This window comes from Musca vetustissima, unplaced genomic scaffold, assembly GCF_032173495.1.
Source record: "Musca vetustissima isolate MV318-11 ecotype Yass unplaced genomic scaffold, APGP_CSIRO_Mvet_v1 utg12756, whole genome shotgun sequence".
Classification (NCBI taxonomy): Eukaryota; Metazoa; Arthropoda; class Insecta; order Diptera; family Muscidae; genus Musca; species Musca vetustissima.
The window spans coordinates 1-108,363 of NW_026881315.1; the positions used below are offsets into that span (position 1 = coordinate 1).

The window sequence follows — 108,363 nt, forward strand, 5'->3', positions numbered from 1 at the left end:
TCTCGCAAGTTAAGAAAATGTCATCCTCAAGAAGAGCAAGATGATGATTATTTTGAGAATGAGGAGACAAATATGGATCACGTTGGAGCTCCCATCCGTCTAAAAAATAATTCAGGGTATGTTTATAAAAGGAAAGCGCCAGCAATTGTAAGATTTCCTTCCTTTAAAGTAAATACAAATAGGGACGATTATTTCCGATCTTTGGTTATGTTGTATTTACCATGGAGAAACGAAGTCGAAGAATTGTTAGAAAATGACAACGAAAATACCTGTATGGTTCATAAACGCACGATTGAAGAGAATCAATTGCAATTTGATTTATTTAAAGAAGGCGAACTTGACGAGATCTTGCTACAAGTACAAGATGACAATAACGCCATTATTAATGATGCAATTGATAACACAATAGCGTCTCAAATGCTTGATGACGAGTTCCGTGCATTGGCAATACCCGAGATTGATAACAATATAAATATTTTTGACGTTGAGAATAATAACGGTAGTGAATCTAACGATGACATACGATTCATAAAGTTACCTCCAATAGTAAGCGAAGAGGAGCTTCTATTAAATATCAGAACACTTAATGTTAAACAGCGTGCATATGTGCATCATATTTTGCAAAATGTTGTTGAAAAGAAAACTTTTTATGAATACGTTGGAGGTGGGGCTGGCGTCGGCAAAAGCCGTTTAATTAAAGCCATATACCAGTCTATTACTCATAGGCTCAATAATATACCTGGTAGTAATCCCGATTTACCAAAAGTTTTGCTGACGGCACCAACCGGAAAAGCTGCATTCGGAATTGGAGGATCTACTTTGCATGCTCTTTTCTCCCTTCCAATCAATCAATTTTCGGGCGAATTGCGGCCACTGAGCAGCGACAGTGTGAACTCCATACTTGCAAAATTGATTAATGTGAATGTGATCATTATTGATGAAATATCAATGGTCGGATCAAGAATGCTAGGCTATCTTGATGCACGCCTGAAACAGATATTTAAGAATACAAATCCATTTGGTGGTATTTCAATAATTGCCTTCGGTGATTTAAAACAACTTCCACCCGTTGGCGATCGATGGATTTTTAGTTCTAACTCTTCAAACCCTTATGGGCTTATTGTAGGTTCCCAGTTATGGGATCTTTTCAATTTTTATGAATTGACAGAAATAATGCGTCAAAGGGAAGATTTAAGTTTTGCATTAGCACTTAATAGAATGTCCAACGGTGAAATGACAAATGAAGACATTGATATTTTCAAATCAAGAATTGTACAGAGTATAAATGAAGTTCCACCAGATGCTATTCATTTGTTCATGTCCAACGATGAAGCCGAACATTATAATACACTAAAACTAAATCAATTGCCTACCGAAGCATTTACTTCTAAAGCATACGACATTGTCAAAAGCAACACTTTGCAACCTGAACAAAGAGCAAATATACTCAACAATATCAAAAAGCTGAAAACATCTGAAACACAAGGTCTTCCTTTAGAACTTCGATTGAAGCAATCAGCTAAATATATGATAACCATCAATATCAACACAGCGGATGGTTTGGTTAATGGCGCTACTGGAGTTTTAATGGATATTGATTTTGAAAGAGGAACCTCAAACCCAAGAACTCTTTGGTTAATGTTTTCAGACGAAAATGTCGGAAGAGATGCACGTAGACGAAATCCCCATTCAAGAGAATCGCTTTGGACTCCTATTGAAATGTGTATTAGATCATTTCAATTCAAAAGAAATGATCAAATCTGCATTGATCGTCGCCAGTTCCCATTGGTTGTTGCAGAGGGTATCACAATTCACAAGAGTCAAGGCGCTACATACGAGAAAGTTGGAGTACACACTCGCAAAAATATGTCCAGAGCAGCTCTTTATGTCGCCTGCAGTAGAGCAACAAATGCATCAGGTTTGTACATCATTGGAACATTTAATCCTCCCAAACCTTTCCAGAATGGTGACCCAGTCAAATTAGAATTACAGAAGTTATCCAATACAAAAAGATTAAAATTGCAATATGATTTCCTAACTTCTAATGAAATCGGAATTAAAATTTTTTACCAAAATATTCAGAGTTTTCGAGCTCATAAAGACGATATTATTTCTGATTTCGCAATTATGAACAGCAATTTTATTTGTCTAGTTGAGACATGGACTTTACCCGAAGAAACATGTTGTATCCCGGGATTTGCAGAAATAAGTAGAATTGACTGTGTTGAAGAAGGCCTATGTAGGGATAGAAATAAAAGGGGGATTCTAATTTTTTCACGATCAGAAATAGCAAAAGACGTTAGAATCCTAATAAAAGAAGACCATACGCAAGGATCTAAAACAATGCAGTGTATTGCTATAAAGTATAAAGATATATGTTTAGTGGTCGTTTATAGGAATCCATCTTTTTCGGAAACTTCTTTTCGGCAAATTTTATGTGACACTATTGATGGACTTATACAACAATCTAATAACAAAATGTTGATCGTTGGAGACTTTAAAACATATGTAGACGAACCTCTCGGAATTTAGCGGAGGTAATGCTTACTGGAAAGGGGCTAATACCGCTTTTAAATAAAGATTGTAGTACAACTAAGCATGGAACTCACATAGATTGGGCATTTACTAATATAATGTCTGATCGGAGTATTTGCAAAAGTTATTGTACCATACATAGCCATCATGATGGAATAGTTGTAGGACTTTAACACTAACCATACGGAGAAAATTAACATTCTATATATATGAACTTAAGTAAGTTTATTATATAAATTATCTACATAAAGATAATATATTATATAAATTATATATATATATATATATATATAGATGTATACATATATTTTAATATAATTAAATTATAATGTTTACAACTTATATCATTCAAATAATTATCCATAGCATCGTATATATTTTTATGCTTGATCATAAATTAATGAATATGCGAACTGTGGCACTTTCCGATATGATTCAATATACTGAAATATATTGAAATGCATTTCAATAATAATGGATTATGTTAATTGGGCCATTTTATATAAACTAAAATGGTATTCCAAAGTTAACATATTCTACTCCCCTTAGGAATAAGCCTTGACGTGGCGGGGGAGCTGAGTACTTTCAAAACTGAAAGGAAACTAATTATTCCATTATATTTTAAAAGAAAAGAGGGTAAGAAAGCTTCAGCCCTACTCCCCCTAGGAATAAGCCGTGACGTGGCGGGGGAGCTGAGTACTTTCACAACTGAAAGGAAACCAATTATTCCATTAGAAGAAATGACCGTATAAAAGTTAAGCCCTAATCCCACATAGATCCTATACAACGGTAGTTTAGTAAATAGGCGGACCAATAATTAAAAAAAAATATTGTCTAGGCCCACATAACGTTCCCTCCAACCTTCTTTATTGTATGTTGTATATTTTTTTGTGCCTTTGTTACATTTATTATACCAAAACATTCGACGCAGTGTATTCTAGCTTTATTGGAGAAATATATATATATGGTGGAGGGTATCCATATCGGGTTTTATACCCATCAGTATATATATGGTGGAGGGTATCCAAAGTTCGGCCCGGCCGAACTTAACGCTTTTTCACTTCTTTGTATTAAAATAGTTATCTGATTTGTTCCGCGTTTTGGGTTTGGTTCTAAGACTCTGTTGTAATCATTTCACCTGCGGAGGATAGAGAGATAAACAATTAGAACGTAAGGTTCGATAATGAACTATAGCCGCATTTAGACCTAGCCCCTGATTGGAAGTTCCAGAATTTGAACCAATCTTGGAAGAAATAATAAGATGGGCAAAGTTCGGATGAAATATATATATATTCTGAGACGAATTTGGTCCAAAGAAACATGGGGTCTAGAACCAATATTTCGATGAGGCACATATTCACCGTGTTGAAGTGTATACACCCTCATTAGCATCCAAAGTTCGGCCCGGCCGAACTTACCGCTTTGCACTTGTTAAAAACGTCATGAATGGCGCCCAACATTAAGAATGCACTTTGGAAGTTGACGATATTCTTTAAATCAACATGTTACGCCATGGATCTAGAAAAACCAAAATAACAGTACTGATTTCAGTAAAGAACTCCGCAAACGGGCAATCCGTCGGAAAGCTTATGACAAAAAATTCTGATCTCCAAGTACCGTAAAAGTTTGGGGTCGCTTTCGTCGTTAAGTGTTTAAAAAAATACAAAAATATTGGACTTCAGAGACTTTCGATTTAAAATACTGTTTCCTAATATTATGTTAAAATCGCAAACATCTTTTAAAATTTCATTAAGAATTTATTTAACTTCTATTTGCATTTTTTCAAAGAACATTTCCTGCCTCAATTTTAATTTTCCGGGCATGGATTGGTCCAATTCCATTCGTCCCACCAAACACATTCACCCTCCTCGGCATCGAAGAGTTGAGCTTCAGGACAGTGAATCATTTTAGCATTACCATCAGCTGATTCACACAGCCAATAACCGGTGGGATCCCAAAAATTGCGAATGGGTAAATCTATATTGCGGCTATTACATGTCGGTTTATTGTTCTCATTGGGATTGCAGGCCAAGGCAAAGGCACACATGGCAGCCAATAAAGTTAAGCAGATGACTAGAGGGGAAACAAATATATATATTTTTTATTTTGTTATTAAATCTTAGAAAATAATTGAAACACTTACCGAATTTCATGTTGATGCCTGCAAACTATTCGAATGAAGATTGTGTCTCTGTCTACCTCTTGTCCCAATATTTATACTCCCTGAGTAGTAATTTTTGGCGAATTGTTTTAATTGGTTAAATTAATTGATTTGACCGAAAAAATGATGACCAACCTCAAAATTTGTAATTGATAAGATTTCCCTTGAAAGCCAACGCCCCGAAAATTGTCAACTATGCACACATGCTGAATTGCAAAATATTTTCATGGTAGGTGATTAATTTGATTTTTTTAATTATACGCATTGATGACACGTACCAGGTTTTCTGGCATCAATTGTGCTACGATGGGGCCTAATTTTTTCCCATTTCTTGGCAACCACTTCTTGGCAAATCATTAAAAAATGATTCACTAAAGATTCTAAAAACTGTTTCAAAAACTCATAAGTCCAGTCCTAATGTCGGGCGCCATCAGAGATTAATTTATATTAATTTCAGTACGTTCAAAACTGATTTTCAAAGATTTCCACGAAATTTAACACACATCGTTCCGGACTCACTTCAGTACGCTATGCCAAATTTCGTGCAAATCGAAGGATATATAGGGACTTTGGTGCACCATTTACATAAAATCGGACGAAAATATATATGGGAGCTATATCTAAATTTGAACAGATTTTCACGAAATTTAAAACACATCATTCTAGACTCAATTCATATGTCAAATTTCGTGCAAATTGAAGGATATATAGGGACTTTGGTGCACCATTTACATAAAAGCGGACGAAAATGTATATGGCGGCTATATCTGAATCTGAAACGATTTTCGGGTTCGTCCTTGGATCAATCAAGTGACCTGTGCCAAATTTCATCCAAATCGGATCATAAATGCGACCTGTACTTTGTTAACAAAAATACATGGACGGACGGACAGACGGGCATGCACAAATCGACTCAGAAAGTGATTCTATGCTTATTCTCAAAAGGAACCATAGGTCTATCTCGATTATTTTTGCCTGTTACAAACATATGCACTAAGACATAATACCCTGTACCACAGTGTGGTGAAGGGTATAAAATGGAAAGACCTGTCTCCATTTATCACGCTTCTGTTCTGTTTTCTTCCTATCTAAATTTTCTTCAATAATCAGAAAACTGTTCTCAAAATCTCCCTTCGATTTTTCAGAAAAATTATTTCGTTGTCATATTCCGCCAACCAAAAGTTTACCTTTAACATAATCTTCTTCATTCCCATGTTCAGTTAGCATATACATGAAAAATTATTTTATGTTCTATTCAAAAAATTTTGCTTGCATCTAAACGTTTTCAATACCGGACTAGTTGAGTTCTTCATCAAGTCCATTTTCAAATAGGAGGAGATCTTTATATATACTTCTTATTAGAAATAAACACTTTCGCACTTTTCTTCTTGAATCTGAAAATGTTCTATAACGAATAAGTAAGGTCAACATGGATATATCGTAAGCTGAATGTAATTAATATTCGCCAAAGGGTATGCTACATTATTTTAGATAGTATTTGAAGGAATTAAGTTGAATTATGAATCTAAAAGTTTTGTATTAGTAAGGTAAATTATGTTCTTCATCAGTAGGCAAACATGGATACGTCATAATCTTATTGCAATAAATATTCCTTGGCAACTACAAAAAACCAAATTTTATATTTAGTTCCACTCGAATAATATAAGCCTTCTATTTCCTTAAAAAAACTTTTTCACACTTTACACCACTGGACGTTTTCTACACCGGATTAGTAGGGTAAACATGGATACGTAATGAACTAAATCCTATAGATATTCCATGCCGCAATGTAGACTACATTATTATAGGTAGTATTTGAAGCTTATATAAAAAAAGTTGAATTTGAATATTCTCTATACAAAGTTACTAGACTAAATCCTGTTCTTCGTCATGTTCATTTTTAAATTTTCTATACCGAATAAGTAGGATAAACATGGATATGTCATAAGCTAAATGTAATTAATATTCGCCGCAGAGTATGCTACATTATTTTAGATAATATTTAATGCTGACATGAAAGAGTTAAATTGAATTACGAATCTGAAAGTTTCGTATTAGTAAGGTAAATCATGTTCTTCATCAGTAGGATAAACATGGATATGTCAAAATCTAAATGCAATTAATAATCGTTGCCACATACAAAAAACTAAACTTTAAATAAATGAGTTTTACTCGATTTATACTAGCCTTCTATTTCCTTAAAAAGCTTTTCCACACTATTCACCACTGAACGTTTTCTACACCGGATTAGTAGGGTAAACATGGATACGTCACAAGCTAAATGCAATTAACATTCAATGCCGCAATGATATAAAATAGTTGAATCTGGATTTTCTCTATGCCAAGTTACTACATGTATGCCAAGTTATTACATGTTCTTAATTATGTTAATTTTGAAATTTTCTGTTCCGAATAAGTAGGGTACACATGGATATGTCATAAGCTAAATGTAATTAATATTCGCCACAGAGTATGCTACATTATTTTGGATAGCATTTGAAGCTGATATGAAAGAATTAAATTGAATTGCTAATCTGAAAGTTTCGTATTAGTAAGGTAAATCGTGTCCTTCATCAGTAGGATAAACATGGATGCGTGACGATCTAAATGCAATTAATATTTTAAATTTAGTTCCACTCGAATTAAATAATCCTTCTATTTCCTTAGAAAAAATAACATTTCCACACTATTCACCACTGAACGTTTTCTACACCGGATTAGTAGGGCAAACATGGATACGTAATAAGCTAAATTCAATAAATATTCAATGCCGCAATGTAGGCTACATTATTAGAGATATTTTCTATACCAAATTTCTAGAGTAAATTATGTCCTTCATCATGTTCATTTTCAATTGTGTCCTCTCTTCTTCACGAAGAGAAGAAACGAAATTACATATTATATTCTACTCGTCTCTTATCTTCTTTGAAATGAAATGTTATTCTTGAATCTGAACAATTTCTATACTGGATTAGTAGTACTATTAGATGCCGCAATGTATGCTACAATTATTTTAAAGATATGAATCTTATACAAAAAATTATAGAAATGCTTTTGGAATTTAACATAAAGAGGAGCCCAAGAATATAGATATGCATAATAGAATATCTTAGACAATGTCACCTAGTAGGGCAAATATGGCTAATTGAAGACCAAATGTTACCTAGATATCTAGAATCTAGAAATATTATGATATTTGGATATTAATTTCCTAAGAAAGCATTTGGAATTATGTGGAATGTCCTGCAGAAAAATCCAACTTGTAATATTTGCATATTAGTTATAAGAGGACTTTAAGAAGTTATTGGCTATGTAAAAACATTTTGATGTCTTACACATATTTCTATGTTAGACGAATCTTTAGAGATTTATAGCAGATCAGTAGGAAAATCATTGAATTACCATAAACGTATTTTCTATTTGTAGAGGACTTATATTTTTCTAGAGAAGGCCAATTTATTATATCTATATACGTACTTAATGAAGTTCTACACTTTGTTTGAGGTATTCTATATAAAATAGGCGCGAAATATTGGTCATAGACCCACCTTTAAGTATACCGATCGTCATATCTCGACTAGCTGAGTCGATCTAGACATGTGTGTCCGTCCGTCCGTCTGTCCATTTTAATTTGTAAACACGATACAGGCCACAGTTATGGACCAATCTTCACGAAATTTTGCATGTAGGATGGGTTCTGGCCAATGAAGACCCCTATTGTTTTTGGTAAACATCGGTTAATATTAAGGGGATGAAATGGACCAAATACTTAATTTTTGTCGGTTTTCCTGGACGCTCCAGAGGCCGCAATTATGGCCCAAACATCGCGAATTTTTGCATGGAGAAAGGGATCGGGCCAATGAATAAGCATGCCTGTTTTGATAAAGGTCGGTCAATATTTAGGGTGTCAAATGGACCCCGACTTTTGTGTGAAAAATGACAAATTTTGTATTCTATGTCGTATATATTTACTCCTGAAGGACATAGACCCAGGAAGTTGATAGTATATTTAAGAGGAGTGGTTCACCTTTAAATTGATACCAATTATATGTTCGTATGTACTCGGATGTGGGAGTTACACGTAAATATTTTCAGGACCTTACGTATTCATATATTATTTAGTAACATATTACCACAATAGAGGGGGGAAATATAGCGCTCATCGCCTTGAAATTTTCCTTGAGGATCCAGGTATGGTCAAGGACAACACCTTTAATTTTCTGTGATGATCAGATTAACATTTTGGGATGAAGTGGACCCAAAACTAATTTGTTTGTATTTTTTCGAGTCAATCTATAGGCCACAAGCCGAAAATCACAACACACGGTGAAGTGAATCTGGACAAGTAATTAGAAGGGCTGTACAGAATATTGGGATATTCGGAAAATATGTCAGTGTAAGGAAGATGTGCTGTTGATCTCTAATCGCTCAAGAGGGTGCAAATATCACGAAATATTGGTCAGGCTCGAAATAAACATACGCAACAGTTAGAGTTCCGTGGTAGTTGTGTAGGGTATCATATGGTCGGCCCCGACCGACTATACTGCTCCGCTCACTGGTTTTTAATGTGAAAATTGTATTGTAACAGCATAGTAGGTTAAATATGGATACGTACAAGTAATGTAATTACTTTTCGTCGCCGTAATGTATGCTACACCATATGGCAGATTTAGTATATATCTTAGACCAAGAAATTTTTAACATAAATAAGATATGGTATCTCTAGTAAGGTAGGTAGTCTTCTTCTAATAAATAATATTTTTTTAAATAAAATAATTAAGTCATTTCATTCTGAAATCAGTACCGCATAGTAGGGCATATGTGGGTACTTCGAAGTCAAAATGTAATTAACTATTTCGCCTTAATATATGTGATTTTTTTCTATACAAGATTTGTAGACCGAATATGGGCGTGTATAAGGTAAAATTTAATTAACTAGCCGTAAGGTAGCTTCGCAATATAGAAAATGTGCAATCTATGTTAGACTAATACAAGATGTCGACATATATAAGTTAAAAAACCTCTTGTGTATTTATAAAAAATCTATATGAGATATTTTATTTATAGAAGTCTTTAATAACAGTAAACTCCAATCATATATAATTTGTTCTTGAATCAATATCGGTATAATAGGACAAACATGGGAATGTTGAAAGTATAATGTAATTAATTTTTAGCGCCTTAATGTATGCCACAGAAGAGAGAACATTTTATATCCATGTAAAACCAATAGAAATATACCGTAGATATATTGAAGGTCAGGTATATTTTTAAATTGTATAGGAGGAGTAGCCTCAATTCAGGTGAGTTGAGGCTACTTCTATGCTTAGGCCTATATCTCTATCTATTAGGGATCTAGGCCTTAAAGAGAATTTCTTTTTTATATTATAGCTATTTTTTATTTTTAGCGCCACCTAGAGGAAAATAGGAACACTTTATAAGCAATGACATGACCCCACTGTATTTTTAGGTGGCGTTGTTTTTAGTCAACGATAGATGATAGTCTACATTTATTTATTTAGATCAAAGTTAAATACATATACAAGAAACAAACACATTTTTGGGTAATCCATCTATTGAAGACCTACAGAGTGGTTTATATTTATTGAGGATCTAAAAGAAGTTTAGTAATTATATAGGATCGTTATTATGTCTTATGGATAATTAATATGCGTTTTTTCACTTCTTAGAAGACCTACTATAGGAGTTCTAATAGTATAATGTCTATTGAATGTTTTCGGTCAGGAGTAACGGATTCTCTGCCAGAAAGTTTCATATATCTTTAGAATTTATTACTTTGCATTATATAAAATTTATTTTTTAAAAACTTCACATATAGATTTTCTTTTAGTTTGCAGGGCAAGGGCTTGTCCACACCCATTTATTCCACGGAACACATTGACGCTTTGCCGAATCAAACAAATAAGAATCTGGACAACGAACCAAATCAGCGATGCCATTTGCAGTACGGCATTCCCAATAGGATACAGGATCCCAATGATTACGAATGGGTACCTTGACAATTTTGTCGTGGCAAACAGGCATGTTGTTGTCGTCAGGATTGCAGCACATGCTGCTGGCAATAATGCAAGCCAAGATGGTCAAAATGGTGACTAGAGGGGGTGAAAGAAGAGTTTTTTATTTATTTTCAGATAGAAGATTCGGATCTTACCAAATTTCATTTTGAATGTTGATTGAGTTTCGAAACAATGTAAGGATCTGATGTAGGCTTCTCAGTTCCAGTTTGTTATTTATAGGCAAATTGCGATGGCGAAATGGGAATACGTTTTGCAAAATATTTTTTGCGCAGGTTTTTATTTATAATTGATAGATAAGTTATCTGTAATACGGCCCAAATTAATTGAAAATATTGATAATTGATTTTGGACAAAGAAAAATATTGTTGTATTTAATAAAAAAAGAATTATCTATGTATAGAATACCTTTAAAGGACCCGCAACCTCAAAACTCAAAGGAAATTATATCTATAGAATTCGTACCTATAATATGCTAAATAAGTTTTTTTTTCGGAAATCTACTGTGGAAATCAATATGAAATCTGTATGGTAGCCAGAATAATTTAAGCTTATCCTATTTTTCGTCAGGAAACTGAATTTTGAACAGGATTAGTAGGACAAATATGGATGCGTCAAAGCTAAATGTAATTAATTGTTGGACGCCCTAATATATGCTACGTTTTTATATATATTAAACTATTTGATCCCACTATACTTCTTGAATCTGAATTTTATACGGGATCAGTAGGGTAAATATGGATACGTCACAGGCAAATTGCATTGTTGGGCGCCATGATGTATGCTACATTTTTTATATATTAAGCTGTTTTACTGAACTGAGAAATTTGTTGATATTCATAGTAGATCTATAGGGTAATCATTGACGCTCCATAAGAATTCCTCGATGAGAAAATATTTAAGATATTTTCTGCATAGAAATCTAAGTTTAGACTTCCGCTTTTTAAACAAAATACAATTTCAACTTCTTTTGTTTTAATCGATTTTATTTCCAAAAAAATGTCACATTTCAAGTTTATTAATTTTCAGGGCAGGGATTGGTCCATACCCATTGATTCCACATGACACATTCACCCTTGGCCGAATCAAACAATTGAGCATCAGGACAACGAACCAATTGGGCAGTACCAGTAGCACTTTCACATTGCCAATAAGCGGTAGGATCCCAATAATTACGAACGGGTGTATTGACAATTTTATCATTGCATTTGGGCATGTTGTTGTCGTTGGGATCACAGCACATGCCGCAGGCAATAAGGCAAGCCAAGATTGTCAAGCTGATTACTAGAGAAATGGGGTGAACGGAATAAATTATTAATTTTTTCCTCGTAGACGAAAGGTGTGGGAACTTACCGAATTTCATTTTGTTGAGAGTTGTTTACCGTTTCGAAACTTTGTTAGGAACTGTTGTATGTTGCGTAGTTTCCATTTGTTATTTATAGTAAAATTCGATTGTCGTCAAATTTCGTTTGCCGAAATTGATTTCTAAGATATTTTTGCACATAGTTTTTTGATATGTAGTTTATAGATAAATAGATAACATATCTCTTAGATATCAACAATATAAATGAAAATAGTGATAGTAACTTTATTTCTGCGAATTGAGATAGGTGTGGAAACAAATTTCGAAATGTTTTGTTGTATTTGATATTTTAAACGGAAGTCACGAATTGATTCGAAGGAGGGTCTTCAATCTCGAAATGATATTCAAAAAATTTGTTTATATTTATAAATTATTCATTTAAATAATTCTTAAAGACAAAATTAGGCTACAACCGATTGATATGTCAAAAATTAATACACATTCGATGGCTAAATATAATTAATATTCTAAATGTTTTAATATTTTATTTATTTCTTTTGGAAGTGTGTTCTCAAATACTAAAGCCAAAGTTAAAAAAATCAAAATGAAATGTATTCGAAACCTCCTCCTCAAAAAATAAGGACAACACAAAATAGAAATAACAGGAGATAGCGCCAAACAGAGAAAAATTGCAACACTAAATAAGCAAGGACTCCAACCACTGCACAAAACTCAAAGATGCCTTCTTCTAGGCAACGATAGATGGCAACACCATTACCTAGTACAGGCTATCCCCAAAAGAGTAGAAAATCTTCTGTCACCTTAATATCGGTAGAAATTGTTCTATCTTCAGAAATCCTACAGAAGGTGTTTTACCCTGAGAAGCATTGTACCTTGGCATATATCTCCACAGCTGTAGAAGATAAATATATTCTAAAATACTAAAATGAGCTTGTCTGATTTATAAAATGTTTGTAGATCTACAAGATATATCGTCACCCACTAGAAAATGGCAACACTAAATAAGCAATGATTCCAACCACTGTATAAAATTCAAGGCGGTGTTGTTTCTAGTAAATGTTAGATGGCAGGGCCATAATATAGTAAAGCCTACAGCAAATTATTTATCTGCTTATAAACAATAATCTAAGGTAAAATAGCTGTAGAATAGATTATTTATCATCCTTTATGTACCATTTTGAGGAATAAAGTTTTAACGGCAGATCTTGTATTTCCAAAAGGTTTATTAGAGCTTTTTTAATATTCAAAAATCCAGTAGCGTATTTATTATGTCCAGAAGATTTATGTGTGGTCATTTGATGCCGTGTATATGTAGTGACACTTTAGGATACACCTTCAAAAAACATTCTAAAAAAGTCTGACATTAAATGTCTGGGTGCGTAGTGTAGTGGAGAGTGTGCCAGTCTATTAACTGATGCAGACAAATTCTTTCAAAATGATTTTAGAATATTTGCAAATATTCTACTAACCAAGCTCGGCATCAACACCAACTCATGAGCTTAACACGAAACACAACACTAAATGTTAAAGGACCTCAACAGTTCAGTTACCTCGATGTATACATATTTAGAAGAAATGGATCGCAGGATGATCGGGTACGATTATAGTCTGGAATCGCATAATATCGACCACGATCTAACGATGAATGGAAATTGTTGGGGCGATCGTCTACGACAATTTAATTACGATCGAAAACGATTATTTTTGCGAATAGACACCTCGATTCAACGAGGATTGGTAACGTTGCATACAGGTTAGAAATATTAAGTTGCAGCCTCTTTGGGGAACAGTAAACCGATGCAAAGACATAGAAATCGTAAAGACTCGGCAAAATGCATTTTGACAAAATAGTTTATGAAAACATATCTAGGGGGAATCATGCATAACAGAGGCATGTTAAAAATAAAAACGAAAATACGCGAAAATGTGTGTATAAAATGTAAATAAAATCAGAGATCTGCACTCAAAATATATGTTTTTATTTTATAAGCTTGCGATATAGCCCTTAAAACGTTTAATATTATTTGCTCTGTTGTTATAACATAACAACAGAGGGAAAGCCATCTGTTGGAAATTGATTACGTATCGATTGTCGTATTTTTATACTTTTATCTCTTTGACCGATGTCTCTGCATGAATTTAGCCATGTTCGCCAATGAAAATTAGCCTTTGTGTAAGTTTCGTTAATATTTTTTTTTTTTATATTCCAGCTAAGTATATGACTGTTCTGCTGTAGCCTTTCCGAGAGCTGCCATCTTTCGTTGCCTAGAAACAACACCTTACAGAATTTTGTACAATGGTTGAGGTCCTTGCTTATTTAGTATCTTCATTTTCCTCGGGGTGGTCTTTTATGTTGGAATATCATTTACGTACGATTATGTATAGGAATATGTAATTAATAGAAGCTTGTCAGGGGAAAAATAGGTCTATAGAATTCAGTTATAAATCTCCTGAAGGAGATATTCTGTCTATTAACTAATTTTTGAAGGGTAAACGAAATATTACATCTTCAAAATATATGTTGGATGCCTTTGTGATCTTTCCTTTAAGAGAACCTGAATCTGCAAAAAAACTGGGAAATGTACTCAATCTTTTGGAAGTCGAATTCCACCTAAAACTTTCCTATAGAGATATGTCGAAGATAGCTATTGCATTAGAGATATTTGAAAATCTGCACCTATACTGAAAATTATCTGGAAAAAATTGTTTATTCACCATGAATCCGCAATACAAAATTTCAGCTACTTTGGAGGGGAATTTCCGATAAAACCTACAATGTCTAATTTCAGCCACTTCGGTGGATAAATGAGACCTGCCGAGAGGACTGTCTCTGGAGATTTATTGCCTACAGAAGATCTATGTAAATTCTCATGTCTATGGAGGATGGACCTTTCACTTTGTCATTCTTTTTGCAACGCTTAGAAATATTTGTCGGATATATCATAGAATATATATGTTCTTGATCGGAATAAAATGCTATGTTAGTAGTACCTCTTCCTACCAAATGTTATCAATATCCCAAATTGCCGTATGTTGAGGAGTTTGGGTACGTTTTCAACCGAATTGCCTGCAATTTTATATTTCGGGTGATTACATTTCGGATGATTATAGAATATCCCTAGTAAAATTTATAAATATCGACCCATGATTCAGGGTAGACCTCATGTAATGGTACCCTCCATTATTCAATATTTTGGGGAGTTAAGGCTTGTTCTATTTCGAAATTTTGGGTTATCAATGGGTGTCAAATCTTCTTACTACAAATGATCAATATCGGTCCACATTTGGTGTAGCTCCCATATAACGGTATTTCAGATAATTTCAGACATATTAAGGGTTTGTAACGCCGCGAAATATTGGCGCACAAATCCCACATTTTAGTTTGTTTGTCTAGAGGCATTTTCATGGCGAAAGGGATTTGATCAAGTAACAAACGCGACTCTTTTCATGATAATGGACCAAATAGATCCAAACTTGTGAACAAAGCCAAAATTTGCATTCTATGACGTATATATATAAGGACATAGACCGGAGAATATCTAAGAGGAGTGAGTAATATACATATGTACTCGCATAGAGGAGTTGAATAAATTTAAGGAGGTCCACGTATTCTGATATTGTTTAGTATAGTCATTAACACACTAAAGGGCGTAAATGAAGCACTGATCGCTATGAAATTTTGCATGAAGTTCCGATTAGGGACAAAAACGACGCCTATAAGTTTCGGTAGTGATTAGATGATATTTGGGGAATAAAATGGACCATAACATTAATTTTGTTTGTTTTTCTAATCGCTCTAGGCGTCACAATTATAACCCGCTTTTCACGAAAATGCACATAGAAGGGATAGATTATAATCGGTCCATATTTAGACAAAAGATTTGTTGAAAGCCTACAAAATGTACATATTTTGGTGTATATGTTCCTTGTGGGAGGACATGACGTGGAAAATTTGCCAGTGGATAAATGTGAGATGGTGGACTTTTAATATGATACAAATTAGACAAATTTGTATGATACAAATTAATATGATAAAACCAGTAAGGAAAGTAGTAAAGTCGGACTGGGCCGATTATATGATACCCTTCACCACTTTGGGTATATTCTACAAAGTCTCCTAACAGACATTGTCTTTTAGAAAGAACATTGACATGAAACTGGAGGAAAGATTTATAAGATATAATATAATAGGACGAAAATATATATAGGAGCTATATCTAAATCTGAACCGATTTTCACGAAACTTAGAACAAATCATTATACACTCAATTAAGTACGCTATGGAAAATTCCATGTATATCGAAAGATATTTAGGGTCTTTGGCGCACCATTTACCTTAAATCGGATGAATATACATATATATATATATATATATATATGGGAGCTGTATCTAAATCTGAACTGATTTCCACGAAACTTAGCACACTTCATTCTAGACTTAATTTAGTACACTATGCCAAATTTCGTGCAAATCGAAAGATATTTAGGGACTTTGGCGCACCAATTACCCTGAATCGGCAGAACATATATATGGGAGCTATAACTAAATCTGAACCGGCTTTCACGAAACTTAACACAGATAATTATAGACTCAATTTAGTAAGCTGTGCCAAATTTCGTGCAAATCGAAAGATATTTACCTTAAATCATACTAAAATATATATGGGTTCGTCCTTGGAGCAAAGAACTGAGCTGTGCCAAATTTCATCCAAATCGGATCATAAATGCGACCTGTACTTTGTTTACAATTTAACATGCTATTCTATGTATATTCTCAAAAGGAACCATGTGTCTATCTCGTTTTCTTTTGCCTGTTACAAACATATGCACAAAGACATAATGTCCTGTACCACAGTGTGGTGAAGGGTATAAATAGATGACAGATGTGTGAACATGTATAAGGTTTAATATATCATTTCATCATATGTAAATATCGAGAAAATTTGCTTATGTTCCGGAATAAGCTACGCAGAAGTTAAAGTACAGTTATTGTTGTGTAGGATATCATATCACCTTGACCTATTTTGATTTCATTACCCTCAACTCTCGACTTTTTTCTTGAAAAGTGCATTCTGTTTTTATTTCTATGAATGACATCGGTTGCTGTATAAGTTAGAAAATCAATTAATATCTTGAACATAACCTGATAATAAACGAACATGCGAGATAAAAAATACAACAAGTGCTGTTATGCTGATAAAACGTTATGACAATTTGCTGTCTAGAATAAAGAGTGAGTCATATATTTTTCTGGCAAAATTTAGTTTTAAAATTGGTAGTAAATTTTAAATCCTTCCGATATATTTCTGGAATTAAAAAACCATTAGAAATAAAAGAAAATTATGTTCCCATCTCTCATGTAATATATATATATATATATATATATATGGACGTGTATTTTTTTTATAAAAAACGCAAAAACTCTCGTTGCTTGTTATTATTTTATCTTGTTAATTATTGCAAAACATGATTTTCCATTTAATTGTCAATTAATTCTGAACAACAGTTATGTTCGAAAATGTGAACATCATTCTCCATTAATAATATATTTTATTACATATATATTTATTATAAATATAAGTACAAATTTCTTTGATAATAACATTTTATAAGTAAGTAATTTGAAATAGAATTGGCAAGTGTTACTTGATCCATTTTTAACTCAACAATACTTAACATGGGGTACTGATTTTGTGTAATCCGATACTTTATCAGAAAAAAATATAACTCCTATAACCCCTTAGAAGTATCCTTAAAGCATGGCCGTAGTAGTCATGATATGATTCTAATGTTTCGTTCGATTTGTTTTCATATTTTAAAATATTTCCATTCTTATTTTCACTCTCTTCCCTATGTTAATTCCAAACCCAAAAAATTAATTATGCTCAGTTTTGAATGTCACTGTAAATTATATTTTCTTATTTATTGTTTATCATAATTATTAGTTTTGTAGACAAATATAATTTTCAATATGTAAAAATATCGTTATGTTCGTCCGGGTCGAAATGTTTTTACCCTTCACCATACCACGGGCAGGTTCCGTTATATGGGGGCTATGCTAAAAACTGAACCGTTATTAACACTAGATTGCCGAAGGCGGTCATTTTGACCGCTTTTCAATTTCAAGTACAAATACAACTGTGCATATAATAACACTTTTTTTAAAAATTTGGTGACTTTTTTATAAAAAAGTGTCATTATATGCACAGTTGTTTTTGTACTTGAAATTGAAAAGCGGTCAAAATGACCGCCTTCGGCAATCTAGTGTTAATAATTTTTTGGTGGAAGATTTTTTAACCACTGAGAACTTAAAATACCAAATTTCCCAAATACGTTTGAAAAACATACGCAAAATATTGGAGTTACCATTATATGGGGGCTACTCCGAAACTCGGGTAAAGGCTTCGCAGATAGAAATTCGATCCATCCTATTTTTTCTGCTGTTAATTGGTGTGGCACCCAAACATCGAGCTTCTTTTTGAATCCAGCTTTATGTAAATGGTTTAAAACAGTTTTATGTTCGATTTTTTACTTCTGGGCGATGTTATGACTGCATTTTCGACGACCAGCCAAATGGATTTCTTTTTTCCCAACCTAATATTAATAATTTTTGGTAAGAAGATCTGCTACCTATTAAGAACCCACAATATCAAATATATATAGGACATACAATATATAGGACATACAACGTACTTAAACTGGACCGTACCATTGCCTTTTCTATGTCAAAATATTGGCATATATTAAAAATATTTTGAAATGAGGTGTTTTATTTTGCGAAAATTCGAAATAACTACTTATAGACATGTTATTGGCAGAACCATCTAACATTTTTAACATTTAACATTTTTTATCCTGTGGGAAAACGAATTTTAAATTATAGACTCAGGTTTGAAAATGCTTGGCATTCAACGTACTGGACAGGAGCTTTGTATGTCAAGTTATTGGCGAATATTGGCCATAACACTTGCAGAATGAGGCTAGGACCATCTTAAATACCAAAAATAATGCAGGCCCTTTGTAAAGAGAATCTGTAAACACATTTAACACATTCTGGGAACCTTTTTTCCCTCACGAATCGAAAGTGCCAAATTACAGTTATGGGATTATTATATGGAGTATTTGTCAAAGCATTGATCTATAGGTTTCACCCTTTAAGAACTCGGAATGCAAAATTATAGCCACTTCGGTTAAAAGTTCATATAAAAACTTTTAAATACCAAAAATGTGGTAACACCTTCATATGGTGGCTATACCAAAACAAGGACTTCAATTCAATCTCCACGAACCCGGAATACCAAATTACAAGACCATCGTTTGGAAAATGGATTCATTACCCTTAAAAATGCAGCTAAAACATTCAATGGAAAATTCGTTCAGGACCATCAAATTACCGAAAATATGGCGATACCATTTTGGTACTTTTCCAATTTGCGGGCCCATATATCCCATTTTCAATATCGTAGTTCCTAGGAATAGTAGCATTCCGTGTAAACGTTCAAGGATTTTAAATATTTCGATCGCTATCGTAATTTCAGAAGACAGAGCAACGGACATGCCTAAATCGATACAGAACTTTATTCCGAGAATATATACTTTATGGGCTCTTCGACGAATATACCGACATGTTGCACACAAAATGCAAAATTTTAAATAAACGTAACAATGGTGGAGGGTTTAAATGCTCAAAAAAATATATTTTTTTCCTTCATAATAGTTTTCCATAGAATCAGTCCTATTCAGTCCTTACCAATAGATCGCCTTTTATATAAAGATCACTGAGACCTCAGCCGGTCGAGCTAGGATATTGACTATTAAAGCGGCATAGCCTTCAAATGGCATATAAAAATATGTGGATTCTCTGTAAATATTTTATATCCTTGATTTCATCTGTAAAAATCTCCTGGCCTTCAGATTATCTAAAAATGCCCTCTGGCTGTCAACTCCACTGGTTTTCAGTTGAGACTGTCTAAAAAACTTCTTGATATTCAACCCATATATTAAGACTACCTGTATTTCAGGTATTATGTAAACCTCCCTCACCTCCCTTAATAAGAATCCCTGCCTTTCAATAAAATCTCCATTGTGATCATATAAACTTCTCTCTGAGAATCTATTAAGGTTCCCTCTCCTTTTTCTTGACTATTAAAACCGACCTGACCTTGGCTCTTCTCAGTTTATCTGACCATCAGCACCTATATAAAGAAGCGTTGATCTAATAAAATCCTCACCCTTCTATAAGGACTCCATTGGTTTTCAAGTCCTCTATAAACACTCCGTTACCTTCGCGTATTCTATAATGATCCCTTGTCTTCAGCTCTTATCTAAAACTTCCCTGACCCTCAGGTAATATATATAGGATATCTGTACCTGGGTTTCTGTCCTGCAATTTGTATATAAAAATCCCAGATAATCTATAAAGACTATCTGTACCGCAACATTACTATGACGAAATATTGGGTTTCAGCTGCTTTATAAAATCCTTCAATTTAGGTCATCAGCTCGTCTATAATGACACCCATATCCTTCATCTGTACTGCACATACTTCTGGACCTTCAGAGCATTAAAAAATACTACTGCCCTTCATTTTGTTTGTAATAACTCTCAGTCCATTAAAATTCTATAAAAACTCCACAAAGACTCCCTGTCCTTCAGTTTGTCTATATAGATCCCAGATAGTCTATAAAGACAATCTATAGAGGCTCACTGCATCGCAACTCTTCTATGAGAAGTCATTGGTATTGAGATCGTTAATAAAACACATCTAGTATTCAGTCCGTCTAATAAGGCTCCGATGGGCATCAGTTCGTCTATAATGATACATATGGTCCTCAGATTACCAATACTTCTGAACCTTCAAATCATGTTTAAAGACTTCTGGCCATCTGCTTGTTTATAATAAAGCCATTTATCCTTCCCTTACCGTCAGCAGTCTATATGGCCTCCTCAGACTTTTAGTCCGTCGGCTCAGATATAGCCTCGTTGTATCTTAACCCTTCTCCAATACTTCACATCTATTTGATATTTATCCATGAAAACTTCCTGCCCTTCAATTCGACTATAAAGATCCCAAATAATCTATAAAGGCTCTTGTACCGGAACTCTTCTTTGAAAAGACTTATATGGCCTTCAGCTCGTTTATTAAGATAATTTTTCGTCTATAATGTCATCCATTTACTATACAGATCCCAACTTTAAAGGCTCCTGGTCTTTAGTTTGCTTGTAATAACCACACACCATTAAAAATTCTATAAATACTCCCTTGGTCATCAGTTGTTTACCTGACCCTTCAGATCATCTATAAAAACTCCTGGACTTCAGTTTGTTTATTTTAACTCTCGGGCCATTAAATCTTTTATAAAGACTCAGCGTCTCTACCAAGACCTCCTTGCTTTCAGCTCGCTTCCCTAACTACTCTCTACTTTCTTTAAACTGATTAGCCTTTAGCTAACCTCTAAAGACTCTCTGGCCTGACAATATTCTATCAGCCTTTCCATGGGCTTCACGTCTTGTTTAAATACTTTCTTGACTTCAACTTTTCTATAAGAAATTCCTGGCTTGTATCCAAATATTCTATAAATTCTCCGTGAAGTTCGTTTGGTCCTTTATAATAACGTTGTGTCCTCCAACTCTATTATAAAGTTTCCCTTGCCCATCAGGCCTTCTATTAAGTTTTTCTAGGTATCAGCTCGTCTATAAAGACTTAATAGATTTCAGTTCATCAGCCTAGCTTTCAACAATTCTACAGAAGCTTTCAACACTTTGCATAGAATCACTTTCTGAGTCGATTTATGCATGTCCGTCTGTCCGTCCGTCCATGTATATATGTTAACAAAGTACAGGTCGCATTTATGATCCGATTTGGATGAAATTTGGTACAGGTCACTTATTTGGCCCAAGGACGAACCGTATTGAAATTGGGAAAAATCGGTTTAGATTTAGATATATCTCCCATATATATTTTCGTCCGATTTAAGGTAAATAGTGTACCAAAGTCCCTATATGTCTTTCAATTTGCACGAAATTTGGCATAGCGTAATGAATTAGGTCTAGAATGATGTGTGTTAAGTTTCCTGAAAATCGGTTCAGATTTAGATATAGCTTCCATATATATCTTCGTACGATTTAAGGTAAATGGTGTACCAAATTCCTTATATATCTTTTGATTTGCCCGAAATTTGGCATAGCGAAATGGATTAGGTCTAGAATGATGTGTGTTAAGTTTCCTGAAAATCGGTCCAGATTTAGATATAGCTCCCATATATATTTTCGTCCGATTAAAGTAAATAGTGTACCAAAGTCCCTATATATCTTTTGATTTGCCTGAAATTTGGCATAGCGAAATGGATTAGGTCTAGAATGATGTGTGTTAAGTTTCCTGAAAATCGGTCCACATTTAGATATAGCTCACATATATATTTTCGTCCGATTTAAGGTAAATGGTGTACCAAAGTCCTTATATATCTTTTGATTTGCCCGAATTTTGGCATAGCGAAATGAATTAGGTCTAAAATGATGTGTGTTAATCGGTTCAGGTTTAGATATAGCTCCTATATAAATTTTCGTCCGATTTAATGTAAATGGTGTACCAATGTCCCCATACATATTTCAATTTGGCACAATGTAGTGAAATGAGTCTGGAGTGATGTGTGTAAAATTTCCTGAAAATCGGTTCAGATTTATATAAAGTTCCTATATATTTTTTCTTCCGATTTTATGTAAATTGTGCACTAAAGACCCAAAGTTTGTTCGATTGCCACACAATTTTGTACAATAAGCTGTAGTTAATATAAGTTCATCTCTGCCATTCTCATTGAAATCGGTTCAGATTTTGATATAGCTTCTACATATATACTTTCGTCCGATTTTACACAAAATTGACACAAATTTTGCACAACTTACTAAAGTTTTGAAATGTGGAAAGTTTTTTTTATACATTTTCTCCCGAGTTTTGGTAATTTTGTCCCATTGTAAGAAGCAACCCTATATCTGAACAAATGAAAAATTTAGTATAGGTCGCAGAATTCGACGTCTGTTAGCATTTATCTGTTGAATATACCCTAGCTATTATCCTGCATATTAAAATCTTCCTGGTCTCAGTTTGTCTGTGAAGACTGCCTAGCCTTTAAAACTGATACATTCCGTTCGTCTAAAATAACACACATTGGCTTCAGGTCGACTATAAAGATTTCTTAATCTTCAGCCCATCTATAAAGACTACCTAGTTTTTACATCGTTCATTATAATTCGCATGCGTTCAACTCGTCATTCGAACTGGCTTTTAAAAACTCCTAAGCCTTCCCCGTTTTTCAGCTCATTCATAAAGACTCTCTGACCTTTAGCTCATCTATAAATACTTCCTGGTATTAAGCTCTGTAAATACTTATCATACAGCTCTTCTATAAGGACACACTGGCCTTCTGTTGCTCTATGAATACTTCGTGGCTTTCAGTTAATTTATATAGACCACCTATATCTCAGCTCGCCTATAAAGACTTCCTGGACTCCCGCTAGACTACCTGATCTTCAACTCTTTTACAGAGACGGCTTGGGTCTGCAGTAAATCTATAAAGACTTTTTGAATTTCGGATCACCTATAAATACGGTTTGGTCTTCAACTCTTCTATATAGATCCACTGGCTTCAACTCCCCATTCAGACACCTGTATAAAGACTTCTAGAACTTCAATCATTCGATTTTGTCCTTGTTCGATGTCGAGTTTTCTATTAAAAGCATTACTTAAATACTAACTATAGGGTGTATATAGTGGACAAACAACATAATTACAAATATTAAAAAATAACAAATATTTGGGTTGGTCTCTATAAATTCTGAAGAACATATTTCACTTGCAAATAGTTTATAAATTAGAGTCACCTTGGGACATTGAGACGATACTTATCAGCGCTGCGAAAAGACAACACAATCACTATGAAAGTCAGTAAGTTTTTTTGGAGCACACATTTTATCTACTATAGAAGTAATTGGTATTTCGAACTAACTTTCGGAATACTTCTACACCAAACCTATTTGCACGAATCAAACTTTTTCTTATCAAAATGTTTATATTTTGTTTCCAGTCGCCTTTCTAGCGATTTTAGTTTCGATCCTCCAAACTCCATCTTTGGCATGTGATCCCGAAAGTAACAATCAACCACAGTGCAATCAACGTAACGTAAATATTCCCATACGAAATTTTTGGGATCCCACAGTTTATTGGCTGTGTAAATCATCGACGGGCATTGCAGAATTATTAAAATGTCCTGACAGTCTTCTATTTGATCCCATTAAACGTGAATGTATTCCAAATAAGAAATGGGTTTGGATTATACCTTGCTCGGCCACCACTTGCGATCCGGAAAGTAATAATGAACCCACCACGTGTGATGCGAGTAATTTAAATAAACCGATACGTAATTTTTGGGATCCGACGAAATATTGGTTGTGTCGCGAAGTAAATGCAGCAGCGGAATTATTAAAATGTCCCGACAATCAAATGTTTGATTCCCAGACGGGTCGTTGCATTATGTCGAGCGAATGGGTATGGACGGAACCGTGCCCAAATAAATATTGATTTGTTACTTAAAAAAAGAAATAAAATAGAAAACGTGTAAACTAAAGGCCAAGAGAGTATTTTCTTGCATGGGAATGTGGATAGGAAGTATTTAGTGTCAGGAGATTCTCTAGCCTATAGGCTATTTCTTAATCCGTCAATAAAGACTGCTTGATCCGTTTGTCTATGCTGACTTTTTGGCCTCCATCTCTATGTCAGGTCTCTCTGACCTTCAGCTCATCTATAGCAACTCCCAGGTCTCCCACTCGTCTAGAAAGACTTCTAAGCATTCAGCTCGTCTACAAGGTGTCTCTGCCATTGAGCTCATCTGCAGCTCGGCTATAAAAATTTCTTTTCTTTTAGCTCTTCTAGAAAGACACCCTCACCTTCAGCTCCTCTACGAAGGATCTATGGCTTTCAGGTAGTCTTTAATGGCCTATTAGGACTTCCTGGTCTTAAGCCCTTCTATAAAGACGTCATGGTCTGCAGTTCGTCTACAAAAACTCCCTGATCTGAAGCTCGTCTATAAAGACTGACCGGTCTTCAACTCGTCTCTACAGACGTCTATGAAGAATATCTCAGGTCGTCTATTAAAACTCACAGGCTTCCAGCTCGTCTATAAAGCCTCCCAGGCCTTCAGCTCTTCTTTAAGGTCCCCTGGTCTTCAGCCAGGGGACCTTAAACACCTTGCCATTAGGTCGACTATTAAAACTCCCAGGCCTTCAGCTCTTCTATAAAGTCTGATATTCAACATTCAGCACTTCTATAAAGGTAATTTGTTATTCAACCCTCTACAAAGGTTTCCTGGTATTCAGATACCTCATGACCTCAAGCTCGTCTATAAAGACTGTCAGGTCTTCAGATCGCCTATAGACACTTGCTGGTCCCCAGCTCGTCTAAGAAGACTCTATCTGTCTCTCTAGCTCGTCTATAAAGTCTCGCAGGGCCCCACCTCGTCTGTAAAGACTCAATTCCGTCTACGGAGACTCCTGAACCTGAAGCTCGTCTATAAAGACTGTCTGGTCCTCAGCCCGTCTATGAAGACTATCTGCCCTTCGGGGTGTCTATTAAAACTCCCAGACCTCCAGTCTTTAATCTCACAGGTCACTAACTCGTCTATAAAGACAACCTCGTATTCAATTCGTCAATAAAGACTTCCTAGTCTCCAGTTCGTTGACCTCAAGATCGTTTATAAAGTCTGTATTGTCTTGAGATCGTCTGTAGACACTTTCTGAACCCAGCTCAATGAATACTCAGATAGGTGGCCCTCAGATCGTCTATAAGTCTCACAGGCCCCCAACTCGTCTATTAAGACTTCATGGCCTTCAGATGGTTTATTAAAACTCCCCGTCCTTCAGTTCTTCTATAAAGGCAATCTAGTATTCAATCCGTCTATAAAGACTTCCTGATCTCCAGTTCGTCTTCAGAGACCACTTGGACTCAAGTTCTTCTATAAAGACCACCTGGTCTTCAGATCAAGACTCTCTGGCCTTCAAAATGTCTATAGAATCTCTTAGGCCCGCAGCTCATCTATAAAGACTTCCTGGGTCTCTCGTCTTTATAAACTTCCTGATTTTCTGTTCTTCTATAAAGCCCAGGTAATGCTTTTAGCTTGTCTATAAATACTCTCTGACCTTAAGCCCGACTCCCTAGCCTCGAACTTGCCTATAAATACTATTGGTCTTCAGCACGTTTATTGAGACTCCCTGACCTCCAATTAGTCTATAGCAATTTAATAGCCCTCGGCCTTTTTTATAAAGTCATACTGGCTATCCCCAGCCTTTAGTTCGTCTATAAATATTCCCTAACCTCCAGCTCATCTACAAAAACTCCCTGGCCTTGAAGTCGTCCTTCAACCCGACTCAATAGTCTCGAGCCAGAATATAAAGACATCATAAATACCCCCTGGCCTTTAGCTCGACCATAAAGACTCCCAGCCCATCAGATCGCATATAAAGCCCCGTCTCTGAGGCTTAGCTCGTCTACAAATACTGCCTAACCATCAGATCTTCAATGAAGGCTCACATGGCCTTCAGCCCAGATATAAATACCACTCATCCTTTAGAATGCCTACTAAAACTCTTTGGTCGCCAATTAAAAATTCTTCCATCTCGTCTTTTAATATTTATAGTAATATTAAGATAAATAAACATTATTTATTTTATATTCAAATAGTCTTTTATTTATTAATTTGTTTCCTCCTTTTATCTTTATTTTCAGAAACAATTCAATTGCCTGTTTGCGTGCCAAAGCCCAAGAACATCAGGCGCGCCTCTTGAATAGTGGCCTTTTCTTGCAGGTTCGATCATTTGCCGATTTGCAACATCGTCACCAGCAACAGCAGCAGCAACAACAAAATCTGCAAAACAATTCAACGCAAGGAAAATCTAATTTCAGCAATAATAATAACAATTTTAAAATATGTGATATAAAATCATTAGCTGTTGAGCAGCAGAACCCAAACGGCAGTCACACTTTAACAGCACCCCTTAACAAAAGGGAAATTGTATAAAATAAAAATTCTAAAAAAAACATACACACTCACATAACCAACAGGGAAATATTTAACAAAAAAAAACAACACTTTTTGTAAAATCATGTATAAGCCACTTTAGATCTCACGCACGACGACGTATACGTTAGAAATCTTTAAACTTCATATACTATATATCATATTTTATTTATTTATAAAAAAATTATAATAATATTAATTTATATATGAAGTTTTTAATTTATTTTATTTCATTCATTAGTATATTAGTGAACAGTGAATTTTAAAATTGTAACAATTTTATTCAATAAAAAAATATTATTTTAATCACAACGAAAAATACATTGTTTTTAATTATAGAAAAGAGAAAAATCAAGAAAAACGAATTATTATGTTAACGCCTAAAAGCATGCTTCATAATTGTGTCTTCACTACATAGTGGTGTCTTAGCTGACAATAACAGTCGGTAATGCAGTGAAAATGTGACTTGTTTGATTTATCTGCTATGTAACTACGTCGCAGTGAAATGTAACTACGCATATTTATAATAAATTTAATGGAAATTCATGTTTATCGGGTATGTTCTGGAACTCACGGCGTGTTCGTTTCACTTCACACATACACTTCACCTCAGAAGCTACCTCCTGTTCTGCTTCTCACGTAAATTGAAATTTTGAACTGCGACAAAAATAAACGTCGACATGGTAATTTGCAGAAGTAGTGTTGCCATACAATATAAACTGTATTCGTTTTTAACATTGTTTCTGTAATTTTGTAGTAATTTCGTTAATTCTAACGATAATTTTATTATTATTTTTTAATATTTTATTATTCGCAACAAAAAATATATGTAAGAGAAACTCTCTAATATCATTAATTTGTTGATTGATTTGAAGGGAACATTTGATAACCCTATCTTCTTCGGCCATACTTCAAATCAGCTGTTTGTGTCAAGCAAGAAATTCAGTTGAAGAAAATTCAAGACAAACCTTAGTATCTATTTAAAATTTGTTTTTAATGGCGTTTCATGTTTATTTTGTGATTTTAAGCAATTTATACGCAATAAAAACATATCAATCTATCATCATGTTCCTTTTTTATTTCAAAAAAGATTTTATTTTATATGGAAAAACATGAATACACCCGACTCTCACTATGAAAATGTAAGTGTAAAGAATACACCTCAAATGGGTGTAAAGTGTGTTACAGAACACCTCGGCGTGTGTTCGATACATTTCTGCCGTTGAAGTGAATGCCAGAACATGCCCGTATACTTCTAATTGGACACTTATAAAGGTTTAAATGAGTGACTTTAAGGGATTAATGATACGTTTACATTATGCCGGATTAAGTTAACCCAGTGGGTTTTAATTGTCAATTCCATTACATATTTGTCAAATAAATCCTCATAAAGTAGTTAAACCTTGCAAAAAGTTGTAATGTACATGTCGTTTAAATGATTGCAAATCAAATTTAAATTTAATTGGAAATTGCAAAACGGTTGCATCAGGAATATACAGATGTGCGGAAGTCATAGGCTCTAGTTTTTTTATTAGGATTTACTAGATATTCACGGATTTCAGTTTGTCTATAAATATTCACTGACCGCTAGGGAATCTGCAAAGATTCCCTGCGCTTCAATTCATCTATGAATATTGGCTGGCCTACAGTTTGTCTATAAAGACTTCCTCGTCTATTAAGACTCCCTGATTTCTAACTCGACTATAACGATTATCAAACCTTCAGCTTGTCTATAAAGACTTACTGTCCTTGGCCTTCAATTTGTCCATAAATATTCTCTGCTATTTAGCTCGGCCATTAAGACTTCCTCCACATCAGCCCGTCTATAAATACCCTCGTGACTTCAAATTCCCTATGAAGACTTCCATGTCCTTTAAATCCTCGATGAAGACTCCTAGAACTTTTTGTCTAGTTTTACGTTCGTTTATGAAGACTCCCTGGAATCTGGCTCTTCTATGAAGGTACACTGATCTTCAGTTCGTATATAAAGAATCCCTGGCCATCAGCCCGCCTATAAAAAAACGACATTGACTTAGTAGGGGAGAGGGGGGCACCTTTGAACACTTTTTTCTTTCAAGCCTCATAAATTTTTTTATTTTATAATTTTTGGTTTCTTATTAGTTTTAACTAATAGGTACATATGTAACCTTTAAAATGAATATACATATGACATACTTTAAGCTTGATATACATATTTTATTACTGTTTTAATGGAGGAAGTCAAAGTGTTCAAAACTGCCCCCCCAGGGGGGCACCTTTGAACAAAGTTTGGTATTTTTGAACGGCATGGTTTTTAACCGTGATTATGTTCAAATATATATGTATTGTATTCATATATATCAGAAATGCATTTATTTATTAAAAATATATACAAAAATATTCGAAAATTAAAAAATTCTGATCAAAATTTATTAAAACATAAAATGACTTAAAAACAAAAATTTATATGGTGAAAAATACAGCTAATTCCGTAATCTTATTAGCCCATTTGAAATTTTTGAGAAATCGAAGCCAAAAGTTAAAAACTCCGTTTTTTAATGGAGTTTACTGGGTATGTTCAAAGGTGCCCCACCTGTGGTATTTTTCGGAAATTTATAATAACTTTTTTTGTAGAAAATATATATGAAAGAAAATACATTTGTTATGTTTGAAATAATTGTTGGAATGCAAAAAATTTGTTTAACGAAAGAAAACTATCACTGAATTCTTCCTGCGCCCTTACAACAAAAAGAATAAAAGTTTACAATGACCCTGCGAAAACATGGTCACCCATGCACAATTTGTCGGCAACTGAAAAAGCTAGCCAAAGTGGTTTACGCAGATAGAGAACAATATTGCCGAATACAAAAATGTGGTCGCGGGTCGGAAAAATTTTAAACCAAGATTTTATGAGCGCTGTTCAAAGGTGCGCCACGTTCAAAGGTGCTCCCCTCTCTCCTACGCCAGCTGAAAGCATGGACTTTTTTTATAGAATACGTCATGAAAATAAGCTGAGGCCCTTAGATGATCTCTAGAAAAAGCCCATAAATTATTTTATGGGCTTTTTCTATAACGACTCCTTGATCAAGATGACTTAGTTCGCGGGTTGACGAACTGGACTTTTTTATAGTAACAAGATATTATTTTAAAAGACATTTTTGGATCGAAAATTTTATTTCGAACTGCAACAAATTCTTTACATTCCAGTCGATTCTTTTTCTTACTTCACTAATTTCCATTTGATCGAATCGTTCATCTTATAGATCTTTCTTTACAGTAGTCAAACAATGTGACATGTAGCTATGAACGATTTATGGAATATAGAACTGATGATCTGAATGATCTAGTTCATTTTGCGAATCGAACCGCACCAGGATCACTCTAATCCTAATAGACTAACTGAAGGCCGGGAAAATTTTATAGATGAGTTAATGGCCAGTGAATCTTTATACTTTATACACGTGCCGAAGTATTTATACACGGCAAAGACCATTTTGTAGGGGACTTAAAGTACGTTTACATTGTACCGGATTTGGTTAACCCAGTGGGTTTAAATTGTCAATTTCTTTGAATATATGCCTAATAAATCCTCATAAAGTAGCTTAACCCGGTAAAAAGTTCTAATGTAAATACCGTATTACGCCGAAAAGCCCAGGGTGCGTTCCTGATGGGGGTTATTAAAGAACATTGCATCTATATTGTGTTTATCATCATTCAAGAAGTCGGAATGCCAATATGAAGCCACTTCGGTTAATAAAATCTTAAAAATGTGGAAAATGAAACAGGTCCTTTAAATGGGGAGTATTTAAAAAATGAACCCATATCAAAAATGTTCTGCAATAATTTTTTGTAACCTCCAAAAATGTGGAATAACTACTTTGGTTGAAAAATGTGGTTAAAACTTTAAAAATACAGAAATGTAGCCGTAACCTTATACGGAAGATGTATATACTTTCCGATTTACATTTTATATACATTCGATCTCTTAATGGAGCTGCAGAACTTGTTATAATTAAAGCCAAGAATAATACTAAGTTAAGAGAAGAAGCCACTACCTTTAAAATTGTGTTTTTTCACATCTAGTTTTCTTGTGTGATTGTACCATGGATGTACCCATTTTTTGCCAATATGAGAATGTTAACTACAGAACAATTTCGAAATAGCCACGCCACAACTGTAGTCGTTTAGGAAAAAAATTCATTACGGTATCATTTTAAATCTTATACACACCCTCATGCATAATTTTTCTTATTAATTGTTTCAAAACCTTTAAAAACAGAGTTACTTTAGGGTTTGAAGTTCTGATTACAAAAATAAAATTACTATTTAAAATCAGATTTTATCGATAAGCCGGTCTTGGTATATGTCGCTAGGAGAATGTTTTAATTATGTAGCCTAACCCTGCTACACAAGGTGATTTAGTCTCGTAGCCATAGGACAAAGTCTATATATGAGGTTCCAGTAAAAGTTTGAATGTCCATATCTAAGAAAATATAGATCTCTCAAAAAAATACTTCAGATGCTTCAAATTGATACCGATATTGGATTAGTAAAAGTTCAAAAGCATGGAAAAATAGAAGGTTATCAGCCAAAGTTTGAATGCACATATTTCGGGAAGTATGGCTTTCTGCCAGAAAAAATTATATAGTTGTTATTACGATTATATGTGGTAAAAACTTTTGAAACAATAATCGACCAGGCCATAAACTTGACTTGTACCTCAGAGTTTTCTTGGAAGTGGACTTAAAGGAGAGATAATTCTTATAATTTTTTATATATTGTCTATTCCAGAATCTACAAGAATGTAATATTTTTTATGATATGGAAAAAATAGTACAAATTAGTAGATCTTGCAGTACGGGAACAGACATTTAATTTTTGAAAATGGTAAAACATTTTTTCCGATTTTGATTAATACATAGGTTAGCCGGAGTAGTTCCAGTCATTCATTTTACAGAATTCCCTCAGTTCGTTGCAATTGGAACGCTTTTACATTCGGTAGGTTCATGTTTCCATCCCACCTCATTCGTAAACAAGACGAAAGTCGATTTTCTTATCCCTAATTATAATTTGCCTAAACCTCATTCGTAAACAACACGGTTTCCATTTAAGTGGCCCACACACGTAAAACATGTGCGTTCGATCGGTGTGAATCGAAGCAATGTTTGACGTGTGTGGTACGGTATTCACACCGATCGAAAGAAATTAAAAATTTTTAATTTTTCGTTGTGCGACGCGCACATGTTTGACGTCTGTGGTCTGGTGTGTGGATATTTTCTCATTTGTTGCAAAATTTCATGGAGTACAGATCAGCGGACAATGTCAAACATACGCAAAAAACGTTTTGGAAGATTTTTTGATGTTTTTAAACATATTCAAGAGTGTGGCAAATAAAAATATTTATCCCGGAATAAAATAAAAGTATTTAATAAATTTATATTAAATACAAATATTTGGTATTTTTTCCGTCACCACTATCGCTGTCCATCTTAACGCTTCAAAAATAAATACGAAATGAAGTTTTGTGGATCCGTTTGACGTGTGTGGGCTAGGAGCTTCACACCGATCGAACGCACATGTTTGACGTGTGTGGCCCACTTTAGTCTCTATCCCACCTCATTCGTAAACTTTCGGTTATACCATTTTGAGTTCATCTTTATCGGCCATTTTGTCTTCTCCTCCCATTCGTTAGCAGGTGGAACGTTTTTCAATTTTTTCAGTCGTCGTTTTTATTCCGTTCCAAAACCTAAAAGAATCTACTAATTTTCGTGGTAGGACTCTATTGAAAATTTTTTTAAAATATTAGAAATTTATTTAAATCCCATTATATACCTATCCTAATAGGTATTCCCAAGGAATCTATTTAATTTCTTAAAAAATGAGTGAAACTCCCATAAAAGCCGAACCAGAAGATGATGAAGAAAATGGTCGTGTTACACCGGTACGCAAGTCCGTTCAGGAGTATGAACAGGCTTTAAATAGCGTGGATGCCAGTTCAGTGATAGCAGGATCCACTAATGATACCGATAATCATGGACCAAGTATAAACACAAACGAGAATGCAACAACACCCAACGACAATGCTGACAGACAATCGAGTGTTCCTGCAACGCCACAAGAAGACCTTTCTCAGGTTATTGTCAAAAATGAACCTCACGATATAGCAGATTTGGAACAAACAATGGCACGTTTTGATGGTCCAACCAATGATAATGTCAACGAAGATGACAGAGTTACGCCACCACTTCCATATACCATTGCTACAGAAAATCCTACACCATCTTCTTCGGACATTGCTGAAATACTTAGCGAAACTGAAGGTGTTACTATAAAACGTGAAGTACCAGCTGACAATGAACAAACTGCAAATCTTAACAAAAGCACAACTGTACAGCATCCTCCACCAACTCCACCCAGGATATCGGTTGTGCCTACATCCCTTCTCAGAGTTAAACCAGAATTCTCAGCCCCTCTGCAAGACGCTGAAGAAATTCCTCCAGCTGAATGCACTGCCTTGCCGCAAGACTTCTTTGATGGCATTCTAAATGAAGAAATATTGGCGGCACCTTTAATGGAACCCAAGAAGGAAACAATACCATCTGATTTCTTTGACGATCTCCTTGTGGATAAGATACAGGAACGTGTTGAGGCTGCTGAAACTCAGGATCTTGAAATAAAATATGGAGATCGGTTAAAGCAATTGCAGGAACTAGAAAGGCAATTGACCAAGGATAAGAAAAAACATAAAAAATCGAAAAAGAAATCACGTAAACGTGACCGGTCACCGTCACCACGTTCACCACATAAACGTGATCGGTCACGTTCGCCGCGAAGACGCGATAGTCGGTCACCAACACCTACAAGACGACGTCGCCGCAGTAGTCGTTCACGTTCACCGACAAGATGTCGTTATAGCAGATCTCCCTCTCCTTCGCGTAAAAGATATGCAAATCGTTCACCATCTCCAAGTAATCATCGGCCAGGAGGTAAAATTATGCGTTACCCCGAGGTATCATTGCCTGAAGATCGCCTACAACTGCCAACCACTTCCAGACGATATCAAGAGCATGACGATCGTGTGGCAGATATACCAAAAATAAAAATAGAAAATGTAAAGCAGCGAAGACACAGTTCACCCGAGGATGTTGAAATAAATGAAGAGGAATTGTCGGGTGAGTTTTATTCGATTTTAGATTAACAACAAAATTGTTAATGACAATATTTTCTATAGACAATTGGTCTGTTCCCGTACTTGAATATAATAATTTTCCATTCCATTCCTACTGGAGTAGTCATAATCCAATTAATCAAATTTTTTAATCATTATCTATAATAATCAAAAAACTTTTTTTTTTTGTAATTTAATCGGTATAATATTCTTTAGTAGTTCAATATCCCTCCCTTTTACATTTAAGCCGCTTAATACGATAAATTTTATATTTAATTGTGAAATGTAGCTTACAGCCTTAAGGTCGAAAGACTGGGCACTATGAAATATATAAATAAATAAAAAAAAAGTATTATCGTCGTAAATATTTTACCGATAACACTTTTATAGATGACATTTCTTACATAGTTTTTTATTAATTCGGTGTTTTTAATATTTTTTAGATAATTTTGGTTATGATTTAATTATCCATTTTTTTTTAATTTTTCCAGAAAATATGCAACCCCATTTACCTGAGCTAGGCGGTGAAATCACAGCCAAACAAAAACGGGATCGAGGTAAATATTTTTTAAAATTTTAATTAAAAAAATTAATCCTTAATAACTTCCACCTTTTAGTCATTGTCCGTGCCAAAGCCCTATTGAAATACCTCAAGGCCACAGAAATGGAAAAAGAAAAACCCCTATCAACATTCCTTTACACATCGATTGTACGTAAATTACCCGCTAGCCATTCATATCGAAATCAACATATCTATGAAAATCGTTCACCATTGCATAATGTAAATAATGTCAGCTATCAATTTAATTCGCATATTCGTCGTTTCAATTTAGAGGAATGGGGCCTAGCTTCGTTACCTCCCATTGCAGCCAACGTGGCCAAACATATTGGCTATGATGCTCAATCTGTATACAATCAATTGAAAGTAATAAAAATTCCAGCTAAAGTCCGAAAAATTAAAGGAGAGCCTGTAACAGAAGATAACGAAGAAGAATTACTCCAATCCGGGTCATCTTTGTTCTGTAATGTCGCAACACAAACTGATGATGATATGGCGGTTGGTGTTAAACGTAAAGGTCAAGGTCATGATATTGATGTACAAGCTGTACCCGTGGCATTCGATATAGCTTGCCAAACATTAGAAACGGAATTGTCGCCATCCGTTAAACATTGTAATGCCGCAGATGATTTACCAATTATGGCTATAATGCGTGAGATGAATGACAGTCAATTGATGGCGCTACATGATTTTGCGGAATTGCTAAAAGAAACTCCCACCAATGCCATTGATATGTATGTTATACGTCAAAGAATGGTGGATATATATAAATCTGCTCAACAACCTTCAGCTTTGGGTCCAAGTTCTTCAGTTGCTACTGCAACGGGTGTAAATACATTTTCCTCCAATGACTCATCGCCTTCATCACGCATTCGACATTCCGATAATTCATCAGGGTTACGTATTAATAGTGTTGAAGCTGGAGATGGTTCATATTTCTCCGTCAACGATCCTCGTGCTAATTTCATTGGTAATCGTAATAGAACTGCTGGCAGTTCTAATCAATTTATGAGAAATAATAATAAACCATTTGATAATAGAAATATGACACGCCCGGAATCATATAGAGATTTTAATAATCCCCAACCAAATCATCGGCAGCAACAATCCTCAAATACAACAACTAAATTTTATGGACGTGGAGGTTTAAGACGTTAATGAAAGGGAGTTTAATTTTTTATTTTCTAAATTCGATTGTAAATGAATTGTTTTTTTAGTTCATCTTTGTTTTAAATATTCATAATCCTTTTGAAATTCCAATATTATAGAAATATCTACTATTGCTGTGAAAATCAAGTGCCTGGAAAAGGACAATCGACTGTATGCAAATCGTTTAATTTTATTCCATTTTTATTGTAAACTAAAGTAATGAGAGAACATGATCGAACAGAATAATACGTTCGTTATTTTCAATTGTCTTACCTCTCTAAGTTCCTGACGTATTTATAATTAATTACTATTTAAAACCGCATATTTTTCCTAATGTATTTAGAGTTTTAAATGCGTAAGAAACATTTTTAATTTTTTTATTCAATTTTATTTAACATTTGGTTTTTTTACACTTCAAATATGTGTTCCAACATTTTTGAAAAATCTCTGAATAGAATATCAACCAAATTTAATTTCAGCTTTAAACCCAAGAATATTGTCAAAGACATTAAAATATTGTAAAATATTATCGTTTAATTGCAAATAATCCTCGAATAAAAAAATGTTTTTTTAATAAAATGGATTTTCTAAAAGGTTGTTTAATTAAATTGGTATTGAATTTCTAGAAAAATTTGTGTTGAAAATATTGTTATCTATTGACCTTCTTAATGAAAAATTGTTATCGAAAATATTTTCTATAGTAAATATTGTGTCGATAGTGTTTTCCATGGATAATGTTTGTGATAAAAATTTGTGTACAATTTTTTACGAAAATATTGTTATCGATGGTAGAAAATGTTATTATCGATGATATTTTCTGCCGGAAAAATTTGTCGGTGTATTTTTTTAATGAAAACTTTGTTATCGATGATATTTTCTATAGAAAATATTTTTAATGATGACATTTTTTATAGAAAATATTGTTATCGATGTTATTTTCTAATGAAAATGCTGTTATCGATAATATTTTCTTTAGAAAAATTTGTTATCGATGGTTTTTTCCTTAGAATATTTGTTATGATGGTTTTTTCCCTAGAATATATTGTTATCAGTGAAATTTTTAAGGAAAACCTTGTTATCGATGATATTTGCTAAAAAATACTGTTATCGAAAACATTTTCTATAGAAAGTTTGTTATCGATGACTTTTTACATAGACAATTTTTAACGATAATATTTTTTAAAGAATATTTGGTTATCGATTATATTTGCTATATAAAATATTATTATCGATAAAATTTTCTAAAGAAAAAATTGTTATCGATGATATTTTCTATAAAAAATAGTGTTATCTAAAACATATTGTACAGAAATTTTGTTACCGATAATAATTTTAATAGAAAATATTGTCATCGTTGACATTTTCCATAGAGATGTTGTTATCGATCATATTTTCTACAGAAACTAGTACCATCGATGACATTTTCAATAGAAAATATTGTTATCGATCACATTTTCTATAGAAAATGATGTTATCGATAATAGTTTTTGTAGAAATTATTGTTATGGAATATTTTATGGAAAACATTGTTATCGATGATATTTCCATTTTGTATAGAAAATATCATCGATGTTATCGGTGATATTTTAGTAAGAAATATTGTTATCGATGGTATTTTTTTAAGAAACCCTTGGTATCGATTATATTTTATATCGAAAATATTGTTATTGATGATGTATTTTATACCAAATAATGCTGTGATGGCATTTTCTATAGAAAAAATTTGTTATCGATTACCTTTTTTATAGAAAATAATGATATCGATGCCATTTTCTATGGAAATATTGTTATAGACAATATTTTCGGTTGACAATGTTATTATCGATGATATTTTCTATAGAAAATATTATTATCAACGTTAGTTCCTCTAGAAAAAAACTGTTTTTGATATTTTCTATAGAAAATATTGTTATCGATAGAATTTTCAATAGAAAATATAATTATAGATAAAATTTCATACAGAAAATATTTTTATCGATAAAATTTTTCAAAAAAAAAAAAAAAAAAAAAAATATATATATATATATATATATATATTGTTATGAATACTACTTTCTATAGAAAATATTGTTATCGGTAATATTTTCTATACCAAATATTGTTATCGATGACGTTTTCTATATAAACGTATGTTATCGATGACATTTTCTGTAAAAAAATGATGTTATCGAAGACATTTTCTATAAAAACTGATGTTATCGATGATAATTTCTAATGAAAATAATGTTATCGATGATATTTTCTATAGAAAATATTGGTATCAATGAAATTTCATACAGAAAATCTTGTTATCGATAACATTTTTTATATAAAATTTTGTTATCGATGGTTTATTTTATACCAAATATTGTTATCGATGATATTTTCTATAGAAAATATTGTTATCGATGTTATTCCACAAAGAAATTATTGCTATCGATTACATATATACAAGTTGGTTATAGGTAATACGTCTTCCCCCACCTTCATAAAATATTTTCTAAATAAAAACAACAATTGAAATGTATATATTTTATTTTTATTTGTTTTATTGATGGTTTTCTCTCGGTCATTTTTACGATTAACTAACATAAGTAAAGTTTACTTTCTTTTCCGTTACTTGTTGTTTGTTTTTTTATTTTTGTTAATTATTTATTAAGTTAATTTTTTGTTTTATTTTGTTTCTCGATTTTTTTCATTTACTGTATTTTTTAATGTTGGGTTGGTTGTTGTTCTTGGTTTCCAGTTTTTTTTTAATTTAGTTTTTGTTTTTTTTTTTTCTTTACTTCTTTTACTTATTTCTTTCATTGTTTAAATATATAATAAATAGCTTTCTTGTTTTTTAATTTTATTTTATGACATTGCCCGACGTTTTGTTGTTGTTCTTGTTGCTTTCTTTACTATTTTTTCATGAAATATTTGAGAAAATAAACCAAAAAACAATTGAATTAAATTAAATACAAATTAAGAAAATTAATATTAGTATATATATTTTTGTTACAGTTTGTTATATTGGTATGCCTTCTTTAGAATTTATTAATTATTTTTATATTATTTTGTTATTATTATTACAGAGTAAATTGTGTTAAATTAAAATTAAAGAAAATAATGAAAAACTGAATTTTTAATTGATAATTAAACTAAGCAATATATAGTCTTAGTTCTATTTAAAGAAATTAATAACTAATCTGGTTTGTTGTTTTATGATCCATTATCATATAAGATAGGCTTTCATTTAGTTATATAAATATATTTTGTTGTTATATGTAATAATAATAAATAATAAATGTATGTTACACAATTATAAAATTATTTATTATTAATAATTTTTTTCATTCTTTGTTAATATTTAAAGAAAACCATTTTTGTTATATGAAAATAAAATGTATGAGCCTGGAAAAAAAATTATATCGTTATATAAATGAAACCTATAAAAAGTAACTTAATTATATATTTGTTTTTTTTTTGTTTGTTTATAGCTTACACTATGTGTATTTATTTAATCATTGAATATTGAAATATAGTAAAAGCAGAATTGCTATAATTTAAATTTATTTAAGAGAAAATGGCGACTGTTTTAAAACTTCTAATGCATGGGTTCGTATGATTAATAATAATTTTTTTTTAATTTATGAACTCATGGCGTATGAGTATCAGACAGTACTTATACGCCACACTTTGTACTCTACTTTATAGAGAAAGAAGAGATGAGAAATAGATAATATTGAAATATTCAGAAGTGTTTCTTAAAAAAGAATATTATCTTCGACTACAATCTTGAGATTAGTATGATTAATAATAATTTTTTAATTTATGAACTCATGGCGTATGAGTAACAGGCGGTACTTATACGTCACCCTTTGTACTCTACTTTATAGAGAAAGAAGAGATGAGAAATAGATAATATTGAAATATTCAGAATTGTTTCCTAAAAAATTATCTTCGACTACAATCTTGAGATTCTGAAAATCTTTAAAGATGTTTTTCCGATTTTTAAAATATTGCTAATTATAAAATAAAATTTAAAAAAAAATATTCCAATTTTTTTTTGAAAACCATTTTCAAGTGAAACGCAAATAAAATAGTCATTGATTTTATTTGCTTTATTTCTTTTTTCTGAAATATTGTATTTTTTGTTCAGAGTGTTGCTGTTGTTCTTATATACGACTAAAAAGAAATTTATTTAGCATTGAAATTAAATTTTGTTTATAGGCTTTTTTATAAGTTTTCCGATTTTTTATATATATTTTTTTATTTGTTATTATTATTTTTTTTTTTTGAATTTTTATGTTATGTTTTTTTGTGGTAGTTTCATGTTGTTTTTTTTTTCGAATTGCAGCTACAAGTTTATTTTTTTATTATTTTTGTTTTTTAATTATTTTTTATATATATTGTTTTCTTTTATATATATATATATATATAATTTTTTGTTATTTAAATTAAATTACAATTAAACTGCTATGCTACGATGTATCTTAATAAATTTAGGCTTAGTTATTTTTTGTATTATTTTTTTTATTATATTTTTTCAGTTTTTTTATATAAGAGGAATAGAGGAGGAGTTTTTTTATTTATAGGACAATAAATGTATTTTATTTTTTTATTTATGTGTTTTTTTATTATTTTCCTTCATTTTTCTTTTCTTTTCATATAAGGGCATACGATTTTTTTTTGCTAAGAAAAATTAAATAAAAAAAATTTTTAGAAATTAAAAAAAATAATAATAATTAATTTTTTTGGTCTGCTTCCCACTCTGCAAGAATCTACTAATTTTTTACTATTTTCTTCGTAAAGGAAAAAGTGTTGTCGTAGTAAAAAAATTGTACATTCTTGCAGCTTTTGAAACAGACAATTTATTTTAAATAGTTTTCCTCTGCTTTTTTAGATTTTTGTTGTTGTTTGTTTGCCTTTTGTTATAATTATCAATAAAAATGGTGCCATAAATTGTTTTTGTTTTCATTTTTGTTATTATTAAAATTTGTTATTTTCCATTATTCCTCTATAAATGAGATTTTGTTTGTTGTTGTTGCTTTTTTATTAATTTTTGATTTTAAGGACTTTTAAACCACAAATTTCTAGGTTTTGTTTTCTGTTTACTTTTTCTTTTGTGTGGCTTAGTTGTGTGATTTTGTTTTTTTGGTATTAGAAAATAAAGTTTGAGAAATCTATTTTTAATAAAAAATAAAAAAACAACGAATTTTTAAAGGTGATCATAGGTTTTACAGCAACAGAAAGTTCGTTTTTTTTTCAATAAAGTATATATAGAAATTGAAAATAGAATTTAAATACTTCAGCATATTCTTAACTTCGACGAGAACTACATACAAAAATTTTATATTAGGTTCTTAAAATTACACAAAATTTTATTAAATATCCAGACATGTTATAAAAATTATTTGGAATTGGGATATAGGAATTTCCTCTCCCAAAAAAAAAAAGGATGTGAATTCTCATACCATAACTTTTGGAAGAGGGAATACAAATTTTCCAATATCGAACATTTTTATAATAGGAGTAATTAAGTTGAGTAAGTATTTAAAACAATTAAATTATGTGATACATAAAAATTACAATGAATTTATAATGAAATGATCTGAAATCAATAAAAAAGAAGCATACTTTTGGGAGAATTACCAATTCACGCATAAACGAGTTATTTGACCCGTTCTGTTTATTTTGAATTCTCAGCATGTATGTAAAAATACAGAATTATTATATCCTCCATAACGATTCGAAAAAAAAATAAAAAAAAATTAGTAACTTGAACATTTAACGTATGGACATTCGAAATGCATTAAATTGATTTTTAGCTGATCTTATTTTGTAAAAATACACAGATTCCTTTATCATTATAATTAAAACATCCAAATAGTTAAGAATTTGGGAACATGGGTTCGTATGAGTAAGAGCACGTTTAGTCTACTAAATCCACTGGATTTCACGAATACGACACCTTAATCATTTACATAAATCCAGTGGATTATATTTGACGTATACGCTATGGAATTTACATTTGAGACAGAGTGGATTTCGCAATTGAAATGATCAGTTTTCAATAACAAGTTTAAAATAGAAAGTAGAAATATAAAATTACTATATCCTCAATATCGACTCTCCTCGATTCGCTTCTTATTATAATTTAAAATAAAAAAGAAAAAAAAAACATTTCAATAATTAAGAAATTTAGGAAGATGGGTTCTTATGGGTAATGCACATTTGAAAATGTTTAAATTTTTATGGAAAATACAAAAAGTTAAGAAAAAAAAACCAATTTGGGCAGTGAAGGTTACGTATGAGTAATGCGCTCATTTAATCGTCATTGAATAAGTTCAACGGATGTTAGTAGCTGCAAAGCAAGCATTAAAAATTTCAAAATTATTGGCTGCAAAATATAATTGAAAATTTCATTATATAGTCTGTTTCAGGGAATGTTTATTGTATGTTCCAGAACCTTATATTAATCGAAATTGTTTCCGAAATTGTTTTTCATTTAGCAACCGGAAAATTTTATACACTTTTTAGTACATGATCCGACGAATATTTTTTGTTTAATAAATAAAGATCTCAAAAAAAAAAAAAAAAAAAAAATTGAAAGCATAAAAACGATAACAAGAAGTCCACCTGCTTAGAAATGTCCAAATTTGATAACCCTTGTATATCAATTAATCCCATTTTCATTTAAAATTGGAATGGCGAATTTCGACAATCTGTAAATGTTTTAACGACATTGTTTCGTATGATTAATATTATTAAAACCATCGCAGCGCATTAGCATTATTGTTACTCATAGTATATAATGTCCGCAGTGTAGGGATTGCCAATAAATTCATCATTAACCTTGAAAATTAAAGCATACTTTTAGGAGCCATAACAATTACAAACGTGAGTGTTAAATTATATCCAAAATATTTAATTTAAAGTAATTTATAACAAATTCAAAATCTTGACCAGTGTTAATGCTAAATCTGGGAATTTTTCAATAGACATTTATATATATATATATATCCTATTTGAAAAAATAAGGCTCTTAATGTTTATATTCATAATTCGCTTTATTTATTTTTTTGACTTTGGGTTTCCTTGTGGGCATATCAGTACCATATCAAACTTATTGTTTAAAAAATAATGACAAATTGAATTATTTTCAAATCGATTATTACTAAAACGCCCTTAAATAAGGGAATTGATCCCTGTGTCCTCCATAGAAAGTAAGATGAGAAAAAACTCTCCTGGCAACATTCTGAAGATGTTTTTTCAGCATCCAATTTTTATTATTTAAAAATAAGGAAAATATTCCGCAATTTCCATATTGAATATTGCAAAAAAAATCACACACACAATAATGACGTTACCAATCGAACATCTAAAATATAAATCCTTTCGAAAGGTTATTCCTATGCACTAATCTTAGCAAGACAATTGAGCAATCCCTTAGCGCATAAATTGGGAGATTAGAAAAAGTGGACTAAATAACGATATTATAGCCCATATGTGGCTAAATTATAAATTGCAAAATTGTAGCTAAAACCACATAATAATGTCTCAATTTGCAGGTATAGTGTGGTCTACAGCAAAATATGCATTTAATGCATAAAATGCTCTATTACATAAATATTTAGGAATATCTATTTCCTTTATTTTTTGTCTATAGTCTTATTGAAGGTATTAATTTCTAACGACACAAAAATCTTTTGAACGTATTTTAATTGGAATATCCAAAGATCATCCATAATTCAATAGGAATAATGATAGAACTACAATATAGACCTAAATAATATTAGAATTGCTATTGATATTCTATATTAAAATCAGAATTATTAAAAACCTACCAAAACCATCTTAGACATATATTTGTAACCACAATTTCATTATTTTTGGCCGAGTCCAAGTTTTTATACCCTCCACCATGAGGTGGCCATTAAAATATCAAAAATCGATTGGAACTCTTATATAAGTGGCGATGTCATGTAAATTTTTGGTAGGAACATTTTATACCCAATGAAAACCAAAACTATAAAACTATAGCCAATTCGGTTGATAAACGTTCCCAAAATTCCAAATCACCGAAATATGAGGAGTGGTATCTTCTTTACATGATGGCTACACTAAAGTGGACCAATAATCATAACAGTTGTTAGGAAGGTTTGCTACCCAATAAGAAACCAAAGTACCTAATAACAGCCAATCGATTTGATTCAAAATACCTATATATGGACTGGACCTTCACATTGGTATATTTATAATTTTTGGTAGAAACATTTTACACTCAATAAAAAACCAAACTATCTAATTAGAGCCAATTTGGTTAAAAGTTACCTAAAATCGAGTAACAGGAGTCCACTCATATAGAATGGACCAATATTGATTATTTTCATACTAGAAAGATTTACTACCCATTGAGAACCGAATATACAAAATATGAACCATTTCGGTTGAAATGGAAAACGTGATGAAACTGACCGAAATACTGAAATTAAGGAAGTATAACGGTATTATAAGGAAGGAAGTAAGTACTATAAGGAAGTATAACGGGCTATACTACAAACAAAGTGTACCAAAGATGATCATTTTTGGTTGAAAGATTTGATAAATGAAATGATAACCCAAAATGCCTAGTTACAGACAATTCGGATGCAAAGTGTGTCCCAAATACCCAACATACAGAATACTACGGATATAGATATATGAGGATTATATCAAAATGTGTTCCGATATAATGCATTGTCACTACCAAACATCCTAGGAGTAGTAGCAATGCAACAGACAGATGGACATTTATGGGGTCTCCAGTGATTATTTCGAGAAACGACAAATTGTGTATACACACACACCAACCTATGATGGTACAAAAATCCCCCTTTGAATTTATGGGGTCTCCAGTGACTATTTCGAGGTATGACAAATTTAATATACACACCACCCTATGGTGGTGGATACAATAATCCACTTTTGAATGTTGGACCAATGTAAATCAGAACACTGGGGTGTACATATAAATGAGGGTTATATCAAAATGTGTGTAACCCATTGTCAATACAACAGACAGATGGACATTTATCGGAACTCCAGTGACTATTTCGAGGTATGACAAATTTAATATACACACCACCCTATGGTGGAGGGTACAATAATCCAAATACCTCAAATTAAATAATCCACTTTTGAATCTTTTTATAACCCCAAAGCCTGGTGCCTTAAATTTTATAGCTTACAAGTAGAGAAGAATAATTTAAATTTTGTTCGATTTTTTTTGGTTAAAACTAAAAATGCTTCTTTTTATTTATTTATATATTTCTTTCTTTTTTTTTTTGAAAAATGTTCATTTAAGGGAGGGGGGACACAATGATTTTTTTGTTGTTGTTTTATTTTAAAGTCAGGAATTAGGTTAAAGCTTTTTCTTACTGCACAGAATTTTTTTGAAAACAAACCACTTTATTTTCTGTATGTATATAACAAACCATAACGAAGTAGTAGGGGAAACTATTTTAGAACAATTTTGATTTTTATTTTTATTGTTTTGGAAAATAAGGGAAATATATAGTATTTTTTTATTAATAAGTAGTTATCTTATTTTTGTTGGGTTTTTAGTAACATTTAAAAAGAAAAAAAGAAGCTATGTATTTTTTTGTTTATTTAAGTTCCTTATGCTGTAGAGAGTAGTACGATATCGTAAATGAATCCTTACTAAATTTATTATTTTTGTTTTCTTTTGTTTTGTTTTTGTATTGTATTTACTTATTTATTTACTATTTATATAATATTTATATAAATAATTAAAGGTATGAGTGTTTTTATTAAGATTGTTTTTGTTTTTTTTTTCTAAATAGGGGAGGGGTTTTGCTTTACTTATTGTTTGCTATTTAACCTATGACCACATAAGAAATAAAAAAACGAGAATAATAAGTTATTTGCAAATTCTAACCATTTAAATTGAAAATGTTGTTAAGGGGTTTTTTCTTTCTTTGCTATTGAAGATGTTTGCGATTTTCTTTAATTTTTCTTTTGTTTATTTTTTATTTAAAGTGGTTTTGTTGTATTATTTTTTATTGTTAATGGGGGTTGTTTTTTATTTAATTTTTATTTTCTGTTAATTATAATTATAAATTTTTATAATTTGTATTTTTTTTCTTTTTATGGTTTCTCTTGTTTTCATATATAAATTGTTCTTTGTTGTGGTTTACCGTTTTCTTTTTTTCTTTTTTGTTTTATATCATCGAATTAGTTTAATCATTTTTAAAAAAATAATAATATAATAATCATAATCATAATAATAATAGTAATTAATTATTTGTTAAATATATATTTGTTTTTGTTGTTGTTTGTTAAAGAAGAAAAATTGCCTCATTGCAATTGTTTGTCATCTTTTTTTGTTTTTAATTTATTTTTTTAAATTTTTACTTTTAATTTTAATTTTTGTTTTCTTTTCATTGCCACCTAACCACCAATCATCATCATCTGTGAAAGAGAGCTAGGAATAGGGACAAGGGCGAGGGGCCTTGGTAGGGCTGGGGAAGTAAGTAAAGGGAGGGGCATATAGTTGATAACAGCAGTAGTAGCAGCAAAACAGCAAATCTGTTGTTGTTAACTTGTAACGTCCATCCACCGCGTGTGTCCTATTTGGATGTTCTTTTTGTTGTTGTTGGTAGTTGTTGCTGTTATTGTATAGTTGTGGGTTTAATCTCGCTAACCCATTGTCGTCGCTGACTGTTGTGTCTGTGTGCCACCTGTGCTGCTGGCAGCACCTGAATTCCCGGCTGCTGCTCCTGCTGTTGTTGAGGCATTGTCAGTGTTGGCCTGTGAATCGGTTTGTGGTGCCGCTGACGCTGAACCACCGCCAGGCGTTTGTGAACCACCATTACCACCACCACCACTGCTGGCATTTGATGCTGCGGCAGCATTATTATTACTGGACGTACCCGATGTTGAGGCATTTGTTGCATTACCCGCCGAGGATTGTGAACCTGGTGATGTAGAAGAAAAATGAAAAAATTTGTTTTGGAAAAAATAAATTTATTTGTTTCGAGTTTTATATATATATATATATATATTTTTTTTAAATTCTCAAAGTGTTATTTTTCTATTATTATTTTTTAAACAATATTTATTTTTAAAAAAATTAGGCATGCTTCTACGAAAATAAACTTAAAAGAAATCACATTTTTAACTAGCTTAGCTACACTAAAAAATTGAAAAAATTTTCTCTCAAAAAGGGGAATATTAAAAACATATTTACTAACAACCTAAAAAATATAAACAATTTTTATTTTTGAAAAAAAAAAATATATTTTGGAGTGAGGACAAAATATTCAAAATATTGAAGTTATAAATTTTTTTTTAAAAAATTAAATAAAAAAGGGTAATAATATTATTTTTTTAATTAAATAAATGTATCATTTAACGAGAAAAAAGTGAAGAATTATTTCATTAAAAAGTGAGGTTATAAACGAAATCTGAAGTCCTTGAAATATAGATTTGATACCGAAAGATAATATAAATCAATAAACGTCCCAAATGAAATAAATGTCAGCATCATTTAACGGAGAAAAAAATTGTAGAACTATTTCTCAAAAAATTGTGGTTATATACGACATATTGTCTTATAAAACTTAACAAAATTCCCCAAATTACCGAAAAATTAATCAATATTTATAATTTTTGGTAGTGCGTTTTGTGCGTTTTGCGATAAGAACCCATCATACCAAATTACAGCCAATTCGGTAGGGAAAACGTGTCAAAAATCCCCTGAATACCGAACATTAAGGGGTACCGCTGTGTGGCGCTACCCTGAAACTTGGGTCAACTTTAACAATTTTTGGTACGGACATGTGCTATACAATGGGAACTCAAAAAATACAAAATTACAGCCAATTCGGTTGGGAAAACGTGTCCAAAATCTCCTAAATACCCAATATTAGGGGAGTAGGGAGGTATCGTTGTATAGGACCTACAGAAAAAAATGAACCAATATAAATTATTTTTGGTAGGTAGCTTTTCTATCGATTAAGAACCCAACAAACCAAATTTCAAATTATTCGGTTGGGAAAACGTGTCCAAAACCCTTAAAATACCGAATATTGGGCGGTACCGCTATATGAGGGACTACCCTGAAACTTGGGCCAATATTAAAAATAATTTGGAAGGGAGACCATCTTACCCAATGAGAATACAAAATACTAAATTATAGGCAATTTTTGTTGAAAAAAGCGAGATTAGAATCTTCAAAGTACCGAAATTAGGGAGGTACCGTTGTATGGGGCCTTCAGAAAAAATGAATTAATATTTATGGTTTTGGTAGGAAGATTTGCTGCCCAAAGAGAACCCAATATACCAAATTACAGTCAATTCGGTTCAAAAACATATACACAATCCCCAAAATATAGAATATTGGAGGGTATCGTTACATGGGGACTATACCAAAACGTGATCCCATTTTCAATACCAAACATCCTGGGGGTAGTAGCAAAGTATGTGCAATATTAAGACGTCTAACAATGTATGTGCAATATTTTAAAGCACTAACTTTAATATTAAGACGACATAACCCAACATTTTTTATTTTTATGAAATATAAGTGTACCAACACGTGGATCGATCGATCGAGTAGTAGCAATGTATTTGCAAAATTTAAAAACTCTCTTAACTATTACGAGGTCTAAGTAGTAGCTTATTTTAATTATTTTTTAAATTTATTATTATTATTATTACTTTTTGCAAAATTTAAAATTTTGGATGTGGTGGAATGAAACTCTAAAATAATTTCTTCTAAAGGTTTTGTACCTAACCTAAAAAAAATAAATTTTTAAGAAATCTTTTAAAATCTAAAGGGATCTATACTAAAATTCAAAACGTACAAAATTTCAAAGCTCTATCTTAACTATTACGAGGTCTAACGTGATTTAAACAGACAGACATAACCTCACTTTTTTAATATTTTATGAACTTTTTTATTTTTAATTTTTTTTTTACGAAATGTAACTTGTTGTCCACAATTTTATCACATTATGGATACTGTTTTTGTATTTACCACATTTTTAGATGAAATTTTATAATAATTTATTTTAAAGATTTTGTGTTCTAACCTTTTTTTTAGAATTCTAATCAAATCTATGAAGTTAATTATATTTAAACATTCTAATTAATGAACCCAAAAAAGAAGATTGGGGTTATTTTCATAATCTAATTTCGGTTCTTTATTTGTCATTATATATTTATGGATAAGTTAAAATGTGAATTTCCTCTAAAGATTTTGTGTTCCTAGCCTATAAAATCTATGTTTGTTTTATAATTCTAAATAAATCTATGTAGTAAATCATTTTTAAATTAATCAATCAAACAGGAATCAGGTTAATTTTAACAATCTAATTAACATTTTACCATTTACCATATCAAAATCTCAGGTTAAGGGGGGAGAGATAGGTGGAAGTTTAACCATAACCAAAAGGGTAGGGTACATTATATTTGTAGTATTAATTAGCAGGATTCCATTACAATACCAAAAACTACTTACACATTTAAAAAAAGTTGAGTTGATATTAAAACACGCATACACACACATACAATATAAGCAATAATACATTAGGACACATCAAAACATAAAAATCCTTTCTGGTCGGGGAAGAGAAGAAAACATCATGGGGGCTATATGTTATAGTAAAGAATATTAAGAGACTCAGGTGAAATAAAAAATAATAATTTACAGTCGAAAAAATTAAATTTGTAATAGTTGTTTTTAATTACATTATTGTTTTGGAATATTTTAATATTTGTCCTATTATGACAATTAGTTTTCATTTTTATGTAGTTTAGATAACATTCGTTCAGCAAACCTACGGTTTTAAAGGCTAAGGTTTAGGGTACAAATCAGTAATTTTTCTTTAATAGTTGTTTGTCATGACTTTATATATAATATTCCAGCTAAAAAAATTAAAGAAAAAAACATAACACATTATATATTGACAACAGGGGATCTAAAATTGTTGTCCTTTCCGTTCCAAATTTGTAGTTTTTCGCCTTGTGCTTGTGTCACAATATCCCACTCAAACAATGAAATGGTGTTAAATGGCATTCAAAATTCGAATCGAATGTACAGTTGCCTGTAAAACTAAATAAGCATTTACATTTTTCTGCGAAAAGATATTCAATCCATTCCATATCTTGAAATGTCGGTTTGCGACAATACGGTCTGGAAAATTGAGATTCCAATATAGCAATTTACAGGCATATTGGATAAAAAACCGTTCGCAAGACCTTTAAAATACTAATATATATATATATATATATATATATATATGAGGGCACTGTCAAAAAGTGGGTTTTATTAATAGATTTTTATGCCAGGAGATCTTCCATACATAGAGGACAGCATAATAATATAATATTATTGAAAAATCTATTTTAAAATCGCCTAGCTATTGAAACTCCAATATACCAAATAATTCCTTGACTTCAGTAGGGTGCCCCTCCACAATGTAGGAGAGACCTTCAATCCACTGAGGACCCACATAAGTGTTAAAAAAACTGGTGGTCCTGTTAAATTGAGGACGATTACCTCTATTCACAATATACCAAATAAAAAGGACTTCGGTTGAGTCTTTAGAATATAGAAAACGGAAGGATATTATTATATGGGTTTCATATAGCGAACCTATATAGAAATATTTTTTCACGCGGTTCTTCTATTCATCGGCGTCTCAAAATGTTAAATATTAGCATAATGGATGGATCCATAATCAACCTAAAGACAGTTACATTATAAATTGTGTCTAGGATCTTCAAAATTCTAAAATCTTAATAAATATCTTAAGAGTAATATCATCTCTATTTCTGCTGTTGTGATTTCAAAATATATATCAATGGGTTCACCGAAATATGAAATACCCGACTTGATTTTCAAAACGGCATTTAACATTACTAATTCAGGCTATAAGTTGTAATTCCATTCCATTGTTAAATATTTAAAATAGCTGAAAGGGTTATTAAAAAGATAAATATATTAAAAAATACGGTATTTTTTTAATATAAAATAGTTTTTAAAAAAGTGAGGTTATATGCCCGAATAATTTTTTACAATTATATTTTGTTTATAGTGAAGATATTTGTGAACACTAAAATTAATATATAACCTACTTTATTTATCTAATAATCCAATTAACATGTATTTAAATACAAATAATTCGAATTACAGAATTATGAACAGAAAAAAATCTCTTATTGAGGTTATGTCGAAAATAGATTATCAATGATGCTTTAAGTACTATAAAATCATAATTTTTAAAAGTCATATTGGCTTTATTTGCTTTCAATTTGTTCTTTGTATTGAAAGCAAATCAATTTGAAATTGAAAAAAAATGTTTAGAAATAGGTTAATATACCACTGGTTACACAAAACTCACATATATACAGAATGTAAAATTGATTTTCTATTTTCTCAAACTAAATCAAAACTATTATTTGAATTAACAAGACGAATAATAATATTTTTAATATTTAATTTAAAAAAAGTTAAAAAAAATTAATTTGCTATTAATAAATTAACTTTGTGATATTCAAAAAGTTATTGAAACTATATTTATTGAAACTATATTTTCTCTAGCTAATAGAAAAATATATGAAATATTTTATTTATTTTTTCTTTTATAATATTTTATTTATTTATTAGCCCTTGTTTTAACCTAAAATTTATTTTAGTTTTAATTTTTTATATATTTTATATTTATTATTTATATCTATTCCCCATGATGTTTTCTTTGGTTTTATTATAAAAAGAATAAAAGAAAAATAAAAACATATGATTTTTTTGTTAATTTTTAAATTATAATTAATTTTATTTATTGATTTTTTTGTTTGTTGGTTGTATTTTTAAATATAATTGTTGTTTTTTAATTATTTAATTAATTATGTTGTTTTTTGTTTATTATTTAATAAGAATTTAAACTAAAATTAAAGCATTTTTTCTTTAACGAAGTTAAGATGAATAAAAAATAATATAAGAGAAGGGGTAAAGGGTGGGGGTTGGCGGCCTTTGAAATAGAAAATAATAAAAGTAATAGTAATAAGGGGGAAGGTGGGCAGGGGCTGCATGATTAACATATTTATGTAGTATATAAAAAATTAATTATATATAAAAGAAAAAAGAACTAAAGCTTGTAATTTTTTTATTAAACAAAAATTTTAATGGATATATAGAGGCTATGAAAAATTGTAATGAATAAACTCTTCATTCTCTTTCAATGGTAGAAAGAGTGCAAGAAGAGAATATTTTTATAAGAAGAACAAGAGACATGTAATAAGATAGGAAATATTTAATAGAAATACTGGGAATTTAATTGTTATTATTTTTTGGCATATTTAATAAAGGCTTCAAATGCCAATTTGAACAGAATTAGAAAACTTGCTATTAATTTGAAAAAATTTAACAAAAAAGGTTTTTTATTCAAAATTTGTTTAATTAAATTAAATTAAATTTCTGTTATATATTGTCTCCATAATTTTCGTTTTTTTTTTGGGAATTTTTCTTCTTCCACATCTTGTATATATATTTTGTTTATATATAAAAAATTTTCAAATACAAATAATAATAATAATATTTAATTAATCATAAAGAAAACTAGTAAAAAAATAATAGTTACACAAACAATAAAAAAAGCCATAGTGAAAGGGGTGAAAAAAACTAAAAAAAAATTACAAGACCAAAAAATAAAGTAAAGCTAAAAAAACTAGAGTTTATATAGTTTCTCTCTCTATGTAATGATTTTAAAAATAATTGTTTTTTTTTTAATTTAAATTAATTGATTGCTGTGGTTCTTGTGGTTGTTTCTCTTCATTGTTTTACTTTTTTATATATATTTCTCTGTTTGTTTTTATATATATAAATAATATAGATTTGTTTTTTAAATATTTATTATAATATTTGTTGTTGTTGTTTATAATAACGTATGAAAAAAAGTATTTTGTTTTTGTAGTAGAGAACTATATTTTTTTCGATTTTATTTAATATTTTTTTGTTTGTTTGAATATTTATATAGTTTTTTTTTTAATTATTTATGCCACTATGAATCTGCAAAAGAATTAAGAAAGAAAAAAAGATACAAAAAAGAAAATAAAATAACACACATATAAAAAGGATTTTGTTTACTAAAATAAATACTACTAAAAATAAAATGCTTTAACAAAAATTAGAAATAAATAATAAAAAAAGGAACGCAACAAAAATATGAATTAAAACGAAAAAAAAAAAAAATAATAGAAACGAAAAAGAAAACGACTGTGTGTTGCGTGTTTTTTATATGTAAAATTAAACTTTTAACAAGAAAATGAATAAATTATAGAAATGAAATTTACAACAAAAAAAAAAAACAAAGCATGCAGCAAGACATAACAAAAGCGAGAAAGAAAGAAATTGACGAAAGGAGGAGGGTTGCTAAAAAAATTTAAATTCATAGAAAGTGGATAAATTTGAAACCAGCTGAAGGTGGTGTTTATGGGCCAGCTGAAGGCGGTGGTCTTTATAGGTCAGCCTGAATGTGGTCTTTATAGGCTTATAAGGGTGTCGAAAAAAATATTTTAAAAATCCACGGCTTATAAGGGTGTCGAAAAAAATTATTTTAAAAATCCACGCCTTATAAGCGTGTCGAAAAAAATTATTTTAAAAATCCACGCCTTATAAGGGTGTCGAAAAAAATTATTTTAAAAATCCACGCCCTATAAGGGTGTCGAAAAAAATTATTTTAAAAATCCACGCCTTATAAGGGTGTCGAAAAAAATTATTTTAAAAATCCACGCCTTATAAGGGTGTCGAAAAAAAAATTAAAAATCCACGCCTTATAAGGGAGTCGAAAAAAATTACTTAAAAAATGTACGCCTTATAAGGGTGTCGAAAAAAATTATTTAAAAAACCCATGCTTTATAAGGGTGTCGAAAAAATGTATTTAAAAAATCCACGCCTTATAAGGGTGTCGGAAAAAAATATTTAAAAAATCCACGCCTTATAAGGGTACCGAAAAAAAATATTTAAAAAATCCACGCCTTATAAGGGTGTCGAAAAAAAGAATTATTAATCGACCTACTGAAGGATTTATTTATAGACAATTGTAGGTTGAATTTGTGGTATAAAAAGAATCTCCTAAAACCTCTATTAAAATTTAATAGAGCTCATATAAAAATAATAATAGTTCTTAATTTTTTTTTTTTTTTTTGGTTTATTTGTCCATTTTTTCTCTTTTTAATTTAAACCTCCTTCGACAATTTTTTCTTAAAAAAACTAAACTAATAACAGGAAATTAGTATAAGAAAAAATCCAAACACCATATTTTTGTTACAACAACAATAATGCAGAGACAAAAAAAAAAAATAAATATGAAAATAAGCATGCCATTTTTTTCTCGGAAACAAATATTGTTTTTTTTTCTAAACTACAGTTAATTTTGAGGTTATGAACACAATTGAAAAGTAAAACAATTCAAAATGAATGGTTGGAATTTAAAATAAAAAAATGAATGAATTAACAATTAAAAAAATGAATTGTATTTCAAAACTAACCTGTAGCTGCTTGCGCTGATGATCCCGGCGTAGTATTATTGGCCGTGGCAGCAGCACTTGTGGCATTAGCTGAGGATGAACCAGCAGCAGCTGAAGCTGTTGCACCACCACCTTCACCGCCAGCGCCAGCAGTACGGTGTGCGCTATTTTGCAGATGTTTTGGCAACAATTGTGGTATTAAACTTGGTTGTATTGAAAGTTCTGGAAACAAAAACAAACATTTTGATTAATTCAAAATACCAATGAAAAAAAAAATAAAAAATGTTCCCAACTTACCATGTTCTGTAAAATTGAATAGTGGCGGCATTTCCCGGCCATTTGGTAATGTATGACTACCCTCTTGGCGCAATTCATCGAAGAATGGATGGGCGCATGCTTTCAATGGTGTTATACGTGCACTTGGTGTGTATTCCAATAGTTGCGATACCAAATTTATAGCTTCTGGTGGAGTGCGTATACGGAAAACCTAGAGAAAACAATATGAAATATTTGTTTTGGATTGCATTTTGAACGTAGTCAAACAGGATAAAAAGAAACGTGGGGATCAAAACGCAAGAGGTGGAGGAAGAGAAAGAAAATATAAAGATTTGTAATTAATGGGATTGTTAGAAAAATTTGGTATATACTATTTAAAAGGTTAGTTTGGATTTTAGGGTAAATGGGAGTTAAGGTAATTAAATTTTAAATTAGAATATATTTAGCAGGATTAAAAATAAAGCCAATTATATGAACACCCATTATAAATATATACACGACGATATTTTTTTTATTTTAACAAAAATTAATTTGGAAGAGAAAAAGAAGAAGAGGAGGAGAATGAAAAAGAAATTGAGAGAGAAATGACAATATAATATATAGCAGTTGGAGGTGCTTTTTATAGGCCAGCTGGAGGTGGTCTTTATAGGCCAGGCGGAGGTTGTCTTTATAGGCCAGCCTGAGGTTGTCTTCATAGGCCAGCTGGGGCGGTCTTTATAGGCCAGCTGGGGCGGTCTTTATAGGCCAGCTGGAAGTGGTCTTTATAGGCCAGCTGGAAGTGGTCTCTATAGGCCAGCTGGAAGTGGTCTCTATAGGCCAGCTGAAGGTTGTCCTTATAGGTTAGCTGAAGGTTGTCTTTATAGATCAACTGAAGGTGTTCTTTATCGACCAGCTGAAGGTTGTCCTTATAGGCCAACTGAAGGTGTTCTTCAGAGGCCAGCTGAAGGTGGTCTTTATAGGCCAGCTGGAGGTGGGCTTTACAGGCCCGCTGGAGGTGGTCTTTATAGGCCAGATGGAGGTGGTTTTTATTTGCCAGGTGGAAGTGGTCTTTATTGACAAGGTGGAAGTGGCCTTTATTGACTATAAGGCTCTAGAGAAGATCTGAATGAGTTTCTGGAGCTGCACGGAATCTCTATAGACGAGCTAAAATGAGTCTCTATAGACGAGCTAAATGGAGGCTCTATAGAAGATCTGAAGGAGTCCCTCAGCTGCGTGGAGTCTCTGTAGACTGAAGGGAGTCTTTATAGACGAGCTGAAGGGAGTCTCTATGAACGAACTGAAGGGAGTCTCTATGAACGAACTGAAGGGAGTGTCTTTAAACGAACTCAAGGGAGTCTCTACAGACGAAGTGAAAGTAGTTCCTGCAGTCGATCTGAAGGGAGTCTCTATAGACGATCTGAAGTGAGTCTTTATAGACGAACTGAAGAGAGTCTTTGTAGACAATTTGAAAGGAGTTTCTATAGACGAGATGAAAGGAGTCTCTACACACGAGGTGAAGGCAGCCACTATAGACGAGCTGAATATTGCCTCTAAATGCAAGCTGAAGGGAATCTCATAATAAGAGAGATCTGAAAGGACTCTCTATAGACGAGATGAAGGAAGCCTTTATAGACCAACTCAAGGCAGTCTCTATAGACGAACAGAAAGGAGTCTCTATAGACGAGCTTACAGGAGTCTAGACGAGCTGAAGGAAATCTCTGTGGGCGAGCTGAAGAGAGTCTATGGACTAGCTGAAGGCGGCAACTAAAAACAAGCTGAATAGTGAGTCTTTATAGACGAGCTGAAATTAGTCTCAATAGACGAGCTAAAGGAAGCCTTTATGGACCATCTGAAGGCAGTCTCTATAGACGAGCTAATGGTATTAATCACAGATTAATTTATTTATTATTATTATTTCTTTTTTCTTTCCTCTGATCTCTTCCTTCTTTTCCATTCTTCTACCAAAAAACTCTTTCGTTTCTAATTTTGATTTATTTACCAGAAGAAAACAACGATTTTTATATCGAAAATAAAATTTGATAAGCATTGAAAGCAAATATTTACAGACTTGTTGGTTGGTTGGTTCAACAAAAAACATATCATGGATTTGCCAAATGCCATAAAACAAGAACAACAACAACAATGCAACACGCACACACACACACAAACTCTGGCTTTGTCACAAGCATTTTGTTTTTATTTAAGCAAGGGGTCGTGTGTTGTTTTTATAAAAATTTCAAAAAATGTTGTCAATGATTTGTGTTTCCCAAAAAAAGTGGAGAAAGGGTTAGAAAAAATATTTTGTAAATGATGAGTGTTTTGAGTTTAGGGCTTTGTGTTGTTTGGCCAATTATTAGAAAAAAACGCAAATTAATTTTATAGGTTAGGTAAGGCCAATAAAAGAATTTTTTTAAATTTGTTTTTTTTTTCAATTTTTTTGTTTTCTCAATTCACTGCGTTTTTTCTTTTGTCCTCCCCTCTTCTTCTGGCCCCCACACATTACTAATAAGGGAGGTTGGTGTAAGCCTTTCGTGTTCGTGTTAAAACTAGTGGTAGTAGTGTACGTCGTCGTGACACATTGATGAAGAAGCTTACTCTTAAACGTTGTTTCTGGCTTAGGGCATTTGGAAATTGGGAACGTTCAAGTAAAGACTGTAAATAGTGGATGTTTTTTCGTTTTGATTTTTTTCGTATAACAATAATAAAGAAAAAATAATAACAGATTAGACAATAGAAGAAGACATATTACAAAAATAATATAACTAAATATAGAGAAAGCCAGCAGTTTACAGAACAATAAACAGCACTGAAGGGTTACAAAGTGAAGACTATTGCAATATATTGACTTATGATTTTCAAAAAAGGCAGGATAGGTTTAAGGAAATGATAGTAGGGAATATAGGCTTAGATGTTGTAAGAGAAAGAGTAAGAGAATGGGAGTGATATTACTTACTTTTTGCCATGGATGACTTTTAATTTGTGGAAATTTGAATTCCGTATAATTGGGATTCATTTCACGAATTTGTTCTCGTGTAGGTGTGCCCAAAACTTTGATAACCTCAACCAATTGATCAACGCCCGAATCACCAGGGAATATGGGTTGGCCCAATAGTAATTCAGCTAATACACAACCGGCGCTCCACACATCTGGAAAAAAATAGTCAATGAAATATTAATAAAAATAAACAAAATATTAAAAAATCGAATCAATAAAAATTATCAAAGAAGGGAGGTTTTATAGAAGAGCTGTAGGAAGACTTAATAGATCAAATGAAGTGGACCTTTATAGACCAGCTAGGGAGCCTTCATAGACTAATGGAGGTATTTAAAAGCGAGCTGAAGGTGGTCTTTATAGAGGATCTGTAAGGAGTATTTATTGATCAGATGAAGACGATTTTTACCAACAGAAGGTGATCATTACTGATTAGCTGAAGACGATTTGATGGGACGAATATATTACAAGGATTCTTTATAGACTTTAGAGTGTCTTTATAGATTATAGAGGGTATTCAAGACCAGCTAAAGGCGGCGTCTGAAGGGCGCCATTATAGACGACTGAAGTGCGTCTTTATTGAAGAACTAAAGTGCGTCTTTATAGATGAGCTGAAGGGAGTCTTTATAGAAGAACTGAAGGTAGTCTTTATAGACGAACTGAAGGTAGTCTTATAGACGAGCTGAAGGGAGTCTTATAGACGAGCTGAAGGGGGTTCTACCAATATTTTTTGCTTTAATTGACTATATTTATAGGACATCTGAATGGTGTCTTTGTAGGCCAACTGAAGGTGTTTTTTTTTCAACCTGAAGTCGCTCTTTATAAATAAACTTATGGCTTTCTGTATTGATAAATTTAAGCCGTTCTATATAGACCAGTTAAAGGCGGATTTTATAGACCAACCGAAGGCAGCATTTATAGGTCTCCCAAAGGTTTTATTCGTATGCCATGTGAAGGTGGTATTTATCGACCAGTTGATGGCAGTGTATGATGCCGGTTTTAATAGACTCGCTGATAGCGGACTTAATAAAATGATGAAGGAGGTCTATATAGCGGTATTTATGGACCTACTGAAGATCACATTTATAGACAAATTGAAATCTCTTTTTACAGACCAGCTGATGACGGTTTTATAGGTCACCTGATGTGGGTCTTAATGGACCAGTTGTTGTCGGTCTTTATTGACCAGATGATGGCAGTCTTTAAAGCCAGATGAAGGGTGTATTCGTAGACCAGCTTTAGGTGGTCTTGATAAAGCAAGTAAAGGGTGTATTAATAGACCAACTGAAGTTGATGAAATTATAGATGGGAGGAAGGACAGACAGTATTAAGATTCGCAAGTGTACAATAATAGCCCACTTTGTTAATTTTATGAAAACTAATAAGTCGCTTAAATGTTGGAACAAATTATTTGTTTTTATTATTATTCATTTTGAGTCACCATTATACTTTTGTATTAAATGTCAATTTCATATTCCTCCCTTACTTACCAATTTTTGTGGTATAATTTATAGCGCCAAATATCAATTCGGGTGCACGATAGTATCGTGAACATATATATGATACATTCGGTTCGCCATGCAACAATTGTTTAGCACTGCCAAAATCGCATAATTTCAATACAGCGGTCTCTGGATCCAATAATAAATTTTGTGGTTTAATATCACGATGACAAATACCCAATGAATGTATGTAAGCCAAACTTCTGAATAGTTGATACATGTAAAGCTAAAAGGGAAAACAAAAATAATAAATTAATTAAAATTATATTTAAAAAAAATATTACTCTCTTTACTTACCCTAATAAAGTTAATGGGTATTGTTTGCTTAGTTTTAGCATATTGACGCGCCACTTTATAAACCGTTTCTGGTATATATTCGAGTACTAAATTCAAGAACACTTCATCGCGCTATAAGGAAAAAAGAAAAAACAAGGAACAAATATTGAAATTAGTAACATTTTTGAAAGAATTTTAAAATATATATGAAAACAGAAAAAATAATGAATATGAATTTATTTTATTTAATAAAAATATATAAAATAAAATAGGAAATTTAAAAACATTTATTTTGCATGCCAATAGCTTCATTAAATATAGCAATATATTTTTTTGTTAACAAATAATGAAGGCTTCAATGTTTGGTGTTTTTAATGTTTTTTAAGGATGCTAAAATCCTTCTGCATTTTAAAATGTTAATTTATAGGCTGCCTAAATCATTTTGTTTTTTGAAATTTCATTTTATAGGCTGCTCAGATCCTTCTGTGTTTTTGAAGGATGAGCAGCCTTCTGATCCTTATTAAAAGAAGAGTTTTTAAACAACAAAAATTAATTGCCTACTTTTAGGCTCTCAAAAAAAAAAACATAAGAATTTTAAGAGGAAAAGACTTCTTAAGGATTTTTTTATTAATATGTATAGCCGGTATAGAGAAAGTCTTTAAAGACAAACCGATGGAATCATGATGGACAAGCTGATGAGAGTCTTTATAGACGAGCTTAGAGGAGTATTTATAGGTGAATGAAGAGCAATTTTTACAGACGGGGCGAGATTAGTATTTTTCGACGAGCTTAGTCTTTATATACGAACGGATGTGAATCTTTATAGACAAACCGAGGCAATTATTATGGACCAGCTGAAGAGAGTCTATAGACCAGCTTAGATTGGTATCAATTGACGAATCGAGGGAAGTATTTAAATACGAGCCCAGATTACTATTTTTAGAAGAATTGAAGTGATTATCTATAGACGAACTGAAGGTTTAGATGTAGACGAGTTGAGTGGAGTGCTTACAGTATTTGAAGACAAGTTGAAGGGAGTCATTAAAAACGAGCTGAATGGAGTCTTTATAGACGAATTAAAGGAAGTCTTTATAGATAATCCGACAAATCATACGAGGGCCTAGGCGAGCTAAAGGGAGTCTCTATAAGTAGGGCTGTCTTTATAGACAATCTGATGGCGGACTTTATGAATCCAAAGAAGATCGTCTTTATATGGCCCGCTGAGACTGTTTTTGTAGACAAGTTGAAGACTATTTAGACGATTTAGATTTAGATACCAACTGGAGTCTTTGTTTATGGACGAGGTAAAGGTGGTCTTTATAGATCAGCGGTTGGCTTTATTTATAGACCACATGTAGGTGATTTTTAAGGACCATCTGGAGGGTGTCTTTTTAGAATATGAAAGCGGTCTTTATCAACCACCTGAAGACAGACAATTTGATGGCGGTGTTTATAGACCAACTGAAGCTGTTCTATATAGAAAAGTTAAAAGCGGATTTTATAGACCAACTGAAGGCATTCTTTATAGGCTACCTAAAGGTTTTTTTTGTATTCCAGTTATAGATCAGCTGATGACAATGTATATAGGCCAGATGATGGCGGTTTTTGTCGACCAGCTGATAGTGGACTTAATAAACTAGATGAAGCAGGTCTTTGTGGTCTTTATAGATAAACTGCTGTCGGCCTTTATAGACCAATTGAAGCCGTTCTATATAGACTAGTTAAAAGCGAATTTTATAGAACAACTTAAAGGTTTTATTTGAATTCCAGGTTAATGCTGTCTTTATAGACCAGTCTGATGACAGTATATATAGGCCAACTGATGGCGGTTTTTTTAAAGACCATCTGATAGCGATCTGAACAAACTATACGGATGCTGAACATCTTTTTTATAGACCACCTGAAATGAAACCTTTCTTAATAGACCAGGCGAAGAGAACAGCTTAAGACGGTATTTATATATCTACTGCAGATCGTTTTTATAGACCATCTGATCGCAGTCTTTATGGACCAGCTGATGCCAGTCTTTATAGCTAGATGACCAATTTAAGGTGGTCTTTATAAATCAGGTGAAGGGCGTACCAATTTATAGATGAGATGATGATTTTATAGACCAATTTAGATTTTATTTCATAGACCAGCTGATGGTACTCTTTATAGCCAGACGACCAGCTTAAGATGGTCTTTATAAAGCAGAGGAAGGACAGTGTGGTGAAGATTCGCCAGTCTACAAAAATAGAGATTTTCCTATGCTTCTTCTTTATCATAATTTTAAAGAGGCATTGTTGGTATTTTAAGGTTAGTTTGGATATGTCTGGTTTTTCCCATTACAGGACGTGATCTTTATATAGAAGAATATAGTGTGGACTCTGTAAAAAAAGATGCCCAGGATTTCTTTGAGAATACACTTCTTTCTCTAAAAAAATGTAATACAAACGGATTTCTTTATTAAAGTAATGGCCTTCCAATGCCCTATAAGAATTCTGTGGGTATACCCTGTGAAGGGCGTCTTTAGAAGATAAACTAGGCAGTATTTTGTGTGGAAAATGTTTCCCTTTCTATGAAAGAAAGGTGAATTCCTTATAATTGTTCTTTGAGAAAAATTGTCCTCTAAGACCCACTTAGAATGTTCTTATGAAGTGTGATCTCTATAAATGATAAATCAGTCTAGTTTAAGAATAATATGTTTGGTCTTTTGTACGGAAATATTTTATTCTTATAATAAACCAAGTGATTCTGATTTGCGAAATATTCTCCCTCTTCATTTCCCTTTCTTATTTCTCCCTCTATAAGAGGGCCTTCCTTTGTGGCTATTATAGGTCATATGAAAAACAACATGCTTAGTAAAGTATTGAAACATGCTAACAAGGGCGGAGCTATAAAAAAATAAAATAAGAAAAAAAGGAACATAGGACTTTTTTTAAAAATAATAATTCAAAATGGTAGCATTTTTCTTAATGATGGCGACAATGATCCCATAAATTTCAATTTTTTTTCAATTTACTACATATAAAACTGTGTGTGATTGACTTCCGCAATGTAATGAATAATAAAAAAAGGAATGATTTGAAATAGAAACAAAAAATTAAGCCATTTACAGGATATAAAAAACGAAAAAGAAAAACAAAGTGATGCTGTTGCGGTGAAGGAATTGATTTCTTAGACACTTTGTCACTGGCATACTCTCTAAACGAACGACACAACAACAAATATTTGATTGATTTGATTTTTTTTTTTGGAGGAGCAATATACACAGAATTAAAGGAAGTTTTTTTGGTTGGTATGAAAACGAAAACGTTTTGAGTTTCGAATTATTTCCATTGGTGATGATTGGTTTGAAAATTTGATGAGATTTTTTTTTTTTGGGAATTGATATTGGTGTGAATGTGATTGTTTGTTGTTTTTACTTATGTTAATAAGTAATGGCTTTATAGCTACCTGAGGTTTTAGAACCGAAGCTAATATTCCCACATCAATGGGAAATTCCGCTAACTTTGTATTTTTTTATTTTTTGGGGGGAAGTTTTTTTATACGGAAATTTTGTTTTTTGATTTGTAAGCAATGGGGATTGTGTTAATTTTTTGTTTGAACATTTTTACAAAACAATTTCATCACATTTGTATTTAAGTTGTTGATTTATTTTTTGCATTAAAGATGTTGGTGTTGGGTGTTTGAGCACACACACAGACACGTATATATATATATATATAGGACGCGTTGTTTACAAATCATGTTAATTTGTTGATAATTTTTGTGGTTAATACATATAAATTAGAAAAAATTAAAAAAAAAAAAAAACAAATATTAAACACAAAATTTACAGAAAAGAAACAAAAGGTAAAAGAGACAATAAAAAAAGACGACAAGAGGATTTGTATTTTTTTTGGAAAATGTGAATGAAAAAACAAAAATTGAAAACGAAATCTTCTTCAATGTCCCCCAATATTTTTCTGTTGCAAGTTCTTTTTAAGGAATATGGGAAAAAATAGTGGGAAACTAAGAACCTATTTTAAAAAATGTAAAGAAACCAAAAAATGTAAGTTATCAAACAAAAGCATGCTAAGACAATATTTTGTTCATCTTGTGGATCTGCTTTTTCATCAACATCAGACGAACAAAAAAACAACGGACATTTCTCTTCTTTTTTTTTTTGTTGATGAATTGGTTGTTTGTTAGGGTTAATTGGTTGTGTTGTGTAGCCATACAATAAATTTGTATATATCTAAGAGAAAAAACACAACAAAGGAAAATATTTGAGCTGCAAACCTACCTTTTCACCACTCGAATAGAAGAAATACAAAAGTTTTACAATATTACAATGTTCCAATTTGCGCATAATTTGCAATTCACGATTCTGCAAAGAAACAACAAAACAAATGAAATTAGTTTTTTTCATAATAAATTTAAAAAATACCAGTCCTTACCTTAAATCGTCTGTCTTGTAAAACTTTTTTAATTGCCACCAGTTCACCGGTATCGCATAATTTGGCCTGAAAGACAACGCCAAAACTGCCATTGCCAATCACCTTTGTATCTGTGTAGGAAACTTCTTGTACACGATCGGTACCTTGGCCCGGAGTGGCAACAACTGTGGTAATTTTGGAACCATCTCTGCCTGTTAGGGTGCAAAAGAAGGAAAAGAATTTTGAGTTTAGTATTTTATTTATATATTTTTTTTTAATTTTTCAATGCTATACCCTGAAAAAGATATTTTTGTTGTTGTTGTTCTTGTTGGCTGTGTAAAATGTAGAAAATAATTTGTTTATTTTAATATATTTAATTTCAATTATATATTTGGGTACTTTATTTACTCCCAATTCTAAGGAAATGAGGGAGAACATAAAAACCATTGCCTACTTTTAGGCAAAATAATTTAAAATTAAGAAATTGTAATAAAAATTGAAAAGAAGGATAAATGTGGTCTAGTCGAACAATTTTAATAATAATACCGCCCACAAAAAAACAAAAAACTGAGGACTGCATCATAGCATAGGGATGTGAATTGAAAATATATTTTTTATAAGATTTTAAGCTTGAGATGTTAGAAAAGAAGAAAATTTATTAGGTATTTTTATTATATTTTAATACAAAAAACATTGACTACTTTTAGGCAAAATAATTTATATTATCATAATCTTAATAAAATTGAAAAAGAAGAAAAATATTATGTGTTTATTTTCTATTAAAAAAAAACATTGCATACTTTTAGGATCAAATTCTAACTATCTTATTTTATAATAATAGTAATATTGACGCCCACATAGCTCTTGGGTCGCTTTGAAGAGCATCATTTCATTTATTTGAAAATTGAGATGGTAGAATGAAGTCAGAATCATCAATTGAGAAGATTTATTATATTTTTAATTCCCATTTTTTCAATTTTTATTTTGATTAAAAAAATAGAAAACTTACAAACATTTTTTTTATTAAACTTTTAAATATAATAATTATATGGGAATATTTGGTGCATAAAAATCTCGACTAGAAGAGTTAAAGAGTTAACAATTCTTACAATTGTTTAAGTCGGATATTGGGGAAAATAAATATATATAACGACTTAATTTGAAAAAAAACTGTTTCAGTTCCAACAGAACTAAAAGCGTTTATTGCAAAAAAAAAATATTAGAACCCATTCCATTTTTGGAAAAGACTTAGAACCTCTATTCTAAGCTGAATATTTTTAATTTATTGCCTATTATTAGGCAAATCAGCTGTTACACCAGTCAGCTATTTTTAAATCAAATAAAATCTCAAAGTTAAACTTCAAATTCGATTTGAATCGCCCGCTTAAATTTCTTCAAAAGATTTTGAGTGTCTAGATAAAATTTCGAATATCATTGCCTACATTTAGGAGACAAATATTAGCAGACATCAGCTGATCAGCTATAAAATTACAGGGAAATAATATTTTTCAAATGTATTAATTGAGAGATCTAGAGCTGCAACTCCCATTTGAATCAACCAATTGAGTTTCTTAAAAAAGGTTTTGAGTGTCTAGATAAAATTTCGAATATCATTGCCTACATTTAGGAAACAAAATATGATCAGCTGATCAGATATAAAATTTTTTGGCAAATAATATTTTTCAAATGGGATTTGCGGGTCTTGATTAAAAGCTGCAACTTCCATTTGAATCACCCACTAGAGTTTCCTAATATGGTTTTAAGTATCTAGATTAAATTTCAGGATAAAAACATTAGTAAAATATTAAAATCAGCTGATCTGCTATAAAATTACAGAAAAATAATATTTTTCAATATTTTAAGTGGTTTAACAAAGTTAAATATGATAAATAATAAAAAAATATAACTATACTAGGCTAGCTATTTATATTTCGGCTTCAAAATCAAAAAAAAAAAAAACTACTAAATCTGTTTAATTTTATTTTCTTTTTTAATTTTCAGGAATTATCTGTTTTGTACTAAAAAATCAAGGATGGCAAAAAATTACCAGAAGAGCGGTTATTTATATTTTGGCTTTAGCACCAACATTCATCATTCTGATTCATTGGGTTTCTCGTAGGCACAATTAATTTAAAATTATAGTGCCAACTTTCAGGCTGTAAAGACAAATATGATATTTAATATTCCTCGGCTTTTTATCTTCATCGTTCGGGTCCAATAATATACAAATCTTTTGGATGAAGTATTCTGCTGCTACAATTACTTTCCAGTTCTATTGCATACTTTTAGGCAACGTAATGTAAACATAAATCAGCTGATCAGACCAAAACTTAAAAATTCAACTAAAACAAATAAATCTGCGGTTAAAGTTTGTCGGACTTTATTTTTTATACCCTCCACCATTCAAAAAAAATTAATAAAAAAAATTGATCGGATTTTTAATATGGAAGCTATGGTAGGACGTTTTGACATAAAAACCATAAAATAGCAAATATGGCTGAAAATTGAGCCCAAAATACCGAAATACCGAAAAATACACCCAATTCGAATGAGAAACGTGGACATACTACCCAAAAATACCGAATATTTAGGGGCACTGTTATATGGAACAATAGTAAAAATTGTTGGTAGAAAGATGTGTCACCCATTGAGAACACAACATATTAAATTACAACCAATTAGGTTGAAAAATGAGCCCAAAATTCGCAAAATATCGAATATTTTGTGGCGACTACCCTTAAAAGTGGACCAATAGTAAAAATTTGTCGTTGGAAGATATTTTACACTAGGAGAATCCAAAATTACAAATTACACCAAACTCGCTTGAAGAAGTACCACAAATTATGAATACCTGGGGTTAGAGGTACTATACGAAAATGCGTACCAATATATTTTAATTTTCAATACCCAATTTCCTGGATGTAATAAAAACTTTACAAAATTTTGAAGGCTCTATCTTAAAAATTACGATCTCTATTGTGATTTCACAGTTTTTTTTTACCATACTGTTGTAATTTATTGCCTACTTTTAGGCAAATCAGCTGTTATTTTCAAATTGATTGTTGTTGTTCTAAAACCACTTCTTTGTTTGGTATTTTTTTTTTTAATTTTTAATATTCTATTATAATTTCTTTCAATATTTACCTTCAACTTCTTCCACACCCTGGATTTTCTCTTTTGTCTTGTCGATTTCCTTTGGAATGGAAAGGGCCACACTATGTTCGGGCCATAAATCATTTAGTTTACCAATTAATTGTTTCATGCCTAAGATGAATTCAAATATTAAATTTATTTCCGAACACATGGCGAATGCGATTCAAAAACATAAAATAAAACGTCAAAGGAACCCGACGGCCGTGGAGAATTACAAAAATTTGAGAAAGCACTTAAATTATTAACACAAAAGACAAATTTGAAAAATAATTTTCAACAAAAAAAAAAAAAAATTGGAAATTTGTTTAACTCATTGTTTAATTCGAATAATTAAGCAATAGAGAAATAAAAAAAAACAATTTTTTTGTTTTGAAAATAATGCCAAGAATTGTAGATAAAGAATATTCTTCAAAGAGAACAAAAGAAAAATAAAAAAATATGTGATAAGTGGAAATAAAGGAAAGGAGGAGAATGCATCAGAAATGGATTTGGGGGGTATTTAAACTCTTATCGCAAAATAATTATTGTTATATTTTTTCAAACGGGAACAAAGCCCACAAAACGAAGTAATTCTAAATAATTGATAACAAATAATAACAATAATGCAGGTCAAAAATTCTTCTCTTTATAATTGATTATAAATGAGAGATTTGACATATTTATTTTGTGTAATTAAATTTTGTCGTAAGCAAAATGCACTTCGAGGAGACACAATGACATTTTCGTTTATTGGATTTTCTTTTGTTTTTTTATTTTTATATCCCCCCATCTTCTTTAACATTTTTTCTCTAGCACAGACAGGTGTTCAAAGTTAAAGTGAATTTGAAAAAAAACTGTATATAACAGTTTTCTATTTCCCATGATGCGATGGCAACAAGTTGAAGAGGGGGAAAATAGAATCTGATGAACTATTTTTTCTTCCTCTACTTCTCTGATTTTAGGAAATTAATTATAATTAAAATTGGCATAAACAATTTTTGTATAAAAAATACGTTCGTATTTTTTTAGAAAATTAAAAAAAAAAAAAAACGATTTGGCTAAAATCATTGTTTTCATTGTCTGACTTTTTGGCTAGATGAAGGGGCGTGTAGTGCTATTTTAAAATCAGAATTTTCGCTTTGTTTTGACGTTCACGATTTTAGAATATCCTATACTATATTATACAAAGTAATAATGGAACTCAAATGCAGAGTCATGTGAAAGATACACCTGGGAGACGAAATAAAAATATGCCATAGAAAAAATATACGTGAAATTAAAGCATTGTAGACCGTTTAGGTCAATATTTTCATAACATGAACTTTTAAATGTTCGCTATTAGTTTTTTCACTTAAAATATAAATATGCTATAGAAAAAAATATACGTGAAATTAAAGCATTGGAGACCGTTTAGGTCAATATTTTCATAACATGAGCTTTTATAAATGTTCGCTATTATTTTTTTCACTTAAAATATAATTTTTGTCCACATAACTGTTATACAGAGTGTTTGAAACTGGAAAAATGTTTTAGCAATGCATTATATTATGTTGTTAAGAGTTTGCGATAAATTTCGAACATTTTCTATAGTGTATAACAGTTTCATATAACTGTTATACAAACTGTTATAATGCAAAAATGTGTCAAAAATCGATTGTAAGCAGTGTAGGTAATCCGAATCCATCTTGAATGTTGTACAGACTTTTTGGAGTTGATTAAATCAGAAAGTATATAAAAATCATTAAAAATTATTTTTAGGTAATTCTGAGAATATTTTGTGCTGAAAGTTTATTTTCTACAAATTTCCAATATAAAATAGCTTACAATAATTGAGAACAATTTTAAAAACTTTATTTCAATTTAAAAAACAAAATTATTATTAGAAAAAAATAAAAAAAAAACAAATAATTAATTCATTAATTTTATGAACTTTTTCCTGTTCAGTATGTATTTGTTCATATCACAAGATGTCTTTTTCTCAAATATTTTTATGAATTTAAAATTTTCTTGGATAAAAGATATAAAATGACTTTTAAAAAATTAGAAAATATTTTAGATGATTTATTTAAAAATATATTTAAAAAATTGTAATGTGAAAAAAATTATAAAAATTAATTAAGTCATAAATTGTATGAACTAGTTCATACTCGATAGATATCTGTTCATACTAAAATGCTTTATTTTTACTGCTGTATTTTATATTTAAAAAGGGGAAAAATTGTGGAATGTATATTTTAAAGGACCACTAAAAGCCTTCATATTTCCTTTCATTGTTTTTAGGAATTTGTTCATAGTAAATATGAAATACGTCCACTGATTGGGAAAATATTTGGCAACCTTACTTAAATGTAGAAAAAAAAAAACAATTATTTTATGAACTTTTACATACTCAGTAGGAATTAGTTCATAACGAATTTTTTTGTAATTTTTTCCATTCAAAATATAAAAAAATAGAAAATATATTTAGTTATTATTATAAGTAGTTATAAAATTTATAAAAAAGACTTCACAAATTGTATGAATTATTTCATATTCGAAAGGTATTTGTTCATAATAAATTGATATTATTTAATTTTATAGTTATTGCTTAATTTTCTCTTTGATAGGAGAGTCTATTAATTATCCAAGAACTTTCCGAGCAATAATCTTGGAAAATATACTTGAAAAGATCACTACAAGCTGTCATATTTTCATATATACTTCTATTTCTAACTTTTTTTAAATGTTCAAGACAAAGAACTTCGTATCTATGCTCAATTCTTAGAGAACTATTTTTTAAATTGATTAAAGACCTTGAAGGAGTTCTTTTCATAAATTGTATGAATTTGTTCATTATTTTTTTATGTATTTATTCATAGGAATATCATATTCCGTTGACACTCTTTTCGAATTATTTTTTGCATGATGGAATATGAAACGAATATCTTCTATAATCCAGATAACACTATAATCTTAGAGAATGAGTTATCGAATTGATTACAGTCTTCGGAAGATTTATTTCCATAAATTGTATGAATTTGTTCATTATCATTATGTATATGTATTCATAGCAATCCTATAAACAGTATTTATTTAAAACTATTTTCCTATTTTTGATTTCATGGAATATCATGTGAAGAAATTTATACTTTATTGAAGGCTTGTTTTATTAAAAACTTTAGAGAATCTATTTTCATAAATTCTATGAATTTGTTCTTTCTTTCTATGTATTTGATCATATCAATATTATATTTAGTTTTTATTCGGTAAATTTTTCCTTTTTTCTTTTTATCTAAAGGAATACCAGACGAGGAACTGAATATTTATTAAAGAAATAATCTTACTGGACGCATGATCTCATTTCATAAAATATATGAATTTTTTCGTTACTTTTATGTATTTATTCATAATATATTGCATATTTTTTATGTTATTTCAAATGAAGAGTTGAGAAGGAAATATACAGAATTTTATTTTTAGAATGTCTTACATTAATTCTATAAATCAATTATTTCTAATTCGAAGAATTTGTTTTTAAGAATATCGGTCAATAATATCAGGAAGTATTCAAAAAGTCTTGATGAATAATGTTCGTAATTTTTTTTTTCTGGATGTTGGGAATTGGTTATTACATATATCGTGAACAGATTCCAGTATTAAAAGGTATATTTGTTACAATAAATATAAATATTATTACGATAAAAAAAAAACTAAATTTGAAAACATTTAGAACTTTTTTCCTAAATGTCAATAATATTTACGTATTTTGGGGAAATGTTTTCCTTACAAAATTTTTGTATATTTGGGCATTATTTATCATTTATTCTCCATTTTTAGATTTAATATTGTCCAGAAAGGTTCATAATGAAATTCATTAACTTAATGCATGAATTCATAAATTGTATTCTTTTTTTAGGAACATTTTTCATAAGTCAAATAAATTTGCATTTAATAAATATTCAGTGAACATTTTTCGGTAATTTTTAAAGCATGATTGTGCCTTTACTTTATTAGCAGGGGAATTAATTTGATTGAATAAAAAAGGTAACCCCAACCTGCTTAGCTTTTTCTATCATCGAATTAAATATTTTATACATATTAGGACCTATTTTCATTAAATATAGATATTTTCGTAATAAATTCTTTATCAATTTCGCTAATCTTATGAACTTTTCCATTATTCTTATGAATATTGGAAAGATATTTTTGTATTTAATTTTCTTTGTTACTTCTCCTGGAATCAGGAGCGAACACATACTTTCAATTAATAGGGAAAAATTATAATTTAATTGCTAAATATTATCAAGTTCTTCATTATTTTAAAGACTTATGGATTTTTTAGGAATAATTATTTTAAGGATAATATATATTATGTAAAATAAATTCGGGTTGCAATTCCTAATGAAAGATTGTATTCCTAGATAATAAAAAATATATGCCAGTACAAAATGTAGTTCATCCATCATATGCTTTAAAAATTTTTTATGAATTATTTCATAATTATTATGAACAAAATATGCAACGTTTATTTCTTAAGGAAGCAGAACATATTTTTTGTACCAAGGTAATTTCTTATTTGATTTGTGAACATTTTATGAATTATTTCATAATAATAATGAATTATTCATTACTTTTAGTAACTTTTTTATAAAATAATTAATTATTTGAAATATTGAGAACATCCATTTACTTAAGAAAAAGTTGTGCATTTAACATAATGATCCTTAAGGAATATCTTTATGAATTATTTCATAATTATTATGAACAAAATATGTAACGTTTATTTTTTAAGGAAGCGAAACATATTTTTTTGCACTATAGTAGTTTCTTATTTGGTTTTGGAAGATTTTAGGAAATATTTCATAATTATTATGAATTTTTCAATACTTTAACTTTTTAAGGACATACATTTGCTTAATAAAATAATAGTGAATTTGACCTAAAAATAATTTAGGGATATTTTCGTAAAAAAAAACTTATTAATAAGAATTTTTAAGAAACTGAATATTTCTTCCACCTAAAGGCATTTATCATTTGATTTAGATAAATTTTTTGAATTATTCAATATTGCTATGAACTTTACTTTTAGAAACATTTTCATAAAATAACTGATTAAGTAGACTATTTTTATAAAAAAGAAAATAGTTTGCGCTTAAGGATTTTTTTCATAATTATTATGAACGTTTTCGTAACTTTATTAAACCGAACGCATTTTAGGACATAGGAACGTTCTTCATTTCCTTTAGAAAAATTGTATGAATTATTTCATAATGGTTACGAACTTTTTCATTACTTTTGGGAATATTTTCACAAGACAACTCATTATTTAGATTTGACATAATTAGTTTATTCAGATAAATAATTATTAGGATTTTTTACGAAAAATTATAGTTTTGCACAATACGGCATTCATCATTTGCATTAGGAAATATTTATGAATTTGTCATAATTATTATGAATATTTTCATGACTTTTACGATTAATTTCAAAAAGTAACGAAATTAATTGGAATTTTTTAAAGAAAAGTGTTATATTTTTGCGTTGAATGGCATGTATCACTTGTTTTACGAAATACTTTGGAATTAAATTTCGGAAATATTTATGAATTTTTCATAATTATTATGAACTTTTTCATAATTTTTACGATTATGATATTTTCATAAAATTAATAATAATTTGGAATTTTTAATGGAAAGTGATATATTTTAGGATTTTATGACATGCAACACTTGCTTTACGAAATATTCATAATGAGTATGAACTTTTTCATTGTTTTTAGCAACTATTTCATAAAATATGAACTTTTTCATTGTTTTTAGCAACTATTTCATAAAATAATTAATTTATAGGAATTTTATAGATTTCTTTACGCAATTTCGATTCTTTTGCTGGTCATTTCATTTTTTACTTCCATTTAGGTTCCTTTGACGTTTTTTTTTTGTGTTGATAACTAAATTTATAATTCCCTACTTGGATCTGCGTATTTTTTATTACTACTCGGATTGCGTGTGAGAGCATTTTTATTGATTTTTTTCTTTTTCGTTTTGGAACTTGAAGTTGTTGTCGTCGTCGTGGTGGTCGTTGTTGTGGTCGATGTCAACGATGACGACGATGAACTTGAAGTAGTTGTTGTCGTTGTCGACGACGAAGACGATGAGGAGGAAGACGAATGCGATTTTTTTGAGGCCGTTTCCGATGATGACGCCGAGGACGATGACGATGAGGCAATTTTAAGTTTTACACTTGTTTCCGTTTGTTTGTTGTTGTTGCTGTTTGAGGCTGGCGGTTTATGGAACAACGATTGAGTGGTAAATACCGGCAATGGCTTAGCAGGTTGAGCCTGAAATTTCGGTGGCGGAGTTGAATTACTTTTGTCATTATCATTGCCGAATATATCACCGGTGCTGGGTTTACGAACTATACTGCTGTTACGTCGTACGACGACACGTTTTGTGATAATCCGTTTGACATTGTTACACGATGCCGATCGATTGAAGGTGGGTTTGGTGGCCGTAGTAGTCATATCGTTTTGGTTATCAAAGGCACCCAATGAGCTAAAGGAATTGTTACGAGTATCCAAGGTTGTGGTGGAATCGTCACCACTATCATTTTTCTTTTTCTTGCGGACAATTTTAATTATTTTACGCGGCCGTCCCGTTGATTGAATCACCTTTGGGGACGTTTGCGAATCGGTGAGATTGAATGGATCCACAATTTTGAAAGGTTGAAGTTTGCACAAAAAAAATCAGAAAGAAAAGGTTACGTGATTCCGATTTTTTTTAAAGAAAACCTTCACTTATTTTTTGTTTTTCTTTTTTTTTGTAATTTTTTTTTTACAAAAGATTATGCGTTCACGGTTTTTCTTGTTGTTGTTGATATTTTTTATATAGATTTTTTTTTAAATGTAATTTCAATATATATTTTTTTTTGCTTCGGTTTTTTTTTTGGTTAATGCCTGAGAGGTTAATTGCTTTAACGTTTGTACGAAACTAGTTCAATATTAGCCAAAGATTTTGCATGAGACCCTCATTTGAAGCGTATTACAACAAATTGCATGGCTATGTTGAGGTTTTTTGTTTTTTTTTTATTTTTTCGATTTTCTTTACCTCGTTCGCAGTGGATTCTAAAAAAATCGAATCACTTGTCACATTGTAAAAATCAAAGCAAATGTTCGATAAACCACGAGATGTTTTCCAACCAACAACAGCAGGTTCATCGTCGTCCGTCCGTCGTTCGTCGTCTTCGTGATCGTTGTTTTTGGGTCCTCTAAAGAAGAAAATCGCCGAGAAGGGAGAAGGAGGTGTCTGTTGTTTAGCTTCAAAATTTTCTTCCGATTTTTTTATTTATTTTTTTGCTTTGTAATTGGCATCAGCCAATGGTCTTTTTTTATTCGTGAGATTTTTATTCGGCTGTCAGATTGTTCGTTCGTCTGTCCGTATGTCTGTCTGTCTATATCTTGAACAATTTAATTTTACTCATGTTAAGGTAGTTGCCGCCTTCGATCAATGAAAAAGTGGAAAAAAATAAAATTACGAGACATTACAGTTGGGGGAAATCAATCAGTGGCGTAGCCATGAAAACAAGACAAAATAATTTAAAGAAAAAAATTTCAAAATTTTCTCATTAAATTAAATCATTCTCTTAAGGAACTTATGCCGATCTGTGAGAAAATCATGGCAATTTTTCCTCAAACATTTCTATGTTTAATAGTTTCTTTCCAAACCAAATTGCCATCATGTGATTGATTCCAGAATTGAATTCGATATAGAAATTCAAATATTTTTCTAATATATTTTTTTGCTCTATCATGTTTCGACCTGCTAGTTCTAATTAGCACCACCACACATTCTTTTATCGTTTTTATCATTGGCGTAAATTAAATTTCTATAGCTGATAATTATTTAAATTACATTTGTTATAGAAATGTCAAGAGAGATTCGAAGAGAATGACATGTGTTGAAATTATTTTTTTTCTATGATGGATTTGTTGTTAAATGGATGGACAACAAAAGAAATAATGATAATTAAATTTGAATGACAAAAAGTGTGTGTGGACATTTTCAATATAGATAGGGGTAATAATTATATATGACAACAGATTATAAGGCCAAAAAAGATAACAATAAATAAATAAAGACTTTGCACTCATTAAATAAATTGAGAAGCCAAGGAAAGAGAATAATCTAGAAAAAAATGTGGAAGATAAATATTTTTAATATTTTTTTTAAAATTGAAATAAAATAGAATTTAGAACAACGAACATTAAAAAATAATTGTTTTATAATTGTTCTCAAAAATTCATAAAATGCGTTGATATTTGCTGATATTAAATATTCATGAAAATAATGAACACCTTCATAAAATGTATGAAATTATTCATAAATATATTTTACGTTTTTTTAAGGTTATTTACGTTTAATAAAGACAATCATTAAACAAAGATTTTCTTTAGATTGGAAACTTATTTAATAATATATAGAAATTACTATTGTTTAAAAAAAATCATATAAATAATGAAACATTTCCTAAAACGAATGAAATAATTCAAAATATTAGGCAAATAATTGTTACAACTTTTTCAAAAAAGAATTTATTTAAACAAATATATATTTTTAATAAAATGTGAACTCATAATAAATCATATTATTTTAATATCCCTAGAAAGGAAAGTTTCATAAAATATATGAAATAATTCATAAATAAAATTAAATAATTTTTACGTTCTTTTTTTTTAAATAATTTTTAAACCAATATATTTTTTAAATGGTAACTTAATAAAAAATATATAGAAATTTCAATTATTGAGTAAAGAGTTCATAAAAGTAATGACAACTGTCCTGAAATTTATGAAATAAATTCATAAATTAAAAAATGAAACATTACAAATTACACAGAGAGAAGTTCATTTGAAAAAATATGTAAAAATATCTGTATATTTATGAATAATGGTGAAATTATGTAAAAAAAGGAAATTATTTGCCAACACCGCATAAAATGTAACGAATACTTTCCTGAAATTTATGAAATAAATTCATACATTAAAAAAAGAAACATTACAAATCGGGCGGAGGGAAATTAATTTGCAAAACTATGTATAAATATTGGAATTTTTATACATTAATTGAATACATATGGCGTAAATCCTATATTTTATGAATATGTTCATTCACATTCATAAAATATATGAAATATTTCATAAATAAAAATAAATATATTTTACGAAGTGTTTTGATTATAATAGCTATTAAAATAATAGATAAAACTATTATTACGTAAGAAATTCATAATAATTATGAAAAATTTCCTAAAATTTATGAAAAACCAAATTTTATCAATTATTGGATTTTTTCTAATAAAAGGTACTTATTCGGAGGTCTAGAACTATGAAACGAGTCGGAATATTTAATTTTGATGTTGGGCAATATTGTAGCTATGGACAAGCAGAACATTTTCCTAAAACAATTCAACCGGCAAAAACAGCTCGGAGTACCTCAGAATTTTATAAAAAATTTAATTATTCCTAAGTAAAGACATTTTTTCATAGGCATATAGCTTGGAAATCCTTTGGAACTTGGTTTTACTGTGTTCAGCATTATTGTAGCTATAAACTAGCAGAACAATTTTCCAAAACAACTTTTTCTGCAAATACGTATCTTCTGCCTCAAAATCGGTAAAATAATGAAAAACCGAGTTTTATCAATTATTAATTTTTTTTCTAAAAAAGGTACTTATTCGGAGGTCTAGAACTCGGAAACGACTCGGAATATTAAATTTCCATGTCTAGCAATATTGTAGCTATGGACTAGCAGAACATTTTCCTAAAACAATTCATCCACCAAAACCGGCTCGTAGTACCTCAAAATCGTTAAAAATATTGAAAACCTTTATTTTATAAAAAATTTAATTTTTCCTAAGAATAGAGATTTTTTCGGAGGCATATAACTCGGAAACCCTTTGGAAATTGGTTTTACTGTCGTCAGCATTATTGCAGCTATTAACTAGCAGAACAATTTCCTAAAACAATTCAACCGGCAAAAACGGCTTGTAGTACCTCTAAATCGCAAAAATATTGAAAATTTTTATATTATCAACAATTTGATTTTTCCTAAAAAAGGGATTAGTTGGGAGCGGCTATATCTCAGAACTGTTGTCAGCATTATTGTAGCTATGGTCTGGCAGAATAATTTTGTAGACCAACTTATTTTTTATTTTTTTATAAAAAGGGATTAGTTCCGAGGGATATAACTCGACACCCCCTTGAAAATTGGTTTTACTGTGTGTAGCATTATTGTAGTTGTGGTATGGCAGAACAATTTTCCGAAATAACTTATACCGTAAAAACTCCTTCTTGTGCCTCAAAATCCTTAAAATTTTCAATTTTTTCTTTTTTTATCAAAAAATTGATTTTTTTTCCTAAAAAAAGGGATTTGTTCGGAGGGCTATAACTCGAACCCCCTTTGAAAATTGATTTTACTGTGTTTAGCATTATTGTAGCTATGGTCTGGCAGAACAATTTTCCGAAATAACTTATACCGTAAAATCTCCTTCTAGTACCTCAAAATCCTTAAAATTTAGAAAATATGAGTTTTTATCAAAAAATTTATTTTTTCCTATGAATGAGTTTTAAGTCAGATTTTACTTTAATGATCGAAGTTTTGCAAAGGCAGCCTTTTCTTTTCACTGCAAAACTTCGATAATTAAGGTCGGTTCGAAGTAGTGAAATCTGAGATATATATTTTTCTTTTGAATACTAAAATATTATTTTTAAATAAGAGGGTATTGGAAAATAATTTTTTGGTATTTTTTCTTCTTTTCTGATCCGCTCATAAGTTAAAGACATCTGCTGATATGTGCATCATCATTTTTGTCCTTACTTTCCCCCCCATCTTTCTATCACTTTCTGCAATCTTTATCACTTCTTCTATTTTTTTTTTCGAAATTCTATTTGTCCTTCTCAGTACCGAAAAAAAAAGAAATTTTTCATGGCAAAGTTCAAATCTTTGAAATGCTTCCCGTTTTTTTTCTACTTGCATCGCTTTGTGGTTCGTTCTATCAGAACAGTTGATGACTTTTTATTGACATTCGATGATTATTATCATTTGTTGTTGTCGTTTGAGGTTTTTTTTCGAATGATGATGATTTGACGTTTTCGGGTGATTTTAATGTTTACGTAGTTGAGATTTTTTTGGTATTTGCATTTCTAATCATCATCATGAGATGGATATTGATTTGAGAGCCAAAATATTTGTTCAAACGAAAAAATTGTTTATCACAATTTATTTTTTTTTTCTATTTACCAAAAAAAATAAATAAATAAAAATCGGAATTGAGTGACTCTAAAAATAACGAAAAAAAAACATGTTTGGTTATTTTCAAAACCGATTTTTTTTCTCGATTTTTTTTTTTTTTTTTGACAATTTGACATTCACTTTGATGATCCACAACATTAACATAAATTACGCAGACAGAGGGAGGAGTGAACCTCATAAAAACCACAAATGCGGCAGGTGTTAATGGAAGGCACAGTGGTACAAAATTTGCAAAAAGGATAATTTTTTAAATATTTTTCTTTTTATAAAAAATTTAAATTTTATGAAAAGGGGCCCTTTTGTTATTTTGTTATTTTTTTTTTTTTTGATTTTTTTTTCTTTTCATAAAATTATTATTTTTTTAAGTGGGCCCCACTGTCCTTCAAATTGCATTTTCTTTTAATAAATTTTCAAATTTAATATTTTAATTCAATTGAAATGAAATTGTTGCTTCGTGTTTTATTTATACCTGTTGGCGATCGCCACCATCATCATCATATTTGTTAATTGCATTATTTAATAATAAAAATTGTTGTTGTTGTTGTTCTATTTTAATTGTCGCCTGGCCCCAAAACAAATTAAACAATAAATTATTTTTCTTTGCATTTGAAATTTGCATTTTCAAATATAAAAAAATATATATTGCATTTTAATTGCCGAAGGCGTGTGTGTGTGCGCCCCGAGATAGTTTTGCAAATATTTTATGGTCAAGTGCTAAAATTTAATTAATTTGAATTTATCTTTTAAATCGAATGAAATAAATAAAACAGAATAATTTATTATTTAATCTATGAAGCAGCAAATAATTCAAGGCAAATTTATTTAAAAAAATGATTTATTTTCCTGAATCAAATCAGAAAAAAGAAAAACTCATTAAAATATAAATTATTCTGAGAATTGCACACAACAATGTAATTATTATTAACAATAAGAAATAAAATGAACAATGGCAAAAAAAGAGGCAGCAATAAAACAAAAGGAAATTATGGAGAAAAAGGGGCAAAGGATGATGACATGGCATCATTCAACGCATGCGCCCTCTATATATGGGAAGGAAGAATGGTATATATATATATATATAGGTATATATGTAAAGAACAGGAAAAATTTAAGTTTTTTCCTGTATTTTAACTGTGCAAAAAATTGACCACAAATGTCATGAATTTTAATTTTTTTTCTTTGATATATGTATTTCTTCCCGATATATATATATATATATATAGGACAATAACTCGAAAACCCATTCGAACTTGTTACTGTTGTGTTCATCATTATTGTAGCTATGCATTTGCAGAACAATTTTCCAAAACAACATTTTCTGCAAATACCGCATCTTCTGCCTCGAAAATCGGTAAAATATTGAAAACCCGAGTTTTATCAAATATATTGATTTTTTTTTTCTAATAAAAAGTACTTATTCGGAGGTCTGGAACTCCAAGACGAGTCGGAATATTAAATTTCGATATCTAGCAATATTGTAGCTATAGACTAGGAGAACATTTTCCTAAAACAATGTATCCATCAAAAACTGCTCGTAATACCTCAAAATCGTTAAAAAATATTGAAAATCTTTATTTTATAAAAAAAAAATAATTTTTACTAAGAACATGGATTAATTCGGAGGGCTATAGCTCGGAAATCCTTTGGAACTTTGTTTTACTGTGTTCAGAATTATTGTAGCTATAAACTAGCAGAACAATTTCTTAAAACAATTCAACTGGCAAAAACAGACCATAGTGTTCAAAACAATGGCGGTTTCCTGAAACAAATGTCAACAAATGTCATGAATTTTAATATTTTTTTTTTCTCCTCTAAGAAAAAATATAAAATTTCCAAAATAGGTATTTTTTCAGAAAAAAAATTTATAAAAGTCAAAGTAGTCAGGCTGAATCCCAGTTTGTTGTTTTTATAAAAAAACAACTATTTATTAGTGGGGAATGTATGGCATTGTTTGCCGAGGGGTAAGGCAGGGCAGACTATAGCTTCGGATCACGCCACTGATCCTTATCAGTTCCCTTAGTTTGTTTGTAAATGCCTTGTTAACCTCGAAGTGAGGCTCCAGCGAAATTCTCATGCAGTTTAGGTCGTTGGTCAGCTAAGTACTTCGCTTTGTTACAAGAGACATTTGGGTATGAAAGGTTTTTTGTATAGAAGCAATATCTTCTGGGGGAGAAAATCCCAACAAAAAACTAAGGGAACTGATGAGGATCAGTGGCGTGATCCGAAACTATAGTCTTCCCTGCCTTACCCCTCGGCAAACAATGCCATACATTCCCCACTTATAAATAGTTGTTTTTTTTTATAAAAACAACAAACTGGGATTCAGCCTGACTATTTTGCAAAAACAAAATACAAATGGTATCCCAAATAAACCGCCAACACTACTGAACAAAATTGCATAAAAAAAATATTTAAAAAATTCTACTAAAAATCTTTATGATTTTGTTTTTACAATATTTTTAACAATTTAACAATTTTATTTTTTTGTTCAATAAAATCTTCAAAGTGTCTTAGAAGTAATTATCACGTGTTTCATTTTTTTACTAAAATAAATTTAAATACCCTTATAAAGCAACAATCTAAAAATAGAAAAAAAATGAGGAAATAAAATCTTCTCCTCTCAAAACATTGTAGAAATATTAAATTACAAGAATATAATACTAATTTTAATCTCTTACGTCTTTACATCATAAACATCTGCAATTAATCTCCCTTACAAAAGTTTGGAATTAGACTATAAAAAAACAAAAAAGGCAGACAAACCCGACAATAATCACACTCTAATTACAGGCACGTGCCCGTCGCCACCGCCGCCGAACCGCTTAAATGTCATCAAAATGTTATCATTATAATGGTGGACAATCGGTTTAGTTGTTGTTATTGTTTGATTAAAATATAGTTGTCAAAACCCCGACACACAACACACCACCTCTCTGAGCTTCTTCTTCTTCAAGTATTTATAAAATATAATATCATGGATTTTGATAAATTTGCTAATTGTAAAAAATACAAAAAATTATCATAACGTTGTTAAATATCGTGCTTCTTCACAACGATTTTTTTGGAAAAAGAAAAAAAAGCTGTGAAAAAAAGTTGCAAATGATTTTCACGCTGTCAGTGAGTGTACAATCAACAGCTATGCGGAAAGCCAGACAATTAGGTGGCATTATAAAAGTTTATAATATTTGTGAGTGTATGTGTGTGTAAATAATGGAAATGATAAAAATGTATTTATTTTTATAATAATAAAAAATATGAGACTAAATATCCAATTTTTCGATAAAGAAACAATTTTCCAAAAAAAAAAGGTAGTAGGATTCTTTTTTGCAGGATATAATGTTTTGAAAAATTGTTCTCCCATACCATAGCTACTATAGCCCCTCAGAACAAATTCCTTTTCTTAGGAAAAATCAATTTTTTGATAATATCAAAATGTTCATAATTTTAGCAATTTTGAGGCATTAGATGAAGTTTTTGCAGGATATAATATTTTGCTAAATTTTTATCCCAGACCATAGCTACAATAATGCTAAACGAAGTAAAACCAAGTTCCAAAGGGTTTCGGAATTATGACCCTTCGAAAAATCTCTTACGAAAAATTTAATTTATGATAAAACACATACTTAACAATTTTATTGATTTTGAGGCAGTAGATGAAGTTTTAGCTGGATAAAATGTTTTGGAAATGTGTTCTCCCAGACCATAGCTACAATAATGCTGAACATAGTAAAACCAATTTATAAAGCGTTTCCGAGCTGTAGCTCTCCGAACAAATCCATTTTTTTAGGAGAAATCTGAATTTTTGATAAAACTCAGATTTTCAAAATTTTAGCAATTTGGAGGCATTACGAGCACTTTTTACGGGATAAGTTCTTTCAGAAAATTATTCTGCTAGACCATAGCTACAGGAATGCTGCAGATAGAAAAATAAAATTCCAACGGGTTTCCGAATTATAGACATTTGGACAAATCCCTTTTCTTGGGAAAATTAAATTTTTGATAATATAAAGATTTTTAAAATTTTAGCGATTTTGAAGCACTAAGAGTAATTTTTGCGGGATATGTTGGTTTGGAAAATTGCTATTAGTCCATACCTACAATAAAACCAACACAGTAAAACCAACTTCCAAAGGGTTTCGGAGTAATAGTCCTTCGAACAAAGCTCTCTTCTTAGAAAAAATCAAATTTGTTCATAATATAAAGGTTTTCAATATTTTACCGATTTTGAGGCATTAGCAGCAGTTTTTACGGGATAAGTAATTTTGGAAAATTAATCTGCTAGTCTATAGCTACAATATTGCTAGACATAGAATTAAAATATTCCGAATCGTTTCAGAGTTATACGGCTCCGAATAAGTCTCGTTTAATAGAAAAAAATCAAATATTTGATAAAATTCGATTTTTCAATATAATACAGATTTTGAGGCAGAAGATGCGGAATTTGCAGAATAAGTTATTTTGGAAAGTTATTCTGCTACACCATAGCTATAATAATGTTGAAGACAGTAAAACGAAGTTCCAAAGGGTTTTGGAGTTATAGCCCTCCAAACAAATCTACTTTTCTAGAGACATTTCATAGTTTGGCCAAAATAAAGATTTTAAACATTTGACCAATTTTTAGTCTTAAAAATACTTTTTGCAAAATATGCTGGTTGGGAAAATTATTCTGCTAGTCCTTAGCTACAATAATGCAGGAGACAGAGAAATGAAATTCCAAGTGGTTTCGGAATTATAGCCCTTAGAACCAATCCCATTTTTTAGGAAAATTTTCGATCAAAGAAAGATTGTTTAAAATTTTACAGATTTTGGGACACTAGTGACAGTTTTTGAGGGATATGTTGGATTGGGAAATTGTTCTGCTAGTCCATAGCTACAATAGGGCAGAACACCGAAAAATTAAACTCCAAATAGTTTCCGAGTTATAGCCCTCAGAACAAACATCTTTTCTTATGAAAATTTTAATTTCTAAAAAAATAACAATTTTCAACATTTTAGCCATTTTGAGGTACTAGCAGCAATTTTTATAGGATATGACGGTTTGACAAATTGTTCTGCTGGACTATAGCTACAATAAGGCTGAAGACAGAACAATAAAGTTTCAACTGTTTTCCGAGTTACAACGATCCAAACAAATCCCATTTCTTAGAAAAAATCAAGTTTTTTAATTAAAATAATGATTTTCAATATTTTAGAGATTTTAAGGCAAAAACAACAGTTTTTGGGGAATAAGTCCTTTAGGAAAATTGTTCCGCTAGGCAATAGCTACGATAATGCTAAAAACAGAGAAACAAAATTCCAATGGGTTTTGGAGTTATAGCTCTCAGATCAAATCTATTTTCTTCAAGAAAAAGCTAGTTTTCGATCAAATAAAGATTTTCAATATTTTAGCGATTTTTTAGGTAGTAGGAGCCGTTTTTGCAGAATAAGTTGTTCCGAAATATTGTTCTGCTAGACCATAGCTACAATATTGTCTAACACAGCGAAGCAAAATTTCTAATGGGTTTCCGAGTTATAGCCCTCAGAACAAAACTACTTTCTTATGAAAAAAATGGTTTTTGATAAAATAACGATTTCCAAATTTTTAGCGATTTTGAGACGCTAGAAGCAGATTTGGCTGGATAAGTTGGTTTACAAAATTATTTTGCTAGTTCTTAGCTACAATAATGCCAAACACAGCGAAGAAAAATTCCAAGGGGTTTTCGAGATATGGACCTCCGAAAAAAAATCATTTTCATAAGAAAAAATAAGGTTTTTGGATAAAATTAACGTTTTTAATTTTTTAGCAATTTTGAGCCACTAGCTGCAGATTTGGGAGGATATGTTGGTTTACAAAATTATTGTGCCAGTCCATAGCTACAACAATGCTGAAGACAGAGAAATAAAATTCCAACGCGTTTCCGAGTTATGACCCTCAGATAAAATCACTGTTCTTAGGAAAAATCAATTTTTTGATAAAATGAAGATTTTCAAAATTTTGGCGATTTTGAGGTTATTGGAGGATAAATTATTTTGGAAAAATTTTCTGCTAGTCCATAGCTACAAGAAAGCTGAACATAGCGAAACAAAATTCCAATTGGATTTTGAGATATGAGCCTGAGAAAATATGTGTATTTTCTTTATGGAATTTTAAAAATATTTTCCAAGTGCTGGCTGAACGGTAGCCGATTATTTTCGTTACAAATATCGATAACTACATATGTTTTTAATTTTTTTTAAATATATTACTTCCTGTTATTTTTATAATTAATTTATTTTTTTTTTTATTCTCAACCTTCAATTTAGCTGACCTGATTTTTTTTATTCTAAAAAACAATGTTTGTATTCTTTGGGATTTTTTTTTGCAACATAAATTAATCGACAGTAATATATTGCCCATAAAATAACAAAAATTTACTGGAAAACAAAAAAAAAAAAAAATAAATAAATAAATAAAAAAACATCATTCCGATCCACTGCGAGGAGGCTTGTCAAAATAGCGTTATTATGTGCGTCATCAATTTCCTGCGATTGTCTATCTCATCACTACCACCCAAGGGGCGGAATCATTGATCCATGATATATTGAAATCATTTTTTTCATTGCTATTAATTATTTGATTTTCAACTCGTGAATTTTGTTTATTTTTCTTATAAGAAAATAAAGAAAAAACAGCAGTGCCGATCATTTATTTTTTTATTTGATAAATGATTTTGTGTTAATATTTACAGAAAAAAAAACTTGTTGTCATGACTTCATAAAGAATGTTATTGTTAATAACAGAACAGAACAATATTTTTCTTTGGCAATAATTTTTTAAATTTGTTGTTATTATTGCTATTTTGTTTTAGAATTAAAAAAAAACGCGTGAGATTCTTAAAAAAGCAAAAAAGAAATTTATGGTTTTGTTAAATTGGAAAGAATATGCAGGCAAATAGACAAAAAATAATCTTGGACATCCAACAACAAGAAGCACAACGCGTGTGAAGAAATTTAGAAACACTTTTTGTTGTTGTTATTTGTGTTTTTTTATATTATGTAGAACATTATCATGTGATGTCTAGGTTAATACCTATTAAAAATATGAAATAAAACTGAGAAAGAATTAAAAAAATTCATTCAGAAAAAAAATTTGCCTGGATTCTCATGTCGTTATCTTGGAAACTAGATGGAATTTTGTTTTTCTATAAAGAACATTATTGTAGCTAAATCAACTTTCTTACGGAAAATTCAATTCCTTTAAATAACGATTTTCAATGCTTGCACGATTTTGAGACACTAAAACGCAATTTTTTCAGGATATGTTGGTTTGGAAAATTGTTTTGCTAGTCTATAGCTGTCATAATGCTGAACACAGCGAAACAAAATTCCAACGGGTTTCTGCGTTATAGACCTCAGAACAAATCTCCTTTCTTGCCGGAAAATCAATTTTTTGCTAATATAAAAATTGTATATATTTTAACGATTTTGATCCACTAGATGCAATTTTGGAAGGATATATTGGTTTGGAAAATTGTTCTACTTGTCCATAGCTTCAATAATGCTGAACACAGCGAAATAAAATTCCAACGGGTTTCGGAGTTATAGCCCTCAAAACAAATCTCTTCGCTTAGGTGAAAATCAAATTTTTGCTAAAATAACAATTTTCAATATATTTGCGATTTAGAGGAAATAATCGCTATTTTATCAGAATGTATTGGTTCGGAATATTGTTCCGCTAGTCCAGATCTACAATAAAGCTAAACATAGTGAATGAAAATTTCAAAGGGTTTCTGAGTAATAGCCCTCAGAAGGGATCTCTTTTTTTAGGTAAACAACAATTTTTTGCAATTCAAATAGCAATTTTCAATATTTTCGTGATTTTAAGTCAATAGACGCAATTTTTGCAGGATATGTAAAGTTTTGAAAATTGTTCTGCTAGTCCAGAGCTACAATAATGCTAAATACAGAAAAACAAAATTGCATCTGGATTCCGAGTTATAGCCCTCAGAAAAAATCTGTTTTCTTAGGAAAATCAAATTTTTGCTAAAATAACAATTTTCAATATTTTCTCGATATTGTGTCTCTAAATGCAATTTTGAAAGAATATGTCGGTTTGGAAATTTGTTCTGCTAGCCCATAGCTACAATAATGCTGAACATAGCAAAATATAATTCGGTCGGGTTTCTAAGTTGTAGCCCTCAAAAAATCTCTTTTCTAAAAGAAAAAAGAGTCAAAGAAAGTCAAATTTTTGCTAAAATAACACTTTTCAATATTTTAGCGATTTTGAGTCACTAAACGCAATTTTTGCAGGATATGTTAGTTTTGAAAATTGTTCTGCTAGTTCAGAGCTAATGCTGGACACAGCGAAATAAAATTCCAATGGGTTTCGGAGTTATAGCCCTCGGAACAAATCTCTTTTCATACGGGAAAATCAAGTTTTTGCTAAAATAACAATTTTCAATATATTTGCGATTTTGAGGAACTATTCACAATTTTATCAAAATGTATTGGTTCGGAATATTGTTCTGCTAGTCCAGATCTACAATAAAGCTAAACATAGTGAAAGAAAATTCCAAAGGGTTTCTGAGTTATAGCCCTCAGAAGGGATCCCTTTTCTTTGGTAAACAACAATTTTTTGCTCAAATAGCAAATTTTCAATATTTTCGCGATTTTGAGTCAATAGACGCAATTTTTGCAGGATATGTTAGTTTATAAAATTGTTCTGCTAGCCCATAGCTACAATAATGCTGAACGCAGCAAAATATAATTCCAACGGGTTTCTGAGTTGTAGCCCTCAGAAGGGATCCCATGTCTTAGTTAAGCATCAATTTTTGATAAAATAGCAATTTTGAATATTTTCGCGATTTTAAGTCACTAGACGCAGTTTTGGAAGGATATGTTGGGTTTGAAAATTGTTCTGCTAGTCCATAGCTGCAATACTGCTGAACACAGCGAAACAAAATTTCTACCGGTTTCTGAGTTATAGCCCGCAGACAAAATCTATTTGCTTGGGGAAAAATTGTGTTTTTTCGACCAAATAACGATTTTCAAAATTTTAACAGTTTTAAAACAGTAGAAGAAACTATTGCAGGATAAGTTATTTTAGAAAATTATTCTACTAGTCCAGAGCTACAATTATGCTGAACACCGAGAAAGAAAATTTCAAACAGGTTTCGAGATATAAACCTACGAATATTTGTTGTTTTATCAAGAAAAATCAAGTTTTAAAAAAAAAATAAAATATTTCAATATTTTAAAAATTTTGAGCAACTTGCAGCAGTGCAGCAGTTTTTACGGGATAAATCGTTCGTGAAAATTATTCTGCTAGTCCTGAGCTACAATAATGCTGAACACCGGGAAACAAAATTGCAAATAGGCTTCGAGTTACAGGCCTATGAAAATTGATGTTTTTATCAGGGACCGTAACGGTTATAACTTATATCCAATCAGGTAAAAAATAACTTTTATTATGTGACCTAAATAAAAAAAATCCACATTAATTATTTATTTTTAACGGAAAAAATAAACGTTGATTTTTAACTGTTAAAAATGATTTTTATTTTTTCCGTCAAAAATAAAAGTCTTTTTGGGATTTTTATTTTTTCCGTCAAAAATAAAAGTCTTTTTGGGACTTTTACTTTTTCCGTCAAAAATAACAGTTTTTTTGGGACTTTTATTTTTTCCGTCAAAAATAAAAGTCTTTTTGGGACTTTTATTTTTTCCGTCAAAAATAAAAGTCTTTTTGTGATTTTTATTTTTTCCGTCAGGAAATAAAACCCTTTTTACTTAAATAAACATATAGAGTTTGGTACCAGTTATATAACCTTTGACCTAATAGTCAGGGGAATGATTCTTTAATTTATATTCATGATTTGGTACACTAGACTATTTTTTAAAAATTTATAACAAATATTGTTTACCTTTGATCTTGATTACTTATGTGTACACTTATTGTAATAAGGACAGAGATTTATAAATTGTAATTTTATGGCTGATTACAAGTTGTATAAACTTCATTGCATAAAAAGACTTTTATTTTCTGACGGAAAAAATAAAAATCCCAAAAAGACTTTTATTTTCTGACGGAAAAAATAAAAGTCCCAAAAAGACTTTTATTTTTGACGGAAAAAATAAAAGTCCCAAAAAAACTGTTATTTTTGACGGAAAAAATAAAAGTCCCAAAAAGACTTTTATTTTTGACGGAAAAAATAAAAATCCCAAAAAGACTTTTATTTTTGACGGAAAAAATAAAAATCATTTTTAACAGTTAAAAATCAACGTTTATTTTTTCCGTTAAAAAATAATCCTTAACATGGGAACTGAGAGTGTTTTCTCAAGATCACTCAATATCCTTAATGGGCTCCTCAATACGAATCTATTGGTATATGACACTATTGGTGTCCCATGTCTCTAACATGAAGATTTTTTTGTTCGCATTTTAAAAAATAACTGTTATGTTCGGTCCCTGGTTTTTATCAAGAAAATTGAAGTTCTTTATAAAATAAGGATTTTCAATATTTTAGCGATTTTATGCAAATTGCAGCAGCTTTTGCAGGATAAGTTATTTTGGAAAATTATTCTGCTAGTCCAAAGCTAAAAATGTACCAGAAGTAGGAAATCGATATTCCAATTAGTATTCAAGATATAGCCCCTAGAATATAGCAATGTTTTTCTGCATGATATGGAATTTTCAAAATAATAATTATTTTTAAATTTTTGGCATTTTCAGGTCCTGCAGACAATTTTTCCGGCATAATTCTGAGGACACATGTCTCTGGCTACAATAATGCTAAAGGAAGTAACAAGAAATTCCTATTGATTTTCAAAATATGACAATAAAAACGAAGTTAGTTTTTTCAGAAAACTCCAATTTTTTGACAAAATATACATTTTGCACGTTTTGCCCATTTTGAGGTCCTATATGTAGGTTTTCCGAAATATGTTAGTTTCTACTAGTCCATAGCTAAAAATGTGCCAGCAGTATGAAATCAGAATTCCAATTAGATTTCAAGATATAGCCCCTAGAATATAGTAATGTTTTCTTTTCGCAAGAGATGTAATTTTCGAAATAATAAATAATTTAAAATTATTTCCATTTTCCGGCCCTGCAGGCAATTTTTTCGATATGATTCCGTACGTCATATGCAGGAAATATTAAGAAAAAAAATCAATATTTAATTGTTTCATAAAGTTATACTATTTTGAGGCAGGTCGAATTGTTGGGAACTTTTATTCTGGTAGTCAATAGCTATAATTATGTCGAAGACTGGAAAACAATATTCCTATTGTTTTCTGAGATACGGTCATGACAATAATACACCAAAAAGGGAAAAATTAAGAAAAAAATCAATATTAAGATTATTCAAGATTTTAGCTATTTTGAGGCTCTGGATGAAGTTTTGATCGGATGAAATGTTTGAAACATTTATTCTTCTAGACTATAGCTACAATAGTGCCAACGACTGGAAAACCAAATTCCAATTGATTTCTGAGATATATGCATGAGAATAATACACCACATTAAGAAAGAATTAAGAAAAAGTTAAAATTAAGATTTTCCAGCTTTTTACTATTTTGAGCCAGTGGGTGAAGTTTTACCAGGATGAATTATTTGAAACAGTTATTCTACTAGTCCATAGCTATAATTATGCCGAAGACGGGGAAACAATATTCTAATTCATTTCAGAGATATAGCCATGAGAATAATACACCACATCAAGGAAAAATTATGAAAATATTCCAAATTAAGATTTTTCAAGATTTTACCTATTTTGAGGCCCTGGATGCAGTTTTTCCAGGATGAAATTTTAGAAAAATGTATTCTCCTAGTCTTTAGCTACAATACCGCCAAAGATAGGAAAAAAATATTCCAATTGATTTCTGAGATATGGTCATGAGAATATTACACAATATAAAGAAAGAACTAAGAAAAAAAAAACGAAATTAAGATTTTTCAAGGTTTTAGCTATTTTGAAGCACTGAACGAGGTTTTACCAGGATGAAATAGTTGAAACATTTATTCTACTAGTCCATAGCTATAATTATGCCGAAGTCTGGGAAACAATATTCCAATTCGTTTCTGAGATATGGCCATGATAATAACACAATATGTTAAGAAAACCTTCCGAAAATATCTAAATTAATATTTTTCAAAATTTTTGCAATTTTAAAGGGACTGGATGAAGTTTCTCCAGTATGAAATGTTTGGAACATGTATTCTCCTAGTCTATAGCTATAATACTCCGAAAGACTGGAAAACAATATACCTATTGATTTCTGAGATATGGCCATTTTTCAAGGTTTTAGCTATTTTGAGGCACTGGACGAGGTTTTACCAGGATGAAATAGTTGAAACATTTATTCTACTAGTCCATAGCTATAATTATGCCAAAGTCTGGGAAACAATATTCCAATTCATTTCTGAGATATGGCCATGATAATAACACAATATGTTAAGAAAACCTTCCGAAAATATCTAAATTAATATTTTTCAAAATTTTTGCAATTTTAAAGGGACTGGATGAAGTTTCACCAGTATGAAATATTTGGGACATGTATTCTCCTAGTTTATAGCTGAAATACTCCGAAAGACTGGAAAACAATATATCTATTGGTTTCTGAGATATGGCCATGAGAATAATACACCATATTAAGGAAAAATTATGAAAAAAATCGAAATTAAGATTTTTCAAGATTTTTGATATTTTGAGACACTGCAAGGCGTTTTTCCTGGATGGTCCCATTTACACATGTCTTCTCCTAGTCCCCTGCTACAATAATGCCAAAGAAAGTAACACAAAATTCTTAATGGTTTGCGATTTATGACCCTGAGAAAATGAGCATATTTTTGCCATAAATCCACCTTGAACTTTTTTTTGAAGGGTTATAGAAAATAATCCCCCCCCCCCCAAATTTCCCCCCTCGGCATGGGGAGAAAAACAGAAAAAATAAAATACCTCAATTTCATTTTCATTGCCATTCAAATAAATTAAATTAAAAGGTCATTCATTATTTTTTTCTCCCCCTCTCCGTTATTAGAGAATGAAAAATGAAATGAATGCCTAAAATGCATAGCATACTTTTAGGCGCTAGAGTAAAGAATATGCATTTAGACATTTGCCAAATGGTTTATTTTTTTTTATTTTCGAGGGGAGATAAAAAATTTAAAAAAAAGAAAAAAAAAAAAACACCTTAATGGGTGTGTCTCTGTGAAATTAATCTGTCAGAATATACTATACAACATTGACGTCAAATTATTAATACATGGCATGTGTCGTTGATTTTTTTTTGGCAAGGTGGAGGTTATGATTTGTTTCTGATGTCTTTTCTTTATATACAAAGTAAATGGAATTTTGTTGGGGTTTTTTGACAAGAAAACAAAATGAGATGTGAGAAAAAGCAACAGCAACAACATAATATTAAAATATATTAAACATATTTATTGTTGTTATTTTTAAAATGTGAAAAATATATATTAATTTGAAAACAAAAACAAAATATATTAATTTTTATAGAAAAAAAATTGTATAGAAAACAACAACATGCCACTTTTTTAAATTCAACATTTATCATTATGTGAAACAATGCACAATGTGACAGGCAGCAACAACAAAAAAATTTACTGATAATATTTTTTGCAAAAAAAAATATTGTAGGCTTAAAAACTCGTACCATAATTATAATTATCTGTTCATCCACATTCGAGGAACAATATTTGAAAAAAAAAAATAAAAAGAAGAAGACAACGCAAAATGGTTATTCCTATTAAAACTTTGTTGTGGTGTTATCAATGATGGTGATGATGACGATGCATGGCGGCTGGTTTTACTTTGTCAAAAAGGCGTAACTACTCTAGAAAACAATTGATAATATTTTTGAGTGACATATGTCAGAGTCAGAGCATCAGAATATGTAGTACCAGGCATTAAGTGAAACAATAATATGACGATTAAAATACATAATACACACCACCCCACAACACAGTGAAGAAAAAAAAAATAACAGCAGGCAGACAGACATCAGAACCCATCATCACATCATTGTGTTGTGGAAAGTTGTATTGTTTTTAATTTATAATCCCAAACTTATCATTAACGATTTCCGGGAAGAGCTTTATATTAATCTGCTTTATGCAAATTAATTAAAAACAAAATATTTATATTTAGAATAATTGTTTTTAAAAAACAAATGCCGTTAGTTGAGATTAAAATGTGAAAAAAATAAAAATAGGAAAATTAAGATTTTTAACATTTTAGCGATTTTGAGGTATTGGATGCAAATTTTTCAGTGTAATTTGTTTGGCAAATATTTTCTACTAGTCATTAGCTAAAATTCTACCAAAGACAGGAAAATAAAATTCCTGCGCGTTCCTGAGGTACAACCATGAGAATATCACTATATTCTTCGAAAGAAACCAAGTTTAAGGTAAAATAAAGATTTTCTTTATTTTAGTGATTTTGAGGTACTGGATGATGTTTTTCCAGGTTGAAATGTCTTAAAAATTTATTCCTCAAGTCTTTAGCTAAAATTATGTCGAAGGCGGGATAACAAAATTCCTTGAGGTTTCCGAGATATTACCATTATCTTGGTAATATTTGTGGAAAAATATGAAGTTAGAGGTAAAATAAAGATTTTTACAATTTGGGCGCCTTGATGAAGTATTTCCAGAATGACATGTTTAACAAATATATTCCTCAAGTCTTTGGCTAAAATTATGCCACAGACGGGATAATAGAATTCCCATGGGTTTCCAAGTTATGATCATGCGAATATCGGAACATTTTTCGAAATAAATCAATTTATAGGTAAAATAAAGATTTTCTTAATTTTGACAATTTTGAGGCACTGGATGAAGTATTTCCAGGATGAAATGATTTACAAATATATTTCTCAAGTCTTTGGCAAAAATTATCCCGAAGACGGGATATTAAAATTCCTAAAGGTTTCCGAGTTTTAACCATGAGAATATATCCATATTTGTCGAAACAAATAAAGTTATAGGAAATATGAAGATTTTCAAAATTTCGGCGATTTTGAGGTACTGGATGAAGTATTTCTCGGATAAAATGTTTTACAAATATATTACTCAAGTCCTTGACTAAAATTTTTTCAAAGATTGGATAAGAAAATTCCTACTGGGTTCTGAGTTATAACCACGAGAATGTGTCAATCTTTGTCGAAACATATAAAATTATAGGCAAAATCAAGATTTTAAACATTTGGGCCATTTTGAGACACTGGATGAAGTATTTCCAGGTTAAAATGTCTTACAAATTTATTCCTCTAATCCTTGGCTAAAATTGTGTTCCTTACGGAATAATGAAATTCCTTCTGGTATCTGAGTTATAACCATGAGAATATGGCAACCATTGCCAAAAAATCAATTTATTGGCAAAATAACGATTTGGGAGATTTTGAGGCACTATATGTAGTATTTCCCGGATGAAATGTGTTACAAATATATTCCTCAAGTCTTTGGCTAACATTATGTCGAAGACGGGATATTAAAATTTCGTTAGACGTTTCCGAGTTATAAGCATGAGAACATCACAACATTTGCCGAAGCAAATTAAGACATAGGCAAAAATCAACATTTTCAACATTTGGGCGATTTTAAGGTACTGGATGAAGTATTTCCAGGTTAAAATGTTTTGCAAATATATTCCTCAAGTCCTTGGCTAAAATTATGTCGAAGGCGGGATAATAAAATTCCTAGAGGTTTCCGACATATTACCAAAATAATGTATACATATTTGTGAAAAAAAAATAAAGTTATTTACAAAAATCAATATTTTTAATATTTAAGCGATTTTGAGGCACAGGATGAAGTTTTTCGAAGATGTCTTGCTTAAAACATTGGAATATTCGAAGACTGGAAAACAATATTCCAATTGGTTACTTAGATATAGCCATGAGAAAAAGACACCATATTAAGGAAAATAAAAAATTCAGATTTTTCAAAATCTTAGCTATTTTGAGGACCTAAATTAAATTTTATCAGCATGAATTGTTCGGAACATTTATTCTCCCAGTCTACAGCTATAATACTGCCGAAGACGGGAAATCAAAATTCCAATTGGTTTCAGAGTTATAGCCATGAAAAGAAGACACCACATTAAGAGAAAATTAAAAATTAAATTAAGAAAACCCCAAAACTATGACTTTTCAAAATTTTAGCAATTTTGAGAACCTAAATAGGGTTTTATGAGCATAAAGTGCTTGAAACATTTATTCTACTAACCCATAGCTACAATAATGCCGAAGACAGGAAAATAATATTCCAATTGGTTTCTGAGTTATAGCCATGAGAAGAAGACAATATATCAGGGAAATAATTAGGAAAAACTCAAAATTACGATTTTTCAAAATTCAAGCCTATTTTGAGACCCTAAATGAAGCTTTATCAGCATGAACTGTATGGAACATTTATTCTCCTAGTCCATAGCTACAATACTGCCGAAGACTGAGAAACCATATTCCAAATGGTTTTCAAAATATCGACATGATAAAAAAATGGCCCCAAGAGAAGCCCTTCACAATATATTCAATATACTCAATTTGCGATCGATATTTCCATGATATATATTGTAGCTAGGAACGCTTCTTGTTTGGTGGCCTATAGTGAAATTCGTTGTAGATTGTCTTTTCCTTTGGAAGCTCACCCCGAAAATGCTGCACAATGGGATATTTCTGCACAATTTGAAAACATATTAGAATGTTACTAATATATTAAATTTAATATCCATATTGATCCCGATATTTCCGGGATATTAGTTATATATACCGATTTCTATTGTTTGGAGACCCGTAGTGAAATTCGATGTTGAATATTTTCTCCATTGACTTCGGTAACGAAAAATGTAATTTTATATGAAATTTATTCCTAATTTAAAATGTATTCAAATTGTCTATAAATAAAAAACTGCTATTAAACTATTGGAATTGAGGTCGATATTGCCATGGTAAATATTGTAGCTAGAGATTTTTGTTGCTCCGGAACTTATAGTAAAATTTGGTGTAGATTATTTTTCCCTTTGAAAGTAGTCCACTAAAATGCCGCACAATGGGAGATTTTTGCATAATTTGAAAACATATAAAAATGTCATCAAAAAATTAATTTGTATTTATATAGAGAAATTAATACCGATATTTCCGGGATATATATTATATATAGCGATTTCCTTTTTTTGGAGCCCCATTGTGAAATTTGTGAAATTTTACGGAGAATATATTTTCCTAAAATCGTGCACAATGGGAGATTTTCGCATAATTTTAAAATTAACAAAAAATATTAGCAATAACAAAAAATTTCAATTTGTTGTCCACATTTGAGGCCGATATTTCCCGGTTATATATTATATATACCAATTTCCTTTGCTTGGAGACCCATAGTGAAATTTGATGTAGAATAGATTTTTCTTTGGAAGCAGTCTTCTAAAATTTTGCAAAGTGGGAGATTTTTGCATAATTTCAAAATATACAAAAATGTTAACAATAACATAACATTTTAATTTGTTGTCCAAATTGGGGTCGATATTTCCAGGATATATATAATATATAGCGGTTACCTTTGTTTGGAGACCCATAGTGAAATTTGATATAGATTATTTTTTCGTTTGAGAGCAATCGCCTAAAATATGGCACAATGGGTGATTTTTGCATAATTTGAAAACAAAACAAAAAAATCACATCAAAAATTAAAATATAATTTGTATATCCAATTTGCGAACAATATTTAATGGAGAATATTTTCTCCATTGACAATATGCCTCTAAAATAAAGTTTTATTAGCGATATAACCAATTTATAAATGCACTCCTTGTCCTCATTAGTTAATGAGACTCTGGACATTGATTCATAATTTTATTGTTGTGGTAATAATTCTTTTCTAAATAAAAAATTTAGAGATTATTTAAATTACATATTAAATAAAATAAAATATATTATATGTATATATTTATATTACTATGTGCCTTTGTTAGCAACAACAACAAACAGTTCAAAGTTTATTCAAGTCTTTGTTGTTGTTCAGCAGAAAAATAAGTGATTTGAAACAAAGGAATATTTCAAAAAGCAATGGCGGTCAGATCGGTCGGACAATGACTAGGCCTCCATCAGCAGCACATTAAGTGATAATAGAAATTACAAATGAACTGTAAATGTTGGGTTCGGAATATTGTTTGATGGAGAAAAAAAAACAAATGACAAAATGAAGAAATAAAAAAAATCTTAACAAGACAAAAACAGGCATAAGGAAATTATATCTTCTTTTTAATTTTTATTTATTTTTTTTTTATTTTTGTTTTTTAAGGAAAAAATGTGTCACTTTTAATGCTGACATTAATATTCAGTTACAGTAATTTTGAAAAATTTACATTATAAAAAACAAAAACACGCAAGCAATCAGGAAATAAAAAATGTGAGAGTGCTCTTCCTTTGTTTCTGAGTAATTAAAACATGAAACAAGACCAACTGGTTACATAAAAAACAATTATTTTTTGTTCATATTTAATTTTTTTAAAAATCTCCAAAAATTGAAATGTATTACTTTTTTTAAGATGCAAATATATTTTTTTGGTATATAAAAAATATAATTTTTATAGCAAAAACCCAAGACTAAATTTAGAAAATTTAGATTTTTTTTAAATAAAAAAATTAGAATTTTTTAAATTAAAAAAAATAGATTTTTTTAATTAAAAAAAATTAGCATTTTTTAAAATTAAAAATATTAGAATTTTTTTAAATTAAAAAAAAATATTTCGATTTTTTAATTAAAAAAAATTATTTAGATTTTTTTAATTAAAAAAATTATAATTTTTTTTAATTAAAAAAAATTAAAAAAATAGATTTTTTTAAATTAAAACTAATTTTAGAATTTTAATAAAAAAAAATTATTTTTTTTAATTAAAAAAAAAATAGAAAATTTGTTAAAAGTAAAAAAAAATAGAATTTTTTTAAATAAAAAAAAAATGAAATTTTTTTTGAATTAAAAAAAATAGAATTTTTTTTTGAATTTAAAAAAAATCGCAATTTTTTTTTTTGAATTAAAAAAATTAGAATTTTTTATATTAAAAAATATATATTTTTTTATCTTTTTTGAATATATTTTCATTCCTATGATATTTTTATTTATAATAAATTGGGTTTAAATATATTGTCATCTAATTTATGTAACCTCCTAAGTTTTACGGGTTTTCTATTCAACCCCCTAATTTCACCTGTTTTTATTTATTTTTTGTCACCACTGAATAACCAAAATATAGATTGTTTCCCACGTCAACATATTTCAATTACATTTATAAAGAAAAAAAATAATACTAATTTTTATAACCCAAAAAAGAGTAAACAATGATAAGCAGCAATGATGCCAGATTAGATTAATGTCTAAATAATGGCAATAAAAAAATAATGCAACAAAAACAAAATAATTAAATAAATAAAAATGAAAGTAAGAATGTCATGACTTCTATAAAAAAATTATCTTTATGATTGTACTTTCATTAAAAAAAACCCTGACATGGTAACAATTTTTTTTTTCAAACAAAAAAAAAAAATAAAATAAATCAGCATTTTTTTCGAAAAAAAAAATAATCAAAAAATATTTTTTTTTCCAAAAAGAAAAAAAAAATAATTTTTTAAATAAAAAAAAATTAAAAAAAATATTTTTTTTAAGTAAAAAAATTAAAAAAAAAATCAAAAAATATTTTTTTAACAATTTTGTGGCAAAAAAAATATTAAATTTTTTTTCAAATTATTCCAAGTTTTTTTTACTTTCACAAAAAATATATTTTTTTACAAAAAAATATTACCCAACAGTTTTGATTTTTATTGCCTTGATTTTTAGAATTTTCCCATAATATAACACCTTACCTTTATAACACGAAGGACAGCCGAACAAGAAGTTATTTCAACAACATCAAACAATACCTTCTTTATCAAGGTAACAAATATTTTTTGGTTAATCAAAGTGATTATTTTTTTGTGATTAAAGATTACGGGCCACTTACCTAAAAATAAACAAGAAGAAAAATAACATATTAGTTAAAAATTTGGAAATTGAAAATATGAAATGTAAATACTTGAATAAAGGCTAATCCATAATAATAAAAAAATGTTTGATTAAGCTGACAACAATGTGGCAAGGTAATAATTTTTAAATACCTAATACTATATTATATATAATACATTGATATGGCAAGGTTAAATTTTCAAATAATTATTAAAAATAAATTTAGAAAAAATAATTTAGAAAAATATTGTTTTTTTTAAATTGGTGTGTTATAACACATGGTTTATATTTTTTCTGGAATGTCCTCTCAAAAACCTAAACTATGATACCCATATTGCAGGGGTTTTACCATATAATTCTTCATTCATAATAAATCGGTTGAAATCTCAACTTGAGAATAATGAAGAAAAATTGTTAAAATTATATTTAAAAATAAAATATAAGTTAAATAATACAAATTTCGAAACATTCCATGAAAGAATACTGCATTAAAACGGGTACTTAAAGAAAATATCTTCCTTTGAGAATAATTTTTCAAGAAATAATGAAAGAGGTGAGTGAGATCTTCAGGATTATATTTTTTATGGTATGCTTACATCAAATCCTAAACATTGATACCCATATTGCAGGGGTTTAACCTTATAATTCTTCATTCATAATAAATCGGTTGAAATCTCAACTTTGGATTTTTACAGAAAAATTGGTAGAATTATATTTAGAAATGAAATATAAGTTAAACGAATCATATTTCGTAATTTTCTATGAAAGTTTACATAATAAAATCGACTTTTTAGAGAAATTAACTGCCTTTAATAATAATTTTTTGAAATATAATCACCGAGGTGCCTGAAAACTTCGGGTTTATATTTTTGTTAGCATATACTCTCAAAACCCTAAACATTGATACCCATGTTGTAGGGGTTAAACTCTATAATTCTTCATTCTTAATAAATCGGGCGAAATCTCAACTTTGGATTTTTGAAGAAAAATTGCTGGAATTATATTTAGAAATGAAATATAAGTTAAATAAATCATATTTGGAAATAATTCATGATATTTTACTTAATAAAATCGACTTTTTAGAGAAAATAACTGCTTTAATAATAATTTTTTGAAATATAAGCACCGGGGTGCCTGAAAACTTCGGGTTTATATTTCTAAGAGCATCTACTCTTAAAACCCTAAACATTGATACCCATATTGCAAGGGTTTACATACAGTGGTGTGAAATGAAATAGAGTCATCCACTCTTCTAAACTTCTAACGGTTTTTAATCAAGGATGCAAAAAATTTGTGGCTGACAACTGTCATATTTTATTGATGTGATCCCTCACAAATAAAATCACGTTATTTTTGTTATAAGCAAAGCGACGCTTTGGCCTAGCGTAGTGATTGTATGTTGGTGCCTATAGAAAATAGTGTGCAATAAAATAGAGTCAACTGAGGAAAAAACTAAAAATTTAAAATGAAAACAGTGAATTCGTGATAAAATATGTTTTAAATGGTAAGTTTGTCTTCCTCTCATATAAATATTTTAGTAACGTGTGTAAAAATAATCAATTAGGTCCAAACATGGGACGAGGAAAGCATTGCACTGACGAGCGCCGGGAGGCAATAAATAAAATACGTAATGAAGGTAAAAGCTACAGCGAAATTGCAAAAATATTTAAATGCTCCAAGAAAATGGTCGAAAATGCAGTAAAGTATAAGCCAAAACCAAAAAAAAGGGGAATGAAATCAAAAATTTCAGAGCAAACAAAAAGAAAAATATTGCGCCATGTCAAAAAGGACCCTTTTGTTACATCTTCGGCATTGAAAAAAGAGTATGATTTGAATGTTGATACATCTACAATAAGAAGAATGCTAATTCAAAACGATTTAAAGGCTAAAAGTGCCCGGAAAGTTCCGTTCCTCTCAAAACGAAACATAGGAAAAAGGTTGGAGTTCGCAAGGAAACATGTGAATAAGCAGGCGAACAAGTGGCGAAATATTTTGTGGTCAGATGAAATAAAAGTAAATTTGTTTAACTCTGACCGAGTCGTACCTGTTGTCCGAAGACTTCCTAATACCGATTTTCATCCTAAATATACCATTAAAACCGCTAAACATGGTGGAGGAAATGTAATGGTTTGGGACTGTTTTTCCTACTATGGTACTGGGCCTATATATAGAATTGAGAATGTTATGGACGCCAATTTGTACACAGAAATTTTAAATGACACTATGATGCCTTATGCTGAATGGAATATGCCGCTTAGATGGGTGTTTCAACAAGACAACGACCCGAAACACACGTCTAAGCGGGATAAAGCTTGGTTCGAAAAAAATGGAGTCGAAGTTTAAAGCTGGCCTGCTTAGTCGCCAGACTTAAATCCCATTGAGAACTTGTGGAGAGAAGTGAAAATGGCTCATAAAGGAAAGAATCCTTCTAATAAAGATGAGCTGTGGACATTGATCAAAGCTGCGTGGGAGAATATTTCAATAAAGACTTGCCAGGCACTTGTGGACTCTATGCCAAGACGATGCTTAGCAGTAATAAAAAATAATGGTCATGCTACTAAGTACTAATCAACAATAAGTGAGAATTAAATTAATTTGTTTCTATTAGTACAGGAATTTTCAAAAAAAGTTACATGACTCTATTTTATTGCACAGCCAAAATTAGTGTTTATGAAGTATTTTTATTTTTATTGTTGTGTTATGTTCTTAATTACCATGTGAATACTGTTATATTTTATGTTTGTACATAAATAAAATATCCAAAAGAAAAAAGTTAACAAAAGTTTAAAAAAATCGTATTTTTTTAAATTTTTCTATCTGGGTTACGAGCGACTCTATTTCATTTCACACCACTGTATATAATTCTTCATTCTTAATAAATCGGGCGAAATCTCAACTTGGGATTTTTGAAGAAAATTTGGTAGAATCGTACTTAATAACAAATATCAAGGTAAATAAATCATATTTCATAATTTTTTAAGAAAGTTTACTTAATAAAATCGACTTTTTAGAGAAAATAACTGCCTTTAATAATAATTTTTTGAAATATAAGCACAGGGGTGCGTGAAAACTTCGAGTTTATATTTCTAACAGAATCTACTCTTCAAAACCTAAACATTGATACCCATATTGTGGGAGTTTGCATATATAATTCTTCATTCTTAATAAATCGGGCGAAATCTCAACTTTGGATTTTTGAAGAAAAATTGCTAGAATTGTATTTAGAAATTAAATATAAGTTAAATAAGACATATTTCGGAAATTTGTATGAAAGTTTATAACATAAAAACGACTTCTTAAGGGAAATAACTTCTTTGATATTATTTTATTGAAATATAAGCACAGCGGTGCGTGAAAACTTCGGGTTTATATTTTCGTTAGCATCTACTCTCAAAAACCTAAACATTAATACCTATATTGTGGGGGTTTTACCCTATAATTCTTCATTCTTAATAAATCGGGCGATATCACAACATTGGATTTTTGAAGAAAAATTGGTAGAATTTTATTTAGAAACAAAATATAAGTGAAATAAATCATATTTCGTAATTGTCTATGAAAGTTTTCTTAATAAAATCGACTTTTTAGAGAGAATAATTGTCTTTAATAATAATTTTTTGAAATATATACACAAGGGTGCGTGATAACTTCTGGTTTATATTTCAAACAGCATCTACTCTTCAAACCCGAAATTTTGATACCCATATTGATGGGGTTTAACTATATAGTTCTTCATTCTTAATAAATCGGGCGAAATCTCAACTTTGGATTTTTGAAGAAAAATTGTTAGAATTATATTTGGAAATGAAATATAAGATTAATAAATTATATTTCATAATTTTTTATGAAAGTTTACTTAATAAAATCGACATTTTAGAGAAAATCACTGCCTTTAAAAATAATTTTTTGAAATATAAGCATAGGGGTAAGTAAAACCTATAGGTTTATATTTCTAGCAGCATCTACTCTTCAAAACCTAAAAATTGATACCCATATTGATGGGGTTTAACTATATAATTCTTCATTCTTAATAAATCGGGCGAAATCTCAACTTTGGATTTTTGAAGAAAAATTGGTGGAATTGTATTTAAAAACAAAATATAGGTTAAATAAGACATATTTCGAAAATTTCTGTGGTGAAAATATATGAAAATAAAATTGTTTTTATAAATTTTTGAAAAAAAAAATTAAAAAAAAATATTTTTTTTTTAAATTCCTAAAAAATATTTACAAATACATTTCATTATTTAATTGTTTTTTTTTTTCAATTTACCTCCCAACATATTTTTGAATTTCTTCATAACCTTGGTCCAGCTAACACAGGACGCTGTCATTGAGGCTTTACGCAAATTGCAGGGATCATTGGGGCAGGGACCATTGTTGTTGTCATCATCATTACATTTGTGTTCTGCATCGACAATATGATCATCATCGGCTTTAACTTCGGAGGCCACCACGGTACTCTCCTCTTGGTCGCCAACTTCATTTTTCAAAAGACTTTTCTTACAGCTATCAGTAGTTGTAGTTGTTGTGGTTGTTGTAGACTTCTTCTTAGCATAACTTAAATGACTATTCTTCTCTTTAGTATCACAGTGAGTTTCTAATGTGTTTTTGGATGATTTGTTTGTGGCGGGTGGGTTAGTTTCTGTATGCGGTTGCAGGGGCTGTAATTCTGTTTCATTGGCTTCCTGACATTCCTGGGTGGTAAATGTGCAGTGGCGTTTTTTGGTTGTGGTTGTTGTGTTGTTGTCTGTCGAGGAGCAGGTTTTCGAGTTACCACTTGTGCCAGTCTCGGCCATATTTGCCAATTCCTTGGCCGCTTTTTTCTTGGCCTTTTGCTGTTGTTTTAACTCCTTGAGTTTTTGTTTTCGAGCATATTTCTCTCGTAACTTCGGGCTGCCGAATTCATCGAGATAATACATGCAATCCTGTAGGCCATCTTTTTTATTTATCAATTTGGGATTGATGACGGGATCATCGGAGATGTTCAGCAGGGGGAAATAATAATTACCATCTGTGGCCAAGACCTGGCCCTTAAGTTTGGGAGTTTTTAAATCTTCGGCAGATTTTTCGGAAGATTTTTTGACTTCTTTTTCAAGAACTTCTGATTCGGTCTTGGTGGTGCATGTGGCCTTGCCTGGATTGGGACTAACACACATTTGCAGGCCACTATCATCGGGATCTTCGTCATGAGGATTTTCACCATCCACCACATCTTCCTCAACGTCCTCATCATCATCTTCATCATCCAAATGCAAATCCTCTACCTCATCAATGCGATCCTCAACACCCAACCCTAGGGTGGTTGAACTGTTACAGGATTTATATTTAATCCTTCGTGTGCCGCCATTGTTTCCCGAACTCAAAGCCCCAAAGCTATGGGTACTACCCGAATAGCCACTAGAGGATTCCGATTCGAGGGCATCCTCTGAGTATTTTGAATGGGAAAGATCTCCCGATGAATTCGCTCCAATCGATTCATTACTCGATGATGAGCAATGAGCCGATTTCAATTGTTGCTGAGAGCCTACGGCCGAATCGCGATCATTATCAATCCCGCTGTCTTGAGACAACAGCTGACGATAGGCAGGCTGTTTAAGTTTTTGCAATTGGGATTTGGGATGGGCGGCTCCATGTAAGCTCAGACTGGCACTACGTTGAGTAATGGCCAAGATATCATCTTTGCGACGTGCCTCTGCACTGGCCCCTGTTAGAGAAACGAATGAGGAGCAGGGTGTGTGGCCACCACCAATATCATCATCATTGTTGGTACTGCTGCTACTGGTACTGCCCCTGGCTGCTACCACACAGGCACTATCAGCCGAACCGGTGGATAATTGTGTGGCAAAGGAAGTGGAACCGGCACCTGCTGGTAGGGGGATTTTAATGGGTCTACTGCACAGAGCGTTGACGTTAGCGTTGGTGTTAGCCGCGTTACCGTGGTTGCCTTTAGCCGACGTCGACGTTACTGTTAAGTGGGTGTTATTTTGCTGTTCAATTGCTAATGTTGCCATCGGGTGTTCTTTTCAACTTGTTGTTGTTGTTCTTGTAATTGTTTTTGTTTTTCACTGGGTTAGTTCTCGTTTTGTTGTTGTTGTTCTTATTCTTTTGCTTTCGTGGGTTTAAAAATAAACCTTTCTTTTCTGAATTATTTAGTTGCCGTTCGTTTAATTGGCTTAAAACACGTTAGTTTTTTTGTTGTAGTTGTTGTTGGTTTTTTATTTTGGTCTTCTTTCTTCACTGGACTTTCTTTCCTTTCACAATATTATATTTTCGTATATATTATTTTTTTTTACACTGGTATAGATTTTTTCTCTTTAATTAAGTCACATTGCTTAAGGCTATTTTGCAACAGCGTTTTTTGTGCAAAAAAATAATTTTTATTTTTTTATTTCAATATTCACAAAAAAAATCTGGAAAACAATAAATATTTGGGGATTAAAAAAAAATTGGAATCGATTTTTTTAACACTTGTGGAGAGATTTTTTTATTTGTTCTGGTTAGGTGGTGGCGGTGACTTTCGTAGAAAAAGTTTTGGAGAATTATTTTTATTTTCATATTTATAAATTTTAGTTATTTTTTTCCTCGATTTTTTATTATTTATTTAATATTTGTAAATGTTATTGCTTTTATATATTTTATTCTTTTCTTATTAATTTTGTAAATTTTTTATCATTTAATTATTTTTTGTGTATTTTTTAAAAACAATTTTTTGTTAATATTTTTTCATTTTAGTCAAAGGTTTATATCATTTCTAGAATCTACTCTTCAAACCCTAATCGTGGATACCCATATTGTTGGGCTTAAACCCTATAATTATTCATTCCTAATAAATCGGGCGAAATCTCAACTTTGGAAAATTGAATAAAGTATGGCCATTTTGTAATCTACAGCAAAATAGGAGATCAATGGCATATATTTCGAAAGTTTTTATGACAAATTACTAAGGAAAAAGTGATAAAATTTATTCAATTCCATTCATCTGATAATTATATGTTTATACATATTCAAACAGGTTGGATATTTGTGTTGGTTTATATTTTTTCTAGAATGTCCTCTCAAAACCCTGAACTATGATACCCATATTGCTATGGTTTAACTATATAATGCTTCATTCCTAATAAATCGGGCGAAATCTCAACTTTGGAAAAACGAAGAAAATATGACAATTTTGCAATCTACAGCAAAATAGGAAATCAATGGCATATATTTCGAAAGTTTTTATGGACAATATCCAAGAAAAATTTATCATTTATTCAATTACATTTACACGGTAACTATTTGCTGGTATATATTTCATCGATGTCATTTTTTCTTAAGGATTATATTATTTTCAGTATGTTCTCATCAAACCCTAATCGTGGATACCCATATTGCTAGGGTTTAACTATATAATCTTCATTCTTAATAAATCGGGTGAAATCTCAACTTTGGAATAATGAAGAAAAATCAACAGAAAATTATTTAAAATTGAAATAGATGATAAATAGCAACTTTTTGGTGACATTAAAATCGAGTTTACTTCGCTTATCGGCCTTTAAAAGGAAATAAACTTCATTTAGGAGGCATTAGGTAGGATATAAGCAATCTGTTGGGGTTTAAGGAATGGTTTATAGGGTTTTTGGAATGCCCTGTCAAAATCTTAATCTGTGATACCCATATTGTAGGGGTTTTACTATATAATTCTTCATTCCTAATAAATCGGGTGAATTCTCAACTTTGGATTTTTGAAAAAAATTTGTAAAATCGTATTTATTAACAAAATATAAGACAAAAAAATCACATTTCTAAAATTGTTATTAAGATTTACGAAATAAAATCGGCCTTTTAAATAAATTAACTTTCTTTGGTAATAATTTTTAGAAATATAAGTTACGGGGTGAGTGAAAACATTAGGTTTATATTTTTTATGATATGCTCACTTCAAAACCTTAATTTTGATACCCATATTCTAGGGGTTTCAACATATAATTCTTCATTCGTAATAAATCGGGCGAAATCTCAACTTTGGATTTTTGAAGAAAAATTAGTAAAATCGTATTTAACAACAAATTACAAGATCAATAAACCATATTTCGGCATTTTTTATGAATGTTTACCAAATAAAAACGACTTTTGAAGGAAATTAACTTCATTTGGTAATAATTTTTTGAAATATAAGGGCAAGGGTGTGTAAAAACTTCGAGTTTATATTTTTTATGGTATGTTCACTTCAAATCCTAAACTTTGATACCCATATTGCAGGGTTTTTACCATATAATTCTTCATTCATAATAAATCGGCTGAAATCTCATCTTTGGATTTTTGAAGAAAAATTAGTAAAATCGTAATTTTTAACAAAATACATGATAAAAAAAATCATGTTTCGTAATTTTTTATGAATGTTTACCAAATAAAAATTACTTTTTAAAGAAAATAACTCCCTTTAATAATAATTTTTCAAAATTTAAGCACCGGGGTGAGTCAAAACTTCGAGTTTATATTTTTTATGGTATGTTCACTTCAAATCCTAAACTTTGATACCCATATTGCAGGGTTTTTACCATATAATTCTTCATTCCTAATAAATCGGGCGGAATCTCAACTTGAGAATTTCAAAGAAAAATTTCCAAAATTGTATTTAAGAGCACAAAGGTATCAAATGACATATAATTCCAACAATTTTAGGATGTTATAGCCATATTTTTTAGTGAAAAAAAATATTTTTTAAGAGATAAATTTCAAAAATTTTCGAAAAAATTTTTATAAATTACAAAATTTAATTTAGCACACAATTAATCCTTATAAATTCTAAAATTTAATATAGCACACAAATCTTATAAATTCCAAAATTTAATTTGGGTACACATCTTTATCAAATATATTTTTTGTTGTTCTTTTTTCAAAATTTTTTTTATTATATATTTATGTCACATGTTGTCGGCATATTTCTTTTTAACTTTTTTCTTTTGCCCATAAAGATTCTGTTTTTGAATTTAATTTTTTTTAGTTTTTTTTTTATTTTTTTTTTTCTATATTTTTCCAAAATTAATTTGCTTGTTTTTTATTAAAATTTTTAATTCATTTTATTTCATTTATTTTTTCTATAATTTATTTTTGTTCATTTTTTTGCATTCCCAAAATTTGTTTGTTTTTTTTTTTAATAATACTGCATTTTTGTGCGTTTTGTTTTTTTGTTGCTTCTTCTTTCTAATTCAAAACAATTTTTTATTAGAATTTGGTTTTATTTCGACATTTTGCGGTCTATTATTATTTTTTTTTGTGTATTCTTGTTGGTATTCTTCTTCAATATTTTCTTCGTTTTTTTTTCTTCTATTTGCCTTCAAAAAAAAATTAAATATCTATGAAAACCACCACACACACACATAGAGACTCGCGCCCGTTCGTTCATTTGTCATTCCTCCACATGATTTTTTTTCTGTTATATGTTTTGACCCCGATTTTGGTTAGGTCTGGTAGTTAGATATATTCATTATTTGAAAAAAATTCCTTGAAATTTTGCACTTGTTTTTATTGTTGTTGTTTAATTACTTTTTTTACGATTTTTTGTAGATCTTTTTTTGCAATAAATTGCACTGCGGGTTTTTTGGAATTTTATTTAAAAAAATTTTTCCATAAAATATTTATTATTTTTTTAAATAATTTTTTTTTGTATAGATTTTGTTGCTGTTTAATTTAATTTTTGTGTTTTGAAAATTTGTGGTATTATTGTAATTCTCTGGAGTGTAGGCTTTTTTGGTTTTAGTTGAGTTGAGTTTTTTTTTAAATTTTGGTTTGGTTGTTGGATTTAATTCAAAACAACATGTTGACTCTCATAAGTGCACAAATGTACTGAACTCAGTTGGGTAAAATGAAGAAGTAGAAATTGTTTTTGTTTTAATTTTCTTGTCGTTGGTGTGTTTCTTCGTTATCAACGGCAAAAACAACAACAACAACAAAAAGAGCAGAGCACAGAAAACAAACACAACGGAGAACCAACCGGAGATTGTCGTGCCGACAATTCCCTAATAATGTCTTCGAATGTATGCGTAAAAAATGAGAGGGAGAGCAGCCTACACTAGCCAAGAAGAGTACTTTT

General features: G+C 30.4%; 3 protein-coding genes across 4 annotated transcripts; 1 reads left to right on the forward strand and 2 right to left on the reverse strand.

Moving 5' to 3' along the window:
- The first annotated feature begins 207 nt into the window (after nt 1-207).
- Nucleotides 208-1,970, forward strand: LOC133327305 (uncharacterized). The gene is made up of 2 exons (XM_061535870.1): nt 208-1,918; nt 1,963-1,970. Exons 1-2 carry the CDS (start codon nt 208-210, stop codon nt 1,968-1,970), a joined length of 1,719 nt encoding a protein of 572 aa, XP_061391854.1.
- Nucleotides 1,971-52,780: 50,810 nt separating this feature from the next.
- On the reverse strand, nt 52,781-73,143 carry LOC133327304 (protein kinase shaggy-like). Of its 2 annotated transcripts, XM_061535869.1 has the most exons (11): nt 72,981-73,143; nt 67,044-67,163; nt 63,921-64,111; nt 63,767-63,850; nt 59,518-59,628; nt 59,209-59,446; nt 57,680-57,873; nt 54,769-54,958; nt 54,493-54,693; nt 52,990-53,011; nt 52,781-52,847 (listed from the first exon to the last, which is right to left on the reverse strand). In XM_061535869.1, the coding sequence occupies exons 2-10, from the start codon at nt 67,159-67,161 to the stop codon at nt 53,004-53,006; spliced, it is 1,335 nt and encodes a 444-aa protein (XP_061391853.1). In that variant the 5' UTR covers nt 67,162-67,163; nt 72,981-73,143; the 3' UTR covers nt 52,781-52,847; nt 52,990-53,003. The 2 variants fall into 2 exon arrangements, with proteins under 2 accessions (XP_061391853.1, XP_061391852.1); XM_061535868.1 differs by lacking the exon at nt 52,781-52,847 and having other exon boundaries at nt 52,916-53,011.
- LOC133327306 (serine-rich adhesin for platelets-like) lies at nt 72,967-104,299 on the reverse strand. The gene is made up of 2 exons (XM_061535871.1): nt 102,590-104,299; nt 72,967-73,680 (listed from the first exon to the last, which is right to left on the reverse strand). Exons 1-2 carry the CDS (start codon nt 104,297-104,299, stop codon nt 72,967-72,969), a joined length of 2,424 nt encoding a protein of 807 aa, XP_061391855.1.
- Nucleotides 104,300-108,363: the final 4,064 nt, after the last annotated feature.

Excerpts from the sequence above, each read along its gene's own strand:
- LOC133327306 (XM_061535871.1), bottom strand. The coding sequence starts at position 104,299 with ATGGCAACATTAGCAATTGAACAGCAAAATAACACCCACTTAACAGTA. Across the intron at positions 73,681-102,589 it reads CCTGTGTTAGCTGGACCAAG|GTGATTCAATCAACGGGACG; the intron begins GTTATGAAGAAA and ends ACGTCCCCAAAG.
- LOC133327305 (XM_061535870.1), top strand. The coding sequence starts at position 208 with ATGTTGTATTTACCATGGAGAAACGAAGTCGAAGAATTGTTAGAAAAT.
- LOC133327304 (XM_061535869.1), bottom strand. The coding sequence starts at position 67,161 with ATGAAACAATTAATTGGTAAACTAAATGATTTATGGCCCGAACATAGT. Across the intron at positions 64,112-67,043 it reads GGGTGTGGAAGAAGTTGAAG|GCAGAGATGGTTCCAAAATT; the intron begins GTAAATATTGAA and ends GCACCCTAACAG. Across the intron at positions 59,447-59,517 it reads TACCCATTAACTTTATTAGG|CTTTACATGTATCAACTATT; the intron begins GTAAGTAAAGAG and ends TTTCCCTTTTAG.